General features: G+C 50.5%; 1 protein-coding gene across 1 annotated transcript; it reads right to left on the reverse strand.

Moving 5' to 3' along the window:
• Positions 1–9,379: 9,379 nt before the first annotated feature.
• Sorl1 (sortilin related receptor 1) lies at positions 9,380–114,444 on the reverse strand. The gene is made up of 48 exons (XM_090319304.1): positions 114,160–114,444; positions 99,373–99,489; positions 95,218–95,343; positions 89,582–89,743; positions 86,969–87,036; positions 83,426–83,606; positions 77,944–78,045; positions 76,879–77,048; positions 72,566–72,758; positions 71,600–71,717; positions 71,359–71,432; positions 68,909–68,997; positions 64,251–64,429; positions 63,360–63,546; positions 62,106–62,234; positions 61,615–61,700; positions 58,245–58,417; positions 56,957–57,088; positions 55,128–55,219; positions 53,627–53,873; positions 52,942–53,080; positions 50,436–50,609; positions 48,391–48,504; positions 45,871–45,993; positions 43,352–43,471; positions 39,243–39,368; positions 38,200–38,307; positions 36,484–36,615; positions 34,824–34,955; positions 34,155–34,289; positions 32,306–32,461; positions 31,422–31,571; positions 29,401–29,532; positions 28,913–29,039; positions 28,613–28,782; positions 27,979–28,091; positions 27,721–27,825; positions 26,652–26,724; positions 23,358–23,440; positions 20,541–20,637; positions 18,405–18,589; positions 17,326–17,445; positions 16,409–16,573; positions 15,691–15,865; positions 14,835–14,941; positions 13,238–13,430; positions 10,713–10,925; positions 9,380–10,371 (listed from the first exon to the last, which is right to left on the reverse strand). Exons 1-48 carry the CDS (start codon positions 114,442–114,444, stop codon positions 10,304–10,306), a joined length of 6,645 nt encoding a protein of 2,214 aa, XP_090175430.1. The 3' UTR covers positions 9,380–10,303.
• Between the last annotated feature and the right edge of the window lie 29,301 nt (positions 114,445–143,745).

Raw genomic sequence — 143,745 nt, forward strand, 5'->3', positions numbered from 1 at the left:
TGGAGAGTTCTGATCAGTCTTCTTTGTTTCATACATCTAACCTACGACTCCTATTTCGTTTCTGGATTCTGGACACCTTTTCTTCCTGATTTTGCAACAGGTCTGCGGGTGGGTCCGTGGAGGTCGGATAGAGAGTTCCCTTGACACCAGCTCAGGAATTCAGGATGCTCTGCTGATAACTCAGCAAACATGAACGCTGGAAAGCATGCCCCAGCTAACTACAGGGGAGGGAAGATGGGTTGCCCTCACACAAACCGTGACTTTGTGCTTGCTTAGAAGCAGGGAGCTAGCCCTGCAAACCAGTTTTCCACTTCTCACCCAGGCTCTCTTTTCCTCACTGTAAAAACAATTCCCGCTGCCCCGCTCCATTCCATCCATCTTGGCATGAATCCTTCTCAGGCCAGAGAAGCAGCCCTTGCTCAGAGCTGGGCTCTCCCCCAAGCTGTGCAGAGTTCTGCAGGATCACTCTCCACACACAACACCAGCGCCAAGGAAAACCATAATCCCAAAGCTGCTCTTTTAAATGGAGATTCCTTTTATGCTTAAAGTCTTAAATAAAAGAAACATCAATGTTATTGCTAGTCTCTTCGATTAAATCTGATTTGCAGGAAATGCTGCATGCTCGAAAGAAAGAAAGAAAAAGAGAGGACAAAAGAGAGAGAGAGAAAAGAAAAGAAAAATCTGGGTGTGAGCCGAAGTCTGGGCTCCAGGAGCAACGTTTGGGATTCTGCAGCCATTTTCTATCTGGAGAGCCCTCCAGTGGCCAAACGAGTTCCTGCCACTGAACAAAGACAAAGACAGGGTGGCTGCTGGCCTGTGTGTCAAGGGCTGCCTGGGACCCCCAGAGTTTGCTCCCCTAAGGTGTGTCTCCTTTAAGGAAGGCCTGTGCAGGTGGCCTCAAAGAATGGAGATATTTGTATCATAAAAGCACCCTACACTTAAGGGGAGATGTGAGTTTGAACCCCATTCACCAAGTAACTCCCCCTGGTTTCTTTAAGATCCTGCTGGATTTGAGAAATACAACCAGACCGATTTGCAGGATGCCCCATGGGCTCCTGAGATCGTACATTTTTCCTCCTTCTATACTCGGTCACCAGCCATGTCTCTGAAAGCCTCATGAGCAGAGAGATGGCAGAGAGTGGAGCCCCTGAACTCCCGTCAGCTCCAGAGTAGATCTGCAGGCTGGGCATCAGATCGGGCCCCTCTGAGCCCACAGCTGCCTTCCTCTGGGACTGGGCTGAAGGCAGGTGAAGGCCTACGAAACACCCTGGGCTCCGGGGCTGAAGGAAGCTGCCGAGCTCTAGCTCTGTCACACATTCTCATGACACAACATTCAGAGGTGCCTCACTTTCTTCTGGGAGTAAAATGGGAAGCCAAACACACAAGCCAAACACGCCATTCCGGACCTGGTACCCCTTTCCCCAGCCACTAGAAGTAAGGATCTTTGTTCCCTGGAAGCATTGGGGTGGGGAGAGGGGAGGGCGGAAGACTTTCTTCCAGAAAGTTCCTTTGGTTTTTCTGACTCTCCCTGAACCACTCCATCTTTCTTGGGGTACCATACCAAATTCTGACACCCCGGCATACCCTGCAGTCACTACACATTACCTTCACCCCCATACCCCACCAGCAAATGCTAACTCATTCCTTATAGCCCGGGTCAATCGCTCATTGCATCCTCAAGTGGTAACCAACTTCCCCAAATTGCCAAGTACGCACGTGCGCTCGCGCACACACACACACACACACACACACACACACACACACACACACGCATACATACACACACCGTGTGCCTAGACTTGCCTGCTCACCTTTGGCCCTGCTCTGTTACCTATAGTTACCTACAGTTGCCTCGGTGTTACGCATGCTGTTGGCAGTGATGACAATTGAATGTAAGGTGACAGCAGGGCCCTTCCCTGTCTCTCTAGAGGAGAGGGGTTATTGCTGCCCTGCCCCTGCCCCCTCCTCCCCAGGCCTGGCCCAGCTTGGGCTGCAGCACGCACAGCAGCCACTGGCAAAGCTAGGACTCCGACTTTGCAGTGGTGATGACTTTCCCTCACCCTCTCTGCTCAGCGCTGCATGCTGTGTCCACTGCAATGTGACAGTGACAGGATTTACAGGTGGGCCTCTCTCGGACATTCCAGCCAGAGCTGGCTTCAAAACCTTGATCCTACGGTCTCACCCTCCTGAACAGCTCGGATGGCAGGCGTGAACCATTCCAGCACCACGACCAACGAAAACAAACATGTGGGCCTTGGAGAGGTGACCAGCTCGGTGGGGCAGGACCTGGAGTGGAAATGGCTCTCTCATAAGGGGGACCCCAGAGAGCTGCCTTCCCCTGCCTATGAGCCCCACCCTTAAAACCTCCCCCCCCAGAAGTCTATCCAAAGTAAATCCGCACCAGATACTCCTGGAGACGTGGAGTCCGCCTCCCCTGTTAGCAGGGCTGGAGGGAAGAGGCAGACACCCCCCCACACACACACCCGATCCCACTGCGCTTAGCCTTACTCGTGACAGAACCGCAGGCAGCTGTGATGGCTGCTCCAGTATGGAGTGATAAAAAGACACCCAGCAGATGTTTACCGTGTTTATCCCTGGCATTACCAGAAAATCTCATTTTCTTTTGGAGGCTGTGATTATTTTCCCTGGATTTCTGTAACCGATAGACAATTGCTTGTCGAATCTCCCTCTTCACAAAAGTACATTATTTGAGAAGGTGACCTGGCTGGTGGAAATAGATTTCAACCTGTACACCCAAATCTTGGCCATCAGAAGGGTCACGTGACGGGCTCTGCAGGGAGTCGTGAAAAGGAGAGAGGAGTGGGAAGACTTGGGTTTAAACTTCTGTTCTACTTCCTACAGCCAATGGCTGTCTCCCTGTCCAGAATGTCAGAATGGTAAGGCCTTTCTTAGCAGGCTATTGTGAAGACTGAATGAGCACTCAGAAAAATGGCTGCGGTGTAGCCAGTGTGTATTGGGCATTATTACATGTTGTTGCAGTGACCATTACCATCTAGATCTTTCTGGACAACTATGTTTAGGCCTTCTCTCCAGAGTCTTAAACACAGGCCCCTGTAACGGCCTCATTGTGTAGACCACCACATTACAGCCTCCTTTGACTTTTGGTAGCAGCCAAGCAATCTGGGTTCCCAAATGAGTGTATTTACAAAGCCAAGAGCTCACGTCCTTGCACGGCCATTGGCTGCCTAGAAGACTTCCACAGAGCGAGTACGTGAAACACCCGAGGACCCCCAGGCAGCCAGTACCCTCTGGGTCCATCCCCAACCCCGTGCAGCTAATCGCTTCTGCCTCGACGAGGAGATTGAAAAATCAGTCTTAATTATGGAACCTCACCATCTGATGCATCTTGAAGGCTTTACACATTGGCACAGGACCAAAGGACACATTTCATAAAAGGCTGATTTACATTTCAATCCCAGTCTTTATTTTCCGTCCCCGAAGTTCGCTGAAGCCACGTTTCGAGGATGAAACGCCATTGTTCTCGCACAGACATCCCCGCGTCACCGCTTGTCACTCCAGCCTCCACTAGGGAGGGTGCCACAGTGCCACGGAGACATGAGCACTTTTGAAAGCACAGCACTATTGTTCTTCTGTAGATGGCTGCAGGCCCGAACTGCCCCGCACGGAAGCCTTGTAAATGAACGGGGCACTAGCGCCAAAGCCAGCTGGGGCCACATGGCAAGAGGGCCGCCATCTCCTTTTGCTGATTGTCGCATGCCAGCCCCACCACTACACTCTCAGAGTATGCTCTCCAGAGTATCTCCCAGGATGCAAAGGTTCTTCAAATTCAGTTGGGTTGCTGTAAAGCCAAAGAATCCCATGTTCATATTCAGTAGTTACTTATAAAACATTATTTTTTATTTTATTGACCCATCTCTAAGAATTACTGTGCCCTGCATACATAATTTGCAGAGAAATTGTTTCTTCTTAATCTTTTCATCTTTCTAGTGGGAATGGCTTTATACGGCATTAACGGTGTGTCCTGGAGTCCCCAAACGGAGAATCCTGACAATCGTCTAGTACTGGAGTGACATAACAGTATGACAATTAACAGTGTGTGGGAAGGGAATTCATGTCACTTGACTCCCTTTCTGTGTGACAGCTGTGAGAAATTACTCAGCCTAGACTTCCTTCTCTAAAAGCAAACAATACTTTTGATCAGATCACTTGTAGAGAGAGAGTGTGGTGTGTGTGTGAGTGTGGTGTGTGTGGTGTGTGTGTGTGAGTGCATGTGTGTGTGTGGGGTGTGTATGTGGTGTGTGGTGTGTGTGGTGTGTGTGTGTGTGTGGTATGTGTGTGGTGTGTGTGTGTGTGTGAGTGCATGTGTGTGTGTTGCACATGTGCATGCATGCCCTGGTACTGGGCATTGAACTCAGGGCCTTCTGTTCTCACCTGGCCTCTCGCTTCCAAGCTGGCATTCTACCTTTCGAGCCACATCTCCAGTTCCAACCCTTTCCTGGTTAAATAGGATTAAGAGTCTTGCAGATTTGTCTGCCTGGGTGGCTCTGAACCTTAATCCTCAGATCTCAGCATCCTGAGGAGCTAGGATTATAGGCACGAGCACCCAGCACCCGGCTGTCATTTATCTGAGTGACTAATAATGAAGGGGGACCCACAAGAAGGGATCGAACTGCAGTTGCTCCCATCAGAAGATCTGAATGAGAGCTTTGATCCTAGACCAGGCAGGCTCAATGGGTTGTCTTCACTGAAACTCCTTGAACGCAGGTTCCGGGTGAGTCGAAACCTCCAGTTCCTAACTTTTCTTCTTGTTAAGAGCGAGTATCTTCAGCGTCTCTTTTCTGGTTTTCACTTGGACAAGGGGTCCAGCATTGTAGCTAACAGAAGTAGCCTGAATCCCAATGCCACATGGCCACACTGGGTGTGACCTAGGACTCCAGGGCTGTGTCTCAGCACAGGAACTAAACCTCAAAACCAACACTACCAGGCAGGATCCTCTGACATGCAGAATGACTCCAGAGCCTGAAGGTTCCGCCTTGAATCCATCACCTAGTGGTTAGGGAGAGGGCGGGGCTTGCTCAGCAATGTTGCAGAGGTGAGTCAGAGTGGCAGGTGTGAGCAGAACCCCCACCTGTCCAGAGAAACTGTCATGGATGGACCTCTGGGAATAAGAGCCCACTGGCAAGTCCGTCTCTATAGAAATGGATGCCGAAAGCTGCTAACCAGAAGATGTCAGACCCAGAGGTGGACAAGGACCAGGTGAGTCTGCCAAGGTGGCTCTCCCCTTGGGGTTTTTCTTATTGCAGTGAGTTGGGCTCCTTGTTTTCATTCAGATGCTGCATAAGTGATACAGAACAAGACCTCAGATTGGAATTACTTGGGGCTGAGGGCTTGCTCTACCAGTCCCTCTCTGGTTTCTCCTACACATATTACCCAATCAATGCCTTTTAGTCTCTCTCCTATCTGTCCACACAGCTGGATGATACCATTCAGAGCTTTGCTTTGCCCTTCCTATCTAAACAAAATCAATACACCAGCAGAACTGTTCAAACGGGACATAGCCCCCTACCTGCTCCATTGCAAGTGGAGGATCCCTGGACTTCCTTCCCTCCACCAGAGGTACTCCGAGGCCCCTCACTCATTCTGCACATCGGGGCTTTGATCCCTCAGATGGGGAAATTGCCTTCATAGCACATCATGATCCCCACCCACCTCCAGTGATTCCTCAGCTCCCCACCCCCACAACAATGATGTTGTGCTCTTTTTCTTTTTTTTCTTTTTGCCAGTCCTGGGGCTTGAACTAAGGGCCTGAGCACTGTCCTTGAGCAGCTTTCTCAAGGCTGGAACTCTACCACTTAGGCCACAGCACCATGTCCAGCTATATATGTGGTACTGAGGAACTGAACCCAGATCTTCCTGCATGCTAGGCAAGCACTCTACCACTGGGCCAAACTCCTGGCTCCTGACATTGTGTTCTTTAAGGACCTGCATCCCAGACTGGCTTGTTAATAGCAAAATCACTGCCAGGCTGAGGTTCTTTCAGCTACCACATGCATATCCTTTCCAAAAGATAAATCAGATGGAGTTTGGAGACTGGGTTCACTTTTGTTATACTCAAAAGAACAAAATCAAGAAACACAGAGTAGATATTCAAATAGCTGGGGCTTTATTTGACCCAGATAGGTTTTCATTCAGTGAAAAAAGTTGACAGAGACAAAAAAATTACCTTCAAATTGTGCAACAATATAGTAAAATCTTCAGCAGAAACCAGTGGCTTGGAAACTTACCAAGGCAATTGAAATGATAAATACCGAATTTCACTTTGGAGAGAAACGAGTGTACACTGTTTCATTTGAAAGAAGAACAGAATAGGCCTCATTTCGCTGCAAATACTTGTGGCTTTGCCTAAAAGTTCCTAATAATTCTTAACGAGAGTCTTTACATGAGAAGTAACATGGAGTATCTGAAGAAAAATGACCTACTTCAGCAATCATGAAACTAATACCATTCTCAGGTTAGTGCTTGGCTCTAATGATGTAATTCATAAAATGGCTGCTTGAAATTCACGGGCGGAAATGCAAGCACAGCCTACCGTCCCTCTGAAGCCATGTTTGCCAGTGGAATTCCCCTTGACATGTACTCCTCCTCCGAGGACCCAACGGCACGGATAAATCTTCCTCTCGTTTTCCATACCTCAGTCTTGCATAGAAAGTAGTCATAGAAATGTAATGCACTGGCTTTTATTACACACAAAAAAATATACCTGAAAGGCAGCACACACTCCTGTTAAGGGGGTGGGGAAGTAATAGGAATGTCAAGACAGAATCCCAAAGGAAGCGAGAATTCTGCATAGAGCTCGATGTTGACTCTTAACATGGCTGTGGGGATGGTGTTCAGGTTGGTGAAATCTCTGGGCCTCTTCTCTGAGGGACGCCCCCCCCCAACTCACTGCAGAAGGAAGTGAATCCTAGAGAACATACTAGGACCCCCTTAAGAGAGAATGGGGACAACCGAATTTGACAGGTTGGAGTTGGGACCTTGAAGGGAGTACTGGAAGCAGACTCTTACTGGACACGGTGACCTCAGTGACCATCTAAAGGTTGGATTCGCCCAGGAGGAGCAAGTGCTTGCCTCCAAAGGGCTCACCAGGCCATCGTTCTCCACAGCTCTCTCCCAGTTGCCCAGCATTATCAGAAGGGGACAATCCCTCAACTGGAGAGAACAGAACTGCCTGTCCTCGCCACCCACCACCTGACAGACAGGCCTAGTGACGCAACCAGCGTGGAGCCCCAGGAGTCACTGCCCCAGCTGGCCTGGCTGCCAGCCTTGGCCAGAGCACCTGGTCTGCCAGGAACAGGCCCGGGCAGACTTGGCCTCTCCCGGCATCCTTGGAGGACATGGGTCACTGCGGCCACTCAGATCCGTGTCTCACAGAGCATGCGCCCTTCAGAAAAGGGCAAATCAGCTCCAGAGAAAATGCCCAGGGGCTCTGTCTGCTACACTTCAGTGGCCCACTTCCCCAGACATGGGAACATCTGCCACCCATGCACTCCAGAAGAGAGAAAACCCTGTCCCCTGTGCAGTGGGAACGCTCTTGAAGCCCCTTCTTTAGTAACCGGGGGTTTCCAGGGGTCACAGTGAAGTTATCCGGTCACCTTCAAAGACTGCACACATCCGTGTTCACTTCCCATTGTCATTTCCATGGGACTCTGGCAGACGGCACAGATGCATCCAAACCCCGCAAAGCTACGCAGAAGGAACAGGAGTGTGTGCTCCAAAAGTTCATAAAAATAGACATTTACATGTCACTGCATCTACCTGGCTTAGTCTTCAGGACCTTAGCTCTTCTGTGTATACAAAATACTCTAGCACTAAAACGCTGCTTGGCATCAAACAGCACAGTGTAATATTCCAAGAGAAGGGGCTGGCTGCCCGCACGTGCTGTGCCCTGAGGACGGGAGGCACCGCTCACTAGAATTGGATGCTCAGCTGTCCCTCAGCTTGTCAGCCTGAGACATCTGCTCTGTAATTTAAAAAAAAGAAAGAAAGCTCTGCCTATGGAATCATTAAAAAGAATGCCCCAAACCTTATATGTCTGCTTTCACAAATGCACCACGAAGCTGGCAGAAGATAAGAACAGACCTCCTACTGATTTGTTAAGATGGTGTGCCTCCCCAGAGGCCCCTCTTCCACCCTCTTCGAGGGTTTGCTAAAGCGGAGGTGGTAGGTAGGGTGCAGAGTCTGGAAGCAAACTCTCAAGGAAGGTAAGACAAAACCAAACAAATTCTAGGGTGGGGAAAGAACAAAACAGCAGGGGAGGGAAGAAGCGGGGAAGCTAAGCTGGAGGGAGCATCACGGTTCCTGCACCAGCATCGTGTCAGGAACGACAGCCTTGCACACAAGGCACAGGAAGCAGGAGGATGAAAGGACTCCTCTCTACCACAGGTAAATTAAAAAAAAACTTGCTGGACACTGGTGGCTCACACCTGTAATCCTAGATACTCAGGAGGCTGAGATCTGAGGATCGTGGTTCAAAGCCAGCCCGGGGAGACTCATCTCCAATTAACCACTAGAAAATTGAAAGTGGCGCTGTGGCCCAGTGGTAGAGGGCTAGCTAGTCTTGAGCAAAAGGAGGCCCAGGGGCAGTGCCCAGGCCCTGATTCAAGCTTCGCAACCAAAAATTAAAAAACAGAACAGATTTGAAACATTTAGTCAACTCTAACTGTACAGTCTCTAGAATGAACGATATTGCCACCGGAGAATGACACTTTCTCCGTGAAAAGAAACCAAACACTTGTGAGAAGGCCATGCGGTGCAGTGCGGGAGGGGAGACAGGCTTAACCAAGCTTGCATATCAAAGACAGGTGCAGCGGTGACTCCGGAATATGCCCCAGCTCACTGCTTCCCCAACAGGAGGAGAATGGGTAATGAGGTTGTTCAAGTGACAGTACCAGTGACAGTCACAGTAGACATGGAGTCTGGGACACGGATGACTGCCGACTCACTTTCCAGGGTGCGCCATCAGAACGCAAGGGTGACATTTTAATGGCAGAAGGATTGAAAAACAAACAAGCAGCTTGTTGGGGAGGGAGGAGAAGGGGGGAGGGAGACAGACAGATTCCAGTGTTGTTGGTCATGGAAACAGGATGGAGTATCAAATGTTCAGGTGAGTATGGATAGCAGTTCATCTAGAGATGGAGGGAGGGAGGGAGGAACAGAGGGGGGAGGGAAGGAGGGAGGGAAGGAGGGAGACAGAAGCACTGACCAAATTCAAACTGACTGCATGTCTCCTCTGTATGGATTTTCAAAGACAATTCAGTGGCCACCTCCACCCGAACATAAGACTTTAAAACTGGGATTTCCTTAGTGGTAAATGAAAACAAAAACAAATACTTGAAAATAGAGTGTGACATGCTGTTTTTGCCAGTGTATCTGTCATGGCACAGATCCAGGACTTTTCTCATTTTCACAATGACAATGACCCCAGTGTGTAAGAAAGCAGAGTTCTCCACCGGCCACATTCAAAGCTTCCCGCTGTAGCTTCGGAGAGCTGAGGACAAAGACACTGAGGGCCTTCCCACGCTGGGGCCGTTGAGCCAAAATCTAGCACTCACTCAACTCTTCTGCCAGAGGCCACGAAGTGACATGGTTGGTCGCCATGCCACCAGGAGGTGACACAGTCGGCCGCCATGCCACCAAGGGTGAAATGGGTTCCTGTGAATGACAACAAAATACCTCTGTTCCCCAGGCCCCAACCTGGTATGGTGATTCAGTGTCATGACCATGAAAACCTGGCCTTATACAGAGTCCCCCAAATTGACAAAACGACAGAGAAGAACCCCTTCCCGGGAGACATCCACAGGCTTGCACAGAAACTGAGTCCACACAGAACTTTCAAGTCTGTACCCTCCTGCCGGGAGAACGGTCCACACCACCCCCCCCCCATGAAGCTTTTCATTAAATACATTTCTGTGTCTTAGAAAAATAAAAAGAATGGCCAATTTATTGAACCAAAATGATCGCACAGACTTAAAAGCAAGCCCAGAAATCCCAGCCCTGTAAGACGAGGGCAGGGTGGGTGGACGAGGGCAGGGTGGGTGGATGAGCGCTTCCTCAAGTGAACCTGGCACCATCTCACCGTCAGCACCACACACTCGACTCTTGCCTTTGTTTCCTTATTTTTTTTTCTTTTTAAATGTTTTTGTTTTGGGCCCATATAAAAATAACATATTGCAACTCAAAGTGCATCTTTTAAAATAAACCATCCACTATCTTTATCAAATAAAATATTTACACCATTTGGTTTGGAGTGAGGAAAGCTCAGTCACGCTATCACCATGGGAACGTCGTCGGAGAATCCAGTGATCATGGGAGCGTCTTCGTCATCCTCCCCTAAAGACAGAACCGTCGGCCTCAGTCAGCGCCGGTGCCCGCGTGCCTGGCCCAGGCCACCCCGCTGCCCGCCCCCACGGCCAGCTGGCACAGCACAGCACAGCACCTCCTCCTGCCTCTCAGCTCAGATCCCCCCTGCCCTACCCTCTCCCCATCACCAGTGACCAGGCTTCTTTTCAGTCTTCTGAACTGAGCCAGATGGGCGGCTGGGTTTCCCTACTCCAAGTCCACGGTGTGGATACACCGGACTGGCTCACTTCCATTCCAGCGGCTCTTAAGACAGTGCTCCCCCTCAGAGGAGTCCCGCCTTTTGAGGGCAGCTCCGAGGAAGAAGGCCTTACCCAGGTCATCCCCGGAGGAGAAGATGGCAGAGCCCAGCCGGGAGCTGTAGTGGCTGTTGGCGAAGGTGGTGAAGCTGCTTTGCAGCCGTCGGTGCTTGGCGTAGAGGACAGCGAAGCCGACGCCCAGGCTCAGCAGGAGCAGGAACAGGACAGGAACCACCACGGCCGCCACATCCGTCTGCCTGGGGGCCTGGACGGCCGCCAGGGCTCCACCTACGAGGCCAGATCCCCATCCCTGAGCCCCTGGCCCCGCACAGGGCGCACAGCCTAAGCCCACCGGCCTCCCACATTTGCAAATATGGTAATTACATTAGACTCCTAATCACTGCCTTGTTGCTTATTTAGATAATCTCTTGGAAGGGAGATCTTTGTTGGGGCACCCAGGCTGATTTCATTAGCATTATTACTTAAGACCACTGGCTTGTCTTCCGTAAGAGGATGTGAAATTAGACCACTAATTAACAAGACTGGAATTATTTCCCCCTACTTGGCACTGGAGTCACTCTGAACTGCAATTACCTGAAGCTCCATTAAGTGACACACACACACACAGATTCCTTTACCGCAATGGTGACTTAACAGCTCGTGAAGTTTTATGAGGTTGTTGGTTTTTTTTTTTAAATAGTTAAGTTAAAAAGAGAGAAACCACCTTTCCCTACGTGGTTAACATTTGGTAAGGCTTCCCTCAGAGCCAGTGATAATCTAGCAAAGTTGCAGCCTGCCCATGGTTGTAGTCAAAGTGGGCCGTGGGCTCGGTGGTGATGCCAGGCAACCCTGGTGTCCCAGTATTTGAGAGTGAAGAGTCTTCCCACCGTAGAAAGCCTGAGGCCAGGGCTGAGAGCAGGCACTGGCATGTGGACCCTGCCTGCCTGCATTCCCCTAAAAAAATCCTCACGCAAGGTGAGAAAATGAAGCTCAGGAGCTGAGCAAAGCGGGGGAATAGATCTGGCTCACTCGGCATCTCTGTAGGCTCCGGGGTTGTCCTCTGGTGTACGAGAGGCAGCATGGACACGGCTCTGCCTGGTACAGGAAGTGCCAATGCCAGCCCGGGGGTCACTCTGATAGGATGGGCCAGAGCCTGGCATTTCCCCACTTCCGCTTCGCTCTCCTGCCCTCCCTTTCTTTCTCCACCTCTTGAGTCATATCCCAAGTCCTTTCATTAGTGTCTTACTATGTGCTCAGATACTATCTTGCAATTTTGTCCTGTGCCATCACCTTCTTACCTTTGCCTCCTGGAACTATAGGCATGCACTACCACACCCAGCCCATCGGCCATTTCCCTTGAGCCTAAACTAGCAATTCAATAGCATGCTCGTATTTAAATATTTTGTCATTTCTTTTTCTGACCAGAAAACAGCTCTATAAAAAAAAAAGGAAAAGAAAACAAAAACTGTAATTGAGTATATCACAGTCCATCCAACCCATGATGCATGGCGCAAAGTTACGGAAAGGCCCGGGCTTGGCTGGAGCACGGCGGGACCCCAGGAGCAGGGGAGCCCCAAGAGTCTTGGTTTCACCAAGGCGGTGGTCCTCACATCAGGTTTCCCCCCAGTGCATGCCTCAGGGAACTTACTTAAAAATAAAACAACAGAGCACTGTCAGAGAGAGCACGCTTCCCTCCTTTAGCAGGAGAAGCGTTGTGTTTGGTAGCACCACCTGCCCCCTGCCCCCCCCCCCAGCAGGCACTGAGTGAGGGAGTGCTTAAAACTGCAGCACAGGGTGATCTAGATGATGTAGGCCCATGTCCTGACTAGCTCATGGCTGGGAGGGACTGTAACAAAAAAGATGGTGGAGAAATGCTTTCTAGAAATCTTGCCTGGCTACTGTAAGGGGGGCAGACTTCTTGTGGAAATGAGCAGTGTGGCTCGAGACGGCACCTACTACATACAGTCACTGAAAGGTGGTGAGCCATCCTCACATGCATAGACGCAGTGCAGGTGGCTCAGGCCTGCCCGCAATCCCAGCTATGCAGGAGGCTGAGAGCTGAGGCTGCCGGCCCAGGCAGGATAAGCCATGAGATTCCAATCACCAACGAACCACCAGAAAACCAGAAGTGGCGCTGTGGTTCAACGTGGTAGAGCACTAGCCTTGAACGGCAAAGCTCAGGGACAGCTCCCAGGCCCTCAGTTCAAGCCCCACAAATGAACCAAAACTAAATTGATTAAATAAGAAGATAAGCTATGGACTTGAAAACCACGAGGGTATACTGGCATGCTAAAGGCTCTGAGAAGTCCTATAAAAACTTCATTAACCTAGTCTTCGCCAAATAGGCTCTCCTTGTTAAACAAAATCTCCCCTTTCGTCTATTTATATTCAAAATATGGTTCATCTTGAAAACCCAGCTCCTGCTACCAGGCCTGGTTGAGACTCTATCTGTTAATTACTGCAGGACCTGATCACATTGACACCTCCGTGGTTTTCCCTGTGAGCTGTGGGGCTGTTTGGAATGTACTAGGAAGACACACCCCGCATTCCTGCAGCTCCCCAAAAGGGCAGGACGCTGCCGCCACTGGACAGAGACTCACCAGACCCCAGATCATCATACAGCAGCACAGCCGGCTCCCCGCAGAGCTGGCTGCCCAGAAGGCACCGCGCCTGGACGGTGAATGTGTAATTGTGGCCCATCTTCAGGTTGGAAATTTTGAAGAAATTGTCAGTAGTATTCCCCAGGTGAGCGCTGAGGTTCACGGAACTGTCGAACATGTGGATCTCGTAACCCTGCAGGCACACGTGCAAGAAATGCTCAGGGAGCCGAAGCAGACCGGAGTCTGCCGTGGTCGCTCTGACTCCACGTGAGCACACCGCAGCCTTTCACAGACGCTGCTTCTCCTGATGTGACCCTCGCCATACCCAACAGGGACTGCTCCCGACCCTGCCTCCCATGGCCACCACACCTCATGGGCATATGCGCTATGGAGCGCCAGGAAAGGGAGGCCCTGAGGAAGGAAGACCCCGGCCTCCAAAGGCCCCGGAAGCAGTCACTTGCCCCAGGCAAGCCCAGAGCCTTTCAGTAAGTTAGTAGTTGGATCTGGTAATCCTGCTCACCATCCAGTTAAAGAGGCCCTGCATTCTCAACAGCCACGGTGAGGCCGGAAAATCACCAGAAATCCTCACCACTGTGAGAATTTCCTCAAGTTTTAAAAACTGACTGAGACAAAATGGCGAAAAAGGTGAAAGTCACTGAGGGTCCCAACTCTATCCCAAGGCTGTCCCAAGGTCAACCAGCTCTGCTCAGTAGATGATTGTCAGCCGGGCACTGGCTGCCACTCAGGAGCCTGAGATCTGAAGATCATGTTCAAAGCCAGCCTGGGCAGAAAAGTTCACATGTGACTGTTATCTCCCATGACCACTTAAAACCTGGAAGCAGAGCTGTGGCTCAAAGTGGTCAAGCACTAGCCTTGAGCAAAAGAGCTCAAGGACAGCACCCAGACCCTGAGTTCAAGCTCCATGTCCGACAAAACATCCACAGATGCTTGTCCTTGGCAAATCTCCAAGGTCGAACTCTCCTTCACTGCCTCACAGTGTGGCTACAGTATTGGCCTGCAGATAGCAGGCCAAAACAAAGGTGTTTTTCTGAAGTCAGCTTCACAGGCCTCCTGCTCTCTCTCTCTCTCTCTCTCTCTCTCTCTCTCTCTCTCTCTCTCTCTCTCTCTCTCTCTCTCTCTCTCTCTAATTCTCTGGGGAGGAAGTGGCGAGATGCCAGCTTTGAGTGTGGCACTGAGGCCACAGCCAGGCCTTGGAGGGCGTGGCAAAGGTGGTGCTCCTGGTTCGGATGCAGAGCTGCTAACAGCTCCAATCCAGCTCCAGGAAGCAAGGCTCTCATCTATTCCTCCTTCTCCAAAGACAGACAAGTGCAGGACTGAAAAATGCTTTACTACAGAGATTCTCGTCTTTCATGGGCAGTGCAAACATTTCACTAATTAGCAATCCCACCTGAAATGGCCCTTTAATTCTCGAGTTTTGTGCCCCCTCCCCGGCTTCTTTCTCTTTCTTACAGGATCTGTTCAACATTCTGTTAATGAGCTCATCTACAGAGTGGATCTCAATTTCCAAAGCCACTGCTGAGGAGGAGGAGGAGGAGGAGGAGGAGGAGGAGGAGGAGGAGGAGGGGGAGGGACTTACCCTGCTTTCATTAAATTGCTTTTCCTTTAAAGCGAGACTTTTCCAAAACAGAAGAACGTGGTCATTTTCCGTTATGATTTTTAAGGCATCAGGGGCTGACAATGAAACTGAAACGAAAGATGTGGAACTGACAGTCAGCAGAATAATCTCAGCCTTGGGTTCAGAGCCTGGTGTGTGGCTGGCGCCATCACGACGCTGTCAACGGTATCTAAAGTTATGGCTCTCAGCTCCATGGTGGGGGAGGTGGGGCTGACAGAAGATGGAAGGGCTGAGCCAGAACAAACGGCACTAGAAGGACACGGAAGCTGGGCCCAGTCTGCTGCACCCACGGCCACCCTCAAAGCAGCGGGGGCTCCAAGACTGAGTCTGTGACACTGACCACTGCTCTCCCCTAATGAGCCCATCACCCACTGTCTGCACTGAGTGCGGACGCCATTTCACACACGCTCTATTTCAGGGCCCCCTCCATCGCTGCACGCCGGACGACTGCAGTGAACCCAGACCCTCAATACGCATGGATATAATGCAGGGACTCGACTGATGCCCGTATGACAGCCTCTCCTGGGCATTCCTTCCTTCCTCCCCCTCGAGGAATGCCACTTTTGAACTAAGGAAGAAGATGGCCAGAGAGACTCAGAGGCTGGGCTTGTAACCCAGCAGTCTCCTCGTCATGCACCAGGCCTGGGTTCAAGACCCAGAACTTAGGATGATATGGAAATGAGAGCCTCTCCCCAGCCTCCTGGCCCTGACCTCCCATGTTACCCCCACCCCACTCTGCGGCAGGGCAGTGTGTACCCACCCCGCATGCCGCCATGGGGGGGGGAGGACCTGTGGCGTGGGAGGACGGGCTTCTCACCCGTGGCCACTCTGATGCTGGCGTCCTTGCTCATGTTTCCCAGCTGCACGATGACGTGGTACTTGCCACCCGGCTCCAGCTTGCCGAGGGTGTACTCCACCGTGCTGTTGCGGGAGCTGACTCGGTAGCTCCTGTCCGTCTTCCTTATGAGGTCTCTCACGGCAACGGCATAGAGCTAGAGCCCAGCGCAAAACAAAGCGGAAGCCTCCGTGGCAGTCAAAGTTAGAGCCCCTTTGATCCTCCTAGCTCAGGGTCCCTTAAGTACCCCCACCCGTGGGCATCTGCAGGGGTGTGGTTCCAGCACCCCTTGCAGATGCAGAGTCTCAGATACAAAATGGTCTCGCGCCTCACAGAGCCTACATGCTACACTCCCTGTACTCGAAATCCTCCTCATTACTTATCACAAATGTAAGGGCTACGGAACGGCTGATGTGGTGTATACAGGGTAGGGAAAGAACATGACAAGGAAAAAAACATTCAGAAGAGCTGCAATTCCTTTTCCAAATATTTTCAACTTGCAATAGACTGAGCCCACTGATACGGAACCCCCAAGTTCAGGGCCAAAGCACAGCCATGGCAGTGACCGTCAGACTTGATTTTTGGCTGGAGAGAAGCGGGAAGAGACGGGCTGTGTTTCCTGCCCCACCGGGGCCTCTCCCCCCACACCCCGCCTGAATCAGGCAAAGCTAAACAAGCCGCTCGTGGCCTGCCCACTCACCAGGGCCTGGTCGGGAGAGTCATAGGGCGATTCCCACTTGATGACTGCCGAGGTTTTGCCTGTGTGGACCACATGCAGGTGGCGGGGCGGGAGCCTGCCGTCTGGAATCATCTTCACCACTACATAGTCAGAGGATGGCCCCTGATACGGCACCAACACCCGGACCTAGGGCCAAGCACACATGCAGAAGAGAGAACACCACGGGGGCTCGTATGCTCTTCATTGGACAATTGTTTTCAACAAAGTAATGGCAGACTTCCACGGTGATCATTCCATGAATCTAAACGACGTGAACTCTAACGGGGCCTCCCACAGCCTTCGAGACCACTACTGAGAAGAGCCTGTGCTTTCTTCTACGATTGTCCTTGGCACACAGAAGCAAGGTATCTGTGTGCAAATGAACTTGCCTGTGGTACATGTGTGAGCGTGCATTGTCTTTCACGTGCCGTGCACGACTGAGAACACACAGGCACACGATGCCTTATGTTCAGTACCACAGCTCAGAGACTTCTCCCCTGTCGGCACACTCGGTGTTTTACTGCTCCCTGTATTTCTTCCCGCGGGCGAGCCCGGTACTGTGAGCTCTGTTCTTCAGGGACGTTTAAGCTGTTTTCAATCCTGCTGTCCTAACAGACCACACATTTTTTTTCCCATTTATCTTGGCACATAAGCAAAAATATATAAATTAGATTTCTCGAGGTCAAATCTGAAAAAGGACAATTCACGCATGTCCATGACTCACTGGTGAAAGCCACTGACCTTTCAGCATGAAGAGACAGCTGGACCCCAGAGCTGTTGGGAGGAGAAGCTACCTCCTGCCACACTCTCCTGTCCTGGAGCCCAGGTCTGGGGGCTCCTAGGCCCTGCGGGAGCTGGAACTCCAAGCCTCTCCCTCCTCTCTGTTATGGGGAACTTACCAGAAACAAATACTGCTCATCCCGACCAACAATGACAGTCTTGTTGTGCAGTGAAGTGGTCACGCTCTGGGGATTTCGATAGAGGTCGAGAAAGGATGTGGCGTAGAAAATGCCGTAAACCTAGGAAACCAGCGCGTGATGTCAGCTCATGGGCCAGTGACCTCATTTCTCAGAATCCCGTGTGCGGGTGTGTGTGTGTGTGTGTGTGTGTGTGTGTGTGTGTGTGTGTGTGTGCGTGCGCACGCGCACACGCACGTACACACCCACTTAAGTACTAGGACTTAAACTCGGTATTAAACTCAATCTTGTCTTTTTTTAAAAAAACTCCTAGCTGTCACTCTACCACTTGAGCCACACACTAGTTTTTTTCACTGATTTCCTGGAGGTGAGTTGGACTTTTCTACCCAGACTGGCTTCGAACCACAATCCTCAGGTCTGAGCCTCCTGAGTAGCTAGAACACTCGACATGAGGGTGTAGCGGAAATCTCTAACGTAACATCTTGGAAGCACTGCGAAAGGCTGGAGGACGTCAGTGCTACCAACACTTCTGCCTGCAGGCGCTGAGACTGGCACAGGCAATGGAGAACAGGGCATGCCGCTGTCCTCAGAGCTCATTCTCCAAGAGACGTGCAGGGAGGAGAGCGGGCAGGGAGGAGAGCGGGCAGGGAGGAGAGCAGGCTAGTTACCAGTCACCAGGGAGCCGCACCGTGCAAGGCTCACTGGGAGAGAGAAAGGGAAAGCCAGTGAGGCGTGGAGAGCGGAACAGGAAACCAGGGGTCCACAGAGCGGGCGTGGGGGTGCTGGGCCAATGTGGTCTGCTGAGTGGTGGGAGGACTTTTATGGTGGGCAGGGCCTGTGACTCCGTGAGATAGGTGGAAATACAGAGAGAGGCAGAGCCTGGGCAGGGAGACGGGAGGGGGTGCTGGAGGTGAGGAGGGAGGCTGCCAGCGAGCTGGCTGGGAGGGCGCCTGGGTTGAGGGGGAAAGGAAGCAGCCACCCACTGCCAAGAAGGCTGTCTGGAAGCTGAGCATCGGGGGAGGGCCTGCAGCCACTCTGTGCCGGTCACTCTGCCCACTTACCACATTCCTGGGGCCGGTCCAGACGCATTCCACCGCAGTCTGATTGATGGCCTTGGCTTTGAGGCTGGGAGCAGGGGGGCGAACCCCTCTAGTCGTGACATGCTCAAATGCCAGGGGACTGTCACCCAAGTCAGTCTTGGCCCAGGCAGAAATCTCATAGGACGTATGAGCTGTTAGATTGCCAACTGTAAGGAGAGGGAGAGGCCGGGAAGAAGCTGGGGTCTGAGTGACATGCATGCCTGTTTCTACAGCAATGTCTCTGTTTAAGTAAATACTGCACATTGTACGCCACACACCTCATGGGAACTAAAGTTGACCATGACACTTCTGATATTTGGTCTTAGCTTATATGATCCCTGAAAACCACAGCATTCAATCTGATTATCTATGAAGTCAGAAAGGGACTCAAATATCTGTGAACAAAGGTGTCTATCACAGTGTCTGCTACAGTAGAACTGTGCATGGATGAGGGATGGTGCCACATGTCTATAATCCCTTCCACCTAGCAGTTGAAGATCGGAAGGATCAAACTGGAGCAAAAAGTTAACAAAATCCAATCCTTCACAAAACAAGCCAAAGCAAGTCACAATCTGACATGGTGAGGTGGACCCCTGGGTACAACTATTTAATGTGAATAGTAAGAAAAGGAAAACCAACCAACTAACAGGCAGAGTGGTTCAAGCCTGTCAGCTCAGCGATGTGCAAGGCACAGGTAAGAGGATCAAGGTCTGAGGCCAAACAAGAAAAGAAGGCTCTGGAGACCCTATCGGAAAAATAACTAACACAAAAAAGGCTGAGGGCCAGGCTTAGGCAGTAGAGTTTAAACCCCAGCACCACTAAGGAAAAAAAAATAAAGAAAATTAAAAAACCAACTGCTCAAGCCCAGCTGGTGACATGACAATAATTAATAACAGGTACTCCACGAAAACTTGTTCTGCCCCCAAAATTGTAAAATTAGAAAACTTTATGCTAAATGAAAAAGAAAAGGGGGCAAAACTACAGGTAGTATTTCCTTGATTTTTACAAAACAAAAAGACCTACAGTTCAATGTAGGGAAAATCAGTGATACACCTAAAAAGCAAAAGGAGATTAGGAAACGTTTACAGGCCATCGCCTAGACTTTCGGGGTGAAGCATGCCTTCCTTCTCATTATCAGGTTAGCAGAGCGGAGAGGATGCTGGGTGGTCAGAAGGGCCAGGCGGGTACCGGGCCCCGCTACCTTCGTGGTCTCCCTAGCTCTGCTTCCTTGTTTGTGAGCTGGAGAGCGGTGAGCTGTGACCATGCCCGGCTGGTGCAGGGATGGCACGGGGTGGTGCACGGGCAGCGGCTGGTACTGCCTGTGAGCAACACCTGAACAGACGTGAGCCACAGCCATGACGGCCTCTGCCCCCGAGCCTGCCAAGTCCTCCATAACCACACAGAGTCGTGAGACCGGCCGAGAAGATGTGGGTTCTAGTCCCCTGCACAGCCTCCTTCTGAGGACAGCACGGATTCTCTGAACCTACCATTACCTCAGAGTAACCCAGAGGTTGCGAGCCAGACTAGAGAGGAGGTAAGATAACCGAATCCAGGAACTCTTCAGGGAGTGTAAAAATTATCTTTAGCCAGGTACCAGTGACTCACGCCTGTAATCCTAGGTGAGTAGCTAGGGGGCTGAGATCTGAGGATCTAAGCTTGAAGCCAGCCTGGAAAATAAATCTGAGAGACACTTCATTGCTAATTAACCAGCACAAAGCCAGAAGCAGAGGCATGGGTCAAGGGGCAGAAACCCAGCATTGAGCAAAAAAGTGAGAGTGGAGCCCCAAGATCAAGTCCCAGTACACACACACACACACACACACACACACACACACACACACACTCACTTCAGAGCTGACCCAGCCTCTCTGGGCCTTCTTCCGCTCTGCCCTCAGATGTCCACTACTGGCTCAGAATGGAGCTGGTAGAGCCAACAAGTGACCTTCTGACCTGCAGGCAGGGCACAGGCATGGCGTCCGGTGGACAGGAGCCTGCCACGCCAGGCCCCTCCAGACCACCTGTTTCTCCCTGCTTCCCAGACTTCAGCACTCCCGACAGGAAGGACAGGTCTGGCCTCAGCCCTTTGTGCCCCTGCACTGACCAGGGCCAAGGCCTTACCTTTGTAGGACACTGGGCTCCCTCGGAAGTTCAAGGTTTTCTTCTCTTGTTTGTGGACATCAAATGCCCAGCAAAGATTCACCACGTAGCCATTCACCTGTCGAGAACCAGGGGACACGTCACCACCACAGCGGTGAGGACAGGATGGGGAGCACGGGGAGTCTGTGTGCGGTGAGGACAGGATGGGGAGCACGGGAGTCTGTGTGTGGTGAGGACAGGATGGGAGCACGGGGAGTCTGTGGTGAGGACAGGATGGGAGCACGGGGAGTCTGTGTGTGGTGAGGACAGAATGGGAGCACGGGGAGTCTGTGTGTGGTGAGGACAGGATGGGAGCACGGGGAGTCTCTGTGTGGTGAGGACAGGATGGGGAGCACGGGGAGTCTGTGTGGTGAGGATGATGGGGAGCACGGGGAGTCTGTGTGGTGAGGATGATGGGGAGCACGGGGAGTCTGTGTGTGGTGAGGACAGGATGGGAGCACGGGGAGTCTCTGTGTGGTGAGGACAGGATGGGGAGCACGGGGAGTCTGTGTGGTGAGGATGATAAGGAGCACGGGGAGTCTGTGTGTGTGGTGAGGACAGGATGGGAGCACGGGGAGTCTGTGTGTGGTGAGGATGATGGGGAGCACGGGGAGTCTGTGTGTGGTGAGGACAGGATGGGAGCACGGGGAGTCTGTGTGTGGTGAGGATGATGGGAGCACGGGGAGTCTGTGTGTGGTGAGGACAGGATGGGAGCACGGGGAGTCTGTGTGTGGTGAGGATGATGGGGAGCACGGGGAGTCTGTGTGCGGTGAGGACAGGATGGGAGCACGGGGAGTCTGTGTGGTGAGGACAGGATGGGAGCACGGGGAGTCTGTGTGTGGTGAGGATGATGGGGAGCACGGGGAGTCTGTGTGTGGTGAGGACAGGATGGGAGCACGGGGAGTCTGTGGTGAGGACAGGATGGGAGCACAGGGAGTCTGTGTGTGGTGAGGATGATGGGGAGCACGGGGAGTCTGTGTGTGGTGAGGACAGGATGGGAGCATGGGGAGTCTGTGTGTGGTGAGGACAGGATGGGGAGCACGGGGAGTCTGTGTGGTGAGGACAGGATGGGGAGCACGGGGAGTCTGCGTGTGGTGAGGACAGGATGGGGAGCACGGGGAGTCTGTGTGTGGTGAGGATGACGGGGAGCACAGGGAGTCTCTGTGTGGTAAGGACAGGATGGGAGCACGGGGAGTCTGTGTGTGGTGAGGATGATGGGGAGCACGGGGAGTCTGTGTGCGGTGAGGACAGGATGGGAGCACGGGGAGTCTGTGTGGTGAGGACAGGATGGGAGCACGGGGAGTCTGTGTGGTGAGGACAGGATGGGAGCACGGGGAGTCTGTGTGTGGTGAGGATGATGGGGAGCACGGGGAGTCTGTGTGTGGTGAGGACAGGATGGGAGCACGGGGAGTCTGTGTGTGGTGAGGATGATGGGGAGCACGGGGAGTCTGTGTGCGGTGAGGACAGGATGGGAGCACGGGGAGTCTGTGTGGTGAGGACAGGATGGGAGCACGGGGAGTCTGTGTGTGGTGAGGATGATGGGGAGCACGGGGAGTCTGTGTGTGGTGAGGACAGGATGGGAGCATGGGGAGTCTGTGTGTGGTGAGGACAGGATGGGGAGCACGGGGAGTCTGCGTGTGGTGAGGACAGGATGGGGAGCACGGGGAGTCTGTGTGTGGTGAGGACAGGATGGGAGCACGGGGAGTCTGTGTGGTGAGGACAGGATGGGAGCACGGGGAGTCTGTGTGTGGTGAGGATGATGGGGAGCACGAGGAGTCTGTGTGGTAAGGACAGGATGGGAGTACGGGGAGTCTATGTGTGGTGAGGACAGGATGGGAGCACGGGGAGTCTGTGTGTGGTGAGGATAGGATGGGAGCACGGAGAGTCTGTGTGGTGAGGATGATGGGGAGCACGGGGAGTCTGTGTGTGGTGAGGATGATGGGGAGCACGGGGAGTCTGCGTGTGGTGAGGACAGGATGGGGAGCACGGGGAGTCTGTGTGTGGTGAGGACAGGATGGGAGCACGGGGAGTCTGTGTGGTGAGGACAGGATGGGAGCACGGGGAATCTGTGTGTGGTGAGGACAGGATGGGAGCACGGGGAGTCTCTGTGGTGAGGACAGGATGGGAGCACGGGGAGTCTATCCGTGAGTGGAGACACCACGTGTTTCAAAGCGCAGGCCACTACATCCAGGAACCCCAGGACAGGCTAGGTCTTGTCTCATGGTGCTCAAGGAAGAGCCTGACCCAGGGCAGAGGCTCTCGGAGGGTCTTCCTCACTATGGCTGATGGACGGGGATGGGGACAACAGGAACAAATGCACAGGAGAGACATCTCAACCTGAGAGCCTGGGACACAGGAGGGACGGGCTGTGTGGAGGTGGCAGGCCCGCAGGAGACAGGCTTGTGTGATGGTGGACGGGGCGGGCGTGAGGACCCAATTCTCACAAGAAGGTGGCCCTTCCAGGAAGCTCTACATTAGCATGAGCAGCAGGGAATCCAATAAAGCTGAAAATTACAGGGCGCGCATATTCTGTTAACACCAACTCTTTATTTGCACTGTAGCTGTGAACCATTTAATTACATGGTTACAGGGGGAAGAAGGAAAAAAAAAAAACACAGGCACCAGGCTGAGGCAGAATAATGAGCTGGGGACTGGAGCCACCACTGGGCTGCGATGGGGCTTCAGAGGACCAAGGCACAGTCCACCCTAATCTCCCTGCGCTGGGTGAATCACTCCCCGTCTCCCCCCAACGCCCCCACACGGAGACAGGCAAGCACACCCAGCTGTGCGCCACCCTACCTTGGTGTCGCCGCCCATGGTCACAGTGAAGCTCAGGGAGTTTTCGCCGTAGCTGTCGATGTGGATGTCGGGCGGTGAGATCACTGGAGACAAACAAGGAATCGAGAGGGAGAGAAAAGCAAGGAAGGCAGGGCTGCGTAGCTGTCAACCGGACAGACAAAGCAACCTTTCCCCTGGGGGAGGGAGGGCCGTGTCCCTGGCTGTGGCTAACTCATCTACCTCTCCTACCACTGGGTCCCTGAAGTCCAGACCGGGCCCATCAGTGCTTGGTGAGCACACAGCCATGCTGGCCCTGTCCTCTGGCCTGGCAGAAAAGTCCCATTATGCCAACATCCTCACTCAAGGTTGAGTGGCATTTTCCTGAGCTCTCACAACTCCCCAAGGTCTCAGATCTCTCTGCAAGGATGGCGTGGTAACTTATAAACGAAAAGCTGGCAAAACTAGCAGAAGGCTGCCTCTGAGGCCTGGCACGCGGGAGGTCCACTCCTGTTCTCTGCCACTTCACAACTGTGCAGCCACGAGCGAGCTACTCGTCTTCACTGAGCACAGAGATAAATTCTCCCACACTTCACCCAGCCGTCCAGGCTAAGGAAAGCAGGGTGTGTTCAGCACTTGACGGGCACCTCATGTTCTCTTTTCTAGCCCTGTTTGATGAAGCTTCACTTCTGATGAACTCAGTGGTTAATAAACACCTGGTGTTCTCCACAGGATGAGCGCTCAGGGACAGGGAGAGCACACCGGGAGGGAGACTGCCTCTGTTCACCTGGCAGGCACTGCGTTTGTCACCTTGAAGGTGTGCCCGCAGGAGGGCCCTCAGCGCTGAGCCTGGCATACTCCATGCCAGTCCAGCCTGACCCAAGTGCTACGCTCTCAACACACAAGGCCCTCCAGGAAACGCAAGACATGCTCAGTGCAATGGGACCCATGACACACAGCCAAATCCAGGGGTGTCTCTCCAGGTGGGCAAGCACGCCACACAACGATATAATAACCAGAAGAAAGGCCGAGAGATGCTCTGACAGCCAACTCAGAGCCAAAGAGCAGTGGTGTGGGCGCTAAACCAGCCTGAATTAGAATCAGATGACTGGGGCCAAGTTCTAATTCCCACCAAAGCCTGCTTCCCCAGCTACAGAACCAGAGCACAAATACGCGAGGGATTTATGTGAAACAAGAAGCACCAAGTTTAGTATATAGCAAGTGGTCAGTCGATGATGATGATGGCTTTCTCCCTGCTGCCACGCGAATCTAAGGAACCCAGTGCTTCCGCCTTTCTTTTTGTTTAAGGAACCCAGTGCTTCTGCCTTTCTTTTTGTTTTTCATGTTATTATACAGCTCACAGACAGCTCATGGTAACACTTCGTTACATGGTTGCCTTCTGTTATAGCTAGCAAAAGTCATGTGAGGAGCTCCAATGAAGCAAAACCTCAGAGAAGATTACAGAAAACAAGCACCACTGAGATTTCCAAACGTACACAAGATCTGTGTCCACAAAACCCAAGGAAGACAAGGACACTTATTCACTGGGGCAACCTCCAATCTCTCTATTCTCATAATATCTTTTTTTTTAATTTAGAGGAAAAGGAACATTTAGATAATTGGGAAAGAATGGAGCTACAGCCACTGCAACCATGTGAACTGTCCGCGGGTGGCTATGTTCTGAAGCTACAGGGCTATCATGGATGATTCTGGACAGCCATGCCTGGGCTTCCAGGCTCTGTCTTATGTCTAAGCAAAGGAATAGCACGATTCCAGTTATGTACAAGACACCTACGGTCCTGACAATTGAAATATTTGTTTTCAAAGCAGGCTTTGTTTTTCAATTCCAACTGTGGTTCTACGTGAAGACAGGTAAGTCTGTTTTTACTCAGTTTTACGAATAACCTAGATATCAGTTTTGACATAGCTTTATTAATAAAATGTTAAATTGGACATCTTGAGTGGATGGTTTTTGTGATTTAGCTGGCTAAGCTCTCTTTGTATCACATAAGTTATTTATAAAAATGAAAAAGCTTACAATGAAAAAGCTTACTTTCTATGTGTTTTCGGTGTGTGTGTGTGTGTGTGTGTGTGTGTGTGTGTGTGTGTGTGTAAGAGAGAGAGAGAGAGAGAGAGAGAGAGAGAGAGAGAGAGAGACTGGGACCTGAAACGTGATGCTCATTGGCTGGTGCTTGGCCAGCTCCAACCCCTGGACATTCTGTAACTACATAAAACTAGACCACATAAACTCAGGGTGGAACGAGGAGGGCGACAGTGGGAGAACAATGGAAGGGTATAATTGGAACCTGCCTCACAGAGCCAAAACCTCTGGGCAAAACTCCTTAATCATCCTAATTTAAAAAAAGACAAACACCGTGCATCCTAAGAAGAGAAAAAAAGCAGTCAAGGAACTCATTGACCTAAAAAAGTCTCTCCTCGAGGGCATGGATGGGCGGTGTGTTTAGATGCAGAGTGCGTATTAGAAAAGAATGGTTAAGGTCATGAATGCACGAGGGTTTTAAACACTCACAAGTCCACATGCCAATAGTGAGACACGGAAACAGTCTCCCCACGAGGACCCCTCACTCAGCTGCCTCAATTTGCTCTCTCCCTCGCCAACCACCTCTGTCATCTCCACGAGATACCAGGATTAGCATGAGCAGCACAGGCCAAGCCCGCCCAGGCCCGAGGCCCCAGCAGCCCGGGAAGCAGGCAGTCTGGTGAGCAGAAAGGCCTGGGAGGCATCTCAGCCAAGGGGAAGCGTGCAGCAGGGGGGATAGAAGCACAGGTTCTGGAGTCGCCCATGTTGGGTTCTTGCCCCTGCTCTGCCACTTGCTGACTGTGTGGCCTGGGGTATGTGACACCCCACTTTTCCACCTGCTCATGCAACTCCTGGGGGTTCATGTGGGTGAGCCAGTGCTTAGGGAAGGGAGCGCTGCAGGCCCCCCACAAAAACACCAGACCATGGGCTGGGGCCACTGGAGAAGGCCCCACGTGAAAACACAGAGCCTTCTGCAAAATGCCCACGGATGAACCCGAGTAAGCTGCCCCATCTCTAAACCTAAAGGGCTCCCTCTATTTTCCACGGTACGATGGCCTTTGGAAAGCGTTGCAATTCTAGGAGGAGGAATGGACCCGGAGTTCACCTTAAACAACTCTGTGTCTAAAGCACTGCGGAGATGCCCAGAAGCGTACCTGCACCAGGGAAGAAGGTGCGGGGTTTTCTAACCTGTGCTTCTCTCTCCTTTCCAGTCTTATCAAAGGTCATTTCAAAGGACTTGTACTTTCTCTAAATCTGCACATGCTAGAATCATTTACCTTTTCCTTTCATGGTGGTAATGGATTTAGAATCGCTCCAGTTTCCTATCCCACGACTAGTCACCGCAGCCACCTTTTCAAACCAGAGTGTGAATTAGTATGAAGTAAAGGCAGGACACCACACAGCATGAATTCTGAGGGAGGTGCAGGAGGGGGAGGGGGAGAGAGGGTAGTTGTACAGAGTGTCCTATGATCCACAGAGGCCAGCAACTGAAGTGAGAGGGGGCAGGGCAAAGCAAAGGAGCTTGGGAAACGGGGATTCTGTCTTAAGATTATAACACATCTATTGGTTGATAGTTCTTCTGAAGGGGAGAGAGGCGTGTGTCCGGACAGATGATCTGGAGAGAGTGAGAGGAGGAGAGGCAAGCGGAGGGGGAAGGGGGGAAGGAAAAGGAGGGAGGGAGGGAAAGAGGGAGGAAGAAAAGAAAGGAGAGAAAAAAAGGGAAATCACCAGAGTAAGGGGGTCTCTGGACGGCATGTACTTAATGTTCACAATAAACACATTTTGCACAAAATCTATTTCCTTTCTGCTAGATAGTAACACTACATTTCCGTTAAATCAGTTTATAAATGATACTTATCATGGTCTGAGTGGTCTTGCAGCTAGAGATAAGCAGATGAGAAGCGGCTGCAAATGGGACCAGAAAGCTGGGGGAGTGTCTGGGTTGCAAGCAGATAAAAGCTACATTTGAAAGTTGTTGGTTATGGGAGGGAGGGAAGGATGATTCCCCCTTTAGGGCAAGGAGCTGCGAATTCTGCAGAATGTTTATGATGCATCTCTAAAAAATAAGCAGAGCCTGTAATCCTAGCTACTCAAAAGGCTGAGGTCTGAGGATCATGGTTCAAAGCCAGCCAGGCAGGAAACTCTATGAGACTCTTATTGCCAATAAACTACTCCCCCAAAAAAGCCAGAAGTGGTACCATGGTTTAAGTGGTAGAGCACTCACCCAGGCTCAGAGTTCAAGCCCCAGGACAAGCAATGAAACAAACAGACAGTTCTCTCATGAAATGGATGCACCTCTCTAAGTTCTGAAACTACCAGGTAGCTGGATCAGAGAGGAGCACTCACTCTGACGGTGTACAGGGTGTTGGGGAGCAAGCCCTTGATTTCTGAAGAGTTATCAGCAGCCCTCTGGGAGGCCCACATCTTAGAACCAGTTCGGCTGTATTCCACCTAAAGTGAGAAGAAAAACACAAAGTAAAAGCTCAAGCACGGATCTGGGTTGTGGAGCATGTTCTAGCGGGGGTGTCGTTATTCACAGAGCAGTACTAAGTCCTCTCCCGGTCAGCATCCTGGCGCCCTTGCCAACTTCTGGAGGGTACTTACGATGTACTCCCGGATGAAACCGTGAGCGTGGAGGGGAGGGGTCCAGCGGCAAATGATCACCCCCTCAGCTTCGCTGTGGACAGACAGCTGGAGGCTCCCTGGGGCATCTGGCACTAGAAAAGAGTCCACTGGAAGTCAAGCTATCCTTGCCTGCAGACAACACGACCCCGCATACAGAAGAGCCTAGGCTCCACCAGAAACCCGTGGAAACCGAAAATGGAGCATAGCAAAGGTGCAAGAAAATGTTCCAAGAGCAGTAGCATTCCAAGACGTGGCTGAGAAGGGAAGAAGGGAGGAGGAGGAGGAGGAGGAGGAGGAGGAGGAGGAGGAGGAGGAGGAGAGGAAAGCAATCATACTGACAATCGTGAACAAAAATTTAAAAAAGCAGAATTCAGTGAGAAACAAGGGAAGTGCAGGGAAGGACAGGACAGTGAAAAGTAGCAGTGGAAAGGCACACACACAAATAAAAGCACACTGAAGCCAGGCAAGGGTGGAGAGCACCTGCAATGAAGGCACAAACTGTTACCCTGGGTCGCATAATGCATGCACGTGTGAGACACACGAAATATATGGGCAAAAACTCCTGCGCGCCCTTGGGAGGTCTAAGGTCACAGAAGTCAGATTTCACACTCACATCCTTCTGGAGTCCTGAGGGTCACCAAGTCATTGGTGTTGTGCACCTTGCTGAGACACTGGACCTGGACTTTCACCTGGTACGTGGTGTCTGGCTTCAGGACTTTCAGCACAGTGCTTGTCTTATTGCTGTGCGTCTCCAGAGTCTTCCAAATACTCTCTCCAACCACCCTGCCCAGGAGAATGGAGGTGCCGTCAGAGTAAATGGCTCTGTGTGTGATTGGCTCCCTGAGAGCCGGGCCACGTGAACCACAGGACGGCTTACAGGCTCTCAGGTGGCAGCCGGGGCGTGGGCACCCACCTGTAGTAAACGTTATAGACGCAAGAAGCAGAGGGCATTTTCTTGGGTCGCAACCAGGTCAAAGTTACATCCCCAGAGAAGTCGGCTGTCCACTGCAGGTTCTGCACTTTGTACACGGTTAACTCATCTAGGGAGCACAAGGAGGTGAGCAGCAGGTTGGAAATATGGCAGGAGCAAACCTAACCTGAGCATTTTGGTGGCAGGGAGGTGCTGGCCGGAAGCTGGGCCATTGAACTCATACACATTTCACTTCCAGCAGAGGAAAAGGGCACCGGGGTCCTAACCAGAAGTCCGCAAAACACGGGAGGGAGCCCTGCATCCTTAGCCAGCCCTGTCCCTCCTGACCATGCCCCTCTGGCCATGCCCAGCCCAACCACACCCTCTCACACCACACCCCTCTGGCCACGCCCCTCTCACCACACCCAGGCCGGCCACTCCCCTCCAGGCCACGCCCCACTCAGGCAGCAGGCCAGGCCCAGGAAGCTCACCAGTGCAGGCCTTCTCATCGCTCTCGTCCAAGCAGTCCAGAAAGCCATCGCAGCGCTCCGAGAGCACGATGCAGGTCTCGCCGTCCTCACATCCAAATTCTCGGCTTGTGCAGCTCAAGGTGCTGCGTGTGGCTAAAATACAAACAACGCCCTTAGCCGAACACCAGCCGCTCATCCCTGTAACCCTAGCAACTCAGGAGGCTAAAATCTAAGGATCCTAGTTTGAAGCCAGCCTAGGCAGGAAAGTCTGTGAGATTCTTATCTGCAGTTAAACCCCCAAAACCTAGCAGTGAAGGTGTGGCTCCCATGCTGGTACACCAGCCAGCCCTGGGCAAAAAGCTCAGGTCCAGCCCCAGCCCCTGAGTTCAAGGCCCAGGACAGCCCTTCAGAACTTAGAAGGGAAGGGAGGGCTACGTGGTATGGAAGGCTGGACCAGTGCTTAGGAGAAGCGGTTTGAATCATTTGAACGAATTGGTTTCTACTTAAAATACATGTCCAGAGTGAGCAGTGGAAGGACACTGGCCTTTTTGAATGTTACAATGAGGGTCTTCTTCCAGGAGAAGTGAGAGCGCGTGTTTACGCCCTGGTTCTGGGTGAGTGTGTGAAAATGGTTTACTATCACCCACGCTCACTGCTCGTGTACACAACCCAGCTGGCAGTCACTTGAAGGTTAAGGAGGTCAGGCGCCTGCACCCCAGCACCGGATGCCTGGCCATCCCTGACCCAAACCACAATCATCCCGTGCAGAGCAGCCTGGCATCTACACCGGAGCTCTGATCTCTGCTCGAGTCATGAAAGCAGTGGCGCGGTGAATCATTGCAGCACTGGAACCATGCTGACTTCATGCAGCCACTCAGCTGTACGTGCTGACAAATGTTCTCACGGACATTGGCAGGCCTTGGCCACTCTGCTCTGCCCTCCCAGCAGAAGGGACACAGGTGGGAGCAAGTGCACTTCCTGGCAGAAAAGGGCCTACGTGAGTGTCTGCAGCCAGCAGGGGGCCCCATAGCGAGCAGCCATGGCCACCCCAGAGGTACCATGGTGGTGCGTGGGTTGGCACCTCCAGATACACCCTCCCAGAACTCTACACCACAGTCCTGAAGCCAGAGATGGCCCGGAGTGCAGTCTCTGGACTGACCGGGCTGGCTGGGTGTGGCTGGGTGGTGCAGAGATCAACACACAGCCTAACCGTGGTCTTCTGAACTGGGGGTAGCCGGCCTTCTCCCTGTGACCACGAGAGTACTCAGTGACCCATCTAGGGGACCCTGCAGACAGCAGCCAGTTCCCCCGTGCCGCCCTTCCATGAACAGGCCTGCAAGGAAGCAGGCAGCAGCACCCCCTGCTCGGTAAGCTGCAGCCCAGGAGACGGGCCTGGCACGCACACTGCCGTCCACAGTCTCTACCCCTCCCGCAGGCTTCTGCCCTGCCCATCAGAGTCATCCTTAATAGAACACCAGCGGCAGCATGGGAATAACGCATTTCCATAAAGGTCCACCAGATCCTTCCAGAAGAATAAATGCACACGCGGAAGGCGGCAGGGGTGCGGGATGGAGGCATGACGGTCCGTGTCTGTCTAATGGAGAGGCTGATCAAGGTGCGCTAATTTCATGAACAGACATGCCCAACTGCCACGCCTCTGGACACCAAAACACAACGTTTTAAAGAGGAAAGGCAATGGCTTTTCCAATCAGTGTTTCCCAGAGTTTTAAACATCCCAGTTAAGATGCTTCTCTTATTCCATCCAGAAGATCTTTTCATTGGACACACTCCCAGCCCTTCACACCCAGTCAACTAATTTAATAAAGCCAATCTCGACGTCCCAGGAAGCGACGAGGGTCACTGCAGACAAGTCCTGGAGGAAAGCTCAGAGAAACAAGCGCCCAGATGTGCTGGCACATCTGGGTCGGGTTCAGACCCACAGTGCAGCCCTCGGCCCTGGGACCTCTAGCCTGGAGCCACAGGGAGGAGAGCCGCTGGGGGAGAGGGCGGAGAGCCACTGGGCAGGACCTCCGACTACTCACGGCAGTTAGCCTCGTCCTGGCCGTCCTGGCAATCCCGGTGGCCGTCACAACGCTTCCAGTTGGGAATACACTTCTTTGGTTGGTGACATTCAAACTCAAATCGGTCACATCGTCCAAGCTGGGTGGACACAGAGGCTGCACTGACATTGGCTGGAAAAACACAGTTCTCAAGTTCAGTTGGGTGATCGGGGAGCAGCCCTCGAAGGGCGGAGGGAGGGATCCGGATGGCATGCTGGCCGCACCCCGCTTTGCTCCTCAGAGGCCCTGCCCGGGCCTCAGGAGCCAGGGGCTTGTGTCTAAAGGCTCTCCCCGCCCCCCGTACACACGGAGAGGGGGGTTGGAGGGATGGGATGGGCCAGAGGAAAGGGGAGGAATGCAATATCATTTGGGCCGTGGGAGTGGGTGAGGAGCCAGGAGAGGCTGAATCCTGGCCCCAACCAAGCAGACCAGTATCACATGATCCTCAAAAGGCCCAGCAGTGTCTCTGGAGCCAGAGAGTTCAGGGTGAAGGATCCCCTCTGCAGCCCTGAGGGGCGCTGCCTCACTGATGGCTCTCCAGCAACAGGGCTGCGCTGACCCTGAGATGCCTGCCTCCAGCCACTAGATGGCAGTGCTGACCCTCCTTTCAGATGGGCAGACCAGACAGCCCACGTGCAAAACCAAACCAAACCATAACCAGGAACTGGACACACACAGCCCTCTATCATCCCGCTGCCCTTTTCCACCGAGGAGGAAGCCCTGGGGAAGGCAGGGTCCTGGCTTTTCCTGGTAGGATGCTCATCAGGCAGTCCAGAAGATGGGCACAGGTCTGTTCCACCCCTCCCCCGCCCCGCCTCCTTGGCCCCAGGGAGGGCAGCCCCCACCCCCAGTGCGGGCAGACTCACCAAGGGTGGGGCAGGCTTCCTCGTCTGAGCCGTCAGCACAGTCCCGGTAGCCATCGCACACCCAGGTGTTCATCACACAGGCCCCATGGCTGCAGCGGAAATAATTGGGCAGACAGGTGGAGGGTGCCGACGTGGGGGAGGGCAGGACGTGCAGATCTGAGGGAAACATCAAGTGGGAAACATGGGGTGGGGGTTACTAAAGTCACTGTGTCCCTGCCCATCCCCCTGGGGACTCCCTGCTTCTGCTGCACCCACGCCAGCCACGGGGACAGGTGCAACCATGCTGCAGCACTGAAAAGGGGCTTCTGCCACTTCCCACGAAGTTGCCCGTTTCATGGGGGGCTCCTGAGGGCTCGGGGGGGAGGGGAGCCCATCAGCCAGTGACACAGAATGTTGCTCTAAGGAACTCATCACAATCACCCCAAGACCGAGTTTGGAGGTGCTAAAGCCAAAAGAAAACGGTAAGCGTGCTTTCCACCCAGGCAGGGCCGGGGGCAGCAATGCTGCTGGTCTGCCCAGGATCTGTCCAAGAGCAAGACTTCTTCCTGCAGGTGGCCTGGGAGATGAGAATGCACTGACGGCAGAAAGTGAAGGGCAGAATCAGAACTCGGGGTCTCTCCTCCTGAGACACCAAACGACAGGCCCATGACATACTCCACAGACTGGGAGATGTCGGGCAGGCAGTGGAGCCATCCTGGTGTCTTAGAGGTGGGGGCCAGCCTAGTCCTCACCCCACCAGTCCCCGGCCCCTCACCTCCACAGTCCTCCTCATCTGACCAGTCCCCGGCCTCTCACCTCCACAGTCCTCACCCCACCAGTCCCCGGCCTCTCACCTCCACAGTCCTCCTCATCTGACCAGTCCCCGGCCTCTCACCTCCACAGTCCTCCTCATCTGACCAGTCCCCTCCCTCTCACCTCCACAGTCCTCCTCATCTGACCAGTCCCCGGCCTCTCACCTCCACAGTCCTCCTCATCTGACCAGTCCCCGGCCTCTCACCTCCACAGTCCTCCTCATCTGACCAGTCCCCGGCCTCTCACCTCCACAGTCCTCCTCATCTGACCAGTCCCCGGCCTCTCACCTCCACAGTCCTCCTCATCTGACCAGTCCCCGGCCTCTCACCTCCACAGTCCTCCTCATCTGACCAGTCCCCGGCCTCTCACCTCCACAGTCCTCCTCATCTGACCAGTCCCCGGCCTCTCACCTCCACAGTCCTCCTCATCTGACCAGTCCCCGGCCTCTCACCTCCACAGTCCTCCTCATCTGACCAGTCCCTGGCCTCTCACCTCCACAGTCCTCCTCATCTGACCAGTCCCCTCCCTCTCACCTCCACAGTCCTCACCCGACCAGTCCCCAGCCTCTCACCTCCACAGTCCTCCTCACCTGACCAGTCCCCGGCCTCTCACCTCCACAGTCCTCCTCACCTGACCAGTCCCCGGCCTCTCACCTCCACAGTCTTCACCTGACCAGTCCCCTGCCTCTCACCTCCACAGTCCTCCTCATCTGACCAGTCCCCGGCCCCTCACCTCCACAGTCCTCCTCATCTGACCAGTCCCCGGCCTCTCACCTCCACAGTCCTCCTCATCTGACCAGTCCCCGGCCTCTCACCTCCACAGTCCTCCTCATCTGACCAGTCCCCGGCCTCTCACCTCCACAGTCCTCACCTGACCAGTCCCCGGCCTCTCACCTCCACAGTCCTCCTCATCTGACCAGTCCCCGGCCTCTCACCTCCACAGTCCTCCTCATCTGACCAGTCCCCGGCCTCTCACCTCCACAGTCCTCCTCATCTGACCAGTCCCCGGCCTCTCACCTCCACAGTCCTCCTCATCTGACCAGTCCCCGGCCTCTCACCTCCACAGTCCTCCTCATCTGACCAGTCCCCGCAGTCATTCTCCCGGTCACACTTCCACCTGTTGGGGATGCAGTGGCCGTTCTGGCAACGGAACTGGATGTAGCGGGGACAGCTGGGGGCCTCAGTGGGGTTTTCTGTGGAGATCAAGCACATTGCCCGTTGTTTCCACGACACCATGTGACCCAACACCAAACTGCACCACAACCAGAGACAACAGGCCCAAGCCCAGGCCCTGGACTTCCTTCCAGAGAGGAAGTGGGAAGGAAAGAGGAAGGCAGCAGCCTCGTGGAGCCAGGGGACCACAGATCTGCAAACCCTCCCCGCCCCCTCCCTGACCCCCACTCTGTAGGTTTCTCTTCCCTACATTTTGGTATCTTGCAAATGATGGCCTGAGTTCTGATGTGCCATTTCACTCATCAGATTTAACCCGATGAAGCCCTGAAGGTGGCACTCTGGTCTACAGCTTTCTCCACACTGCCTGAGGTGACTGCAGGAGGGAGAGGAGGCAGCGACTGCATCCAAGGCTCCTGACACCCACCAAGGCCTAGGGAGGGCTCAGCTCTCTGCATGCTGACAGCAGCAGGGGAGAGGCAGCAGGCAGCAGCCATCCTCCCTTTCCTGGCCATGCAGGCTGGGGTGTGAAGGCCGCCCTGCACTCTCCTCCTTACCACAGTTGGCTTCATCCGAGAAATCCCCGCAATCGTCCATCCCATCGCATTTCCAGATCAAGCTGATGCACACGCCGTTCTCACACTGGAACCCGAACTCGTCGCACACCTTGTGGAACTCGGGGTCTGGGGCTATGTAAGGAAGGACGTCCACAAAGCCCGATCACTTCTGTGCCGCAGGAGTGAGAGCGAAACGCAAGAGGGGACCACAGGCCCTGCGCTGAGAGGCTGCTGAGCTGAAGGACTTCTTCAAAGCCACAGCCGCATTTAGACCAGGACTGCCACGGCGCAGAGCTGGATGGTTAATCCGTCCACTGGGCTTCTGTGGAGCGGTGATGGGCTGAGCTGATCTCACCCAGACTCCAGCTCCAAGTCCTCACCGCAAGCTAGGGGTCAGCTTAATGACCACTTGGGAGAGGGTATAAAGGAGCTGCAAGTTCAAGGCTAACCTGGGCAATGTAATAAGACCCTCATCCTTCTGAAAAGCATGAGTAGCCAATCGCTGGCTAATAGGGAGGCTGAGATCTGAGAACGGAGGTTCAAAGCCAACCTGGGAAGGACAGTCCATAAGACTCATCTCTAATTAACCACCAAAAAGCCAGAGTGGAGCTGCAGCTCAAGTGGTACAGTGCCAGCCTTAAGCGAAAAAGCTAAGGGAGAGCACCCAGTTGGCACACACCCCCGTGGAGGGGACTTCCACATAGACACGTGAAGAGAAAAGGCCACTGAAGGCGCAGGGAGGAGGCAGCCCTGGACCCGGCCTGGGAGACAGCACCTTGACCTTGGACTTGTGTCTCCACGACCTTGAGACCTAAAAGTCCGCTGTTCACGCCTCGCGGTCCAGCACAGCGCTGCAGTCCCTGCGAGGGACACAGGCAGTGTCTGGGAATGGGGCAATGAACCAAATCCCTTGTGAAGGATGCTCACCGTGTAGGGGAAAATACACAGGGTGGCACTGCACCTGGGCTGAAGCTATGGGGGCATGGCCAGCCAGGCCAGGGGTGGTGGGGCCGCCAGCTGTTCAGGACAGGTGGCAGGCAGGCCTCTGGCACGGGGGACCTGCCAAGATGGAGGTCGTCCACCAGCTTCCAACAGAGCAGCTATGGTTTCTCTTTCCTTTATTTAGCTAATGAATTTACTGACGTTCTGGGGATTGAACTCGGGCATGACCACCCTCCACAGTGCTTTTGCTTGTCGTGTTTGTTCTTCACAGAGTATGGCACTTTGAGCTAGCCTGGAACTTATTCTCCTGCCTTTGCCTTTCTGAGGAGCTGGAATTGCAGAAGTACACCACCACGCCTGGGCCGAAGCATACCTTCACCAAACGGGGGTGACCCTGGTGACCTTTCCAAGCTTCCATGCCTTCTCGTGTCTCCAGCCCTGCTTCTGGCTGCTTATTCTGGAGGTGGACTGAGTGAACGCTCCTGCCCTGACTGTCTACAGTTACGACGCTCTGGATCTCAGCTTCCTGGGTGGCCAGGGGACCAGGCCTGGACTGCCACACTCAGGCCAGCGTAGCACTCCTCAAGGCAGAACGCTACCTCAGGAGACCCAGCGTCAGCAAAGATCCAGGGTGGCCAAGCCTGTCACCTCCCCCTCCACGAGTGACCTCTCCCCTCTGCAGCTGCCTCCCCTCCCACTCCCTCCTCCTGCCACTCACAGCACCCTGCGAAGGCCGCATCCTCATCCGAGCCGTCACGGCACTGAACGATGCCGTCACACACCATGGAATGAAACAGGCACTGCTGGCGGTTCTTGCACACGAAGTCCATGAAGCGGGTACACAGCGGCTCTGGTAGGGGGCGAGAGGAGGGAAGGGCCATGAGCTCCGGGGCTGCAGGGTGCCCCACGGCCCAGGCCCAAGGCCCATGACAGACACACAGTCAAGAAGCAGTACAGCATTCGGACAGAATCCTGGATGGAGCACTTGCTTTGTGCCCAGCCCAGAGCTAAAGGATGGGACGAGGTGTGTTCTTCCTCCCTCAAGGCATCACTGTGAGAGGCTTCACAGCCCGTTTACAGATGAGCACATAGCCAACGAGGGAGATGCCAAAGCTGAAACCCAGAGCTAGCCGCCATCACCAGGGTGTGACACCAACTCTCTGAGAGTGGCTGGCAAATGTTCTCCTTCAAGGCACTGGGGTTATGGGGTGAATCGAGCCCTCTCCCGAAGTCCCAAAGTGACTGCTTTTGGAGATGGGGTCCATTTAGAATGGTTGACAAGATGAGTCCTGTTAGATGAAGTTATATGGGCACAGGACAGGTGACACGGCAAGATGCCAAGATGCATGCAGAGAGCAAAGGCCATGCGAGCACAAGGCAAGAAGATGGCCTCTGGAGCTGAATGCAGCCAGCTCTCTGTCGGGTCTCCAGCCTCACAACTCTTGGGGCCTGAACCTACAGACTTTGGACTAGCCAGCCTCCATAACTGTGCAAGCCAAGTCCTGTACGCTGTCGTCCTGTTTCTCTATAATACCTCAACTAACACAGAGAGCGAGCAATGACTCTGCAGAAGTCATAGCCTGTTGCAGCTCTTCTAATGTCGACACTGTAGCATGAGAACAGTTACATTCAGAGAACAGTTCCATTTGGTGAGTATGCGGGAAACAGGAGTCACTGTGTTTCAAAATGCAGTGCCACTTGAAAGAACTGGGCATGGGTTGAATCTTGTCCACTGCTGTTCTGAGCCAGCACAGAACAAGGGCTGTGTAACAGAATCACTTGGGATACTTCAAAGAAAGAAAAAAAATCACCCAACCCCTCCCTAGCCCACATTCAAGAGTAGGGAGCCATTCTTCTGTCAGGGGCCATTCAGATACTTGAAGTATCATTCGTGGGCCGTACAAACATGCTCAGTGCAGGCAGCCGACAGGGGCTTCCGAGAAGCACATGAGTGTGTCCTGTCAAGGACCAAATGGTTTTGAGAGTCTTTGCAGACTGCAAGGTGGAACGGCCCCACCTCTCAGCCCCACAGAGCGTCCACAGGTGGCATCCTGGCACCCATGATTTTTAAAGCCCCTCAGGTGATCGCAGGGTACCCTAAAGGTACAGGACACTGGCCGAAGATCACCCTTCTGACTCTAAAGATACTGGATAGGAATGGTTGCCTGGCCTTGGGATGCGTCCCAAGTGATACTGGACAACACTGACAAACGCAGCCCAGAAGAAGAGACCCGGCAAACACAGGCTGTTGATTCACAGAACACACAGAAAAGAACTGGTAACATTCCCCAGACATAACTCACCCCACGATCCCAGCCCCAGCCCCCCTTCCCGCTCCCTCCCCCTAGCTGCAACCCACAGAGGGCACCGGTCTGGGTGGGCTTCCTCCCATCACACCCGCAGGGCCTGGCACCTGTGCCCGGGGCACACTCACCGCAGTGCTGTTCATCCGAGCCATCCGAGCAGTCGCGCAGACCATCGCAGTGTTTGCTGGATGGGATGCAAGTGCCATTTGGGCAGTGGAATCCGTTGCACTTCTTCTCTGAAATTCAACCCAGTGATGGAGAAGAATGAAATAGAGGAACCTTGGCAGAACACCCATCTGTACCACCCCGTGTCTGTATGCTTAGATCCAGCAATGCCCAAAGCAGAAATGCGTCCTACTTAACAGAAGAGTGGGAATTCCATTGCAACACCTTGTAATAGATGCAAAACCCCCTGCACCTCTGCCCAGCAGAGGACTGTTCTGCTAGTGGTTCTAGAGAGCTGCAGGTGATTAAAGAAGGGCAAAGTTCTGTTTCCAGTATATAGTTATGTGAACAACAACAAAACCAAGGTGGAGAATAACATAACATAAGAGCATATTTTTGGTATAAAATGGGACAAGGGTTCTTTCTGTCTGTCTAAGCAGTTGTGTCACTTAAAGACAGCAGTGTGTTCTAGGAAATGAGCCCGTGGACTGTGGCTGCGTGAACATGGTGGTGTGTGTTTACACTGACTCGGGCGCGATGCTATCAGGATGCTTGTGTCCTTCAGGGGCTCGAGACACAACCATCAGGCAGGCGGCAGAGATGCATGAGGCTGCACTGGAAGAACGTGGTTTTTTGGAGTTTGCTTTTCCTGAGCGGAAGGGCTCCTTCTCTACCGATGGAACCAAGTGTAGCCGTGGCTGTATGCCAGGTGGCTCACCGGCTGGCTTTGAATTGTGACCCTCACATCTCAGCCTCCTGAGTGGCCACGGTTGCAGGTGAGAGCCACCAGGCATTTCTGCAGTGGGGTGAAGTGTGATTTGTTTTGTTTGTAGGTGAGGGACTGACCCATCACAGGACCGGCCACAAGCGGTGGAGCGGGCGGGCACCCTGGTTTCCACAGGGCTCACAGAGAGGGGCTTCGTTTCGGAGCCCATCTGCAGCGTTGCTGCGGTGGTGGCAGCAGGCCCCGGGGGGGCTCCCCCAGGGCCTGGGCACTGGCATTTACCACAGGTCACTGGATCCTCGTCAGAGCCGTCCTGGCAGTCTGCATCGCCGTCGCATGCCCAGCGCTGGGGGATGCAGTGCCCGTTTCGGCACTGGAAGTTGGTGGCCTCGCAGGTGTGGTAAATAGCTGTCAACAGAGGGGGCAGTGTCACACCCCCTCCTCCTCCACCAAGCATCTGAGCTGCTCCTCAGCGGGCAGGGCCTCAGAGCGTGGGCTACATGGGGCTCAGGCTGCCTACGCCTTGGCACAGGCCCGGATGCTCATGCCAAACGGCCACTTCTTCCAATCACTCAAAGACTGAGTACAGCCGTCCTCCCATTCCACAGCCGAAGAACAGAATGGGAGAGACTGGGGAACTTACGCTAGGGCTGTCTTCTTCCTGTGAAGCCTCGGTGCAGTTTCCCCTCACAGAAGCCCCTGTTGCCCTGCTGCCCAGTGTGGGTCCCCAGCTTTGCGCTCTTACGCTGCTGCCATCCAAGGGCTCCCCTAAGCTCTGAAGGGCCGTCACTTTATATAATACCAAATGCGAAAGACTTTAGGTCTAAAGACTGTGTAACTAATTCATGCAAAGTCTCCAAGAAAGCAGAACGCAGAGCTCAGAACACAGAGCCATCTGCCATCTGCCCAGCCTTACGTGTAAGCAAACATGGCATTCGCTGGCCCAGAATACATACCATCCAGCACAACTACTTCAAACAAACAAAGAAGGCAGAGGAACGGTCATGCTTACGACTGAACGGCCTTACTTGAACACATGGGCTAAGGCCACCTGGAAGTCATTTAGGAGCATCTCAGTTCAAGCACCTAACATGTACCTCAAACCCAACCAGCAGTACAAACACCTTCTCGCTTGATTTGTCCACCCAGCGCTCACTGCTACCACCTGCACTCAATACTAGACACTAGTCCTACCTTACCATGGGAGACACCTCGGAAGAGCGTCCATAGGTGCCTCAGACTCTGCGTGGCTCTCAGTCCAGTTCATACTGTGCTTTCCGCACAAATACGTACAAACCAATAATGGGTTTCCATCATACATACATACAGTAAGAACTAAGACAATGACAACACAAACGAATACTAAACTACAACTACAGCAACATGCCAGAATAAAATTCACTTAAAAATCCATGAGCTGTTCACAAACACTTACACACTACATATTTTCAAGGTGATATTCTCAGGGAATGGGTGCTCATGGGTTAACTGAAGTAGTGGAAAGAAACGTGTGAATGAATGAGAGCTAGGTGGTGGTGGCTCATGCCTCTAATCCTAGTTACACAGGAGGCTGAGATCTGAGTATGGAGGTTCAAAGCCAGCCTGGGCAGGAAAGTCTATGAGACTCTGATCTCCAATTAACCACCAGAAAACCAGAAGTGGAGCTGTGGCTCAAAGTGGTAAAGTGCTAGGCTTGATCAAAAGAGCTCAGGGACAGCGTCAAGGCCCTGAGTTCAAGCCCCACAACCAACAACAACAACAAAAAAGAAAAACGTGACTGGGGGGAAGGTACCAGATGGGCCCCCATTAATTTAGCTATGTGACTAGGCTTCTTATAGCCAAAGAATATAAAACAAACCACAGTGGGTTGTTGAAAGCAAATGCAGCTTTATATTCAATTGACTGAAAATGAACTAACTACTCAGAGGTTGGGGAAATTGGCTTACAATGTACTCTAGAATTTCTCATTTTTTTTCCAGTCCTGGCTTGAACTCAGGGCCTAAGCACTGTCCTTGGGCTTTCTCAAAGCTAAAGCTCTACCACCTGAGCCACAAAACCACTTCCAGTTTTTTTCTATGTATGTGGTACCGAGGAATAGAGCCCAGGTCTTCGTGCATGCTAGGCAAGCACTCTACCACTAGGCCAAATTCCCAGCCCCATTGTATTCTAGAATTTCTACTGAATTTTTTTTTGGGGGGGGAAGAGTCAGAAAGAAGTACAGAAAATCCAATTCTTCACACTACTTTGAAACAAGGAATGATCCATTATCTGTGTCCCTTCATCTCTCAGAAGACCAAAGCAGTGTTGGGTAGCATATAAATAAGTCTATGGGAGGTGTCAACATTCACTATCGCTGGCACTCAGAATCCAACAAACATGTGTAAGAAAAAAAATACTATATAACTTAAATACAAAGAACAAATAAAATGTGTCACCTGAGGTTATGCCTAGAAAGAACCATTGCCTAGAATACTTTCTATTTATACATCAACAATCTTACAAAATGTACATTCCTCACTAAGGCCTTCCCTGCTTAGGCACACAAAGTTGCCTAAACTAATTAGCATAGTAGTCTACTTATTACTATTCTGGCTATGCCTTTCCTTGTTAATTGGAAGCAATTGCAAAGCACTAGTGTGGTTTCCAAATAACAATTCTGGGAGGCAGGTCTGAGATCGCCGGCTTCCATCCCAGACGCTGAGATCAGAAAGATGGATCACTTCACACAACTGCACTCAAGTGGCCAAGCTGGACTGGGATGCAGAAAACATTGTCTTTCTCCTCAGCTTTCCTCATTTACTAGCGCTTTTATTTGTGAGTGCAGCATAAATCATTATGTTCAATAAATAGTTTGAAAATTATCGACACAGAAAGGGTTGACTTTTAAACCAAGTTGACGTGCCAAGGGAAGAAAGAAAAGACTCCTGTCTCTGATGGGGTTGGCCATACTGCAGGAATGGCAGGAGTTCTGTGGTGAGCGGTCATGGAGAGGCAGCGCCCGCTTCTAACAAGGGCATCATCATCTGCCTAAGTCTCTGACTTCTATCTTCCCTAAGCCAGCAAGACCTGCTAGAACAACGGGACCAAATGTCGTAATTAAACATCGGAGGGGGGGGAAGCAAGGCAACTTATGTGTGCCAACACAGAAAGGTGCTCACAACTGTAATCCTAGCTACTCGGCAGGCTGAGATCTGAGGATCACAGTTCAAAGCCAGCCTGGGAAGAAAAATCTCAGAGGAAGAGAAGGAGAACCATCTTTGCCAGAACAGCTATGAGAAGAAGGCTGCAGCTGAATGACAAAACTCTAAGCCTTCCCCAACGAGTCTTGGTGAGAGAAAACCAGAGCTAAAACCAGAGTCTGTGTGACAGCCTGCCCATGGACTGGGGGCTGTGAATCCATTCTGGAGGACTGGTGCAGCCTGCTGGGACACGAGTTGGACCAATGTGAATGTGATAACAAGATGTTCAATCATGCTGCAATGTACAGACTGAGGCTGCCCTCGTTTACTACCCAGTTATCCACCGCAGCTCGCTTCCAGACAGCGCACATGTGTGCCCCAGGAAGATGGCGGTGCCTCTGCTGCCGTTCCGCTAGTGCAGGCCATGCTCACATTCAGAAAAGCACATTCCTGAGGCTCTCCAGAGTAGAGCCTCCAGGGAGGGTCAGGACTGCAGGCTCAACTGTAACCTCGAGAGACCCGCGCAGAGCAAATCACGCCTTGCGTGGGTTTGGGGATCTTAAATTTCTTATTTTTTTTAAATAAGTGATAATTATCTAGAAGTAAGGATTGAAGGGACAAATATTAAACAGAATTTGCTTTTATTCCTCCACAACCATCCTCAAGTCTAGTTCTACTTAACCGCCCCCCACACACACACACAACACGAGGTACACGGCTACCATGCACTCATTCATTCATAATAATGCGGTGAGCATGAATGAACACTGCCCTTAACTTACTCCATCTAGCACCCCCGGCTGCTCATGGGATTCCCAACTTTATTGTTGGATGAAATCTTACGTTTCACTGATCTGGTCAGCCCTCCTAATTTTCCATTTGAATAAGCTGACCTAGCTCATGACCCAGGGTCAGTCTGTGAAGTGTACATTCCTGGTCCTGAAGAACTGAGAAGACCTGAGCCAGAATGTGAAGTAGCAGCTACATCACCCAGAATGCTGGCCAGTCCACCACCATTTCTCTGGGTGAGACTTTCTCCATGAAGGAAGCAAGGGCGCTCATTTGCATTCTGACACCAGCTCCTTATTCAGATGACTGTGCTCACTGGCTCCTAAAGTACAAGCTACTGTCCAGCTTCCACACCCTACAGGCCATGACACCAACCAACAGGTAGTGGGCAAATGCTGACCGCTGAGTCTAGGCAGTACTGACCGGTGCAGTTGGCTTCGTCAGACCAGTCCCTGCAGTCGTTGTCCCCGTCGCACACCCAAGAGGCGCGGATGCACATTCCTGAGCTGCAGTTGTGTTCGTCACTCCGGCACTGGTGCATCTCTGTGGGGAAGACAGCAGACAGAGATGCGAGGGCGCCAGCTCCCCCCAAATTCCATCCCTGGAGTCCAAGTTCACAGGGCACCGCTGATTCCGAGTAGGTAGCACGGACAGAGAGACTGGAATCCAGGAAGGAGGGAGCTTTAACCAGGACAGGAAGTCATCTAGAATCATCTCCACAGAGTAAACAGGTAAATGGGTCCTTAGAGGTGTCATGGAAGCAGACCTCATGATGCAACATGTCCTCAAAACTCCTGTGTGGAAGCTGAGTCACCAGGGAGGCCTTGAGAAGACTAAGGACCAATGCACAACCTTCCTAAAGAGGGCAGAGAAGAAGATGTCCACGAGAACAGGCCCTCCCCAGGCCTGGGTGTGGATCAATTCACAACCTTCCTAAAGAGGACAGAGAAGAAGATGTCCACGAGAACAGGCCCTCCCCAGGCCTGGGTGTGGATCAATTCATAACCTTCCTAAAGAGGGCAGAGAGAAGAAGATGTCCACGAGAACAGCCCCTCCCCGGGCGCTGAGTGTATAGGGATCTTGATCTTGGACTTCCCAACCTCTACAACTAGAAGAAATTTCCACTGCTTATAAACTTCTCAGACATTCTCTTACAGCTGCAGTTAACAGGTGGGGTTTTATGGAGCCTCAGGGAGCAGGGGTAGCTGCGCAGAGCCTGAGGGGCAGACCTGGCTGTCTCCCTAGAAGCGGGTTGAAGGCAAAGGTGGGGAGTGAAGTATTCATGATGAAAGATGAAGAGGCCTGCGGGGGAGAAGGGCTCAATGGGAGCTGGGGATGGATTAGGACCAAAGAGCAGGAGGGCCAGGGAGGAAGGTGGGAGCTGAAGATGTTGAATGGTCAACCACATGTCCAGTGGGGGAGGGAGACGATTCTGGGGTTCCCACTGTACTAGACCAAAACTCACAACACACTTCAACTAGAATAGTAGGCGGGGAGATGGCAAGAACCCCAAGCACATGCTCTGTTACAGAAAGAAAACGCCAGCCCTCCCAGAGGAAGGCTGGGAAATCCCTGCCCAGGGTTCTCAGCTGTGCTCTGTGACCTCTGACTTACAGCAGAGTTTCCTGAGTCATTAGTCTACTGCATTACAACCATGCACAAGCACTCTCTGCTCCACTTTTTCCAGTCCCTGCGAGTCCATACACTTGCTCCTCATAAAGGAACCAAACTGTGTGTGTGCATGCCTGCATGTGTGTGTGTGTGAGAGAGAGTGTGCACAGGATGGATGGACAGGAAAGAAGGCGTGACAGAGGCATGCCAACTCCTCGTCACGCCTGGTATCTGTTCTCGCTCCTGGTTTAGGGCCCTGGGTCTCCCATCTGGTGCACTGTGTGCATTGCATAATGCCTCTGTCAGTAGCCAGCCACGGAGCTTGGGCCCAGAGCCTGCTAAGACAGGGCTTGTGAAAGTGACAGAACAGCTCAACAGGAAGAGCGTGGGATCACCAGGGAGATAAGAAGACAGACCACAGTCAGTGAATGTGGAAATTAAAAGGACTAGACTAGATAGTCCCTATAATGCTTACGCTGCCAACACATTTTTCTCCTAACATAAAAATTACCGTTCAGAAGGCTTATATTACCTGCTGATCTTCAGCAGAGTTTACTGAAGGATCCCGGCGGGGGTGGGGAGACCAGCTCACAAACTTCACCAGCCTACTCTCACCCCCACTTACGAAGTGTGGGTCAAGTTCTCACCTACCACCCTACTGTCTTCCCTGACAATGGAGCTCATGTCTGTAATCTTAGCAACTAGGGAGGCTGAGATCTGAGGGCTGTGGCTCAGAACAAAGTCTGTGAGATTCACAGGAACATCTATGAGCCTCTTATCTCCAACCAGAGATTTTAAAAAGCCAGAGGCAGAGCTGGGGCTCAAGTGGTAGAGCTGAGCAAAAACAAGATACTGAATTCAAGCCCTACTTCTAACACAAGCATACATACATACAAAGAGAGAAAACAGACTTTTACTGCCTGGCTGACACATTTCCCTTTGGTAGCATCTCTATATGGCAAAAAGGATCCCCTTTTCTCATTTTTCAGATTAGAGGACAAGGACAATTGAAGAGTAAGTGACTGAGCTGAGTTTAGGCCCCATCTTGTCTTCACTTACTTCTACATCCCCATAACTCTAGGTTGAGTGTGACCAGAAGAAAAGAATTGTCAGGAAACAGACACACAAAAAAATCCCCATAAGAACAAAAGAGCAAGGAAGACTTAACCCTGCCACATGGATGGCGGTGGCCCTGCACCTGGAAGATGTTGAACCCGGAAATGACTATCAGAACTTCTCCTTCTCCAGCCCCACCCCACCTGTTTGTGCAACCCAGTTGGCAAACATGGCTACCCCTCTCCAGAAGGGATTTGCACATCGTATCCTCTTACCACAGTGACTCTCATCACTGTTGTCTCCACAGTCGTCCTCAAGATCACATTTATAAGAGAGTGGGATACAGGTCCCCGATTCCTGGCACCGGAACTGGGTGTCCACGTCACAGACAGTGGTAGCTACAGCATGAGAGAGACGAGACACTCATTAGGTACAACTGATGAACCCTACTCTCCCCACCACACAAACTTCGCTTTAGAAAACCAGCTAACAGCAATAACAACAACAGCCCCAAAACAGAAGCAGACCAACTTCAATGATAAACACAGAAAGCAAACCTCAATTTCACATAAGGATTTCAACCTGAAGCTCAAACCAAAGCCGGCTCAGAGCTGTCTTCCAGGTAAGGGCACCATATGGGAACAGGGCCTAGAAAGCAGGACACTGTCACCTGACTCGAGGGGAAGGGAGGGGCTACCTTACCTCCTGAGAGTCCCTTCAGACTAGAGGGTATCTCCCCAGGTAGGGGGGTCACGCCTTAATCTAGAAAACTCCTATTAATGTAGTTCAAATCCATGCAACAAGCTGGAATTGGGCTGCTTTGAAAAATGCACAGATAGGATTTTGTAGCAGAAATACAGGGTGCATGCTTTGTCAATCCAGACTGACTGTCAAACCCTGTCTCTACCTCTTCTCTAAGCAGCTGATTTTTCACCTCCCAGAGCCTCAGTTTCTTCAACAGTAAAATGCAGGCAAAGTAACACTTATAATCACAGGCAGAAAGAGTGGGTTTGGACCCGACTTCCTGCCACCTACTTCACATCTGTGCCCCTCTCTCTCCTCCCATGAAGTGGAGACAAGAGCTACCTGGCAGTACTGTACCACAAGGAGAGTATAATGGAACTGTATAAGAAAACAGGCTTGGGACCAGAGCCTATTTGATAAACAGGACTGAGAGATAACAGGCTCCAAACACATAACACTTTTTGTCCTCAACTTGTCACAAGCCCTTCGGGCATCAGGATGAGCACAGAATGACATTTCTCCCTCTCCTCATCTGAAATGCTCTGGCTTTTGTAGAAAGCCTGGGAATGCGGGGTGCAGGAAGGCCAGGCGCTCTCCCAGGTAGCCGAGGGACCCACAGGAAAGTAATGATGTGACAAGGATGGAGTACTGAAGGGAGGGCGGGGGTGGGCCCTGACATGAAATGCCAAATGGCAGCTCATGCTTGAGGTTCCATCACTCCTCTGTAATTGAGCTCATGTAGGCGGCAAAGGATGAATGCAAAATGACAAGACTGCAGGGGACACATGTCAAAACCCCCGAGCCTGCCGTCCGCCCAGCTGGAGGAGTCTGTTTCACAGGAAGGGAAATGACTGACAACACCCTTCCTCTCTTCCCTGGCGGCTGACGGGTACAGCGCCAGCTCCTCATACCGCAGTCCTCGGCTGCAGGCCTCCTGTGGGCAGGGGACCACTCAGCATCTCAAAAATCCCATCTCTCCTCGATAAGGAGGTGTACATGGAGGCCAGACACCACTCTCTCTCGGTCCCCAAGAGACTGGCTTCATGCTCCCGTGTCCCTCATCCCCACACCCCTGTCACAAATGACTTGTTGGAATCTGAGCCGCATGGATGTGGGAGACAGTGGAGCAAGAGCAGGTCAAGGTGGGTGTCAGGAAAGCCGACACTGGGTGACTCTCACACCGAGCCTGGAGAGGGCAGAGCCAGCCACGCTTCACCCTGAGAGATTGCTTCCACCGTGTGGAAAGCCATGAGGCCAGCAGCAAAGCCGGGCCTGGGGGTCGGAGAGCTCCTCCTCAAACATGAAGGTTTGGGTTCTGCCCAAAACGTGAAACCAGGGCCGGGAGTGTGGCCTAGTGGTTAAAGTGCTTGCCTAGCATGCACAAAGACCCGGGTTCGTTTCCTTGGTACCACATACATAGAAAAAAGCCAGAAGTGGTGCTGAGGCTCAAGTGGTAGAGCTCTAGCCTTGAGAAAATCCAAGGACAGTGCTCAGGCCCTGAGCTCAAGCCCAGGACTGGCTAAATAAATACATAAATAAATAAAGTGAAACCAATAGTCCAGTTATAGGAAGCAAGCCAGGGGCTCTCGGCTTCTACTAGAACTGTTTGTGTCTGGGCGGTTTCCTTGCAACATGCTAACTGATGGTATAACAAACTCCGTTTCCACTTCCCTCTGGTGACACGTTTGTGAATGTGCTTAGTGTGCTGTCTAGTCTGCTGCAGATCCCTCAGCTCCCCCAGCTCTGATGGGCAGGGGAGGCCTGACCCGTGGCTGCTGGGAGTAAGAAAGGCACAGGACCAGCGCCTGTCCAACCTGGCCATCGCTGTGCTCTTCCCCTGCTGCAGAAGACACCCACTGAGGGCCGGGAAAGGGCCCCAGGCCAGGGGCCAGGGCTGGTCACCGAGGGTGGGGAGAGCCCAGAGGCTGATCCCTCAACACCTGCACTTCCTTTGTGGGCGAGGTGGCCTGCAGCTGCGGCATCTAGTCCAGGAGGAAGGCCTAAACCACACTGCGCTCACAGGGCAAGAACAACCAACCCACGACACTCACGGCAGTTCCTCTCGTCGCTCATGTCTCCGCAGTCGTTGTCAAAGTCACACCACCAGATGCTGTTGATACAGTTTCCATTGCTGCATCGGTACTGGTTGCGAAGACAGGTGTTCTCTAAACACGGGGCAGGGGGAGGAGGAGGAAGATGAGGATTAGGAGGAGGAGGAGGAGGAGGAGGAGGAGGAGGAGGAGGAGGAAGGGGAAACAGAGCCAAGACTATTCGTATTGCTGGACCAGGGGACTTTCACTTCCACTCCTCTTCCTACTTCGTCATTCTGCAGTAAAGGTGTGTGTGTGGGGGGGGGGGGAAGCCCACATGCAAACCAGGAAAGAGTATCCTCCCCTGGGGCCTCCTTCCCTCCTCTTCCAAAACTGCAGGGGAAGACGCAGCAGCACGGCAGTGTTTTGCAGTGCCAGTGGCACGGCTACGGTCCACTGGGCAGCAAGTTCAGTACATGGGCACAAGAAAAAGGCTAATTCACGAAGCAACTCTTCCGCAGACTGTGTCCATTCGGCACCAAAACACACACACTCCTGACATCCATCACTCTACTGTGTACAAAGCCCGATGTCCATACTGGTGGGTTCACTGCAGTCAGCCAAACACACACAGAAAGTATCTGGGGAAAATAACTTGATCTGTCCTGAAAATATACAAACTTGTCATTCCCTGCACAACACAAGGTGACAGCTCTTCATAGTGTATTAGATACAATACGGCACCTCTTTGTAGTATTAATAGGTATCAGAAGTGATCCAGGAGTGATTTGAAGTATGCAGAGAGAGGTGTGCAGGTTATACACAAAAACCATGGCATTTTGTAAAAGGGACACACATATCCACAGAATTTCAGAGCGAAAGGAGTCCTGTACCAGTCCACAGAATACTGAGGGAGGATGGTATATATTCACATATAATTGTGTGGTTCTATACATCCAACTCCATAGCTGAGTGAGTTACTAAGGGTTGTTTGTTTGTTTTGCCTATGACTTCTTTAAAGCAAACACACACACACACACACACACACACACACACACACACACACACATACACACACACACAGAGCATTATTTTGCAAACTCTGTCTAATCAAAGATATTCTGACGGGCTAAGGGCATCTTCCCTCCCCTCCCTCATGAAACATGACACCAATCTTATTTCTTTCTCAATAGCTTGAAGATGCCATCCAGCGGCTGAAAGGCAGTGAGTGCCCTGCTTCTGAGTCAGGCAGGTCATCTGTCTTCCACCTGCATTTTTTAAGGAAGATGGACTAGAAGGCTGCCATTGTGTGATTCACCCCTGAGCCACAGGGGCGGCAGGGAGATGTGAGGTTAGGGTTACAAAGCAAATAAGAACTGAAAGAAGAGAAGGCAGGAAGCGTGCCATCCATCCAGGTACATCTCACCAGGCCTCCTGCCAGGTTCTCACTGACAGAAGTGTGAGGCTGGGGACTGGGGAAGTGGTAAAGGGGAAAACAGGTTTCTAGAGGAAAGTACTTTAAATTATGCATTCCAGATCTACGGGGCTTGGGGTAAGGCTGCTCTTGCTATTTCCTCATGACTTGGAAACCATGATGAAATGACCACAGAGCATGCATAGACCTCCAGAAACATGGGTCTAAAAGCTCAGGCCACTTCAGGGAGTGGAAGGTGGATAGCTGTACACTAATGAGAAAAAGAGTCAGCTCTGCTGGAGTCAAGCCAGTTAGGTTTCCCAGGCAGGCAGGGCCAGACCATAATCTGCAGAAGTGGAGAACCTGCACATTCCCCAAAGAGTGGGGGAGGAAAGAGATGCCGAAGACGGACCACGGAGGTGAACCAGGAGTTCTGATGACACCATTAAGTAAAAGGCACACTTAGTACTTTGATGAACAGCTCAGGCCTGTTCTGAGCAGACACTGAAGTGTCACAGGTCTTGGAACCCAGGCCAGGATGTGGCTAAGTATCCAGTGCATTTCATTTCTAGCTAGGACATTTCCCAGTCAGGGGACATCTAGCCACGGAGGGAGATGAAAAATGGGGAAGGAAGACAGACAGAGGACACACCTTCTTTGACACAGGTGTTGTTCTTCAGCTGATAGCCCTGAGGGCACTCACACATGAGGTCCCCAGATGGGAGGATGCTGCTGGCCACCCCCTCGGGACACCGGCAGCTTTTGCTGTTGTTGGCTTTAGGCAGGCACAGCAGGCTGCATGGCCTGGGCACACAGGCGTTGCTTCCTGGAGAGAAGAATAACACAACTGCCAGTGAGTACAGTCCATGAGGGAGCCACAGAATAGGAGGAGACCGGCTACGACCTTCTGATCTCACAGAAACGACAGTGAGGAGCTCAGAAAGGTTAGGAGACCAGCTGAGGCACTTCCTACACTAAGAGCCTTTGCCCAGGGCTCTGGGCAGGGGCCACATCCATGCAGCCATGCTTGAGTTGAAGCCCTAGAACTGACCAAACCACCAACACCACCAAATGTAGTATTCAACACTGCGGTCATATTTCAGGAACACTGCAAGGCCACGGGGGCAAGGCCTGGTGGATTTCATTCAGTTTCTGCAGCCAACATGGTTCTGATTCTTGCTAATTCCTAAGTATGTGTTCTGGACAAGGGCTGGACCCTCTCTTCTCATCTCCAAGGTCAGAGTCTGCATGGCCTTGGGAAAGATGAGGGAAGGTTTTTCCAGCCCCCAGAGCCCATTAGTGTGGTCTGATGAATACACCTATTATTAGCTTTTGCTTGGCCAACAGAAAGTCTCAAATGGATTTAATGCAGATAATAACAAAAACAACCCAAGATGAGGGACTAAGAACACCGATCAGTGGCAGAGTGCACACTCGGCAAAGCTCTGGGTTAATTCTAGTTTACCAATCCCTCCCCCAAATTAAAACAAAGAATGAAAAGTAACAAAAATGAATGGCATTGGGGAACCTAATAAGCATCATCCATGTGCAGTTAACTCTTTTGGTATCTAACGCAGCAAAGAAGTTCCTTCCTGGCTGTGCAGTGCAGGAGCCAGTCTCACAGCAGCTCTGACCTAAATGGAACTGGCATCCCTGTGAAACTGTACCCGTGTACCTGTGCAAGCAGGAAGCCCCTAAAAGGGCCCTCCCCCATCAAATGCAGCTTGAGAGAGAATCCCTAAAGCAAAAGGAAAACAGGAGCAAAGGGACACATTAACCAACCCCGGGCCAAAGGGCAGTCCCAGCTGACCCTGCACCCCACAGAGCTCCCCACCAGCACACATCTCCCACTCACACAGGACTTCCCTCTGTGCAAACCCTGTCCTGACCCTAGGATTTCTCTGACTAGTCTCAATGAAGGAGATTCTTGGAAATAAGAAGAGCAAAGCACACCAAAGCTGAGGTCACAGGCCTGTCTACTGGCCATGAGCAGACCACATGCACATGTACGCAGAACACTCCTTCCCCGTCCCCCCACCCCATCCTTTGTCGTGGCCACAAGTTAACTGTGCTGGAATAAGAGGCACCCGAAGGAGAATCCCTTGGGAAAGCTAATACTATCTACAATTTCGTTGCCTAATCTATAAACAGTAATCATAACACCAGCCCTCCCTACTTTCAGGCCAGTGGGAAGGGCATAACAATAATACGTTTGTAAGATAGTTTATAGTCTTTGAAAGGTGTTTTCTGGCTATCTTCCTTGGTCCTGAAGGGCTAAGAGCGGTATCTCTAACTGTGTCCTTTCCCTCCTAGCACAGTGAGCCAAAAACCCACAAAACAATATCAACATTCTAGTTGAGGACAGCGAACTGAACAGTTTGTCAACAAAGGAGTCAGCTGACCTAGATACTATGTAATCCTGTGTGATAAAAGAAGGTGGCTATTCCTACTGCCTGAGCTCCCCAGAATCCAGTCCAGTTGGAGATAAGTGAAGGGAGAAAGATCAGATTCTGCAGGCAGACATCAGGAACATAGGCAAGAAGAGAATGTTGGCCAGCTCCTAGCTCCACCAATAAGAAAGCTGGGCGTGGTGGTACCTGTGTGTCATCATCTGGGCAGGACGCAGAGGGCACAGGTAGAAAAACAGCAGCCTAAGGCCACTCTGGGTAAAAATGTGAGACCTTAGCTGAAAAATGGCTGAAGCAAAAAGAGCCTAGCAGAACGCCTAAGGCCCTGAGTTCAAACCTCAGGACCACAGAATAAAAGTGCCACACAGGGGCGGGCTCTGCTCAATGGGCATAGAGCCATCTGAGTACCAGGCACACCACAGCTTCCCGTGAGTGTGCCAAACACAGACTAAGCACATGCTGGGCCTCTCCCGGCTGCACAAGGAGTCACCTCCCACTTGGGCAAGGGGCTGGGGCGGCAGGAGGGCCCCATTACACAGCCGGCACCAAGGCTCCAGGCAGGCAATGCACGCTGCCTTCCAGCTGTTTGTGTATCATTAGAAAAGAAATTAAGATGTCATTAGGAAGAAATTAAATAATGCTCATGTTGTCGTGACAACAAGGATGCACGCTGCCAGCTCCCGCTCCACGAGGAGAGCGTGTCCCCACGCCGCCGCGTCGCTAGGGGTGAAGGAGGGGCCTCTGCCCTACCTGTGTTCTTGCCCTTGTAGAAAATCTTCATGTCCGTCAGGCCGGTGAGCCGGCTGCCCAGCGTCTCTATCTGGGAGCCGCTGGTCTTGGACGCTCGGAAAATGCTCAGCTGTGACCAGTCATCCCAGTAGATCTCGTTCTACAACACAAGACAGAAGCCTTGGCCTGGGAGTCTAGCCTCCGCTGCGCCATCCCACGGGCACAGGTCGGGAAGCCTGGCGTGCAGGAGACAAGTGGACATTTGCTGGCTGAATGAGGGGCCCGACCAGAATTCCACCCAAACCCACGAGTCGGTGACTCCACCCGCACCTCACGCACTGTCCCACGCGGGAACCGTCCGGCGAGCATTTGCATTTGATCACACATTTGAGACCCCCAGTTTGAAATCTGTCAGTTTTAACAACCATGTTGTCGTGTAGCAGGGAATCTCCACGAGGGTCATGAGGGGAGACTGGACTCCCCTGAAGTCGGTGTGTGAGGAGGCAGCGCAAACCTCACCAGAGACGAAGCTGGGAACCCACGCCCAGCCCCAGGCATCACATGCGACGTGAGCAAGGTGGGAGCTGTCCAGGACTCCTGTACCACTACCCTCCCTGAGAGAACTCCCAGACCCTAGATAGCAGCGATGGAAAGCCCCGGAAGGCCCAGCGCTGCCCCGCCATGGGCCCTCCGCTCCGGGGCTCACCTTGAAGACAGCAATGGCATAGGGGTGCGGGAGGTTGTCCAGGATGACCGAGCGCTGCTGGCCACTGAAGGTGACCCGCTCGATGCAGTCCAGATAGGCGTCAGTCCAGTAGATCCACTGCTCGTCCACGGAGATGCCGTTGGGCCACTTCACGTCCTCGGACACGAGGCGATGCACTGCGGAGCCGTCCATGTTGCTCCGGTAGATGCCGGGCCTCAGATCGCCCCAGTCAGTCCAGAACAGCACTCTGCTCAGAAGGAAGACACGACCCACGTGTGCCCACAGGACAGACACGGGAGTGGACAAGCCGATCGGAACCACCGAGGAAGCCCTCTAGCAAACCCAGGCAGCAATCCTCTGCGATGATTGTCCTGGAAACTATTGCTTCATTGACTCCAGCAGGGCATTGGAACTTATTTGCAATCCAATGACGCAAAGGTAATATATACAATTATAATATATAACACATAGAAACATATATGCATAGATGGATAGATGGATACCACGGTATACATGCACCTCTCAAACCTAAAAATCTCTAGGTGTTCTCTAGGTGACAATGAGACCATTTCCTAGGTATGCCTTTTAGTAAATACACTACGGTCTAAGTGATTTATCCAGGTGTCTGTGGGGCAGGGGCATGCCTGGAGGAGGATGCTTTTAAAACACCTCCAAATGAAACACAGAAAGTAATGATGGTAGTTACCCTTTGGAAGTAAGGATCAGAATGGAGGATGACCAGGCACCCCAGCCACACAGGAAGCAAATGTTTGGAAGATCGCAGCTCGAGAACAGCCAGGTGAAAAGTTAGAGTCCCATCTCAAAATAAAGGCAGGCATGCTGGTGGGTATCTGTGGCCCCGGCTACATGGGAGACACAGCTATAAGGACTGACAGACGCTCCGATCAGCCCAGGCCAAAACACAGTACCTTACATTTAAAAAGTCACTAAAGCATAGGACTGGGGTATGGCTCATGGGGTAGAACGCCTTCTTAGAAGCACCAGGTCCCAGTTCAAACCCCAACAGCACCAAAAAGGTGAGTGTGTGTGTGTGGGGGGGTATAAACAAACTTCTCTGCTGATATCTTTAATCATAGATCATGGGAGGAAAGCGAATCCACCATTCCCCTCTGTGTTAAGGAATTAATAAAAAGCACCTGTACACTTCCCAAGCACTCACTGGCAAGATGGACCGAGTGAAGTGTGTGTGAACGTGGAGTTTCAAAAGCCCTCACAACGCATGAGCCGATCTGCCCCATCTGCAAAGACTCTCCTCACCTTCCCTTTCTGGAGGAGCATCCCTCAGATACCAACACCAGATGCCTGATGCCCACGCCTCGGAGCCACCCGGCCGCCAGGACCAAGCAGAGGCCGCCAAGTACTCCATCCGGAGACCCTGCCCTCTATGCTCAGAAGACGCAGAGATGCCGTCCAGTGCTGTGCACTTCTGATTGCTGCAACACGCGACACCAAGCTGACTTCCTCTTGGAGACACACTTACCCTTCTTGGGGCACAAGGACCAGAGCCCTGGGTCGATCCAGCACCGAGGAATTGATGATTGTCAGCCGAAAGTCACCATCTGAATTGGCTACCTGACAGAAAGACGGGGCGCAGGAGGGCCAGGCTGGATGTGAGAGCCTCCCCAGTCTCCATCAGAGCTGTCTACGGACGCACACCCTCCCTCACAGCTCTGCTCCCCTGCCTGGTTTTCCCATCAGAATATGCTTATCCCTGCCACCCCACCCTGCCCCAGGCTGGTATGACAGCTTTGACATGGTCAGAGGGGACAGCAAGAGTGATGCGTGGCCCCCTTCCCCCCAGGATTCCAGAGACACCCCCAACAGGTTCCATCGTCTAAGCGGGCAAGGCCTCTTACATAATATTGTGTAACTGTCCCGATAAGGAAAGAACTATTGCCTGTTACTGTATACCTATATTTACACACTAGATCATCTGTGGATATATGTGTCTCAACATGAGGTTTTGAGGAAGAAAGAAGCGAAAGCTGCCCTTTGTCCCGGGGTGGAGACACGATTAGCTAAACTTATTATGAAATGCCAATAGTATCTAATAAAAAATAGAAAAATAGTAATATGGCATAGTGCCCTTTAAATCACCTCTCGACTGCTCATAATACCCACCACAGCGCAAATGCCACACAAACAGTTGTTACACTGTGCTGTTTAGGGCACAACAAGAAAAGAAAGTCTGTACGTGCTAAGTATAGTTTTGTTTTGCTTTGCGTTTGTGGGTCGAATGCAAAACCACAGATGTGAAGGAGCCCGTCGGTGTTTACCGCTTGCCTGACACATCTCACAGGCTCCACGGTCCCCTCAGTTCTACACTGCACATGAAACACATTCTCCACATCACAGCCTTGCCACAGGGAGTCCATGGAGGGTGGGGGGTCTCACCTTCTCATGTCAGGACTCCTCAATCCTGGTGCCCCTCCAGGAGCATCGCCTGTCTGCTCTCCTGCCATGACCCCGCCCGGCCTACCCTTCCCGCCCGCACACTGAACCCAGTGGGGCTTGCCCGCAGCCCCAGGTTTGCCCCCTTTCCTAACTCTCCCCAACCACCTGGCTTTGTCCACCAACTCTTCAGATCTACCCACTAAGCTAATCTCAGACCTGAGCCTAGATCGGGCACAGATCACACACCACCGAGCATAAGACTGAGTGGATAAATGCTCCGCCATCTTTCCCGTAACAAACCCCGAGGCTGAAAGAAGAGAAGCCCCTTGCCCTGCCTGCAGTGGTTGTCAGGATAACCCGAGTCCAAGGTGGCCTCTCCCGGCCGTCCTCTCTCGTTACCTGTGTCCTCTCCTTTCACTGGGCTGACCACTCCGGCCTCAAGCTCCACCTACTGGCAGGGAAGTTTGAGTTTCTGGGGCACAGCCCTGTCCTAGCCCGCATGTGGTATACACCTACGGTCCTCGACAGGACGCTCTGGGATTGCATAGTCTGTGTATCTCCCTCACGTGTGGCCTTGCATGCGCCCGTGGGACAAGTGTAGGGATGAATAACAACGGGGATGAAGACTCCTACTCCAGAGTAATACTGGAGTACACTGCTTCCAGTGAGCCAGAGCAGACTTTCCACCAAGCACCCTGTCCTCAGGGGGGATATTTGGGGCTAGAAGCAGTCATTCTGTAGGTGACTTCCTTCTTCTTCCATCTCCACACGCTTAGCTTGTCAGTTCCCTGGAAATGCACCGAACCCTCCCGGCACCGTAGGACACCTGACCCCCTCACCCCGTGTGGAGTGTGGCTCGGAGCCCACGTGGTTCACCTGCTCACTCAGTCTACCACCACATGAGCGTGCACGTACCTCAATCTTTTTAAAGCCAGCATCCACCCAGTACAGCAGCTGGCTGAGGGGTTCGAAGGCCAGAGCCTCCACAGTCTCCAGGCCAGAGTCGATGATCACTTCCTGTCCCGTTGTCCCGTTCAAACAGAGGCGCTGAGGACAGAAAAACCGTCAGGAGCTGAAGGGTTCCATGGCTCAGAGCCACCAATGCTGTGGACAGGAAGCCTTTATTCACCCGGCTGGGCAGATAGCAATGAGATGTTTTATAGCAGTCACTTCTCCAGATTGGTTACTAAAATACATTTTGAGGACATTACTAAAATCTATGCAGGTTTCCTGTTTTAAACAGAATAACAGCATTACTTCTATTACTCTGTGTTATCACGATGAACACAGAATACTGAACTAAGTCCTGTATTACCCTCCTGAAGCCAGAAATGACCACCATGTGGAAACCTGTTGGTTTTTTTTTTAATAAATGAAACCAGACTGCTGGTATTTGGGGCTGTGTCTTCTTTTATAGTCTTTCTTGCCTAGAGAAGCTCTTGGCTATGAAGCACCAGCCTGGCACAGTTAAGCCTTTGGTCATCCCCACCCCCCTCACTGTGCCCCAGGACTTCCAATGAATTGGGCAATATAAATAAAACTCTTTGAAATTGCTTTTCTAGAAAGTAGACAATAAATAAAGCATCAAACAGTGATCCTTTAGAGTGCATAGATTACAATGTCTGCCTTTATGGCTCTTTCCAGAGGATCTTCAATGCCTCTGTGTGTGTGTGTGTCTGTGTGTGTGTGTGTGTGTGTGTGTATTTTTATTTTTAAATAACACCATCCTGAGCTCCCACCTAGGCCTTCTGATGGTGTGGCTCTTGTCTGTGTTCAGAAGAAGTGAAGTGGATAATTACATGAACCTTGGTTGGCTAAGTCAATTGTTACCACACCATAACTTGAGAAGAGAGATACTAGAGGCAGCCAGCACAATATACAGGGACTAATAATCCTACATTATTAGTTCTAGAAGATTCCTGGCTGAAGGGAAGCCTCAAGGATACAAATTGAAAGCTTCTTTGGGAGGGAAGGGAGAGAAGGAAGGAAAGTAAGGAGAAAAAGAAAAAAAGAATAAATATTATTAAATTATTTCCTTCGAATATGCCCAGAAGAAGGCAAGGAGAGTAAAACACTGAAGGAGACAAGTGAAGTTTCACCTGTCACTCCCGAGACGTGTTTCCATGGTGAGGCTCTTGGTGCCTTTGAGCCTTTGAGCCTGGGCGGGAGTGGGCAGTCAGGAGAAGCAGGCAGGCGGGCTCACCTGGATAGAGTCCAAGGCCAGGTCAGACCAATACAGGCAGTTGTGCTCGTAGTCGAAGTCCAGGGCCACGGCTGCACGCAGCCCCGAGAGTGGCAGCTGCTCCGTGGCTCCGGACGCGAGGTCGTAGCGGAAGATGGACTTGCGCATGGCGTACAGGATGAACTCGTTCTCTTCTGCCGGACACAAAACAACAGCGCACCCAAAGAATGCCACACACTCCCCACAGCTCACTCCCACCTTCTCCTCCAGACACAGCCTTCCACCCACTACTGTGCAGGCAGAGCAGAGGGGAAGAGTCTAGGAACCCAGGCTACAAGGGCAAGCTCCCACGATCTGTCGGGGAGTGGGTTAAGTCAGCTCCAGGACAGCTCTCTCTTCCTATGCAAGAGTTTTGTTTGCCACACTTTTTTTTTTTGCCAGTCCCGTGGCTTGAACTCAGGGCCTGAGCACTGTCCTTGGACTTTCTCAAGGCTAGTGGCTCTACCACTTGAGCCTCAGCACCTCTTCCAGCTTTTCCTATGTATGTGGTACCAAGGAATCAAACCCGGGTCGTTGGGTAAGCTAGGCAAGCACTCTACCACTAGGCCACATTCCTGGCCCATGTCTGTCTACTTTTTAATTTCAGTTCCCTCAGGATATGTCCTTCCGCATCTGTACCTCTGAGCTCAGCCTAAAAGACTTGGGTCACCTCCACGAATCTACATGAGACCAGGATCCTCCAGCTGGCCCCTCCACCTGGCCCCTCCACCTGGCTCCCGCCCCATCTTCCCACGTCCATGCACTAGAAGCCAGGAGGCCTGTTGTTCACACCGATGAGTGTGATCAGGACAACCTGTTCCATTCTTTTTTTGCGGAACAGCGTGTTCCATTCTTGCCTTCCACATAACCAGGCATTTGTCCTGGAATGTTTCACAACATCTTGACACTTTTTAAAACAGAACTTGAAAAACATAAACATCTTTTTGTTTCTACTTAACAAAGACACAATGTACCTACCCTGTACCCCAGCATGCTTGAAAAGTCCCAACAAATATAAGAGGGAACCAAGTTCACAAAGGAGAAAACTTGAGACCAGAGAACCCCACCAACTCACTCAGGCCGTACTGCCAGTAAGTGGCAGACCTATGATCTGGGCCCAGGCTGTCTGTTCTAACCACTGTGCCATACAGCTTTGGACGATGCAGAGCCTAAGGATAGTCTTACGGTTCAGAAATTAAGGTCAGGGGGTGTTTAAGAGCTTTATGCAGACCACCTGCAATGAGAAGACTCTGCTCTTTTCTTTTTGGCAGTACTGGGGTTTGCCGGTTGGTCTTTCCATTTACTAGGCAAGCACTTCATGAGCCATGCCTTGGGCCCCCTGCTCTTCCTTTTCTATCTGAGAAATAGCCTGGAAGATGTCGTGATTCTCTATCTACATCAGAATTTCCATCTCCAGCGACTGGCACGTACCATACGCCTAGAAGAGCGGAGCATGCTCCGTCACACCTCACCTTACGGACTGCCCTTTGGGCAACTGCTCGTCTATAGCAGCTTTTACCATAACTGGGGGAGAGAGCACCCAACCCTGACAGGAGGGAGCACCAGTCACTGAGGCCAAGCCCGTGGGAACCACCACGATGCCCCCAGGAGGAAGTGGGAGAGACAGGAGGAGCAGAACAAGCTGGGCTCTGGGAATCCCAGGGTCAAAGTAAGGACAATATTCATCTGATGTCTTTTGAACCTGGTGTCTACCCAACTATTTGTTGCTTGTGTCATCTCCCTGGGGACACCAAAAATTAAAAAAAAAAAAGATTTCCAGGTGAAAAATATATACCACAAGTCCATCTGAACAGTGTGTTGCATGTGGAACCAAGACACCAGGATGAATCCCTCTGCTGCATGCTTGCATTAGTGGGGTCTTGCTCCCTCCCCCATCCTATTCATTTAATAACACCAATTCATCAAAACAAGAGAGAGACTGGGCTGGTGATACAGAGAATACTTCTAACATGCACGAGGCCCTGGGTTTGATCCCTTGGTATCGTAAAAAAAAATAGTAAATAAATCCACCAAGAAAAATTTAATAACTTAAATCTGCCTTCTTGTCCTTTGGTTTTATTTCACTTCAAAAGCATCTAAACTGCCAGCACATGATAGCTAAATGTTTCCTTTTGTTTGTCTTTATAATTCCTGAGCAGACACAGGGTGCTTGATGAAAGACACATTCACAGCAGTGAGACTTTTGCCCCAGCTCTCTCTCCAGCATCCCACACACTCACTGTCACCCGCTTTTTCCACTACAGAAGTACAGGGCACCCTGCAGTGCCTCAAGCTGCCCTCCTCACCACAAGAAGGGACAGAGTTCTTGGCTGGCACTGGCTATAATATGACCTAGAAATGAACATCATTACAGCAACCATGCAAAAGAAAATCTGAGGTGGCGATAGGGCGGATAATGGTCCCAGCCTGAAAAATAACATAAAACAAAAAGGGTTAAGGTGTAGAGCAGGGTAGGGGAGAGAAGAGGAGGGAGAAAAGGAAGGCAAAGAAGGGAAAAGAGGAAGAAAGAGGAGGAGAAGAAGAGGAAGGGGTGAAGGAGCAGGAGGAGGAGGAGGAGGATTTGAGGAGGAAGAGGAGAAGAAATCAGTACCTTCTAAAAGTCCTTCCAAAATAAAAATAAATAAATAAAGTCCTTCCAGGTGCCTGAATTACCTCATCTTGGCAGAGACATGACAGCCCCATCAGTTCTTGAGGCACCCTAGGCTTTCTGGGTCCTTCCCTGCTGCTGGTTCCTGTCTGTGATTCTTTGACATTTAGGGGGTGACCAACACTGAAACGAGACCTTTCTATTTCATTCACTCTTCTATCTTCTCTTACCAGAAGAGAAAACAGAGCTTTCCTATCCTGCTGGTTCTGATGGGCTTTGAATAAACTGTTTCTGCCCCTTGCTGAATTATCTTCAGAAATATTTATTACAAAAGCATGCACTCCAGGCACTCAAGAGCAATCACTCAAACTCCACTCACCCAAGCCCTCATCAAAACCAGCTCTTGTGAGGATGTGATGCGGATATTATCTGCTCATTTGCAGGAATCTGCTGAAGCGGTGGTTCTTTTTTACATATCCACAGAGGAATGTTAATTACTCTGGTAATGACGGAAGATTGAATTAAAGGATAATGAACTTAGCATGACAAGCAGGGCCGGCAGTGAGTGGAGAAGCTGCCCTGCCTCCCGCCTGCCCAAGGTAACTGTGCATGTTTAGTGGCTTAGTGGTGCCTGGACTGCTGGGCTACATCTGGCCAGTGCCTGCAGAAGTCAGTGCCACTCTCCCAGGGTGAGCAGGAAGAAAGATGCCCCAGGAAGACAACAGGAAGCAGGCCCTGTCCTACCTGCCAGGGGGCAGGGAACCAGCTCCCCTTCCAGGCGGGCTTCAACGTCTCCTCCGCTGCAGGTATCCCCGGAAATCTTCCGGTAGCTGTAACACCGAGAAATCAAGACACATCGAGGTACAATCGCCAAGTTACCCCAATTGGAAGCCTATCCCCTCCTTCCCCACGCGTGCACTTCCCCATGGATCTAGAAAGGTGCTGGTGGCTGAGTCAGTTCTGATCATGACTACACAAGGTAAGCACAATGCTACACTGTCCGGGAAAACACTTCTACATGGACTGAAGACATTCAACCCCTCTGAAGATGGTTCCTTGTAAGTTTATGGTTTACAAGGCCCCTAGAGTTGGAGAGAAGCTCAGTGATGGATGTGTTTTCTCACTGGGGAAGGGAGACTGTCAGCTCTACCCTGCTCCTGGAGCCTCTGCCTAGCAGTACAGGGACCCGCTCTTCCCATGGGCAGGCCCCCAGCTGGTGCCCAAGCAATGCATACCCTCTGGTTCTCCTGTAAGTGGAGCCCACGAGACATGGCACAGGAGGGGAGTAAGACCTCCCAGAGAATTCCGGGTCTGGAACACAAACCTCTAAGGACAAATCTTCACTCAGCTTGAAACCAAAATCACTGAAAAGGAAATTGGAATTGGTTCAGGCCACAGTTTTGGACTTAGGTGGTTTCTGTTCTTCGACCTGACCCTTGGATTTGTGCTGCAACAGGTGTCCAGTACAACATGGCTTGGAGGCCGGGAGTGTGGCCTAGTGGTAGAGTGCTTGCCTAGCATGCATGAAGACCTGGGTTCCATCCCTTGGTACCACATACATAGAAGCTGGAAGTGGTGCTTTGGCTCAAGTAGTAGAGTGCTAGCCTTGAAAAAGCCCAAGAACACTACCCACGTCCTGGGTTCAAGCCCCGGGACTGGCCAAAACAAACAAATACACGAAAAGAACACGCTCCTTTTCTGTTTTTTCTTTGCTTTTTTTATTTGGTGCAGGTATTGGGCTTGAGCTCAGGTCCTCACACTTTTCCTCAGCTTTTTCTCTTAAGGCTGGCACTCGATCACCTGAGCCACATCTCCACTTGTGGCCTTTTGCTAGTCAACTGGAGAGAGAGTCTCTTGGATGTGTCTGCCGGAGCGGGCTTTATACCATGATCCTCAGATCTCAGTCTCCTAAGGAGCCACCAGCACCTGGCCAGCTGCACAGCCTTGGGATGTCTGCTCCACATTCCGGGATCTAACCTGAAAGGCCACCTCAAAGAGGCTGCTCACCAAGAGCTCCGATTCCAGCAATCCCAGCCCCCGCTCTTCTCCAGTCATCGCAGTGGGGCCCTGTTTCCTCCTCTGAGGCTCCACCCCTCTCCATCACCCACCTAGTGATCTGCGCACACCATGGATACTTTTCCCCCTTTCTAGGCAGTGCCGGGGATACCGACAGAAAAATATATACCAGCACCCCTAGCTTCAGAGAGGAAAGTAAGCCCCTCTGGGATAGGGTCCTAAGGAAAGATACTTCCCTACAAAAGAATGTTCAGCAGGTGGGTCAACCCCCTAGAAATAAACCCTCGAGGGGCAAATCCCTAAAGCAACAGCTATGGCTTTCTGAGGTCACGACACCCCTGCTGCACCACAGGACTGCAGGAGCTAAGGAGAGCCACTCAAGCGAGCTGAGGGCCGCAGAGACCATTCCTAAACATTCTACTCCGGGGACCTGACGGTGGAGCTCACGGCCCAGCCACTGAAGAAGAACCCACCATTCGTAGTCCTCCCGAGTGCAGGAGCAGTTGGACAGGACCACGGGCCTGTCAAAGTCTTCTCCATTGAAGCAGGTGGCATGGGGAGTCCTCCGCTTGAACACCGTCTTGTGTCCCAGCAAACACTCATTCCCCCGCTCGTCCGACGGGGACCACAGCTTGTAGTCGTTCTCTGTGCAAGGAACCCCTGAGGGAAAAGACAGACGGCATAAAACAGCAGCGCTAGATCCACCTGGGGCTTCCTGACCCCCTCCCCAACTCCACAGTCCAGGCCCCTCTGCCTGTGCATCCCACTACTGCACATTGAGTTCTGCCAGGCACTGTCTCAAGCCAAGCGCCCATTGGGCTAAGGTATCCTGAGAAGGAAATACTGAAGGGATGGAGGTGTGGCTCAAGTGGTACAGTGCTTGCTTAGTAAGTGTATGGTGAGTTCAAACCCCAGGATGGTGGCTCCTGCCACGGGTCCAGAGAAACAGGGTCAAACTGTGAACCCCACTCAACCTTTCCCCCCTTTTAAAGGTGATTTCCTCAAGCAGCTATCAGAGAAACCCAAAGAAAGCTGAGTCACGGAGGCAGACTCACCAAACACGTTCCCTTGGGCTTGCTGGTATGGAAAACTGTATTCCACTCACTCATCCACATTCCTGACTGGCCCACATTGACAGCCATATTTGCTAGGCACTTCACAAGGAGACCAGGGCTCAAGGGTTCGAGGAGTGAGCAGCGGTGGTATTGAGAAGGAAGGAGTAATGGTACTCATCTCGCAGTGCTCCCTGCTCCCCTGCCCTCGCCCACCTCCCCCTGAGCCTCAGCCCCGCTCAGGATGCTCTGCCCTCACAGGGGAGCCAGCCACGCCCTGTGGGAGAAAGGGCCCCGGCGGCAGCAGCTCACCCAGGGCGTCCGTGGCATTGACCTGGAGGATGAGCCAGCTGTGGACATTCTCTTTGTTGGACCCGAAGATGGTGAAGACACTGCTCTTCTCGCCAGGCTCCGTGAGGAGGCCGTACACGAACACTGGCTGCTCGGAGAAGACGAATATCTTCCAGGTCTCCCCTTCATTGGTGCTGTACCTGCCAAGACAAGGCAAAGGGGCCATGGTTCACACCACGTCTCCCATGGGGGAAAGCTGACCCCGGGTCCCACAAGCGAAGTTTACAGCTACGTCAGGAGAGCAAGGAAGCCCAGGGACTCGCGGCCACCTCCACAAGACACAAGGGCTGTGGGTTCAAGCCCCGGTGAGCTAAGAGGGCTCCATGAGACCAAATTTAGGACAATTTAAACGTGAGAAATGGAACAATGGAACAGATTACACACTGAATTAAAACACTGCTGTCCACACATTCTGAGAGAGGCGAGGGTTTTCAGCTACCATGTATATTCCACGAGATGCTCACATCTTGCAAGCAGACAGCCCTGACTTGGTTCTGAAGAATGTATGTCAAGGCACAGAGCATTTCCATCACTGGAAATACCCACTGTGCCTGCCTATGCAATCACCAGATCTGAGCTCTTCCTTATCCAAGAACTTGCTGTAATCTACCTGCACTCACAATGACGGAATGAAGCTAGAGCACAGGACACCCGTTGAAGGAAATTGCATAGATGGCACCGAAGTTTCATTATTTCAACCCTGTCCTTTAACATCCTCATGGTTAAAAGGTTACTAAGAAGGCCTGCTCCTCTACACCTCGTGGGACAGAGGCCACATGGGAAGGGGCGTGGCCTTCTGTATCCACGTTACAATGCTCCTGACTGCTCTGGGTACGGAGCTCATGAAAGAGGTAGGTACCCCCCAGAGCGGAAAGGACTGAAATCAGGTCCATAAAAGGCAGCTGCTCTGCTGCACCTCGTTTTTCGGGGGCTTGTCAGAATTCTCAGAAATCAGAACTCTCCTTAGAGAAAAGAAGCTGTGAGCAAGTCTAAAATATTACATACTATCAGTATCCTCTGGCCCAGTCAGGCTGACGGCAGAGACAAAATGGCTCTCATTCCCCGCCATCAAGCGGGCAAACTTGTGTTTGGTTCTTTCGGGGTTGGGGTGAGAAACCCAATGGACTCTTCTGAGCTGAAGATCAGCAAGGAAAAGAAGCTGCCGCACTCATCCACTGGGCAGGATGCTGGGGTGGTGAGCGTCCACTGAATAAACGCATAGGCCAAGCGCCAGCCCAGGCCCTGGTTTGCCTGTATCGGATCTGTAGACACCACCACAACCCACAGCGTTCAATTAACTGTACCAAAGGTAACAGTCTCTGGGGAGAACCACAGCAGAAGCTCAAACAAACAACTCACAGTTATCTGTGCTAATCAGGAAGAGAAAGACAGAAACAATTTAAGGGAACCACCACCAAAAAGAAAGTCTGTCCTTGGCCCCCATTACCTCTTATTAAAATAACCAACACTACTCAAAAATGGGTTCCAGGCCAGAAAAACTCTCTTCTAAGCCACCCCTGCCTCCTGGCCTCCCTCTTTAATTGGCTCAGAAAAGACATGGCATCCCAGCAGGCACAGAGGGTGGCACAGGCCGCTCCTGGAACCCTGCAGCTCTTGCTACTGCAGCCTCTGGGTGCACAACATCTGATTCATTGGGGAGACTCGTATAATTGACCTGCAACCATGCTTAACAGAAAGGGGCTCCGTTCCAGCCTGGCCTCCACCTCCTATCCCTTCCTCACATGGGAGCTGGGGATGTCAGGCTGGGCCATCTCTAGTGCCTTAGACATGGCAAGATGTACACCCCAGAGAGCCCCTGTGCTCAGGACACGACATCAGTGGTACTCTTTGGAGATATGCAAATGGTACTCTACCCAGATCCCTTCCAGTTTTATAAGTCAGTTGAAAAGGGAAAATAAATCATCTCAGAAAACTAACTACGCATGACCTAGTTGTTGATCAATCAAGAATTTGCCTGATAATCTGGACAGGAACTTGTCTACAAAAGCCTGACTAATGAGTTGAGGAATTCAGGTGTATAATAAAAAAGGTAACTAAAAGGCAAAGGATTTAGAATTAAGATCAGTGCTGAATAGGACAGCCAATAAGTGCTATGAGGCTCAGAGGACAGAAAGATCATCACAGCAGACTGAGTCAGAGGGGGCCTGCTCAAGGCCCAGCTGGCAGATACGATCAACGATCACTGGATCTAGAGGAATCTCCCTTCACCAATGGCTCATCTGCTGAGATGGATGCAAATTTTGATTCAATCCTTTGAGGAATCCATCAAAAGATTCATAATTTGAAGTCATTCATGAGAAATAAGTACCAGGAAGTAGGAAGAGAGGTCTCCATGGAGGAAGCAGATCACAACAAAAAAGTCCAGCTAACACAGTGTCCCCTCACTCCCGGGCATCCCAGCGAGTTACTGTCTAACCTCAGTAATACGTCCACTGCCTGCTTCTCAGAGCAGCAGGAGAACCAAAACACAACGAGTGCCAGGTGGCTAAGGAGATCTGGGGAAAACTCAGGCTGGTATTTGAGATACCAATATACCTGTCCAACAGCTATCCTGTCTATATCTCCATATTTGTAAATGGTTTAAGCCATACACCGGGCACCTCTAAATGACCTATGCAAATAGAGGAACACGACTGAGATGATTTATCTCCAAAGCTCACAGCCCCAAAGTCATTATGAGATGTGGGGGGGGGGTGTGCACCAGGCATATGATTTCCCAGCAGCAGCCTTCTTTCCTGGTCCTGTGTGTGCCGGCTAGTATAGAATGGCAAGGCATCCCGAGCACACAGATGATGTGCCTGCCGACAGATGGTGTGAGAGGACTAAACTCAAGCGAACTCCTGTGAGGGAGCCAGCATGGAATGCAAATGGAATCTGTGGAGAAGTTAAACAAGGAAAATTGGTACTGGATGTTAAAGTCTGAAACCAGACCAAGAATGCAATATGCATGTTCCTAGGAATGTAAGCTCTGTCCTCTGGGTGTCCTCTACACACACACACACACACACACACACACACACAGCAAGAAACTACACACTGCCATTGTACCACTGTTTCCTTGCCTATTTTACAAACAGAAGAGGGAAAGCTTAAATATCCTGTCCATCCTGGAACCAGCGTGCTAACTGTATGAAAAGGAAGTTCACTGGATAGTACTGTATTCTGTATTACTAATAGAGACCTAAGCATCACTGTGGTGCTTTGGCTGCGGTCATGTGAGCAACAGCCAATCCAAACATGAACACAGAGGGTGACATGGAAGCAGAGCCTCCTCCATGACTCCTCCTCCAGAGAAGCTGCTGACCAGAACAGAGAACAGCCAGGTGTAGAGCTAACTAAACACACCAGTGCTTCACTTGTCTGGGCTTCCCGGAAGCCAGGCTGTTCGGTACACGCTAAATGAATCAAAGGGGAAAAACAGCTGCTAAGATCTCTGTTTCAATTTGCACTCCCCCGCCCCTCTTGCTGCTGGCCTTGATTCTACAAGGAGCAAAAGCAAAGAAATGTTTCTTCCCACTCTAAACAAAGCCCCCTCTGCCTCTCCAGGGAAAAATCCACCTAAAGGCTCAGTACAAAAGCAAGCAGAATAACGCCATCCAGCATTATCCTGACCCCAAATCCCTGTCCAATACCTCCCTGAAAGTAACCAGACAGTGAATTCTGATTTTAATGAAATCAGGACTTGAGGAGAAACAAAACTTACAAACACTTGACAGTTTTGCTCTACAAAAAGTTTTGCAGGGCTGGGAACATAGCCTAGTGATTGAGTGCTTGCCTACCATGCATGTAGCCCTGGGTTCGATTCCTCAGTACCACATATAAAGAAAAAGGCTGGAGTAGTACTGTGGTTCAAGTGGTAGAGCTCTAGCATTGACAAAGCCCAAGGGCAGTGCTCATGTCCTGAGTTCAAGCTCCAAGACTGACAAAAAATAAGCAAACCCCCGCCTCCTGCAAAATCAGAATCACTACACTACATAGACACTTAAAAAACAGCAATACATTTTTCAAAAGTTCTGCAATATAAGAAGTAGAGGACATAATCTAGAACACTCAAGTGTCAATCATGCCTCATCAAATGCCACAGGGAGACCTTGGGCAAGTGACTTCATTTTTATGAATCTCAGCCCCAAACTTCATTTCCAGCCCTATCTATTAGAGGACTTAATGAGACACAGTAAATGTTACCTGGCTAATAAGTTATATACAGTCAGCAATTATCATCTGAGCACAATGATTCATTTTTATTAATCATTATTTAATCATGCTGTGAGTGACTCTGTCATACTGATACAAAGACATGCAGGTCTCTGGTCATGCTTTTCATCAGTATTAAGCCTTTACATTTACACAGAGCTGCAGTTTTTCAGATCGGTCACGATGACCTCCCTGATTCCTCAAAGCACCCCTCTGAGATAGAAAGGGCAGGCTCTTGTGCACGTTCTCGAGACAAGAAACGAGTACATGACTTTGAGAGGAACCCAGCCGTGTGATGGCAACCACGCAGTGCTGGAGAGAGAGCATTCCACCACGTACACGGGCACCTTTCCTGGGTGAGTGTGTGCATGCTCGTGTGAGCAGGCTCTCCGAGAGACACTTACTTTAGCTCGTTGGTTTCCACGCCCTGGGCTATGGCCATGATGACACCCCCGTGGTCTCCCCACGTGTAGTAGTGAGGTCCAGGAAGGGCCTGGAGAGGAAAAGCCAGAGGTGACGTACTCTGTAGGCAAGCACAAACCACGTGCGCGCGCACACACACACACACACACACACACACACACACACACAGCATGCACACATTCATAAACACGGACGTGTGTGCATGCATGCACACACACAGCGGCCAGCCACTTGAATGCCAGTTTTCAGTTGACACAACACATTCACTTCCATCATCTTCACACTCCTGAGAGGAGGCAGAGCACTGCTTTGTTTTGTTTTTTTTTTTCCCTGCCCAAAGAAACAAGGCAGTGTATATAGCAAAAGGCACCCAAGACCAGTGATTCAACATTGACCAATCCACTGGGGCTCAGGTGGTAAAGAGAATGCATGAAGCCCTAGCACATTAAAAAGTAAATAATAACCAACTAGAGTTCTGTTTCTACTAAAACCATATCAGTGTCTTCCAGCCCGTCCTTCCAATTAAGTACTAAAAACTATGAACATAACTCAAATTGAAAAGTAAGGGACCATGGATACAGGAAAGGTGGATGAACTTCACATTGCCTGTGGTGAATGACAGAAGCCAGCCAAAAAACTCTGTAGGACCTGATGCAATCCAAAGAAATGCCCAACCCTAATTTGCAGGGGGGAAGCACATGGACAAGAGTAAGGAGAGAGAGGGCAGTGTACTAAACAGACCTTCTGGATGGAGGTGGGAACACTTGACGTTGGGAACCTGGGAGGTAAGAGTCCAGTTCTTATACTGGAGGCGTCACCCGTGTGCTACACTCTCATCTTCTTGTCTAACGAAGCCCACTTTTGCGCACGCGCAGTGCACTTCCCTGTGCCACCACCACGTTGTGATAGCAGTTCTGAGGATCAGAGAATTTGCACAGGAGACTGGAAGGGACAGTATTCTGACCACTCCACCCTGCTTCCTCTTCCCGGACTCCACCTGCCACATGCCGCAGACAGCGCGTTAAGGGAAGCTGCTCACAGCCTCAACCTCTCTGCCTTCCAGTGCCTTCCGGGGCCTTCTCTGCTCGTCTCCAGGATAAGGTCCCTTGAGGACAGGCTGGGAGGGGGGCCCTGACAGCTGCCCTGGCAGTGGCAGCCCATACCACTCTAGCAGAGGAGCAAGACACAGCTTTCTACCCAAAGGAAATCACTTGCAGATGTGAACACCCCAGATGACACCACAAACTGAAGGAACGATGAAACCACAGCACTATCTGCAGAAGGAATACCCGGGCGCGTGCACGCTCGCGCGCTCTCTCTCTCTCTCTCTCTCTCTCTCTCTCTCTCTCTCTCTCTCTCTCTCTCTCTCTCTCTCTCTCGCACACGCACACATGGGGTCTAGCCCCCTCACTCTTGTATGTCTGGCCACATGGGATTAGGTATAGGATCACCTCTCTACATGGCCCCAAACCAAACAGGTATGATTCCTGCTTACATATATCAGAATGAAATGCCAAGTGTACCTACTGCACACCCAATATGCATCTCAGTAAGGAAGGAGTTTGTCTGCTGGCTTTTCTCATCATACTCCTATCTAAATTTCAGCTCAGTTTTTGATCCTTCCGGTCCCTAGCATCCTCCAGGGCTCCCCGGAGGATTTCCCCGGAAATCAGACGAGCTGCCTTCGGCCTGTGGGCCACACAGGAGACTGGAGAGAAACACTTTTTTTTTTTTTTTTGCAAGGTTTGGGATTTCCCAAATGCTCAAGGCTGACGCTACACTAGCTAGCCTCTCTGGGGGAGAAAAGTAGCTATACCTTCACAGTGGCCATGGTCAGCTGAGGATCAGAAGGAGCCAGGCCACCCTGAGGCAGAAACCAAACACAAGGGAGATCGAACTGCCCATCACAGGAAGGAGATCAGAGAGCCTGCCCTGACTGACCACACCCTGGCGAGGGGACAGTGACCAGCTGCAGACCTGACACCCCCAAAACCATCCGGCAGCTCCCTGAGACTTCCAGCAAGGAGTCACTGAGCACTTGCCACCCGCAAGGTGCTGTCAGGTCCTGGGGAGGTCAAGGAATCAATAAAGAAGATGTTGCCTTTGACCTCAGGAAACATACCATCTTGGAAAGTTTGCTCAAAATTCTCTCAGTTGATGAAGAAAGGGAGGGGGGGCAGGAAGGGAAGGAAGGAAGGAAGGAAGAGAAAAGATGTGTTTTCTATTAATGTTTTGGCAACGTCATGCATTCACTCTCTCAAGTACTGAGTGCAAGTTGGCGCGCGGACTTTCGTGGGTGGCCTGCGTGTCTTTGAATTTAGGCATCTCCAATCTCCACAAGTCACCAGGATCCAGAAGCCTCCCCAAGGACTCGGTCCCCAGAGACCAGCCCGGCCCTGGCCCCGGCGGCGACGGCAGCGGCGGGGCTGACCTCTCTCCACCTGGCTCCCGCGCTGCTGGAGATGTACACGTTGGTCTTGCTGGCCAAGTTCTTTCCCACTGATCCTAAGAGGCGACAGAGGGAGAGTTAGCTTTGGACGATGTGGAGAAGGCCCTTGCCCAAGCAGGCATTCTGGGAGCAGCCACCACAGTCTTGGGTCCACAGACGGCACAGGGTGACCGCAGCTGGTGTGTGGAAGCCTGGGGTTAGCGGGGGGCAGAGCGGCACGTACCGGTGGCAATGATGAGCCCAGGAGCCGACTCCTTGGACAGGATGGGCATCCTGCGGAGCTGGAGGTTGAGCAGCTGACTGAGGCGCTGGGCCAGGTGCAGGGAACAGCCCTGGGAAAGCTGCGGGAGGAACGGTCCAGGCTGGAGCCGGCCACAGCACATGCCTCGCCCTTCCGCACCACAGCCCAGCCACCTCCACGACCCCGGGGACCTACACAGACGTTACTGCTGATAAGAGAAAACAACGGGAAGTCCTGGGCCTCCAGGGGAATAACAGCTGTAAAGGGATGTCAAGGGATGCAGACAGGAAAAGTACCCCTCGCCACCACACCTCACCAGAGACCTTCCCAAGTGACTCTCAGGTAAAGAGAAATGAAATGATGTTGTGGTATTTATTTCTACGTCAGTCGGTATGTGTTTCAAATACAATTCCTGCCAATTCTGTCAGGACAATAATAAAATACGTAAATAAATAAATATTCATAGGGTCTTCCTGACAGGAACATGAAAAGAGTCATGGAAGATTCTTAAAGGAGAAATAGCAGAGATGCAGAACAGGATAAAGCTTCAAGTTGCTACAGGCAACCACCATCACCTGAGCCCAGGTATTAACCAGATGTTAAGTTTATGCATGTGTCCCCTGTTCTGAACAGGGAGATTCTGCCTGTGTAAGAACTGTAACAAGAGAGTTAACCACAGGTCTGCAACCTGTGGTCTTAGCTATTTGAGAAGCTAAGACCTGGCTGTTCAGAACCAACCTGTGCAGGAAAGTCTGTGAGACTCTGATCAGCAATTACCCACCAAACCTCCAGAAGTGGAGCTGTGGTTCAACTGGTACAGCGCCAGCCTTGAGAGCAAAAGATAAGGACCCAGGCCAGGTTCAAGCCCCAGTACTGGCACAATAACAACAACAACAACAACAACAACAACAACAACAACAAGGCAAATGAGATCAACAGGATCTGTACCTCACAATTGATCTTCTCTCCATATCCCGTGAAGGCCGGAGCCTGAAGAAACTCCCAGGTCCCTCCTTTGTCAAAGGTGATGACAGATCTCAAGTTCTCCTCGTTCATGGAGCCATTGATGAGCGTGGCAATGTAGACCCCTTGCAGCCCTTCAACACGGTGAAAGTCGGCGAACGGCTCATTTGCAAAATACCTGTGATAGGAGAAAGCAGACGTCTACACACCTGCGCTGACATTTGCTTGGTGTCCGTGTGCTGTGAGGAACAGAAAATTCAACCGCTTTCAAGTACACAATTACAAGTACAGTAAGGACACCCACAGTGGATGCAGCACGCCACCTTCACTCTGCCGTGCTCGAGCGCCCTCTGTGCTGGCAGGCAGTCTGTTTGTCCTGTCCTTCCCCAGACCCAGCCCACACTGGTGGCCCTTCTGTCTCCATGCTGTGCCTAGCCTGAACAGTCCACATACATGGAACCACGCAAGACGTGTTGTCTAAGGTCTGCCAACACAGCCTGGGCGATGCCGTTTCTTTGGAACGTTAGAGGCATGTCCTCTTTTTGAAAATAACTGATGTGGTTTCAAGAGTCAGGATGAGGATCCAGTCAGCAACGCTGCCCATCCGGTGTAGACTGGGGAAGACAATCATTTTCAACGTTGACACAGGCGTCACAGCTATTTCTTCACTATCGAAATGAATGCAAACATTCAAGAAACCTTGGCTAACAGGAAGGACAGCGTCAAACTTGCAGGATAATGGCAAGAATGCCGAGGCTTAAGAGTTAAGCCCTTCTAGAAATATGGCTGGAGGCTACGTAGCCACCATTACAACACATTGGTATGTATTAAGCAAATCTCTTACTATCCGGGTACTTGCAACACCCAGATGTACACATGTCGCTGGTTTTCTGCCAAGAAGCCCAACAGCGTCTGTTGACTGACTTTCCACACGTATTACAAGAAGTAATACCGGAGGAAGGTCCTAGAAAGCCCGACGTGGTACTTGTTAGAAAGATAGCAGAGAAGAAGGCTCTTCTAGGCTCTGGCTGCTACATGGAGAAACTGATTTCCCTGGAATAGAGTTGTGCAATGAAACAGTTCCCCCACTACAAACACAAGCGGGCTCTATCTCCTTGGCTCACTCCAGGGTTTTTAAATTGGAGCTGTGCCCTTTATTTCGGAGGTGCTAAGCCGGTGGAGCTACACAATGAAGCAGAAAACTGCTTTTCCCCTCATTGCCCTAAACTTGACGACTGCTGTGCTGCCTGTGACAGGCAGTCACGGGCTACAAGACCTGAGGTAGGCAAAAGAAACAAACAGCAACAACAAAGCCACTGCAGAAAGACAGCAGAATCCCAAACAGATATCAAATTGAGACCCAATTCTCTGATAGTTGAATCCTGGATTGTCTTCACACCATGTTCAGATTCTTCTCTGGGGATTGGTTGAGGGTCTCTTGCCCTCTGGTTCTCTAGTTCCCTGTCCTTGAATCTATCATCATGAAGTCTGCATGGTGAGGCTCACTGGTTTCCTTCCCACATCTGGAAGGCCCATGTTTCTGCCAGACAAGCCAGGCTTCCTTCCCCTGCGCATATTCCTAGAGTTTTATCTTTACTTCCAAGGAGAGATCTGTCATTCACTCTGCTTTGGTCGGGATCCATCCTTTCATTTCTCTCCTTGACCTGTCCTGTAGCAACCCAGCGAGCCCTCAGTTCTCTCTTCCTCTCTGGTTCTTTCCCCCTTCACTTTCTTCTATCATAACCTCACCAGCCTACATCAGAGCACTTCTCCCCTTCTTCCCCGAATGCCCTGAGCTAAGACTTGTCAAGCAGCTCACCAGGTACCATTCAGCCACACTCAGGGAAAACTTCACACGTGTACTTCTGAAAGTCAACCCTCCTAGCCTGACATGCCATCAGTAAATTGGTTCCACCCAAGAGTCCTATGTGTAACTACAGTTTTCCATAAGGTTCCCACACAGCACATCCCAGAATGCCAGCAAAGTCCTCCATTAAGAGGTTTGTGGGTTTGTTTTTTTTGTGGGGGGAGGGCAGACTTTGTCATATCTATGAAGAAATTAGAGCCAGTCCCTCCCAGATACCATACAAATGGATTCGAAATCAGTCAGGTCATGTCATCTGCTCGTTCACCCTCATCATGTTCCATGTGGCTGAGATTGAGGGGCAGATGACAAAAGGGTATGCCACTAAATACCTCTGACCTCCTGCAGTTCTGAGATAAACTCTGAGGGAAAAGCTGCACAAAATGTTGGCCTATGGCTCTTGACATGAGTCTGTTTTCAGTTTCTTAATGACAATGCATGCTCTGGCGGGGCGGGAAGAAGGCTGTCACACACAAGGGGCTCTCTGTGAGTATGGAATGACCCTCTGCTCACGCTGCTTAGGGGCCTGTCCCTCCAGCTTCCAGCTCCTCCCTGCCCCTACCATGAGAAATCCACCTGAATATCAACCTAATAAATTCACAAGACAAAGAAAGGGCTGGAAAGCTCCAGCTCATCCACCTCACAGCCAGAGGGTTTCCAAGGCAGACATTCAGTCAGTGAAAGGCCCAGGAGATGTTTAACCCTTACAAAAGGTAAGGGGCGGGTCATCCATCCAGATAAATGAGTGAGGTGCTGGCCTGCGCCACACACGGACGAGCCTTGAAGACATGAACTGAGGCGCAGACACAGCTCACCCACTTTTGTTGGTTCTATTTATATGAAATATCCAGCAAAGGCAAATCCACAGTGATGGAAGATGATGGCTGCCAGGGTCTGGAAGGAGGGGAGAGTGGGGAAACTGGCCAAGGGTTGGGGTTCCCTCCTGGAAAATGGGCCACGTTTCAGAAGGAGACAGAGAGGATGGCTCCACAACACTGCTGGGGTACCCAGTAACAAACTGACTGCCCCCACTTTCCTAGGGTCATACAGATGCCAGGCAGGCCACCAAAGACAGACCGCCTGACTCCAGTGGGGTCCTCTACCTAAGCCTAGCTGTAAACATCCCACTGTGGACCCAACCGGGAAGCCCCACCTCCCTTTACCCAATGGCGTTTGCATTCATTTCTGCCCCCTTGCTTAGACCCCACGAAACCCCAGGTCCTGTCCCAGCTCAGAGGCAAATCCCAAGGGAAGGTCTGTGCCCCTTGCTGTTACTCAATAAATAATCCTCGCCTGTTGCTGATGACCCCGGCCTGTTCCTGGTCTCCTAACACCCAACGCCAATGAATTATTCTGTTTCCAGCTGTTAAGCTGAATGTAACACCTCCAAAGGGAGAAAAGAAACCAGAAGGTGGGAAAGCACCTTCTTCCAAAAGCAGAGCACCTCTGCCACACGTGCCACACAAGTCTAGAATGCATGAATCGCAGCTGCGAACCCCCTGAGCCATCTCCTCATCCTTCCAGAACCCCTGACTGCCCCCACCCGAGGGGTGGACTCTCAACAGACACTCAGGGTGAGGACTGCAAATCAGCCCTGCACAAGTCCTGAGCAGACACCGGGTCCGTGACACTGGGGCGTCGCTCTCCGGCAAAGCACCGTGTTACCTTTGAGAAGGAGAATAATGGTGTCCACTAACCCAAGACACCAGGAGGCAAGGGGAGCAGCCACATGCGCCAGCTTTCCCTGGCACGCAGTCCCTTCCAAGATCCTTCCCGCCGCTCAGAGGCTACCAAGGCATAAGACTAAACGAAGGCAACCCAGGAGTGCTGAGCAGAGGAGCTGTGACCCTAAACATCTCCCAGAACAGCTGCTCTCAGCTGTGACTGCACACAAGAATGGCCAAGGGAGCTTCTTCAATCATTCCAACCCAGACCTGATCCCAGAACAATTCAACTACAGTCAGTTCCAGGCAGTGAGATGTCTGCATGTCCCTCAGGTAAGTCCATCCAAGTGAGCTGATGGTGGAGAGTTTAGCTACAGAGAAGCTGATGCGGTGTGTGTGTGTGTGTGTGTGTGTGTGTGTGTGTGTGTGTTGAGAGAGAGAGAGAGAGAGAGAGAGAGAGAGAGAGAGAGAGAGAGAGAGAGAGAGAGAGAGGGAGGTGGGGGGAATATACTGCAGCAGCTTGAACTCAGGGCCTGGATGCTGTCTCTTAGCTTTTTCACTCAAGGCTGGTGCCTTGCCATTTGAACCACAGCTCCACTTCCAGCTTTTGGGTGCTTACTTGGAGATAGGAGCCTCACAGACATTCCTGACCAGGCTGGCTTTGAAGCACGATCCTCAGATCTCAGCCTCCGGAATAGCTAGGATTACAGGCGTGAACCACTCACACTGGGCAGCAGACGCCTTGTGATCTAAGACGGCAGTCTCCTTACCTGACCAAGGTGTCACTGCCAGCCCCTCCTGGGCTGTAATATAGCACGTTCTCCAACGACAGGGAGAACTTCAGCCCCTCTGCTTCGGAGATGTACAAGTCAGTGCGGTTGTTATTGTGGCTGACACACGCAAACACCTGGTCCTCGGAGGCATCCGCGATGTAATACTCCTTTGGAATCAAAAGCCAAGAACACGGAAGTCAGAAAGCCATCGGGCCCGGTCAACTTTTCCTATATACGTGAGAAATTTCCCTGTGACACATGTGAACAGAAAGGCCCCAACCCAGACAGAGCGGATCTGCAGTGCCTGAGACCCCTCTGCAGCCAGGCCAGGCCCCTCACTGGCAAACAGAGCACAAAGAAAGAACAGGGCTCTGAACGCCATGAATGACCCAAAAACCTGTTTTTGAGGTAATAATCTCTCATTTCTTCTCTCCTTTCCCAAGAGGAACAATATAGATTTTCATCAGCACAAGGAACAAGATAGATTAGCCTGTGTTCCCTAAGGAAGAGGAAAACTCACAGAGGCTCACAAGGGGAGAGGGCTCTCCATCACGTGACCCCTCTGAGCCGTTAACCCCACAGACCCAGGTCAAGGCCCCCATGCCAGGCAATAATACTGTGTGGTTGAGGTAATGCCACACACTCGGGCACGTGACTGAGCAAGCTTCTTCTGAGAGCAGAGGGAGTGGGTGGCTTCAACCTGTTTCTGCAAGGCAGAACCTACCTACCCATGAGAAACAAAGCAAGTGCTCAACAAGGAAGCACTACCTGCCAACTTCCCACTGTAGCAGCAATACCCCACGAGGCTACTGGCTCCTCTCGGGCTCCCACTCCTCTGCCAACGCTATTCCTCTTAGAGCTGTTCAGAGCCACATCAAACAGTGAAGTGGGCAACAAGGAACCAACACCTCCACGCACGGTAGCTCTCCAGAGTTCTCTCCGGAGAGCGACTTCAGGGAAGCTGCACAAAGGACCCCAATCCCTGCAGGCCATCTGCATGACACCCTGCCCCCAACTTCTGCCCCCCCACGCCACCCCCGCTCTCCGGCAGAGACCACTCACATTAATAGGATGCCTTGTGACAAACTGGGCGGCTCGCATGGGCTTCCGGCCAAAGGACACCCAGAGCTGGACAGAAGATGGCTGCTGACTGCCCAGGAGATGCTGCCAAGGAAGAGGGAGAGGAAAGATTAATGGTGCCTTGCAATAGACATTCAAAACACAATGGAAGAAGCAGGCAGGGAGCAGGCTTCCAGGCCTACTGCAAACACAAAACAGAGGCTCTGATGGTGAGTCCCGGCTTTGCAACGTGCCATGACCAGACATCCTGAGCTGGGCTGCCTCATCCTGAATGGACTAAATACCAGATGGGTATTGAAGGAAGAAGCTCAGGGAGATGATGGGAGAATTTAGGCTCAGGGCCGAGCAATGCAGGCTGCTTATCCTTGAAGATTAATGGGAGAAAGCCAGGGGCTGGTGGCTCATGCCTATCATCCGAGCTACTCAGGAAGCTGAGAGTTAGAAGATTAAAGTCTGAAGCCAGTCTGGGAAGAACGTCTGCAACATTCCATCTCCAAAATAACCAACCAAAGGTTGAGCTGGGGACATGATGCAAATGGCAGATATCAGGTGTGAACGAGCCAAGGGAGCATGAGGTTCTGAGTTCAAGCCCGGGTTCGACTGGGTTTGAAAGAAGCCAGAGTAAAGCATTATAAAAGTCTGCTTTTCCAAAATGGTCCCCTGAAAACTGTGTTAGTAGCTTATATGAAGCTATAGGAAATGATAAATCTATTAAAATAGCAAATCTGGCATACAGAAGTTCCCAAAGCCCTCATTAAAGCAATAAGATTTTAATGTCAGATAATCGTTTGATATCATCCTATACGCATATGAATCTTTATGATTATATATGACTATGCAGATATCAATGAAATACATATAACTCACTACCTCCAACTGTATTGCTTAAAAGGGTACTTCTTGGCCAGGCACAATGTCATATACCTATAATCTCAGTTACTCAGGAGGCAGAGAGTTTGAAGCCAAAATGGGGCCTGGAGAAGAATTAGTAAGACCTCCCTTTAATCAGAAGAAGATGATGAAGATGAAGAAGATGAAGAAGAGGAGAAGTAGGAGGAGGAGGAAGAGGACGAGGAGGAGGACAAGGAGGAGGAGGAGGAGGAGGAAGAGGAGGAGGAAGAGGAGGAGGAGGAAGAGGAGGAGGAGGAGGAGGAGGAGGAGGAGGAGGAGGAGGAGGAGGAGGAACTGGGCATGGAGGCACATATCTATAATCTCAGCCATGCAGGAGACAGAGATTGAAAGATCATGGTCCAAAGCCAGCTCAGGCAAACAGCATTAAGAGCCTATCTAAAACAGAACCAAAAAGGGCTGAGGTGCCATGGCTCAACTAGTATTAACAAGCCTAAGGCACTAGGTTCAAAACCCAGCACTGCTGCCAATTTTTTTCACTACTGGGGCTTGAACTCACGGCCTGAGCACTGTCCTTGGGCTTTTTTTTTTTTTTCTCAAGGCTAGTGGTCTGTCACTTGAGCCACATCACCACTTCCAGCTTTTTCCTATGTATGTGGAAGCGAGGAATCCAATCCAGGTCTTCATGCATGCTAGGCAAGCACTCTGCTACTAGGACAAACTCCTGGCCCTACTGCCATTTTTTTTTAAAGAGAGTTTTTCATCATTATCAAAAAGTCCAACATTAGCTCAAAGTTCTTAATAATTACTGTTGGGAAGGCTGAGAATTAAGAATACATTCAAGATTTTTAAAATTAAATAAATAAGAGTGTATCTTTCACTTTAAAACTACCATATATTTGTAGATATTTTGAGAGAACTTAGTTTTTCTTCCTATCATGGTTTAAAATGTTTTCCTTTATATGTATTTAATATTGCATATTTATAGTATTATATGTATATATATGTATATATAGTATTATATATTATATCTTTTAAAGCAATCTTCAATAACTTTTCAATAAAATAAGCTTAATAATGTCCTTGCCCCTTAAAAAGGATATATTCAAGACTCTTCTGAATCACAAAATAATAAAATGAACCAAAAAAATTTTAATGCACGAATGTATGTCACTACCTTCCAGAAAAATTCTTCCTTAGCCAGGGCAATGCAAGTGCTCTCCTCACACAGTCTTAAAAAGTTCTTATATTATCTAATTCCTTCCAAGAAAATATGAGCAGTGCCTGGCAAGTGAACATGGGATTGATTACAGTTTGCATCACAAGGCCTGAAACGTTGGTCGGTAGCTTCCAGGGCGGTTTCTTTTAGTGCTATTATAAAGTAAACCACCTGCCCAGAACACAGTGTAGACCACGACCAGGTTCTGTGACCACTGCCACCTGCACAGGCCATGCCCCACTGCCCCACTCTCCCCCGCAGGGCGCTGGGGGCTGACGTCAAACCCACGCCCATCGAGATGCAGACAGGTGACAAGGACAAGGCGCCTGCCTGCCCTGTCCACACCAGGAAGTCCTTTCTCTTGGACAAATGGACCCCGCCCAGCCTCACAGCAGCAGAGAACACCAGCCCCACCACTGGGCCAGAACTCCCATCAGAACTCCCATCAACCGCGTGCACAGTTAAGAACCTGCCTGGTTCTTCTGGTAGCTTGTGGCAAAGCTGAATCTCCAGGTCTTCCCCTCTACCACCGGCCCAGCTCACCAGGCCGGCCCAGGGTGTTCACGGAAAGTAATGACTGGTGATTGGCAAATGCTTAACTAACTTCCTCCTTGCCACTGGCAGCACCAGCACAAAAGCTTAAGAAAAGAAACACTTAGAGAGAGGAAAGGAGGGAGATTATGGCCCCTGGAGGGGAGGGTGGGCCTGGGGAGGTAGAAGGGGATGATACTGATCAAGACAGAGTGAACGCATACGGGGAATGGAAATCCCTTGCACAACTAAAGATTTTTTTTAAGTAACTTTAAAAATGTAAAAGAAAAACTGGAGAAGATACAACTGACAGGCTTCTGTTGAAACACTCTGGAAGATTCCTGGGGACACCTGGTCCAACACACAAGACCTATTGAGCATGCTCAGGATAGAGGGGAGAAGACCAGCCCACCCTCACCTCCAGCCAACACGAGGCTCTGAGCAAGAGGCAGGGACGCCAGGACAGCTTGGTAAGTTGCCAGGCAGAACACTAGAAGTTAACCTCAAGACACCCTGAGGCCAGGGGATAGGCAGAAAGACTTACTGGGTCGAGGCTGTTAAGAAAACTCTCTATGGAATCAGTCAGTAGGCTTCATTCAATGTTGAGACACTTGTACCTATACACAATAATGTATGCAATCCTATGAGAGCTGGCTTTCTTTACAGGAAATCCACTGAACCAGGGATATAGTGATGATGATGATAATAATAATAATAAAACAGCAACTACAAAAGGCAGGGAGTAGGTATCTTGATCTAAGAAGCTGCCACACCCCTTTAAGTTTCAGAAGTAGGCAGATCTGGAGAATTGAAGACTGACCCAGGCAAGAAGAAAGTGCAATTCAGGGGTCAAGGGCCTGCCTGGCATGGGACAGGACCTGAGTTCTAACCCTAGTACCACAAAAGAGATAAAGAGAGGGAGGGAGGCAGAGAGAGAGAGAGAGAGAGAAAGGGAGAGAGAGAGAGAGAGAGAGAGAGAGAGAGAGAGAGAGAGAGAGAGAGAGAGAGAGAGAGAGAGAGAGAGAAATAGCATAAGCAGAATAAAAGTAGGTAAACTGGACTTCACCCAAATTACAAACTTTCATGCCAAAAAGGACATCAACCAAGAGAAACCATAATATATAGAATTGTGAAATAAATTTACAACTCATATATCTCAAATCAAAAGTATAGAAAGCCAGGTGCTGGTGGCTCATGCCTGTAATCCTAGCTACTCAGGAGGCTGAGATCTGAAGACAGCAGTTTGAAGCCAGGCCAGCCAGGAAAGTCCATGAGACTCAACTCCAATAAACTACTCAGAAAAAAGCCAGAAGTGGTGCTGTCACTCAAGTGGTAGAGCACTAGTCTTGAATACAGGCAGCTCAGGGACCGTGCACAGGCCTGAGTTCAAACCCCAGGACTGGTGAGAAAACAGAATATATTAAAAATAGAACTTAAAAAGACAAAACGAGCGCTTGGATCTAATCCTAGACACCTAGCAGTAGGAAGGTGGGAATTCATGGCCAGCTAGGTCCAAGATGGCTTTGCAAGACTATTTAATACTGCAGGAAAGCAGCCAGAGAACACATGTAAACAAAGCAGTATGGCTACATCCCAATCAAACTTTATAGAAGCAGGTGTCAGTGCCAGTTGCCTACAACCAGGTCTGCATCACACAAAGCATGAATGACTGCCTCCCCTGTAAGGGAAAAAAGAAGAGACATCCCGATGCCACAGGTAACCTTTGCTTCCTGATCAGTGCAAGAAATGTGTATGCCTGCCTTGTACCAACGTGTGGAGATGGGATCAAGGAGCTAACCAACCCCCGCTCTCCTCAAACTTACCACCCACCAGAAAGACTCTACCAGCGTCGAGGGACCAGATCTGCTGACCACAAAATTCAGTGGTGCTCTCATTTTGATAGAGGCCACTAAGACACACGAGAGAACTTCCATGAGCTCCTTCTTGTACTTCCCAAACTTGGTTCGATCTGTGGAAGCTTCTCGGGGGCAACATGGAGGGGGATCACGCCCTACTGGGAGAGTTAACGGACCAAGGCAGACTTCACCTGTTCTTGTGGGTGAGCAGTCTAATGCAATCAACAGGAGGAAAACACTGTTTTATGACCCACGGCCAGTGGTGTTTCTCCTCCCATCAATACGCCCTGTGAGGACCGGTCTGCTGACAGCCTGGAAGCCGACGACTCCAGACTTCCAGATGCAGAAGGCCTCAGGGCAGTTTCTCAGACTTTGTGGGTAACTGGGGAGGCAATGGGGGGGAAGCGCCCTTGGGGCCTGCAACCTGCCTTTGTGATAAGTATCCCTGTGCCATGCCACCTCAGAGGCTCCAGTCCCTGCAGTGGGGGCACCCCTGGCCAGCAGTGCCTGGGGGGCGCCCTGACCCAGAGTGACCCTGGGCTCTGGAGCCCAGGCCAGTGTCGGGGGAGACCAGTGCGTGGCCTCAGCTCCACCACCAGGTGAATGCCAGGGGGCCGGGGACTGTGAAGCCCCATGGGCACCACACTCTCACCAGAATGCTTCCAATCCAGTAGGCTAAACTTGGGCAGTGAGGTTGGCAGAGATGGCAATGGCTCAACTACTGCACACGCGCTATGCACCCAACATGGTGCCAGATGCCAGGGACGACAAAGTAGACGGTCCCCTCGGCCAGGAGTGGTAAGAACTGACCACAGGCGCCAGGTGGGTCAACATGGCTGTTCAACTGGTGGGGAGGCACCAGAGGCTCTGAGAAGGACATTGCGGACAGGCATGGTGAGAGCCCTGGGTACAGCAGGGGGAGAGGAGTGAACAGTCTCCTTCCACCTCAGACCCGGACATAAGCAGACCAGGTCCCATGGGACAGCAGCCGCTTGTGCAGTCCACTTACCACCACCTTGGTAGCAAACATGTACTTGTCCCGCAGCTGAAAGTCTCTCACTCCTTCCAGGACCACTTCCTGGTTTTCCCGGGACTGGAAGAAGTCTGTACTCCGGACCACAGTGGAGTAGCCGGCGGGCTCGTGCCGTTCAATGTAGATGGTATTCGGCTTGTCGTAGGGGTCGATTCCCCTGCAGGGGAAAAAAGCACCATTATCACCCCTCCTATTCAATCATCAGATGCCTGCACGATTTCATGTGCGGCGATCAGAATTTAGGGGCCCTGGAGATTTAATCTACCCATGGTACTATCCGTGCTTCAGACACGTTCCTGCAGGAGAGGACCTGCCACTTGTAAGGTGTGTTACACTGCTCCCGTGTTGTAAGGTGTGTTACACTGCTCCCGTGGCCTCCAAAGCCACCTGGTCTCAGCGCAAAGCACACCCTGGCCCACACGTAGAGTGGAAAAGGACACAAGGTGGACGGCTTCAGATCAAATAAACCGTGGGACTACTGGAGGCAGGCAGGGTTTCTGGGTTTCCATTATGAATTTCTGGGCTTCCCACACATGAGGCCTCTGAGCCTCCTCTGTCTTATGGGTTCTTCCCTGTCTGTCCATCCCCCACCATATATCTATGAAGGAGAAGATAAATGGGGACAGACAGGGGTCACTTTTTTATGACAAGGAAAGGCTTGATGTTTGTCCTCCAATCTGGAGTTGAGCGCGATAGAGGAGAAACAGCCGCCTTGACCTCCAACGTGGGAGAAATCTATTCTGCTTGATCAGATGCTCTGCGTGGGTGGGTAGTGGCTGTGCTCGTCTCTACAATTAGAAGTACTGATTAAAGTACTTCCTGTAGCCTAGAGGATATGCAAATTTCAAGCATGCTGCTAGGTTGGTTTTTTTTTTTTTAATGTATTTAAAGCAGAAAGGATGGAACCCTCCTTGAGATATTTTGAGATGAGTTCAGTTCTATTATTCCTTCCTTGAGCCAAAAGAGGAAGACAGGAACTGTGACTCTCATCCCAGCCCCACTCTCTGATCCACATTCCGCCTTCAAGGTCTTATTCTTGGCCACCATCTTGTCTCCCAGCTTCCTGGGCTCACCCACAGGGCTCATTCACTTCCTGTTCTCTGCCTGGGAACACGTGCCGGAGCCACGGCCCCGCAGGGAGTCCGTGGAGGCATTCTGAGGCCCTGGCAGGGAGGTCTTCTCCTATCCTGCCCCACCCACCTCCAGCGCTGGACAACATAAATAAATGACTAGCTTTCCGCAGCTCCTGCTGCTTCCAGGTTACCAAGCAGGATCAACAAACCGTGCTTCTTACCTTGGTCTCTGCAGGATCAGATTATCTCATGATACGGAATTCTAGGGAGAAATCCCCCTCCAAACAACCTAAAATCACCCCAAACCAGACACATAACTCTCTAATGGACACATAACTATCTAAAAGACACATAATTATCGAATGGACACAACTATCTAATAGACAAAGACAGGCCAGTCTCTCTTAAGATGCCTATATATCTATAAAAAGGTAAAATATATAAAATTCTGAGGTTGAAATGAATAGTGTTTTTTTGTTTTGGTTTTGGGGGGGGGGTCATGGAGGCTTGAACTCAGCCTGTCCCTGAGCTCTTCAGCTCAAGGCTACTGCCTTACCCTTGAGCCAAGCCCCACTTCCCATTTTCTAGAGGTTAATTGGAGATAAGAGTCTCAAGTCCTTTTGTTCCCAGGCTGGCTTTGAATCTTGATCCTCAGATTTCAGCCTCCTGAGTAGCTAGGATTAGAGGCGTGAGCCACCACACCCAGCTGAAATGAGTAGACTTGTAACTACTCCTCTCTCTTTTCTCTCTCTCACACAAAAATTCTGTGTAACTGATACAGAATCTGCTTCACCATATTTAGTTATGTTTAGTTAACTGACAGTTGTAGAAAATAACCATCCGTTATTTTACTAGGTATATCCCATAGCATTTTATATGGTTTAAATATCCATAATAAATATTTTTTAAAATATGCTTCTTTGGGTAGGGCTCATTTAGAAAAAGCTACTTGAGCTACTTGCTGGAGTGAAGGACCAAAACCAGAAAGTATGTTCTGGTGATAGTCTGTGCAGATGAAACAGCAAGTGCAAAGGCCCAGTGTCGTGCTCAGCAGGCAGTGGACAGGCAGTTTATGGGACAGTAACCATGATGCATGAAAAATCTGACAGAAGAGTGATGATACAATGTGATTCACAACGATGCTGAAGCCGCAGCCAACAGGGCTTCCTTACAGACTAAGCGTGGGCTCCATGCCAACTCCCTGCTCTGCCTTAGCCACTAGATACTGGAGTGGAGGAGCTGGGGGGAAACCTGGGGCAGGACAGAGTCACTGGGGGCCTGTGGTCAAGGGCGATGAGCTGTTAAATAAACCCACTCAGCCCACAATCCCTCTCCATGCATGTAATGTGCATGGGTCAACTCCTGTGGTCAAGATGACACACTGGATTGCTGTCAAAGCACGCGGTCAGACACAACCACGGCTAACAGCATCGGTACTTACACTGCGGCCCACTGGTTCCACTCCCTTCCTCAGATACCGGCAGTGACTATCCACTCAGAACTCCGTACAAAGTCCTTTCTGGGTTCTTGGGTCTGGGTTTAGACTGTTGGTTGTTGTTGTCTTTTACACAGGCTTTCACAATGTAATGCAGCAGGCTGGCTTAGAACTCACTATGTAACTTAGACTTGCCTCTAACCCAATGCTCTTGCCTCATTCTCTTGAGAGCTAGAATTTACAAGAGTGCACTGCCACACCCAGCTCGTTCCCAGGGCAGATAACAATTCCAAACTCTCTTCCCAGACTTCACCCAATCCACTTTCCAAACCTAAAGCACAGTGTTCTCCACTCAGGCCCTATGGGGGGAGGGGGGCCCTGCTGCTTCCAGCTATCCTGTCCTTTGTGAGGAAGCCCCGTCTCCCACAGACTCACACGGGACCTCCCTGTCTTGTGCATCCTGGATCTCAGATAGCGCCCCCCACTGGAAGCTGTCCACTCCACCTGTATCACATCCAGAAGGAAGAGACCCTGCCTCCCTCTCCCTCCAGCTTCTGTGCCTTCTGCTTCTCAGATGTGTGTTAGGTACATACAAGGTCTCCTATTAGCTGCTAAACTATCTTCTTAACAGCTAGGTCAATTCAACTATTCAATTTCTTACATACACCCTAAAGTACTGAGCAGGTTTTAGGTTTCATAGGCATTCAAAAACAAACAAAAACTTGCATCGTGACGGAACAAATATCTGAATTTTACATAGAGGAAGCTTCCACTCATTGTGTGATGTTTGAAAAGTGAGTCTTGAGGAACTGTGTTACATGCCAGGGCCAGGGGGAGATTCCCTTGGGCTCTCTGATGGGTTGGAAAACAAGGCTCCACTCAAGTCTCACGGGACCTTCCATTCTCAGCCCGCCTCACCTTTCAGATGAGGGCCAAAGATCTGCCCACAAGCAAGGAATCGGGCCTAGGAATGAGGTGTTTAAGAGTCAGGTTGACAAGAAAACAACTTACCAGGCGACAGACTTCACGTGCTCCTGAATCATGATCCAGGTCTGACCGAAATCGTCCGACTTCCATAGCTGCAAAGACCAAAACAGCAAGAAGCAGCCACGGTGAGTGGCCTGTGCCACCTGCCTGAAACCACAGCCCGGCATGGCCCTGTAGGGAGGCCCCCCGAGAGGACAGAGCCACCTCAAACCCAGGGAGAGGGCAGCGCTGCACCCTGGAGCCCGAGTCACTGAGGCACCCAGGAGTACGGAAGAAGGAGCAGGGGCCTTCCACAAGAAGGAAGAAGGAGCAGGGGCCTTCCACATAAAGGAAGAAGGAGCAGGGGCCTTCCTTGTCAAAGCTACAGCTTACTGAAAACTGCCCCCAGGGTATGGCCCTTCGTGACTGGGAAAACAACATCCTTCAAACCTTGCCATGAGAGCCACTGAGGATGAACAGGTGGGCAAAATGCATGAAATGTGCCTTTTCCACGCCACGGACCAGGGCCCACCCTTCCAAGGGGTGGAAGTTCTGCAACTCTGCTGAGTACGCAGGAGCCTGGGAGACCCTGTGCTGAGTGAACTCAGCACAGGAAGTCAGATAGCTACGATCTCACTTACATGAGGACCAGGGGGAGTTGAAATCATAGACACAGGACTGGAGGGGACTGGAGTCACTGCTCAGTGAGGACAGAGCTTCAAGACAAGAAGAGAAATGCAAGTGGAGTATGCCAAAGCTTCACAGCAGCAGGAATGTACCTGACAAACCGCCACTTAGCAGGGGCTAAGCCTGCAAGCCCAGCTACTCAGGAGGCTGAGACCAGAAGGGTCATGAGTCAGTGCAAAAAGCTTAGGAATCTTGATCTCATCCACTAAAATCTGAGGACAGGGACATCCTGCCATCCCATGTATGCAGTGAGCATAAACAGGGGAATCACAGTCCAAGATATCCCAGGCATAAAATAACTAAAGATATGGCTAGAGGTGTGACTCAAGTTGTAGTTGCATGACAAGTACAAGGCCCTCAGCTCAAATCCCACCACTGCAAAAAGTAAATAAATAAATAAAAATAAAAACTGGGCCGGGAGCGTAGCCTAGTGGTAAAGTGCTCACCTAGCATGCACAAGACCTGGGTTCAATCCCTTGGTACCACATGATAGAAAAGGCCTGAAGTGGTGCTTTGGCTTACAAGGTAGAGTGCTAGCCTTGAGCATAAAGTGGCCAAGGACAGTGCTCAAGCCCAGGGTTCGAGACCCAGGACTGGCCAAAAAAATTAAAAATATGAATGTATATGGGTGTATGTATGTATGCATGTACACACATATGTGTACTGAAAATGGATGTGTGGCACAAGTGGTAGAGTGTATGCCTTAAGCAAAAGAGCCAAGCAAGAATGCCAGGCCCTTTAAAGTGCCAGCAAGAGCCCCTCCAACAAAAAAGGATAGGTAGTCAAGTCAACAGTATGTTACCTGTTAAGTATGACAGCCAAAAGAAGTAAAATACAAACCATGCGCTAAGGTAGAGCATGTAACAAGGCCCTGGGTTCACTCCCTGGACTGTAACAGGCCAGGGGCACAGCACCACGAGAACTGGAGTGAAAGGGAGCTTGGACTGATCTCCACCCAAGGCTCACAACTCCCAGTGACGCCACAGGGTCCCTCTGGCACGAGCTGGCGTACATCACGAAGCTTGAGACCAAAAATAACAAGAACGCACGTCCTCGGGTAAACTAACCCAGCCCATGCAAGCTTAGGTTACCCCTAAGGCAAGCAAGCGTAAACGGATCTGTGTTTTGGTTAAACAACCAGCAAAGCAAAAGAACTGTTCCAAAGTTCTGAGCAAAAAGCACTGGGGAAGTCTCGTAAACCCACACGTGCGGGGTCTACAGGCCTCACAAGTCTACGTGCCACCCCTTTCCTTGTTTCGGCCTTGGGATTCCAATCCTGCCCAAGCTCTCCCCTGACCTGGTGACTTCCCTTCAATCCTGGAGTCAGAGAGTGCACACACACACTCACACACACACATGCACACACACGTTCATACACACATGCATGCTGACACACACAAAGTGAGAATAGTGCACTTATCCTCTAAGCACCTTATAAGTACTTACAAGTATTTCTACAAGTAACTTATTCTACGTGTTAATGGCAGACAACAGCGGCATGTTTGAGGTGGAGCTGTGGACATTGGCAGAGCACTGGCCTAGGAGATGTGAGACCATGGGTTCGATTTCAGTTTGGCAAAAACCAAGCCAAAATAATAAAGGTTCAGGATGGAGTCATGGAATAGAAACGTGACAAGAAGTCCCACAAGAGCTCACACTCCAGAGATCTCCTCTGGCTCTCCCTGATTAAATTCCAGGGTCTCAGTTGACCACAAAGGTATCTTCTCAGAAAGGCCCAGTGTTGGTTAGACTCCTAGGGCCTTCCAAGCTGGGTGTTAAGTGCTGGCTGGGACCAGGCAGAAGGTGCCAAGGATATACTTTTCCTTAGCTGTGGTAAGTGAAATCGTAGCTACAAGGCCAGGCAGAGGGAGGAGGAGGGAGAGGCAGGAGCCAAGGTCATTCAGAGGACAAACAATCCAGCCTGGCGGAGGAGAAATGTGCACAGCACTGTGCTCCAAAAACCTCTCGTACCTGCTTGTTGGGGTGAGACCGGTCGAAGCCCAGGACAAGGTTGGAGGCCTTGCTATGGAGGAGGAGGTCAGCTGCCCGGAATGGGATGGAAAAGCCATGGATGGTGTTGCAGAAGTCAAATGTGACCCACAGGTACTGGGCATGGGCGTCTGCAAAGATGTACTGCAAAAGAAATAAGAACAAACCCACAGCAGGTCAGCTCAGAAAAGCACCAAGCCCAAGCCACGAGCGACGGCACCGACAGCTCTCCAAACCACGAGCGCACAGCACTCAGCCAGGGGACACCACCACCGAAGGTGCTGGCGCTGGTGTCAGGGACTTCCCTGGCACCCTGGTCAATTACCACATGCTGGACACACACACCTAACCGGCTCAAGGAAGGAAGATCTGCAGAGATGCGATGGCCAGAGGAGCGGGGAGGGGAGAGGGGAACCTGAGCGAGCTGAGTGACCCGCAGTAAAGCTGGACCTCATCGGGACAGCGATGTCCCACCTCTGGCCAGCTGACCTCCCTGCAGCTCATGTGCCCCCGTGAGGCGGGCAGAAGTCACATCCACCTAAGACAGGCTGTCACTTCTTGTGACTGTGCCGGATGTGCAGGCAGCGCTGGGGACACACCGTGGAGCGGTAAGTGGTTCTGGTGAGCAGGGACTCGCTGTATTTGGCTCCTGCACAGATCAGTGACTCTGGGTAAGTTAGGCTGGACAGTGGATTTCTCAGGAAGCAACGCCAGGGCAGCTCAATGCAATATGTACACACCACTGGCCTGACCACAGTTACCTGCACGTCACAGGTAATCAACAACAAGAACAAGTCCAACAAGAACCTATCCAGCCCCTTTGTAATAGGTAGGCATTGAAGGACGGGCGAGACTTCCATGAGAAAAAGTTATCCCATATCTGAGCCAGTTTGACCTTGGGTACCAAGGAGGAAACAGTTAGATGGAAGCCTCAAGGGCTCAAGGGAAGGACTGGAAAGGAGGCTGGGAACATGGCTGATGCAAGCTTGGAGTGAACATAACAAGGCCAGGGGCCAGCTCTCCTCCTGAGTGGCCCGGGGGACCAAGCCCACGAGCCAGAAACTAGAGCAAGAGGAACTAACTCAACTCCCCCTGCCACCAGCCCTGGCATCTGAGAAGTCAGCCAATCTGACAGAATCAGGGCAAGGGCACTTTCCCTTCAGCACCTGACCCAGAACATCCTCCCCCGAGACCCTTCCCTGCCCCCCATCCGGTGCAGGCAGATGCTCTAACCTTGTTTCCAGACTGCACGCTCTCCCTAAATCCAAACCACGGACCCTGATTTGCAGGGATGCGAGCCCTGTGTTCTTCCTTCTCTTACTCCTGCCCCCCGCTCCCAGAATCTAATGTAAATCCTCACACTCCATAGAAGACGAATTAAATCTAATGAAAAAAATCTTTTAAAAAAACATTGAATGTTTTGAAAGCAAAAACGACTCTAAGCAAATGCCGTGTAATAAAAACAATTATGATCCCAGGATGATTATCATAATTTTCATCACGAAAGTATTCTCTAGAAATAGCACTATCCTTCAGCTTCTAAGCCATCTCGGTTCCCAGGGAAGAGAGCAATCTCGGTTGGAGAAGATTTCTCCAGAAATTCATTTTGTGGTTTGCACCGAAGACATCACGGAACTTGTTAACTGTTTATGGATTATAGCAGGTGCATCTTCCTGGGCCAATCGCCAAGCTAAGGGCTCCTCATGCCTTCTCAGTCGCTCTACTCTCACGCACAGCGCCCAAGACCCCACTCCAGTCCCTGGGTAGTACTGTCACCCCCTTTTGATAACAACACCAAAGCTCACTGCATTCAACCAGCCAGGACGACCCAAAACCAAACAGCACTCAGAAGCCACACGTGCCTGGTGCGGAGCCTGCCCTCTAACGGTCCACCAGCCCCTCCTCTTACAGCTGAAGCTCCTCACTTCTGGAGTCCAAATCCTAGGTCTTACCCTGCACTGCTTAACTCGCTCTCTCTTCCCTTGCCTTCTGCCACTCATCTGTCTGTCTGTCTCAACCCTCTTCTATCTCCACTTCCCATCTCCACCCCTGCTCCTGCCTCTCCTTTACAGGTTCTTTGGTCTCCATCCGGTCTGTGCCTTGGCGGAAGCCTAGCACTCCTCTCTCCTTAGCTCACCTGGCGAGACCTTCTATGGGCTCCAGGTACTGCCTGGAAGCACAGGCACTGAGTGCCTGCTGTGTTTGGATGGAGCTGGGCAGGCGCTGGAAGCTTGGTCCTTGGTGTGGTGATTTTATGAGGTGCTGGGGCCTTAGACGAGGTGAACTGGTTGCTGGACGTGAAGGAATTAGTTCTCTTCTCCTGCCCTCTGTCTTTCTGGTCTTGCCAGGATTCTCTCTCTTCATAACTATGTAATGGAACCACGAGGGTCCTCTTAGACGTCAGCTTGAGGGGACCAGGCTGTCTTGGTTTTTCAGTTTCCCAAACCTTTGGGGTAAGTAATGTCTTTCCTTTCTTTATAAAGTCCCCAGCCTTGGTATTCTGTTAAATTGCTGGTGTCTCCTACGACTTGCGGGATGTGGAATAGCTAAGGGTATGCCTGAGCAACTGAGCCACTGCATTCCAGACTCTCATCCTTCCCACCCCAGCATGCACTCTGCTAAGAGACACTTTCCTTACGTGATCATGGCTCCCCATGCTCCTCCCGGCGGGAGGCAGCCACCTCCACCTACAGCGCAGGCCTAGTGGGCGGGCAGGAGAAGTAGCTGAGGGCAAACTCTCTACCGTGAGACACAAATCTCCAGATGCCCTGCACAGAAGCTGCGTGCTGGCATCCTCACACTCTCGCCGTGTCTTCCTCCCGCTCAGCCCTCTGACGCCATCCTAACGAAGCACCCCGTGGCGATGTCTCCTCTGAGGCAAGTTCACTGCATCCCAATGCCATGCAAGGATGATCTCCATCTGTCCTGGGCACAGGGCACAGGGCACACCCTGATCCCAGGCTGTGGAAAAGCAGAGCAGCCCTCCCTGCTGTGAGGTCTCTGCCATGCTTGACCATGAAGTTCACTGGCCCCCAAATCCACAGGTCTAGCAGCAGCGCGACCTACCAACTGCTCCCAAAGCCACAACCCTGGAGTATGCCATCTTCCCCGGCGGCATCACGAAGGACGTAGGAGAGGCCTCAGCCTTTGTCTAAGCTGGGCTCCCTCTGAACATACCAATTCTCTGGAAAGATAACAAGCTAAACAACAAAATGCACCTGCATGCTGTCAGGCACAATGGGCTCTCCCCAGTTCTGAGAGCAGAAACGAGGTCTTAATGACGAGCACAGAGGCAACAAGAGAAGGGAGAGGAATCAGAAGCCCTGCCTGCCATTTTACCAGGGATCAGCCTGGGCCTGGAGGAGGGCAGGACTTCTCCTCTCTGCCACTGAGGTCAAGGCTGGACACTCAAGGACACTTCAGTGGCCCTTGTGAGGGAGCTCTAGATGCAGTGAAATGCCGCCCAGTCAACCTCAGGACCTTTGAGGAACCGCCGGGTTCCTAGAGTGGCACACTGCTTGGGATGTAGCAAGGACACTAAGAGGAAGGATGTGGGACTAGAGATTACTGTGACAGGAGAGCCTGACATCTCCACCTCCTACCAGGCAAAGCCACAGGTCAGAGCAGGCAGCAGCCTCCTACCTCCTCTCCCCCCCACTGCCGGCTAACACCCTCCCCCACCTGCCTGCTGCCCTCTCCTGTCACCCTCACCTCCCAGAGCCCCTGCTGCCAATCACTGCCGTCAGTGACAGCCTGCAGGGCCTCGCAGGGACATGCCTGTGCCCAACAGCCTGTCGTGGACAGTGACAGCCAGGCACCCAGTCCTGTGTGGTTTTCTCCAGAAGTGGTTACATGTCTGGTGGGGTAATTTGCCTCTTAGGAAACAAAGGTAAAAGCAATCCGCTCAGTTAAGTCATCACTTCCTTCCTGAGATGTCTAGGGAAGGTAACAGCCTTTCTCAGGGGAACCAGAAACCCCCCAGATGGCTGCCTGCCCCGCTCCCTTCCTCAGTGGCCATTACCACTCTCCAAAACAGGGCATCCTCTCTGTTCTCTGGAGACCTGTGATGGGCTACTCTTCCAGGCCAGTGACACACGGGGAGCCCCCTTAATGGGTAAACCATCTAGACCTCTTCTACTGCCGTCCTCCCCAGGTTTCCTGGTCTGTTTCCCCTGAACTGCAGGCCACTCTGCACCTCCTGCACCCCAGACGCTCCCAAACACTGCTTTCCCCAAGCCCAGTGCATCGCCTTTCCTGTTTGCCAATTCCTGGTGTTCACAGACTCACGGCAACCCACACGGAGCAAGAAGAAAGACGACACGGTGCCTGTCCGCACCTGAGCCCCAGGGGAGGAGGCACCTCGATGCAAAGCAAAAGGCCAGGAGCCCAACAGGACAGCACACGGCCGTCCTTGAACCCGAGTGGGCTCGAGACACTAGGATCTAAGGGCAACAGCGACCTCACTTGGGCCTGAAGTCCTGGACAAAGGGCATGATGGAGGATGGAGGATGAGGGTGGCTTGCCTCCCGGAGGCACTCAGGCCCATGTAGGAAGCTGCATAGCCACACCCACATGGGAAGCTTCCCCCCTCAGGAGCCCCACTACCTCTGTGGGTCCCCAGACCTAGGCCCACCAACCTCAGGGCTGTGAGTGAGAGGTACCCCACACAGCCACGGGTCTATCCTGCAGGTTAGTTCTCTCCAATACCTGCTCCTTGCCTTCTAACACAGGGGAAAACACAGGTAGCCTTTGCTCAGATGAGAGAGAAGGGTGTGCAGCTAACACTGACATAACCAGGCCATGCTGCACCCAATCTCCTCTCCAACCTGCCAGCAAGGGGCCTTGGAAGAAGAAGGGCCCTGTCTGGATAAGCAGAAAGCTTTTACTACTAAGAGGATGATCTACAGAGGGCCCGGCCCTAGGAGAAGCCTGGAGCCCTGAAAATAAGGTATCAAAATCCATCAGAAGAGCCCCTGAGAGGGCGAGGAAGTCTTGTAAACTGAGGGTTCCCGTTTGCCTTCTCTACCTGCTAGGGGCAGGGTTGAAGCTTCCTTCTAATCTGGAAGGGCAGCACATTGCGAAAGAATTAGAGTCCCTATGCCTGCCAAGAAAACAAAACAGGCTGCTGGCTTGAGTGGCTTTTGTATGTACATGTAAGGGGGTGGGGGGTTGTTTACAGATGTTCATATGCCACACACACACACACACACACACACACACACAGATAAGGAGTCAAGAGTTCAGCAGGCACCATGGAAAGCCAAGGATTACACTGTGCTGTGGATCACAATGCACCTGGGAATATTTCTGCCACCCGCGAGTCGCTGAGTCACCGGCTGGCAGGTTTCCCGTGGCTGAACCCGCCGTTGTTTGTCTAGAAATCTTGCCTGGCTGGTATTGGGACAGCCTGAGTATGCCCAGATCCAGCCTGCAAACTGCAGCCCCGTCATCAGCTCACAGAATCGCAGCCACGCAGTAGCGGGCTCCAACTCCCACTGCCAAGTTCACAGAGGGGTCCCTCCCTTACCCCTCACCCCCCATGTGAGGTGACAGCAGTTACCTCACATGCAGCACCGGGAAGCCAGGCCCAGCCATCCACGGGGGCCCGGCTGCCTTACCCTCTTGTTGTCCGCAGGACTGTGGTAGAACTGGGCGATGACAGCCGCCGAGGTATTTCCCTCGCCAAAGTTCAGTTTCTCTGAAATCTTGTCAAATGACTTTCCGTAGTCGTAAGACACGTACACCTGCAGCACACAGAACGGGAGGAATGAGGAAAGAGTTGGCCAGGAACCGTGAGCCCTGGCTCTCTGCCCCATCCTCACTGCATCCTGCCACAGACCCTGAGCGTGGCAGCCCTGTATCCCTGAGTTCACAAAATGCTGAAACTACCAGATAACCAGCAGAGAGGAACAGGGCTCCTCCATGCCTTCCCCAAAACTCATGGGGGGCAGGAGGGGTTACAAACCTAGGAGAGTTATAGCCACCCCTGCCTGGAATGCACCAACCTGTTTCCTAAGGAAAAGCCAAGTGTCTGGAGCAAGAGGTAGAAGCTATGTGCCAGCACTACCCAGTGTTCAACAAACTACAACCAGAGATGCAGAGAGAACGTGGTCCCTTCTAAGTGGAAGATCTGTCTTATCAGCTACACAAATGTCTCTACAGGTTCTCTAACTTTTCCTACCTCCACCAACAAGGGCAGTCAAGACCAGACCCAAGGAAAGAAAACTTTCAACTCCCATCAGCAGGTGGGAGGCATGGCGCTGGGGTATAGAACTTGCCTAGAATGAGTGAGACCCAGGGTCAATCCCCAGAATCCCTCTCTTACACTAGCGTTTTCTTCTGTGGCCAGGGCGACCACAGCAACATCAGGACACATGCCTGGGCCAACAGATGTCACTTCTCCATGGCGCCCTGATCTCTGGCGAGAACAGTAACGCCGTGATGAGATATTAAGAATGACTATCACTCACTGTGGGCTTCTTATGTACAGAGACAATGCCAAGCTATCTGACTCAATGAATCCACCCAACTCAAACAACCCTACATGTAAAATGCAGTTCTTCAAATCATTTTACAGGGGCTTATGCCACAGGAACAACACAGAAGCAGCAGTCAGACAGGCCCTTGACCCAGACAGCCGGCCCTGGGGCCAGCACTCATCAAAGCCGCCATCGTCATCACACAGGTTTAGGAGGGTAGAATGGAAGTCACCAGCTACTCTGGACCCTAGACTTCAGTACTTCTGAGGTGTGAGGCATAACGAACAGAATCAAGGGGTTCAAACAAACCCGCGAGATAAACGCAGCAATAATGGCAAGCTATTGCTCAAGTCGTTTACGGGAAAGGGAGTTCTGACGTGTTCAAAAAAACATGGCCGGTGACTCCTTAGAAACATGGGGACACCCAGAATAATCCCACAGAGCAGTTGCCATTTGGGATTCAACTGCAAGGAGGGACTGAGAATCAACCAGGAGCCAGGAGCTGTGCTGGATACCACACACATACAACAGAAAGACTAATAAAAGCCACGTGGTCATCAAAGGACAGGGGCACACAAACATGCAAATATCTGTTAACACCACTGCATGCACACAGGGAAGACAGAGGGCTGCATGCTGGAACCCAGGGAACCTGCCAGCCATTCACCCTGAATATAAATCCAGGTCAGAGGAAGCCAGGGCAGAGCCACTCCCTTTCTCTGGGTCCCTGGAAGAGTCAGGTTATGGCACAAAGGCTCCCAGCAGCCAGCCACTCAGGAAGAGACTGCCACAAGAGCGGCCTGCCAGCTCAGTGGGTTGAGAGCTCCAAGAAAACCTGCGTGAGCACGTGACAGGGTAAAAGGGCCCTTCTCACATCCACTCTGCCCAAAAAAAAACCCACACCAAGGCCCTTGATAATCCACCATTTCTTTCTTTCCCTTTATTTTGTGTCTTTCCTGGGGCTTGAACTCAGGGCCCGGGAGTTGGACCTTAGCTTTTTCTCTCCAGGTCAGTGCTCTACCATTTAGACCACACTTCTGGCTTTTTGGTGGTTTAACTAGAGATCATGTGTCTCACAGAGACTTTCCTGCCAGGCTGGCTTTGAATTGTGATCCTCAGATCTCAGCCTCCTGCAAGGCTCTGACCAAAACGTTATCTGTCTGCCTGACAGAGAAGATGGGGTCCAAGGATGCAGGCCATGCTGGGGACCGGGAACAGTGACCCACTTGTCACCTCCCTGAGCAGCACAAGGCGGGCTTCCACCGGTGTTGTCTTTGCCTCCCATGGGCTGAGGGCTTTCTGGGCATCTGCACTGTAGCCCCCGGTGCGATTTTGGGTTCCCAACTCCAGGTGAACTGAGGTCACTGTGGACCCCAGGCACGGTTTCCTACGCTAATCAGTCCTCCATGGCCTCAAGGCTGCCCTGTCCCCTAAGGAACGACATCGAACATGAGAGGAAGAGACAAACGGCCCAAAGGTGCCAGCTCCATCGTTTCCTTGCCTACAAGGATGAGCCTCGGAAGTCAGCAGAGTTTGTTTAAAAATCATTTCCACATGTGAATTAATGCACCTTCTATCTGGCAAATATCATGTAACCCTTTTATTAATTACATTTAAAAATTTAAAAAAAGAAAAATCATTATCATGGTGATAATAAAAAATAAAAATAAAAAAATAAATAAAAAAATCATTTCCACGCAGTTCAAAGCTGTATAATAACGACTGCCAGGAGAGGATGGAGGAGGGCTAAAAGGTATAGCAAACATCCTCACACCTACCCTGTGGCAAGTCCCTTGATAGCCCTGCGACTCTATTATTTAAAAAAAAAATTGTGTCTATACTGGGGCTTGAACTCAGAGCCTTGCACTCTTACTTGGCTTTCTGGATCAAAGCTGGAACTCTAACACTTAAGCCGCCACACCTCCACTTCTAACTTTTTGCTGGTAAATTTCGTGGCCCAACATCAGAATGCAAATAAATGGCAAATCCAGGATTACAACGACCGAGGCTTTCTGATCTCAGTGCCTTGTCAGGCTTGGCCAGATGCCAGCCACACACAGGCTATACCGTTCTGCACTTAGAACCCTGCAGTCAGTCCTTGCCCAGTATATGCCCTGTGTATCCATGGGCACACACTGAATATTTACGATGCTAGCCAGTCCCCACCAATCACGTAGGTCCTCATCTGCATAAGTTCTTCTTCACCGGGGGTCTTAGGAAGCATGCTTCCAGGCTTCTTGAAAGTACACTGGGTACGGTTCTGTTTCAGAACCAACAACCCCCGCTGCTGACTCATAGTTTATTTTTACATTAACTTTTCACATCAGAACATCTCGGTTTCAGCTGCCAATTCTTTAATGGAGTTTGTATACAGATGGAGGAAATTTCTGCCCTTCCTATTTATTAACTCCAGGCATTTAATCTTATCTCATATTTCATTCTAGAAGAGTTCATCATTTCAAATGTTCAACGGGATTCACTCCTGGTGAGACATACTCAAATCTTCAGAATGAGAACTGGATTGGCTAGACCAGGAATAGGCCTGGCCTGCTTTCCTGACTCTCTTGGAACTGCAGGGGTTCAAGGACATGAGCTGTGGGTACTGAGGCAAGCCCTGAGCAGAGGCTCAGATGGCATTTCTCCACAGGGAACTCACCACTGAGCTTCATGCCATCTCCCTGCCATCCCCAACACCTCCAGTGACACCTAGCAATCCTTCCTGCTGCTAAGTTCTTGTTTATCCAAACTACCAAGCAGAGCCAAAGTTCTATCTAGCTTGCAGAATATATCTTCTGAAGCCAGGTGCTGGTGACTTATCCCTGTAATCCTAACCACTGAGCAGGCTGAGATCTGAGGATCACAGTTTGACCCCAGCCGGGACAGAATGTCAGTGAGACTCTTATCTCTAATTAACCAGCAAAAAGCCAGAAGCGGATCTGTGGCCCAAGTGGTAGAGCACCCATTCCCTGAGTGCAAGCCCAGTACCAGCACATAAATAAAATAGAATAAAAAAACAAGAACATCCACGTCAACAGCTCACCCGGCCATGACAGACTAGGAGGCACCAACACATGGAAACGTACAATCAGACTCCACCGGGCTCGGGCAGTCTGCCTGGAGCACGCTGCCTGGCCTGGGCTCAAGAAACAAGGCTGTGTCCGTCGCTTCCCACATCCCTTCACGGTGCCTGAGTTAATTCTGCCCATCCTCTCCTTACCCATGACCATCGGGGAGGAGCACAGGAGGGCCGAGGACCTGGTGGGGGTGTGTGTCCAGAGCAGAACCCGCACTTACGTCACTGCTCCTGGGCTTCGCCAAGGCCAGGCTGTCTCTGGCCAATGCCACGATCACGTTGCTTTTCTCTCCAGCCCAGTGTACCACCATCTGATTGTGGGAGTCATTCAGACTGACCTGGAAGAGACCAACATGGAATCAGGACCCACGGTGAATGAGAGCCATGCATGCTTACTGCTGACATTCTAGAACAGGTGCATTGGCACTGCAAGGGCCTAAACCCCCCACTGCATACCCTCCACCAGAGACCACTGTGTGCAGTCCACCAGAGAGGGTGCTCATGGATCTAAGAAATAACTCCTATCATTCACCAGCAACATGGAATAACAGGGTTGGCATCAATTAATTGTCTATTTCAGAACAGAAAAGGCTGGAGGGTGCAGCGGTCCACACTTATCATTCCAGCTACTCCAGAGGCTGAGATCAGAAGGACCAAGGCTTGAGGCCAAGGTGGCAAAAAACTCCTGACCAATACCCCCAAGCCAACCAACAATCAGAGTATGGAAGCATGCCCCACAGTCTCTGCTACTCAGGAGGCTTTATGTAGGAGAACCGAGGTTAGAGTCTAGCTCTAGACAAAAACACAAGACCCCCCCCCACCAAAAAAAAAACCTTAAGAAAAAAGAAAAGGCTAATGGCCAACAACACCTAAAATAAATAGATAAATAAATAAAATAGTTCCCACATAAAAGTGATACACAATAGAGATGATATGCCATTACACAGGTTCTGAAGTATCGTGGTACACCCCAGGAATGTGGACAAGTAGGTGTTTATTAAAATTAAAAACATACAGGCAGTTCTCAATGTCTGTGCCAAGAAGTGTTTTCTCTAGCCAAGAGGCACCATGATTCAATTTCGGCTCCTGGGGTGGGGCGGGGGAGAAAGACCCAGCGTGGTTTCCTAGCAGTCCTTTTAGATTTATTACTTAAGTGTCCCAAGTAAGGAAATACCTTCAGATCTCAACAGAAACGACCTTTGAATTATTGCTAATAACAGTTCCCAGACGCTGAATTTTATATGCCAGGAAAATAAAAATAGATTACGAGGGTTGGGTGACAACTTCCACTTCGCCATTAACAAAAACAGCCTTGGCGTTCCGGCCTCGTGACCAGCCATTCTCCATCGCTGCCTTTTTTGTTTTGTGAAGTCACTGCAGACTCTCGCCTAGGCTACTAGGCATTGGGGTTCCAGGCAAAGGCCTATGGGAAGATCTTCAAGGCCTGCAGAGCCTTCCCTCCCCCCACCCCCCCCCCGCCACCCCCACACCACCCAGTCCTGAGGAAGGCCTGGAGGAGGGGAACATCCTTTTCTGATCACTAACACTTCCAACTTCTCCATTCAAGTTTAACTTTAAAGTCAGGTATACACCTGTGGGCCTAAGGAGGCAGGAAATGGCCTCCGAATAAGGGACAATCCTCTCAGGTCAGTTTTGCTTTGCAGGACACTGGCCTCTTCACCGTGTGAGTGTGAGCACGTGCCTTCCAGCTGTCCCAGACATCCTGAGGATGCCACAATCAACAGTGCCTCTGCAGTGTCCAGGTCACCTGGCCCCTGTGACTGACCATGAGAGGTCAAATCAGGAGCTGTCTCACTCCCCTGCTTTCCACCCTCCATGGCCCCTGCCCTCCTGCGTCCCCCCCTCCACCCGCCCAACACTCAGAGCGAGCTCTCAAACAGGACCAGGACTGAACCAAACACCTGGACCACAAACTTGGCAGCGGGCTGCGCCAGGGACCTAATTGTAACGACTCTGCTTTGGGTTTTAAGCACCTGCGTCTAATTGGATCCAGGATCCAAACTTATCTCAAAAACATTTCAAATAAAACCTCTTTCGAGAAAAAGGCCTTTGATTTTTTTTTTTAAGGAAAGCATGTCATTCCAGAACTGTTTCAAATCACCCACCGATTAAGTCTTGAGGGCTAACCTCAAGGAAGAACAAATAAAAATTAGAGATGGATTATTGAACCCTAAGTAAAGCCTTCCTCTGACCTTCCTTGCTCATTCTCTCCTTCCAGGCGGGGCTTCTGGGAGGAACGGGAGGCCTGCTGACACAGGCAGCCTGGAGATTTGAGCTCAAGCTGGACGCCTTTCAGAGCCACCTCACCCCCCCCCCCCGCCAGGGTCCCCACCTGTGAAAGCCACAGAACCCTGTAGATGTCAATCCAGTAAAGCACCAGGCATCGGCCAGGGTCGCTGGTGCTCTCCAGGCTCTGGGATGCAAAGCCCCTCCATGGTTCGGTTCACCCCTGCACAATCCCCTCAGATGCTGGGAAAGCACTTCCCATGCCAGGAGATGGTCCTGCGAATGGGCTACAAAGCTCCCAGGGATGGGGAGGAGGAGGAAGTCTAAAAGCAACTCTTTCCAGACAGAGGGCTGGAGGTTCAGGAGACCCCCCCACCCCCACTCCACCAATTGAGCCTAAGGAAAAGGAATCAGTTGAACACAAATAGGAAGGCCTCCCAGGAAGGGGGGGGGGGCGGTGAGAAACATCTTTAAGGAAAAAAAAGCTTTCTCTGCCCAGCGCCTATAGATCATGCCTGTAATCCTTGCAACTCATAGGCTGAGATTGGAAAAATCACAGTTCAAAACCAGCCAGGGCAAGAAAGTCTATAAAACTCTTACATCCAATTATCCACCAAGAAGCTGGAAGTAGAGCTGTGGTTCAAGTGGCAGAGCTCTAGCCTTGAGTAAAAAAAGCTCGGAGACAGCACCCAGGCCCCAAGGTCAAGCCCCAGTACCAGCATTAAAAATAATAATAAATAATAAAAGCCTTTTTCTATTCCATGTCCCTCTGTCCCTGAGAGCAGACTGAAAAGGGACAGCCAAGAGAAAAGAACAAGGATCCTGGTCAAGCAAGCAATGGCTTGTTCTGGGGCCACAGGGCACAGGCCATGAGGATAACTCCCACGTGACTCACAGCTAGCCCATCCCCACGGCAGCCGGGGTGCCCCTCTGTACCGGAGCATGGGACCTGGGTCAGTCCCCAGAACTGGTGCCCCCAAAAAGCAGGGGCCGCCAGAGGGGGCAACCGGCCAGAAGACATGCAGTCTACTCTATGGTGTTTCCTTCTCCCTCTCCACCCCATCCCTCAGGATGCAGCCCTAAGCCCCCAGGCAGGCTAAGAAATGTAGACAAAGCAGCCGGGCAATCACCACCCCACAGGGTCCACGGCTGAGAAAGATCCACAGCTTTGTGTTGGTATTGAGGGGCGGGGGCAGGGGGGGTGAAGCTGTACTGAACTGGAGGCCTCGGGTTTGTCAGCCTGGAGCTCCACCACTTGAGTTAATACCACCAGCCCAGCTTTTGGCTGGTTAACTGGAGATGCAGTCGAACCCCAGTTTTCTAGGATTTCAGGTGTGAACCACTAAAACTCAGCTTCAACTCTGCTTTCTGCAGATGGAGTTGGGTGAAACTTTTCTGCCTAGAAGGTCCTTGACCTGAGAGCTGAGCCTTCTGAGTAACTCAGATGGCAGGGCGGTGTGCCCTGCATACTGAAGAGTCACTGTGTGCACGTGTGCGTGTGCATCTGTGCATGCATGTTTGTATGTGTGTGCATGTGTACAGGTGTGTGTATGTGAGTGTGCACGTGGTACTGGGGTTTGAACTCCAGGTCTTGTGCACGACAGGCAGGCATTCTACTGTGTGAGCCACGCTCCCAGCCCATATCCCTCTTCTTAAGCAGTGGTCTCCTGCCTGCCTGGGTCCCCTGCCTCAGGAATCCCCACCACCACCTCCACATCACTGCAGGCAACTTGAGGTCACATCGGCTTCCTCCAGTGGAGCCCACACCCGCACAGTGGCCCGGCGCCCCTGGCAGGGAGGGCTGGGAGTGTGGCTTCTCTAGGCACAGAACCTTGCCGTGGCGTTAGTTATAACCACAGCCTCAGAGCACAACCTTCCCTCTCGAACCCCCGCTCCCAGGGCAGAACCAGAGCCTGAAAAATGAGACACAATTAATTGGAGCTATAAAGGCAGTGAGGAGGGGCTGAGGGTCTTCCCTTAGAAGTCCAGAGCAGAAGAAGGCCTGCCAAGGAAATCTCTGAACAAAAGCCATCTCTGCGGCCCCTGGTGAACCCCACAAATCACCCGGTCCAGGATCAGAAGGACTTTGTGAGGCTGCAGCCCAGACCTCTCGATTCAGGAGCCCAGAAAAGTTTTGTTTTGCTTTTCAAGAGGACCTTCGTTTGTCTAACGCGGCTTCAGGAAGAGGCAGATCCACCCGATTCCCTGCCTCCACGGAAGCTGGGTGACAGTGGGCAGAGCCTGGCTCCTTCAGGGAGGCTGGGGACAGCGCTGTCCTGGTCACACTGATGGATGCCTCAATGTACACGAACTTCTGAACAGTATTTAAGTGGGGGACAATAAAGCAAACCCCAAAAGGTCACAGGTTTCGGGAGTCCATTTCTACAAACTATCCAGGAGAAGTAAATCCACCGAGACTTACAGAGGGTGGAAGAGCAGTTGCGGGGGATCCAGGGATAAGGAGAGGAGGGAGAATGGTAAGGAGTGACAGGAGCTGACGGACGGAGCCAGTGACTGCACAGCGTGAGAATGTATGAGACACCAGGGACTATTCTCAACACGATCAGGTGCCAGGAAGGGCGCCCCTCAAGGTCTGCAAGGCCAAGCAGTGGTCTCGCCATTTCAAGGGCTCCCACTCCAAGCACGCTCCGTTCCTTTCTCATCTCCAGCCCTCCTGCTACCCAAATAACGCAGTGACAGTGAGTCATAGAGGAGGCAGGCTGGGGACTGGGTTCTGGCCAAAGCAATCCTTCAAACACTGTCGACAGCATCCACACTGGCCTCCCTGCCCTGGCCATCCTGTCCCTGGCTGTAGCCACAGCCACAGGCTCCACCCCTGACAATCATCACCTCCCACACCTTGGCCTGGCTCCTGGTCTTTATCCAACATCACCCCTCCATCCTCCCCCACACACATGCACACACGTGCGCTTGCACAGCTGTCCTCACCCCCCGGTATGTCTTGGTGACCCAAAGAGGTGACATGGCTTGCTTGTATTAGAGTAGGAGGGAGGGAGAGCCTGCTGCCACCCTATCCTCCAGTTGAAATCAGTTGTTATAAATAGGAAGGAGGAAATACATGGGGTTTTTTGTGTGCAGGTGGCATTACTCATGCGTTCACGCGTGCATGAAGTATGCGCGCAGGTCCTGGAGGCGCCAGGACTCGCGGAGGCTCTTTAATCATGTTCTGCCTGTGAGAGCTCACAGGACACTTCTGAGGCCCATGAGAACTGCAGACCTAACTAGGAGACGGTTCCCGTAAAGCCAAGGGGCGGCAGGGTCACTGGTGTGCACATTAACGACGGGGATGGGGAGGTAGGGCAGGTCACCGTGGCTTCTCCAGTCTTTTGCCACCATGTAGCAAGGATGTGTTGTTTAGAAAGGCTTCTGAGGAGCCTGGGACAAGTCTGTCACGAGCATGAGCTCTTGCCAGTGCCTGAATCAGAAAAGATGACAGAGCCAGAAAGAACGAGAGCGAATCTAAAGATTCCGGGAAGCAGCTGCCCTTCTGCCTTAATGCACAGGCCTCAGGGCATGCCCACAAGCACAGCCCCCTGCCCACCCTGAGCCAGGCTCACCCACCTTCCACAGAATTCCCTATGAACGGAAAGCCATGCTTGGCTCTTTTCTTGCCTTGTGTGTCTTTGTTTACTGAGCCAGGCCATAGCTTTGCAACCAGGTTGGCCTCACACTAGTCATCCTCCTGTCTCCGCCTCCCCCAGAGTCACCTCCTATGAGACCAGAGAAGGTTCCAGACCACTCACTTTCCACACTCTTCCTGTTTGGCTCCGCAGCTTTGCCATAAAAAGCTCTTCACATTGTTCGCTTAATAAATATTTATTGAGCATTTACTGTAAACCAGATGCTTCCCTAGGTGTTGGGAAAGCAGTAGACTTTGTAGATTTGCCTCCCATCTCTCGTACATTAGCAGCAGAAACCAGCATGAAGTAACCCATTCCAGGAGTAACCATTCTGTCCCAGCTGTTAAAACGGGGACCACCCACCCCACCCATGGGGTAGAGACAGGATTCTCAGAGAGGTCACCAAAAGGGATGGATGAGGAAGGAGGAAGGGAACAGAGCGCTGGGAGGGAGTGGAGAGACTAAAGCAAGAGCCAGGGACAGGAAGGACCCAGGGGAGGCCAGCAAAGGTGGGCTTCTAGGGGTCCCCTGGGTTGGGAGTGGGCGGTGAATCCCTACCCAGGATCACAGGCCTGCACACACATACAGGTCATAGACAGGAGGCAAGCGTGACACAGGAAACACGTCAGAGGCCAGGCCTGGGTCTTGGACTCTGACTCCAGGGTTTTCCTAGCTGTCTACCTCTGTGGGTGTCCTTCACTCCTGAGCTGTAAAATACTCACTTATTAAATGGGCAGAAGAGAAATTCAGGTCTGTACCATGACTGACTGCAAGCAATGGACAAACCATGAGTGCATTTCACGAGCTTCACCGTCCCTCACCATTCCTTCTGCCTGGCGCCAGGAGCTCACACCTGTAATCCTCATGACTCACGAGGCTGAGGTCTGGAGAGGCTTCTTTCCAGAAAAAGAATCCGGAAGTGGAGCTGTGGCTCAAGAAGTAAAGCACCAACCTAAGAGAAAAGCTCAGGGACCACATCCTGTCCTCACCCCCTTCTCTGCCTGCTAACTCTTGTTTTGACGCTTCTCACCTCTCCCCAACTTTCACAGACACCCAAATGTTTCTCCACAGGCCCCCAAGGCCTGGTTCCTGCACCAATCTTCCTGTCACCACCGCCTCCGCCCCCACACCCCCCATCACCACCACCCCCGCAGCACCCCCTACCAAGCTCAGCCAGCCCTGTGTACATGAACTGCAAGAACTTTTCATTAAAAACAATTACTACTCACTGCGAGAATTTCAGGGAACTAAATATACATCAATGAGGTAAATCTTCCGTTGGGTCTCAGGTGACCCAGTTCATTGGGCACTGATTTAAAACACTCAGATTCTTCCAAACTCCCCCACCCAGAGCAATCATACAGCTCTGGTTTGTCCCTCCTCCCTCAGTAGCCAGGGTCCCTTGGCTGTGACCCTCCACCTAGGGGGTCATCTTGGTCCCTCCCAGGCCCCAGAGCAGGCTGTGTGAGGCTCATGGAGAAACAAGGTCCCTGCCTCTGGAGCCCCTGGTCCTCACAGATGCGCTGTGAGCCCCCAGAGACAGTGCCCTGAACCAGCCTCTCCGGGGTGGCTGCTCACCAAGCCCTCCAGGCTGGGCCAGGTGAGCCTGGGGCTTTCCCTGGACACAGCCTTGGACACAGAGGTTCTTAAGAGCCAAATTTCTCCCCGCCAAAGTGGGGTGGAAGCCGCCCCAGAACCCCTTGCATTGTCACACCCAAACCAGGGACTCCTCACTGGTTCTCTCCCACCAGCTCTATCCAAGAATCACCCTGGCCAACCACCCCCGGCCCTCCCTTTATTCCACAGCTACTGAGACAAAAGAATCTGCACACTGCAGTTTGGACTCCCTCCTAAATAAATGAAGCCTGACCAGTTACCTTTTTCTTCTTCTTCTTCTTCCTCATTTGTTTTTCTAAAAGGAGGGGGAGGGGTGGCCATCGGCCCCCTGGCCCTGCTCCGAGGCACGGAACACATGTGATGTATGTACATCTTTTTATTGCCTGTGTCTGCCACTCGGATTTGGGATATAATCACATCAACTTGCCTTTCTGAGAATCCATAGCTGTGTTTTTAATCTAATTCCATGGGCTGGAGATAAATCACAGTGAAGGGTCCTGATTTTCCAAGCCAAGAGCCTGTAGCAGCAGCAGCGGCTGCGATGGCATGCTAATGCTAAGTTAAAGGGCAACAAGAAGCTGGTGGAGTGGGGGGGGGGGGCTATGCAATGATGAAGACCACACGCTTCTATTGTTTGCCAGGGTTGAAAGGATGAAAGACAGGCCCAGTTACATTGAGGTAAGTCAACAAGAGCACAGGAAGTGAAGGGCAGGGGCGGGGAGATGGCCCCACTGTTAAAAGCACTGTTTACATCTCTCAAAGCTACACAGAGCACACACGATCACACGTGAGCACACATGCTCAGCGTGCCTCAGCACAGCCTGGGTCCCAGCGGCTGTTTGCACAAGCAAATCACAAGCAGAGCAGTGGAGGCCAGTCTGCCCGGCCCCCTCTCCCCCCATGAACTGGTCAGCCTTTGAAGCTCAGTGCCTGATGAAGGATTCACATGGGCAGAGGTATTTCCCACCTGCCCACCGTGATCTCCTGACGCACCCCTGCCTAGCAAGCCATGCCCCGAGCCCCAACTTGGCAATGAGCAACCTCCAAAACCTAGGGTTTGCACAAAGCCCCGCTCTGTTGCCTTCACTCTCCAATTCTGCAATGCACTTGCCTTGCTCAGACCCTGCTCGGACCTCTCCGGTACAGCAGTGGTTATCCATGGCTGAGTAATTGTCTCCTGAGTGCTGGAGGAACAGTAGCCAGGAGTCGTGTGTGGCTATTAAACATTGAATTCATTCAAATGTCAAGTCACAGGAGCCACATTCCATGTGGCCAGTGGCCACATGCGGTTAGGAGACATCTGAGTGTATAGACGTCGTAGTGTATACATCGTTGTAGAAGCATGGATTACAAAGTGCTTCACTGGAGCCCCACCAAGGGGAAACAGCAGCATCGAGTACTGGCGTAGATGGAACTAATCAACATTACACAGAGCTGGGGGTGATAGAACAGCGTCCACACCTGTGCTTAGCGTGCATGAAGCACTGGATTCAATGCCCAGGACCAAATGATACAAACATACATGCGTGGGTAGATAAATCATGGGTAGATAATAGGCCTAATCATAGATAGCTAATAAACAATATGTATGACAAGTCCCAGATAAATGGACAGGTAGACAGGTGATTATTTAACAACTACCCAGGAGATCATGAAGTTTTATTATTACTTTTTTTTTGCCTGAATTCTTGATCTGATGCTTTTATTCACTGACTGCCACACTACCACCTGAGCCATGCCTCCAACCCCTGTAATTACATTTTGATGCACTATTATGACTGTGATTATTATAAAACCCCGTTTTCATGGAATCTACGCCAGTGTGTGCAAAGCGCTCCTCCTATTTCAACTGAAAATTAAGCATCTCCCAATAACGCAGGATGAAATCTAAGCCTTGATCCCGCCTCACCCCGCCCTGCCTCACTTCTCCTCTTCTGGGTTTTACATCATCAGCCACTCTGAAGCTAGAAGGCCACGCAGGCCACTTCTTCAAAAGGCCCAAGGTTCACAGGTCGATAAACCAATAAATTAGGTCGAAATTAACTGTGGCTCATTTTAAACTGAGGGAAATTGATTTTCACATGTACGTGGCTGGACTGAATACGCCGCCAGCCAGCAGATGCTGGAATACTCAGAGACCGCAGAGGAAGGTCCGTCCCCACTCTGGTTTACCAGGAGCAGGGCCCCTTCCTCATGTAGCCCAGACCTGCACTTTCAGAGAAGTACTAATCCTCAGGTGGTAATCCACAGCTCCCCTTTACCTGCCTCACATTTGCTGAAATCAAAATCAATGAAGGAAAAGCCAGTGCCGTGGCGCACAGCTTTAACACATGGCCACACGGTCCGTGATCTACATCAGAATTGCTGTCAAATGTTCAGACTTTCCCTAAACATGTTTATGCTGGCTGATTCCCATACCTGGAGCTCAGAGAATACAAATTCATTTCAGTACTCGCCTGGGCAAAATCTAATTGAGAGAGCATGCTGACGCTTTAAGACAAAAGCACGTAATAAATTACGTGTCAGACGCCATGCTCTCTAGCTGATTAGCATAGTCGCCGGTGTTGCAGTGGACAGATTCAGGCTGGCTACACTGATTCGTACTTGGGGTTGAACAATGGCGCTACCAAGATGGTGGTAGTCTCTAAGGAAGACAAGGGGAGAATCTGACAGGGAATACTTTTCCAGCATCCACCCTTGTTGGGGATCCACCTTGTGGTCCCAGGTCTCAGAGCAATCCACTAAGCACAATGCTAACTTCCTTTGCCAGGATGCAGCGAAACCGTTTTTGAAAGGAACACAAGTTAAGCCCACATTCCTGAGCTCCATATGCTGAGCCTCTCACAGGGCTGGGCTCTGCCTCTCTGGGGAGCAGCCAGCCATCGTCTCTCCGAGCTGCAGCCAGCCATCACCTCTCCGAGCTGGGAGACCCCACCGTACCGCCATCCGCACAACCCTCCAAGGGAAATGAAAAAGGACTTGTCTTCCACCCAGCCTGGAGAAAAAAAGTTGCTGCCTTTGTTATACTCTGATACTTCAGGTAGCATGCTGACTTTTTAATTATAATGCCACAAATACATTTCACAGGTAAAGTTCATCTCATTATTCATGATACCAGAGGAGACAGGTAACAGAAAAACCACTCATAATTTGAGTTCATAATCTTAGGCATATATGCATTATAGATAGAGGGTATGTGAAAACCTTATGACAGTGGCTGGCAGCGGAGAAGTGGTGCAGGATAAGGATATACAGGGCATAAAAGCCAAGGAGTCCATACAGACTGTGTGTGGTAACCGTGCATCTCCTCCCAAGAGCTGAGCAAGCCAAATGAGCCACATTCATCTCTTCCCTTTAACCCTCAGTGTCACTCTTCTTACAGCCATATCTTCCATTCCTTCCCCTCTCAGGGTCTTCATTCTCCTTTCTAAAACACACAAGCTAACGGGTCGCTGGCCACACACGCCTCTAATCCTAGCTACTGAGGAGGCTGAGATCTGAGGACAGTGGTTTGAGGCCAGCAAGCCCAGGCAGGAGCCTCTTATCTCCAATTAACTGCCACAGAGTTGGAAGCCGAGCTGTGACTCAAGTGGTAGAACACTGGCCATGAGCATAACAGCTTAGGGACCTAGGCCTTGGATTCAAACCCCAGTACCAGCCCGTACAAACACAAGATGTGCAAACTACTGAGGACCCGAACGGTAGCCAGAGGCAACACAGAACTCAATAGGAAGGGGTGCTAAATACAAGCAGGAAGAGTTGCTTAAGGTCACATCCCCTACTGAGCCAACCCAAGACAGCCAAGAGAGTCTCCCAGTCTCCACCCGTGAAGTCACCTTAAGCCAGCACACACTGCCTTCGCAGCTGTCCTCGGAACAGCTCAGGTCAAACCGCCTGCCTTCAGAATCAACCAGCCAATTTTTTACCAAACAAGTGTATTGTCCAAACAGCCACTCAGAAGAGATCTAAAGCCAGGAAGTGACATTCCACCTGCAAAGGAGCACCTTTGTCCCAGGGATTGGGCTATACAAGACACTTTATTTTCAGTCTCAGAATCAGGACACTGAATACTCTCTGGCCTCTAAAATACAGGAATTATGAAGAGAGAGATTGTTGAAAGCAAACTAAACCTGTAAATCCTGCTAGGGCTTTGCCCTCATTCCAAAGGATTTTTCCCCCAAACAATTCTATTAGCGTGTGTGTGTGTGTGTGTGTGTGTGTGTGTGTGTGGTGTGGATACACACACACATTCACACCACCCTGATAGTTTCACAAGAGACCTTGGTTCAAAATAACTCCCAGATAGCAGAAGAAAATCAAGACTTCACAACCTGAGGCCAAATCATTTGCATTCTCATGATCAGGGAGCACTGATTCATGTTCCCTATCAGTGTGCAGGCTCACCACAGTCCTCCTTAGAAAAGAGTCCCTTTCCCACAGCTCAAATGTGCTCCCTGCCCTGTCTGTAGGCCTCTCTTCTTCCAAAGGTGCTACTGATTCGCACAGATGCCTGGAGAGCCTCACACAGCCATGAAGGACTCACTCATTCCCTCAAGGAGCAGAGAGGGAGGCGGGAAGTTATTATAGCATAAGGCACAGCACACTGGGACCAGGCTCAGATAGCTGGGAGAGATTCCCTGGACACTGGAGAAGAGAGGTGGACAAAGCCAAGGCAAGAGTAGGGGAATCCCTTACAGGCAGATAGCAAAATGAGCATCACAACCCTCTGGGCAGCAGAAACAATCACTATGGCAACAACTATGTACCCCTCCTTCGTGGACTTGGCATGTATGTGTGTGTGTGTGTGTGTGTGTGTGTGTGTGTGTGTGTGTGTATGCACACATGCTTAACTCAAGGCCTGGATGCTGTTCCACAGCTTTTTAACTTAACATGGGTGCTCTACCACTGCCTTTTTGCTGGTTCATTGGCAATACGAGTCTCACAAACCTTCCTACACGACGGGCTACAGTGATCCACAGATCTCTGCCTTCTGAGTAGCTAGGGTTACAGGTTTGAGCCACCAGCCTGCTTTTCAAAGAACTGGCTTGCCTTCTGAACTCTGAACGCCAGCGGGAAGGATCACATAGCTGAGACCGTTGTTCTTCACTGTTCCTTTCTCCTCTCCTCCTTGAAGCTGGGCACATCTCGGGATGCTTCCTTCCCCATGAATGATACCAGATCCCCTGGGATTCATTCACCTTGCCATTCCCACCCCTCAGCCCTCTCCCCCCCCCCCACCATAACACTCCCTGTGGAGCTGTGTCTTGCATGACTGTCTACAGGTTCACAAGCAGTTTTGACCACCCTGGATCTCCTTCTGAATACCCTCAATTCTGAGGGTTCTGAGCCAGTGTGGGAGTGGAGAATGGCTCCCTCATGTAATCCCAGCAGTTTAAGAGGCTGAGATCTGAGGGTGGGTGGCCATGATGGATCGGGAGAAGACTCCATAGAACGATTATCCCCAATGACTCCCCTAAACCACAGTGGAGCTGTGGCTAAGTGATCAAGTACTGGCCTTGAGGGGGGAAAAAAAAAAGCTCAGGGATAGTGTCCAGGCCCTGAGTTCAAGCGCACACACACACACACACACACACACACACACGCACACACACACACACACACGCACAGGGTTAATGCCAATTTGCCAATTTTCCTTAACCTCGGGGAATGGGAAGGAGGCCTGAGGGAAGGAAAATCACTGCCTTCAGTCCTCAGCTTCCGTGGGGATCCTCATTACAAGTGTAGCCGCTCCATCTGCACCCTCCAAGCAAACCAAACTCAGTGTGGCTGGCCCAAAAACACGAAAGCCAAAGATTTCAGAGTCACTCCCGGCGAGGGCAGAGCTCACTTCTAATGCGCTCCAAATCCCGGGGAGGTGTTTTGTCACACACCAGTCTCAGTGGAGAAACCAGAAAAAGCATCTCCCTCCAACCGAAACTATGGCTTCAGGGGCCTGAGCCCCACCCCCCCGCTTCAGGCCCCACCACCCCTCACAAACACACCCTGATCACGGGGGACCTAGGCTGGCTGGGGGTCTCAGAGAACAAGGGTGAGTTTATCACCCCCACCTACCAGACAGTCTGTCTGGCCCCAGCCCGACCTCCCAGGGGAACATAAGTATCCTGCTGACTTCTTTAAAAATACAAAAGACAAATATGCAAATTTCAGGGGAGAGTAGGGAGCACAAGAATCCTCAAGAGGGACAAAGCACCCCAACTTTCCTTCCCCCACCCCCCAGCAATCACAGATTTCTGCTACACAGGCTTGCCCAGGGGCTGAGGGTAGAGAGAGGGTCAAGGCTCAGAGTGCCATGGTCACTATTTTAGAAAGAAGCTATTTAGGAAGCCATGTAAAGACGGGCGACTGCAATTTCAGTGAGTCAAGGCAGACCAGCAGCGAAGAACCCGCAGCCCTCCCTGTCACTTCCGGTCAGTCACCTCACCTCGCCAAGCTGCGAGTTCTTCACCCAGAAGACAACGGACTGGCACCATCTGTAAGGCCCCTCCTAGCCTCTATAGTCCATGTATTGCTGGGAGAAGGAAGTAGTTAACTAAGGCAAACACGAGTAGAAAGGCAGGCCTCTGGCTGACCTTTCCATTTCCACCTGAAGGGAGCAGAAGGCATTCGAGGGCCCGGCCGGTGACACCGTCTCCCTTGTTGACCTGCTGCTTCTGCCTCTGTCCATCTTCACCAGGGGCCTTTGAGACAGTAACACTCATGCTCCCATCTCTGACAGTAACTGACCTGGGTTTGCAGTTCCAAGCAGCGACTCGGGCCATACAAGCAAAGAAACCCATTATGACCGAGGATCCCATAAACCCATTGCCTGGACAGGAGTAAATCGCCGCATGTCTTGCAGCCGCCCTAAACCCCCCCGTGACAGGAGGGGTCTTTGCGACCACAATCAAGTCATTTGCCTGGAGGGGGAGGAGGAAGAGGGCTGCAACCCCACACCCCCACGAAGGGAAAAGTCAATCCCTAGGCACAATACAAGACCAGGCGGGAGCCCCGGGCTGCCGTCCTCACTGGGGTTCAGCGCAGTGAGCGTGGCCTCCCCCACACTCACGGGTTTGAGGACAGAGCAGTAATTGCAGGGTGCTGTCCCCTAACCCGAGCCTGCGTTCATCCAGAGGTGAAAGGCGAAGCCCCACCCGTCCTCTACCTGCGGGGGGCTGCACCTGTCCCGGGGGGGCTCCCAGGGCACCCCGAGGCTCTGCCCTGCAGAAGGGGGGGGCACAGGCGACCCCAGGACACCGCTGTGCTCTCTGGAGGGAGAAGGAGGGAGCAGAGCAGCCCGGGGGTCCCGGGGCACCTGTGCCAGGGAGGAGACTGCAGAGGACGGGTGGGGGTGATGGGTGAGGAGGAGAGGGAGTGAGGGGTGCGGGGACAAGAGGGTGCGGGGGAGCAGGGTGGAGTGAGGGGCGCAGGGGGAGGGGTCGCGGGGCGCAGGGGTGACAGGAGCTGGGTGCGGCGGGCGGGGTGCGGGGGGCGCGGGCCGCTCACCTGTCCGTACACCTGGATGGGCTGGGGCTGCGGGGCCGCGCTCCGCCGCGCCCGGGGCGGCTGCGGCTCCGCGGGGTTCGCCCCCCGGGCTCCCCCGGGCGCCCCCGGGCGCGGCTCGCGCGGGTCGCCCCGCTCCACCAGGAAGCCGCGGCCGGGAGGGACGGGCGCCCGGCCGCCGAGCCCGCCGCGCGCCCAGCCCGCGCCCGGCGCCCCGAGCGGGAGCAGCGCCAGCAGGGCGAGCAGCGCCGGGAGCCGCGGCTCCCTCCGGCCGCTCCGGGTCGCCATGTTCGCGGCGCGGCCGCAGGTGGTGGCGCCGCCGCCAGGAGAGAATGCGCAGCGCGCGGAGGGCGCCGCGGGCGGGGGCCGGGGGGGGGGGGGGTGCGGGGACGCACGCCGGGCTCCGCGGGCTCCAAGGGCTCCGCGCCCGCCGCCGGGTCCCCCGCGCCCGCTCGGCGCCGCGCCGTCACGTGCGCGCCCGCCGCGGCCCCTCGCGCACTTTCTCCCCGGCCACGGCCCCGCCCCGCCCCGGACCCACGGGGAAGTCAAGGCAGCGGGGCCGCGCTGGGCTGCCGGCGTCAGTGCCATGGAGGGGGGGCGGGTAGGGAGCCACCAGACCCCCGCCCCGCCCCACGACCACCCCGCCAGACCCCAGGCCCCCGCCCCGACCCACGACCACCCACCAGACCCTCAGACTCCCGCCCCGACCCACGACCACCCCACCAGACCCCAGACCCCCGCCCCGACCCACGACCACCCCACCAGACCCCAGACCCCCGCCCCGACCCACGACCACCCCACCAGACCCCAGACCCCCGCCCCGACCCACGACCACCCCACCAGACCCCAGACCCCCGCCCCGACCCACGACCACCCCACCAGACCCCAGACCCCCGCCCCGACCCACGACCACCCCACCAGACCCCAGGCCCCCGCCCTGACCCACGACCACCCCACCAGACCCCAGACCCCTGCCCCGACCCACGACCACCCCACCAGACCCCAGATCCACGACCACCCCACCAGATCCCAGACCCCCGCCCTGACCCACGACCACCCCACCAGACCCCAGACCCCTGCCCCGACCCACGACCACCCCACCAGACCCCAGATCCACGACCACCCCACCAGATCCCAGACCCCCGCCCCGACCCAAGACCACCCCACCAGACCCCAGACCCCCGCCCCGACCCACGACCACCCCACCAGACCCCAGACCCCCGCCCCGACCCACGACCACCCCACCAGACCCCAGACCCCCGCCCCGACCCACGACCACCCCACCAGACCCAGATCCCCGCCCCGACCCACGACCACCCCACCAGACCCCAGACCCACGACTACCCCACCAGACCCAGACCCCTGCCCGGACACATGACCACCCACCAGACCCCAGACCCCCGCCCCGACCCACGACCACCCCACCAGACCCCAGACCCACGACCACCCCACCAGACCCCAGACCCCCGCCCAGACACACGACCACCCCACCAGACCCCGCAGCCCTACACACATGCTGTGGATCCTGCCCACGGCGTCTGGGCCACCACTGGGTTCTAGTGGTGGGTGACCAGGGGTGACCAGAGGTGACCAGAGGTGACCAGAGGCCAGCACACCCCTCTCCACCAGCCCCCAAGGAAGATGGCTGTGTGTGCCAGTGTCCGCAGCCCTCACCCCAGGGTTTATAGACAGCAGCTGACTGCAGGAGCAGGCAGACACCCCCTTGTCTTAACCCCCAAATTCAGCCCAACAGCCAGACTCCCTGAACCACAAAGAAGCAGGACTGCAGATGAGACAGACCCTGAAGGAACATCTTCTGCTTTGCCCTTTCACTTGATTAGGAGCCCCTGAGGTTGATGTGCTGGCCTGTGTCATAGATTTCATGACTTCATCCTGCACTGGACTCCATCCTTGGTATGAAGGAGACAGGAGACAGAGCTGATCTGAAAAGGCAGGGCCATTTGTGTATGGTAACATCATTTCAGAGGCATCTACAGTGGTCAATACAAGCTGATGGGCAGAGGGAAGCTGAGGAGAAACTGAGGAGGAACGTACAGTGAATTGGATGGTTTTAAGACTCTACCCCTGGTAGAGTTAGAAAGGTGTGAGAAGTTCGGCTCACGTCAAAAGCTCCACTTTCTCTACAAGCAACTTGAGTTTGCTTCTGTTCTCTACTTGTTGTCCCTTACGGAGCTCTCTTCAATCAGCAAACCCTCCCGGACATGGTTTGTCCCCTCTGCAGCCAAGCTGAACTCTGGCAGTTGTTGGCCAGTGGAGGCTTTCAAAGGTGGTTAGACCATAAAAGGAATCGGTGCCATTCTCACTAGGAGAAATGAGTTCCCCGAGGGCCGCCCTAACCCCCCACCCCAGCCCAACCTCACCCCATGCAGAACTTGCTGAGTGTCTTATCTTCACCCCCTTCCATTCTCTCATTTTTCTTGTCCAGTCAGATTACTTTCTGTCCATCTTTGTGTGTGTATGCATGTGTATGTGTGTGTCTGTGTCTGTGTATACCAGTACTAGGACTTGAACTCAGGGTCTGGATGCTGGCCCTTAGATTTTTCCACTCAACCCAGGTGCTCTACCACTTGAGCCACAGCTTCCCTGCCAGCTCCTTGGTGGTTAATTGGAAATAAGTCTCACAGACTTTCCTGCCTGAGTTGGCTTCAAACCGTGATCATTAGATCTCAGACTCCTGAGTAGCTAGGATTTCAGTTGTGGAGCCACTGGCGCCTGGCTATTCTCTACTTTGTATCATACACAACCACCCATTTCTCCCCGCCACCAAACTCCTTCCCTCTGCCCATGAGACCAGTCCTGCCAGACCTCCTACAGAAAACCGAGCCACATGTCCCCAAGCATAGATTTGCCCACGCAACCCGCTGGCTCCAGGTTCTGATGCAATCTACACAGGAAGAACTGGTTGAGCAGAGCCAGGTACGTGGCTCATTTTGATTTTGATTTGCAACTTCAATGCAGGAGAGCTGGTGAGAATGATCAAACCTGGTTCATTTCCTCCTTGCAAGCTCCGTCTCTAATCATTTATTTACATTCAAGTCAGCAGCCCACAAACTGGGCTTCCCAAACACCAACCACAGTGGATTTTGAGCCAAAGGTCCAACTTTCTGGCTGTGGGAATTGGGCCAAGAAACCTCCCCTGGGCTTCAGCTCTCTCATCTGTAAAATGAGGATCTTAATTCTTCCCTGTCTCAAAGGACAGCTCAGAGTACCAGTTCAGATCATGAATATAAAATAACTATGCAAACCATGCAGACCCCCCCCAATCAAAGCATGGCTGCATTCATTAGAGATGGGTATCCTAGTTCTGCTTCTACAACAAATTAGTAGATGAGTTTTGGCTTGGTCACAGAGTTTCCAGTCCTGAGCTTGCCTCCCTCATCAGGACCCTTACCACAAGCATGACGAGGCAGGGAGAAGCAGCTATTCTCAAGGTGATGGGGCAGAATTGTGTAATGTGAAGGGGCCCTCCCCCAACTTCAAAAACAACTCTGGGCTGTAAACAACCTACCACTTCCTTCATTCTGTTCCTCCAAGAGGACCATCGAGCCAGTGTGGGGGTACAGATAGCAGAAGGGCCATCTAGCTCTCTCAGAGGCAATGTGCATGACTTGGGTACACAGTGTTGAGAACAGACCCATAGAACACATTGTGCACATTAGATAAGGGTTCTACCACGGAGCCACACTCCTTAAACAGGTATATGTCTTCTCTAAGACAAAAACCTTAAATTCCCCCCGGCCCTGGGGCCTGCCCACTAACCCCCTCCACCCCCTTTGCTGTCCATTCTAGACTAGGACAAGAGATGAGGAAAGTAACTCAGAGGTCACAATGCACCATCTTTTTGTTCAGATGGAGTCACATTTAAAATAACTCAGGAAGCCTGGCACTGGTGCCTCACACCTATAATCATAGCTACTCAGGAGGCTGAGATCTAAGGATCATGGTTTGAAGCCAACCTGGGCAGGAAAGTCCATGAGATTCTTACCTCCAATTAACTACCAGAAAACTGGAAGTGGAGCTGTGGCTCAAAGTGATAGAGCACTAAACTTGAGCAATAAAGCCCAGGCCCTGAGTTCAGGCCCCACAACTGACACAAAACATAAATATAAATATAAAATAACCACCAAAGGGCTCAGTGTGATCATACAGGCCTGTAATCCTAGCACTGGGGAGACGAAAGCAGAAGGATTATGAGACTCTATAGGGAGACCCTACCTCAAAAAATGTAAACAATAAAGCAAAGCAATAGAAGTTGTGCGGGTAGCTCAGGACCAGAGTGCTTACATAATATATACCATGTCCTGGGGTACACACACACACACACACACACACAGATAGCCACAAAGAGAAAGGGGTAAAAATCTCAAAAATATAATTAGACTTCTTTCTCACTTAATGGCTATAAGAAATGAGAGACGAGCCACCTACATGGGCAGACCCTCAGTCCCCAGCCCCTGACTAACCAATTTTTTATTCATCCCTCACTTTTCTGAAGAGCCTTCCCGCACCAAAGCAAGCTAGAATTCAGCTCCTACTCTCAGTCTGTGAGCAGCTCCGGGGACTTCCTCTCTGGCTGCGTGTGTTAACTCTGTGTCTTCCTCTTAACCGCAAGCATCTCTGGGAGGGGCCAGTCTGTCCTAATCACATCCAGGTTCCCAGAGCTCCACACCCTTCTGGTACAGATGGGTATGCATCCTTTCAAGGGTCCACACTGGAGCCTATGAACTAACAATAACAATAGTCAGATGGACAGGAGAAGGACAAACAAATAGTTTACACGTACTTGCATGGGAACACAAAATATGAGATTTAAAGAAGGACCAGAGGTTTCAAGTTTGGATACAGTCTCCTAAGCTTCAAAGGGTAAGAGGAGCTCCAGGTCTTTGTCTCCAGGAGATGGAACACGTCTTTCCTAGGAGCTGATGGGGAGGGAACAAATGGCTAAGAAGAGTTGTCTGTTATGCAAATGCGGCCTCAGCCCAGTGTTTCTCAGAGGCGAAAGGCCTTGATCTTTAGCCTTCCCTATGTGTGCCTCTGTTTAGTCTGAAGACTTCCTAGTGGAGAAACTTCCCCCTCTCAGATAAGGGAACTTCAGAGAAAGACACTCTTGGTTTTTCAGTGGGGGGGGGGGTAGTGGGGGAGTAGAGAGTTTGATTTTCTGGCTGATTCTAGGCGTTTCAGTCTTTCATTTTTCTGATCCCACAACACATGCGCATTTGTGAGTAGAGAAGAGAGGTGGCAGCTCCCTTTGCCCTGGTGGTGAGGGCTGGGTGAGCGATTCCTACAGGCAATCCACAGCTCTATTGGTTGTTTGTCTTGTTTTATGACTGCTGCATCTGTCACTCAAAGCTGGCTTCTGGACCAATCATTAAATAGAAAAGAAAGTCAGTGAACTTTATCTCCTTTTCTATATAACTTGGCAATCAGCATTTACCTCAAGCCAGGCTAAAATTGAAATTGGTTCTTCACCCAAAGGGGAAAAAACATTTTCTCCAAAAATTAGTTAAAGGCAACAAAGTCTGTGATCATTATTGAGTCTTAAACTATATTTGTGGAGAGACAACACAGCTTACAGCATTTATTGAGCATGCCCAAGACCCTGGGTTCCACATCCAGCAATGAAAAACAAAACAAACAGCCAAAGACCGAGGTCATATGTCAAGTAACTTACACTCTCATCCTTGAATACATGAAATTCAAGTGGGAGGTTATGGAAGTAGCAATAATTTACTTTTGCAGAGCAACGACTTACATTTGCATTGCATTATAACAGCTATTTTATTTCACCTCAGAGCAATCCTTTGACGTGAGCAGAGTCAAGCATTAGTGCCACTCCCAGTTTACAAACTCCAAGATCTGAAGCTCAGGATGGGTGTTTCTTGATTTGCCCAAAGGTCCAGAGGCCTATGAACCAATAGATTACTAAGGTATAGCGTCAAACCCACCTTCTTTCTCTCTCTTTCCTTTTTTTCTACCAAATTCAATATCTTCACTTCAAAAAAAAAAAAAAGCTGAGGTTTCAAACCCTGCGAGTGTGAATATCCAGTCCAGGGCAGAAAGGCGAAAGGACAGTGGTTTCTCTCTTCACTAATCAACCTTGGACAAATTCCTCCTGTCTCCACTGCCAGAAACCCTGCCCAGCTGCCTGCTCCTGTGCAGGCACTGATTGGACCAGGTAGATGGAAAACTTCTGTTACCGTAGTAGACATGAGAAACAAGAAAATACCCTGAGCTGGAAGACGATCCTAAACCTGTAAACGGCCTACATTCTGGGCCAACAACTGAATCTGTGGCCTTTAGCCTATTCTTGATGGCAAGGTTCATGGGGGATGATGGGACCAGGATGCCTCACTCCTCACTGGCCAGATCATTTGTGGGGGGGCACGGGAGGACCCTGATTTCGCCTCGCCTTATGACCTCACCCTAGTGGATAAAATGACAAACCCTAGCATTTTCCAGGCATTAGGCTCTTATCCAACCACCCTCCTCACCCCTCGAGGTGTGCTGTCTGTATTTAGGCGACGGAATGCCACTCAATTGCCTGCCTCACACCAGCTGGTCTCTACAGGTTCTTTCTCAGCACTCAGGGCAGCTTCTACTCTTCCACAATGGGAAAAGGACCACAGCCCCTACCAGTTCCCATTACAGAGTACAGCTATCCAGGCCTGCTCTCTATGTCTTTCTAGAAGCTACATCCAATGGAGGCTTCAGCCGGCGAAGGCGCACGGGTGTCAGAAGCTGTCCTCCCCCTCTGGTTCCATTGCGAGTTCTCATGAGCTAAGGATTTCCCAGAAACTCAGCTTCCTCAGCTTTTCCCACCAGGAGGCATTTCGAGTTTCCTACCCAGTGTGTGAGGTGGAAGCCTGGCTCGCATTGTGGTGAAGACACGAGGCTAAACCTCCCGCTCAAATACCCTGGCTGGCTGAGGTTGCTGGAAATGAGAGAAGAGGACTGACGTCCCATGGTGGGATTAGAATGAACAGAAAGATCTTACACTGAAAGTTCCCAGAAATCCCGTGAATGATTATACCTCCTTCCTCTGAGAACTTTGCAACACGCTAATTGGGCAAGCACAGCCTCAGGCACAGAGGCATGAAGAGAGGCCATCAACCAGCTTAGACACAGCTCAGTGCAAATGTACCACCACCAGGGTTTATTTCACAGAAGACCACAGGCTTCCTCAAAGCCAGCGAGGCACGAGGCCTCTCAGGCTGGTCTTGGGCCAGGCACACTCTACAGAGACCAAGAACCCCCAGACTCCTCTTGCCATCCTGAGCCAGCTACCACAGATCAAAATGTTCCTTCCTGGAGATGTCACATGCCTGTTTTGAGGTCACTTCTTGACCTCTTTCCAGAAAGAAGCATGAAGCCCTGCTTTCCACTCTCCTTGAGCTGTTCAGCCTGCTCTGCCTTGCATTACAGAGTCTGTAGTGATGTTTGCCTCCTAGACTGAATTTCAATTGAGTCTTTGGACCTATTCCCATGTCTTGCAGGTAATAAAAGGCATTACGGAGGGATGGTACCTAACACCCTTTGCCAGCTGGTTCTACAAAAGTCAGTTTTGGGGCCTAGTGGTAAAGTGCTTGCCTAGTATGCACAAAGTCCTGGGTTCAATTCCTCAGTACCACATACACAGAAAAAAGCCAGAAATGGTACTGTGGCTCAAGTGGTAGAGTGATAACCTTGAGAAAGCCCAAGGACCTTGCTCAGGGCCTGAGTTCAAGCCCCAGGACTGGCAAAAAAAAAAGTCAATTTTGAATTAATGATCTTAGAAGGTCAAATTTTCCATCTAGTTTCCATACTAAAGGATGCTAGAAAGACTTCTGAAGAGCCTGTCCATACCAAGTGAGTCAACCTGGCAAAGAAATGTCTTTCTGTTGTAAGGAACTCTTATGTGTATCCCACTCATTATCCACTGTCCCACAGTATGGCGTAAGTGTCCGCAAAAGACACAGCTCCTACCTGCAAAGGACTTGAAGAAAGAGAGGACAAGAGCATACAAAACTAGCAGAAATACATGAATTCAGAAAGAGCTCTGTGGGCTGGAAGCTGATGGCTCACACCTGTACTCACCTATTTACTCTGGAGTACGAGATCTGAGGATCATGGTTCAAAGCCAGCCCAGGCAGACAAACTCAAGAGTCTTATCTCCAGTCAACTGCCAAAAAATCTAAAAGTGGAGGTGTGGCTCAAGTGATAGAACAAGTGGAGTGAAAAAGCCAGGCAAAAGTCTTGAGCTCAAGCATGCACGCACGCACGTGCGCACACACACACACACACAGACTCCCATGCATGTTGAAAAGAAGAGCCATCAGTGGCATTGGGACAAACTTTCTGCAGAGCAAGACCTAGGGTCCCCAGGTCCGGGTCTGTGCACCGTAGTGAGAGCAGGGACAAGCAAGGAAGACCACAGTACTCACAGCCAGGAAGAACAGGAAATTGTCTTCAGTGCCTAAGGAAAATAGGAGAAAGATTGCAAGAGTGGAGAACTGGCAGCAAGGCAGAGTGTGTGTGAGCGAAGCAGACAGGGATGCACCAGGCTGTGAAGGCCAAGGGAGGGGAAACCAGAGGAGAGCTTTGGGCCAGCAAGGTCTGGAAGTGAACACCCGTTCCCTCCATTTCCACTCTGTGGTGACAGAAGCTGTACCTCCAGGGGGCCTGAAAAGCTTCTTCACCCAGCCAGCATGATGATGCCTGGGCCTGCCATGCCACGGCAGCCCCTCCTACAGGAGCACTTCCTGTTTGTCATGCATGCCATCTTCCCCAGGCTCTCACAGCCCCATCCAGCCTCTTGGTACCTGCATCTCCACACCCACTCCCCTGGCAGTCTTCCATGGTGTCATCAGCTGAGTTAACACCTGCTCACATCGGCATTCCCACCAGGCTCAAAACTGCCAGTGTTCATAATGAGGCCCTGTAGAAGGAATACATTTTCTTGGAGTCCTTAAACAAATTCTATCCAATTCTCCACACTAAATAAATGATTGAAACGGCAATTAGGCTGAGGGTTGCACTGACAGACCTACTGGGAGACAGGTACAACCTCATTTGGCGTTTGATTCCCACACTGCCCAGCCGCCTAAAATGAAGGCATAAATGAACACTACATGCCCATCCTGTTGGTATTTAAGCAATGCTAAATTAGCAGTGGAGGGAGGGAGGGAGAGGAGGAAAGGGGGGGTGCGGGTATGAATTTTCTTTGCTTCTAACATTATGTAAATGAAAAACCCAGCGAAGTGCAAATTAAGACTATTCTTAATTCTGCTATTCTGTGATAATGATGCCATGAAACATTTCACTCACATTGCACCAAGCATGGCCACGAGGCCTGCTCCCCCATCTGCCTGATAACACCTCCCAGCAGGGGACACCCAGTGTCCTCTACTTTTTTTTTTTCCTCACTGAAGTCAGATCCTCTCTACCCTCACCCCTCCCTGCTCATAATTTAATATCTGTCTAAGATCACGTGCCCTTCTGAAGGTAGCATCAAGAAGTAACTGGCTCATATCCCCAGCTCTGCATCAGCTATATTATTCCAGGTACCTAATTGTCTTTGTCTGTAAAACAAATTACTTACCTCTTCAGGTTTAAAACATTACATGAAATTAGTAATGTCAAGGTTTAATTCGGAGCCTGGCACATAAAACTTGGCCGATAAACGCCTATTGTTCTGCAGTGTTCAGATTAGGCATGGTTGCTAAATCAATTTGGCCATTCAGCAGTTGTCAAGGTTTTTTTGCTTGTTTGTTTTAAAATTCCAGTTTGTACATGTCCCTTTGACCTCACTAGCAGGTAATAAAAACTCATCTCAAGGCAGAGAGGATCTCTGTGTTCAGTTCCCAGCACCAACCCACCCGAGGATGGAGAAGCACTTGGAACTATCACAGTGAGTTGTTTGGGATCATCAAAGGGCAGACTACCATCCAGGAGATGATTCCCCGAGGAGCCACAGGACCTGGAGTTTTCTTGGAAGGTACAGCTCCAGCTGGCGAAGCAAACCCACTGAAGACTGGCATTTTGTGTAGAGTTGGAGTCTTGCAACCTTGGAGCAGGAGGTGAAAGAACTGACTCCATCCTTCAGGAGAAGAGATCTTGTGTGGGTGCCTTAGACAGGAGGCTCGAGAGGAAAGGATGAATAAAGCACAAGGCTAAATGCCAAGGCAAGAATTTACTGAGAGCTTCCTATAGTGCCAGAAGATTTTATTCATGCAAAACATGAGCTATCCATTAATCTTTTTTAATCCACATTTATAACTCTATTGAGACGTTACACAATTGGGCCCAGGATTTCATAGCTAGTGAGTAACAGAACCAGGTCCCCTTTCCACATCTGTTTAACTCCCTAGTTCCTGTTCTTCCTCACCAGTAGACTCTACTGTGCCCTGGCTCTTCAACCAACCTCAAATGGAAATTCCTTTCCAATTAGTTTTAGGTTTGCTGGGAAGCCAAGTCTATAAATTTCTCGGTAACCTATTACAGTATCTTCAACATCGTCATTAAGGATGTGCTCTGAGTTTAAGCAGAGCCCTCTCTGGTCTCGTCTCATCACTGGTAGATGAACTGAAGGCAGGAGAATGCAGAAAATGCCTCCGTGAGAGCTCCAGATAGAGGTTCAAGCTCAGCTTTAGTTGATCTGAGTTCTGTCAGGTGTCAGGCGAATGTGGTTGGAGCCGTACGAAGGGAGATTAACAATCGGATATAATGGACCAAGAAGCAAAAGTTCCCGGACAAGATGGGGAATTGGGTTCTTCCTTCCTGTGGTCTCATTGCAGCAGACCACAAAACATGCTGCAACATGCAGCTTGATTTAGCCAACGGAAGTGCAAGAAATGACACAGAAAAGAGCTGGGAACCACAGCGATGCTATACTTCAGTTTTGTGAGAGTTACCCACACCCTGGGTCACTGTGTCAAAGTGAACTAAAACTGGCTCCTGGCTGTCACTACTTTTTAATGACACCAACCAGATTTCGTGGCATCACAGATGCCGGCAGATTTAGCGCCTGCTGGGAACTCGTGTCTCCTCGTCACCTCTTCCCCTACTGTGCAGGTGGCGATTTTACTGGACAAGACGCACTCAAACTCATTATTAGAAGAATTCCGGAACATGAGCCTTTCTTGCTCAAGAACCTGAGCTTAATTCAGAATTGCAACTCATGGTATCACAATCCAGAGGGCTGAGGGGGGAGAGAGTTTAAAACTCAGCTCTAAAGGTTGCTACAGGACAAAACTCAGATACAAACCCAGGCAGTGGAGAGCCAGTGCTCATGCTTCTAACCAGAACGCTGGATTGTCCCCTGCCTCATTCATTCATGAAGAAGTCTTCCCAAATCCTACCTGAAGATCAGTGCCAAGAGAAGATGAATCCCAGTAGCCGGTGTTCAAGAACCATCTCGGTCTTTTAAATGGCAGACCTAGTTTTTGTTGTTGCTGTTACAATTATGTATGACAATAGGTATAAAGATCCTATATGACAATGCAAACACCAGAAAGCAGCATGGGCTATTTGTGCCCGATACCAGCCTCAAGTGTCTTCAAAAGAAGAATGAAGGGCACTGCTAACTGGGTAAACATGTGGGCACTTGTTTCCCTCACTGGATGCCCTGCACAAGTACAGAGGCTCCAGCATCCCTTCTTGTTGCCCATGCCACAACCGCATGCACCCTGCAAAAAGCCAGAAACAAGGCCATGCTTTCTGGCCTTTGCAAGCATTTAATGAGCACAAATGTCCATTGAGTGAATGGGATTATGAAGGAGGGAGGGGAGAGGAAGGGAGGGAGGGTGCAGGAGAGAGAATGGTAGGGAGAGGAGGGAGAGGGAGAAAAAGATGGAGGGAGGCTGGCTGTTGGCTTGTACAACAGAGCCAGACTTGTTGGCTGGGCTATTTGGGTCACAGGCCTTTCTGAATGCAGTGGATGGCGAGAGGGATTGTGAGGGGACTGAACAGTCAGGCTACTCAGCTACTTAAGCTTGTACCAGAATCCCCACTTGGAGATGCTAGAACCAGAAGCTAGATCAAGGAACTGTACCGATTTGGATCCTTGTTCGTTCTGTGAATATTGTCCCTTTGGCTGTGGGACAGTTAACTATTCCTGCTTGTCGCTGTCCTTAGTCTTCTGCCGTACACCACTGTCTCTGGGCTCCAGTGACCACTTTAGAATCCTATTTCTTCCTCATATGGTCCCTGTATTTTGTAAATGCCAACCTCCCCACCTCACGAATCTCTTTTTAAAATAGCTGATTGTATGTGCCATCTCTGAACACTTCTGCCAGTCAGTCAACATCTGTCAAACGGATAGCATGGAAATTAAGATCTGAGTGGATTATAATAACTCCCTGCCACTTCTCACCAAGCAAGTTTATATACTGAATACAACCTTACCTATAGCTTTCAGTTTGGATTGTTGTTCTTGATTTGTTTCTGGGTCTTGTGTCTTGAACACATCCCCTTTAGATCAAAGTAATACAGAGATAAATATGGATACATTTGGATATGCTTGCTTTTTCACTCTATTGCATAAGAATGTAAAACTAGTGAAACAGTAAGTTATTAAGTTACTACATATTCATAGTATGATAATTCAGAGCATAAGCTTATGACAGATGTGAAAGAATCTGGCTTAGAAAAGTTACTAAATTCCTGTGAGTCTTGGTTTTCACTTCCATAAAATGGTCATATTCCGGGGAGGAGGGGTTGAACAACTGGTCATGGAAGTGAAATTCTTCAGTTCAGTCCTCTGTTCTCATTCTGCCTACCACTCTTAGGGTTCACAGGAGCCACGGAGAAAGCAGTTACGCTACTCCTGGAATCCAGGCCCTCCTGTCGGGGTTGTTATCTGAAGCATCCCTTTGAACTGCAGCAATTCAGTGGTCCACGTTACCACTTGCAAATTACCAAGTTCTGTTTCAGAACTTGAGCGGGATCCGGTTGATCCGATCATCTGCACCGGGCCTGGAGTCCCCACTGCTGCTCTCCCCCGAGGGAAAGGGTGCTTCCTGGCATGGTAGCCATGACCCACCCACATCCGATTGCTGTCTCCAGCTGTCCTGCCCAATCCTCACCGAGGATTCTACACTGCGTGGTTCAGCCTGGTTTTATCTTGGCTCTACTTCAGGTCTATGTGTGATATCCTGCTTCTCTTTGGTTTCCAGTGTTCTTAAGTTAACCACAATGTCCCAACATCCAATTTGTTTCACTTCTGGGCACACATGCTCCTAACATCCAGTACTTTGGGGAGAGCACAGAGGAACACATCCAGATGTGTTTAGCTCATGTTCGGTTGAGTTTACATAGCAAAATTGATTTGGAAATATGACTCTAAGTCCATGCACATACCCAAACCATTTCCTGCTAACTAATGGGACACTGAGGCTTTGGTTTCAGTACAAATATCTGGGGACAAATTCCTCACTTGAAAGCATCTGAGAGACAAATTGTTCCATTGATCCTAGCTCTGTGTGTATTGTGAAGGCAAAGGGAAATTCATAACGTGTAAGTACAATAAGCACTTGAGAAATGCAAGTGATAATGATTGCTGGCAGTTTTAATTTGCTGTCCCTAATGACAGGGTGACAAACATCTTTTCATATGCTTATTGGCTACCTGTCTATCTTTTCTGGTGAGATGTCTTTTTAGATCATTAGCCCATTTTTAGTTGTGTTCCTCATTTTCTTATTGTTCAGTGTTAAGAGGATTGTTTTGTTGTAGTAGTAGCTTTTAGATAACAGTCCTTTATCAGTTATGTCATTTAAAAAATCTACTTCTAGTCTGCAGCTTATCTTCTCATTCTTTTGATATCATTGCTATTAGCCAAATGTTGTGGAAATGATGATACACTCTTAATTATCCCACAGAGTTAGTACAGAGATTAAACAAGTCAGTCTCTTTGAAGCTCTTAGAACAGGAGCTGGCATTTTAGTTAAGAGCTTTGTGAGTGTTAATTAATATACAAAAATATGGAAGTATAAAATTCCTAAGATAATTTGACCCTTTTCTCCCTCCCTTTTAATTATTCTCTGTCATTTCTCAAACTAAGTGGCAAAAGACTCTAGTTTCAAGATTGTTTTTTTTTTCTTGGAGTCAAAAACATCCCTAAGCACATGCACAGATTTTAAGCATCATGTCAACCTATTACCTGAAGAAGTTTTTTCCCCAGTCCTGCGGCTTGAACTCAGGGTCAGGGGCACTGTCCTTGGGCTTTCTCAAGGCTAGAATTCTACCATTTGAGCCACAGTACCTCTTCTGGCTAGAGTTTTCAGTTATTTAAACAGAATTTAAACTGGAATTTTCCCAAGAAATAAAAATAAAAGGTGATTTTTGTACAGCTCTGCAAAAAAAATCCAAACACGTTTGCATACTTGGCCCATTTGAAAAGCCAGAAACTAATGAACTTATGAATAATATTCTCATTTTCCTGTTCTCAGAATCCACCCCCAATCCTGCTCCCTAGCACCTCTCAAAATCCTACTTGGAAATGACTCCCTCCAGGAAGCCTTCTTTGATAAAATACTCCCAGATCTAATTATAAAGACTTATTTTTTATCCTATAAACAACAACAGTAGATACAGTTGCAATTACACTTACCTTACGTTGTTCTCCTTGGACATGAAGTTTCATGGGTCTTAGGGAGCAATTTTGCCCCCCACCCCCAACCTCTGGGCAGAGATCTCTGTCATTATGGAACCATCCTTTCTCTTCTTCCTCAGCCCCAGGACTGCTTTAGGGAAAGATAAGCAATGATCTGAGAGTATAGCCCACTGGCAGAGCACCTGTCAGACGGGTAAGATGGCCTAGGTTTGATTCTCCACCCTGCCCCCTCAAAACAAAGCAAAAATTAAAAATTTGGAGAACAAAGAATAGTGTAGGGAGAGATCCTACAAATTGCCAGGGCAGAGGGACAGTAACAGCCCGTCTATTTGCTATCTTCTACAGGAAAGCTTTATTCTCTTTCAAAAATGACCAATTCTTGGGCCAGGAGTTTGGCCTAGTGATAGAGTGCTTGCCTAGCATGCACGAAGACCTGGGTTCAATTCCTCAGTACCACATACATAGAAAAAAGCTGGAAGTGGTGCTGAGGCTCAAGTGGTAGAGCTCTAGCTTTGAGAAAGTCCAAGGACAGTGCTCAGGCCCTGAGCTCAAACCCAGGACTGGCAAAAAAAAAAAAAAAAAAAAAAAAGATTATAAAAACAACCAACTCTTGCTTGGGGTGGCAGCATAGGCCTGTAATCCCAGCACTGGGAGGAGGAGAGTGGAGGCAGGAGGGTTACCAAGGCAGCCTGGCTTACATCGTGAAGCCGTCTCTTATAAGTAATATGTAAGTCAATTGTTGAAGGCTGCGTGATAATTAAGTACGTGGTTCAGAAGCACTTAAGGAGGCTGGTAGCTCTTTAACAAGCTTTTATTTGCTTAGTGGTGTGACTGCTGAAGCAACTGACTCCTTGAAATACCTTTCGCACTTGTGGTTGACATACAAGTCATTTTCCAGAAGGCAAAGGCTTTTTCATGCCAAGTTAGCAATAAGATTAAAACTGAAACTCATCTTGGGGTGAATAACAATGATTTTAAACACATCCTCTCCTGCATGCATGCATGCATGATAGACATCTGGTCTACCAACCCATTAAGGCCCTACCCCTTACCTGTGATTGACAGTGCTAATTGACCATCCCCACTCAGCCTGTGCTGTTTTTCCAAGCTCTACCCACCGGCTCCAGACACTGCCAACAAATTGCAGTGTAGGAGGAGATACAAAGCCAGTTTGATCCGCCCATGTGAAGGCATCCATCAAGGGTGTTGGGTACTTTCCAAAGTACCCAATGGGATTTGGGTAGAGGATGTCAAGTAGATTACAAGCAGAGAATAAAGAAGCTATTAATGCTAGGCGTAGAGGTGAGAAAGCACTCTAGGAGAGAGAAGAGCCAAGAGTGGACCAGGTCATCTACAGAAATACTAGGCCATGACATTATGGGTCAAATCAGAACTCACTGAGAGGTGCCTAATGAGAAATCTTGAATTATAGTTATAACTTGCCTACAAGTTAACTGTATGAACTGATGTTATTCATTCCTCTTTCTCAATCTTCATTTTCTAATCGGCCAGGAGGGAAGACTGAACTACTGTGGGTGAAGTTCAAGGCCCAGGCCAAGTCTAATAACGTTCTGTTTCCCTGGAGATAGTGGATGGGCGCAGACTTGGGTAGTTAAGCACTAGACGCTATATTCAATCTCCAGCACAGTAAAAGTGAACAGACAAAATTAATCAGGCAACTAAAATGAAATAACACATGAAAGTAGAACAACATTGCCTTGCCAGACTTGGGAATAGGCAGGGATGGGTAATGAATTCGTAGTTAAGAGAGTTTCAGTTTGGAAGATGAAAAGGGTTTCAAAGACTGGTAGCACAGAAAGCAGACCCTGCTTACTACTACCAGCCCGTACACATAAGAGCAGCTATTCGCTGCCTAGGGAAATGGGAATGCACACTTCCGGAGGTGCCCGTGAGGGCGTTTCCAGACATGACTGACATGTCAGCCTGTCCTTTAGGAAACAAGATTTTCTTTCACAGAAAGGATGGTATAAGAATATATATATACATCCCTATACATGGAATGCAACATCTTCACTTGGCAAATTCTGCTCTTGGGAGGGGGACACCATTTAGAGAACATGAAGAAAAGACCATTATTCCCTCTGTTTCTCAACTACCAAAAATCTTCTCCTTCCTACAATCTATCCATCCATCCAAACTATATTTGTCCAAACGCTACTCCCTGCACAACCAGATCCCAGTTATCATAAACATAGACACGCAGATAGACGCATTACGTCTACTCTTCCTCTCTCAGAACCAGGGAATCTTTTCGAAAAAGAGATTTGTTCTTTCCCTAATGTTCTCTCTGCTGTGCTTTGCTTCTAGGCTCGGTTGGTGTGGAGCCATGGTCCTCTGGGCCTCTGAGACACAAACAATGCACAGTGCTTGGCTCTTGGTAGAATCATTTGCTCTCCCCACCTTCCTGTGTCTTTGGAACCACTTCCATCCTCTGGACCCCTCGATGAGCCGCTAAAGAAATCTAGAGCATCTAGAGGCCACTGCCCAATCTCCGAGATGAGTTTCCACTCCAGTTCTCACGATGAACACCTCCACTTTAGTGTTCCTTCCTGAGCAATGTGTCAGCCAGCTGAGTCAGGCTTTCTTGATAATTAGAAAAGCGACGACCTACATGGAGATTGGCTCAGTTATGGCAAAGGTATTTTTTTAGTGCTCACTTATATGACAAATCTAGGAGGCACTGTTAGCTAGCATCATTTATTTTATTGAGCTCAGAGGCTGGGTTTTTTTCCCTTCTAACTCTTCAGTTGAGCTCACTGACCTGTATTAAGTCAGCAAAATCCTGTAATATTGTCTAAGTGTCCTTGCAGAGAGTTTGTGCTGAACACTACCAAATGAAAGGCTCTAAAAGACTTGCAGGTCACCTTTTCATTAGCATATATTAATTGTACACAATAATGAGTTTCACTATGACACTTTCTTAATCTTTATAATGTAATTGGATTGAATTCTCCTTTCCTATTACCCTGGCTTGCTCGCCAACCCCCTTCTCCTAGTCTTTTCCTCACCCCAGTTTACCCATCTATTTCCCTTTGTTGTGGCTGTTATTGTTTTAGGCAACTTTAGATTTCATGTATGAGAGACAACATTCAATAAGCCTGGCTTACTTCACTTAATACGATGATTTCCTGTTCCATGTTTCCCCCCTGAAAATGTCACAATTTCATTTTGTTATCTAATATTCAATGATTATACACACACATATACACATATATTCTTTATCCCATTCATTCACGTAGGGACACTTGGATTGGTGCTGTAGTTCTGGCTCTTGTGAACAGTGCTTTGATAAACTGGGTATATAGGTGTCTCTAATCCCTTTCCAGGAGTGGTGTAGGTGGATCATATGGGAGTTTTACTTTTTAGTGTTTTTGCGTGGCCAGTGCTAGGGCTTGAGCTCAGGGCCTGAGCACTGTCCTTAGGCTTTCTCAGACCTCTACCACTTGAGCCTCAGCACCACTTCCAGCTTTTTCTAAGTACGTGGTACTGAGGAATCAAACCCGGGTCTTTGTACATGCTAGGCAAGCACTCTACCACTAGGCCAAACTCCGGGCCCTATTTTTTTTAGTATTTTGTATAATCTCTGTAGAGATTTCCTTAGCGTCTATACTAATTTACACTACCTCTGATAGCCTTCTTCCCTTCCTCCCTCCCTCCAACCCTTCCAATGTCCATTATCTCTGATTTGTTTTCTTGATGATTAGCCATACCAACTGAGGCAAGGTCAAATTTTAATGTAGCTTTGATTGGCATATTCCCAATGGCTAATGACATCAAATATTGTTTTTCATGTATTCATTGTCCATTTGCAGTTTTTTCTTTGAGAACATTCTGTTCAGCTGATCTGCTCTATCTGCTGATTAATATCAGTGGGAAAACAGCACGCTCTCTCTCCCCCGGCCCCCTTCTCTCCCTCTCAGACCTAGGTCTTGACTGGTCTCCATCTAGTGCCTGAACAGGTCATTTTTATCACATTGTGTGTAGCAGCAGATTCATATTTGCTCCTTATTACTTTCGGCCTTAGATTCTAGTAGAGAAAATGGAAGATATCACCTAATCTACTGCCTAAGAAACAGTGAGCCAATTAAAGCCAAAATAATGACCAATTCTAGGAGAAACAAAAAGTTGTTCAACAAAGGAAACAATAGTACAGTATTGGTCTCGATTCCCTTGAAAGTATGCTGTTCGTTATTAGTTGTAATACAACAGAATAGACTACTTAAGGTATGTCATACTCTTAATTCACTAGTAATATGTTACTAATGTGTTATCTTAATGGATAGTAATGAATACACCTAGCAATGTACATAGCAATAAAAATGTTTAAAAATTAACAAAAATTGAAACAGATTAAGGAACCATGAAATTCTCATTTTCCAAAAATAGAAAGATAAACTGGTATCTTGATTTGATGAACCAATACATTATAGGATGAGAAAATGACTTATAGGCATATGAAAAAATGCTAGAAGAAACAACAATAGCAAGCAAATACACCTGGGAGTGGCATGAGGGAGGAGGAATCTCACACAGAGTGATGCCGTGAGAGATCGTTATTTGCTCTACAGCACTGTTTGAATTTCTCTCCCATATGTATTTTTTCCTCCCATATGTGTGTTGCTTTGTAAAGAAAATTAGCATTAGTTTTTATTTTAAACTCAGTTCATCTGAGCTGTTCAATAAATCTATTAATTACTTTTTAATGTGTCATTATTTAACATTTTAGAACAGTAAAAAGAAAGCTACTATTTTCTATACTCTGTAATGCTGCACAAGCTGTAGAGTTATCACTTGTGTCAGGATGATAAATTTAATCGCCCCTCCAGTGTCCTATTGTTATGAAATGACAACATTAATGCAATTTATTCAATTCTCTCGTTCCATTATTAATGTGTCACTCAGAATAAGGCTCCAATTTTGTGAAATGACTTAATTTTGTTCTTGGTTTAAAAAGAAAGATCATCATTTCTGCCAGTTGGCTTTTTTTTAAGGCAGGAATTTGAATGAGAGGTTCAGATTTAATTCCTTAAATTGTCATAGTTCAGAGGGGAACAAAAAGGCTGTTCTCAGGGAGAAAGTGTGTTATCATTCATTTCTTCTAAGAAATGATGCATTACATTATACAAGGCAGGCAATAGAACTTCAGTGATCATCCATTGGGGATTGTGTATTGGGGCCAAGTAAACTGAGGTAGTGAAAAATGGTAGACTTCTGTGTTGTAGTGGTGGCATAGTTGAGTAACTGGTTCTCTGAATGACCTTATTCTGTTTTGTGGTTTGTGCTATGGTTTCGGGTGTGTGTGTGTGTGTGTGTGTGTGTGTGTGTGTGTGTGTGTGTGTGTGTATCTGGGATTGAATTCAGGACCACCCTGTTAGACAGGTCCTCTACTATGTAGGTGATACAGGATCCAATTCTCCTACTGTTTGACGCACTCACCTATGTCTGCAATCCTGTTCAAGTGAAACCCAAGGAAGGAAGTTGACTATTTCAGCTGTGGTCTGACCAAGTCTAAGAATGAACTATCACAGTGTCATAACCTTAAAATTGTTCAATTGAGATAAATTCCATCCCACCAGTCTGGGCCCTTCTGGGCCTTTAAATAGTTATTAAACCAACTAATTTTTCTTGGCTTTCACCCATATTTCTCCATCTTCAGCATCTACTGTAGTTCTCAAGTGTTTTGTCAATCACAGTTCCTTTGTCCACCTGTATGAAGTAGGATATAATTCTGTCTGCACAGTTTATGTAAGAGAGAACTTCACTCTGCTCTTGTGAAAGGTCCAAGCTGATAGGATGATTCTGGTCCAACAATGAGCAGGGGCACAAACTCTTGTTCTGCTGGCCCCATCAGCCAATGGCAGAAGCTCATTGTTCTTGGTCTGCTGACCCACGTCATGGTAGGAAGAGAGATGCTTCTGCGCTCTAAGCACTGCCATGGGGAATTCACTTTCCTTTGTACAATCTGCGCATGTTCAAGGACACTGACGGAAGGGAAAGTGAAGAGAATGATGTAAGATATTTCAAGTAATAATCTTTACTTCTGGAAATCAGTAACAAAGATTGCATCAGCCCAAGATTTAATAGGCCATTGTGGGGCAGATATCTTTGCAGAAATTTGCTTGTTTTTGTTTTCTGTACAAGATTGTAGCTCTGGCAAAGTCTTCTCTGAATGTTCTTTATGTTATTGTTGCTATTATCAGACATATTTGTACAAGACCTGGCTTTATTTTTAACCTCAGGTAGAACAAATAGGCTGAGTCAGATCTCTCTAAAGATATCTAATGTCCCAGTCCTTGAAATCCACAGATATGTTATTTTCTTATGGTAAAGAGACCTCGTAGAAATGGTTAAATGAAGAATTTTGAGATGCAGAGATTATCCTGGATTATGTAAGAGGCTTCACTGCAAACATAAGAGATCTCCTGAGCAGTTACTGGAGAGTCCGAATGAATGAGAGCAGAGGAAAAAGCAGAGAGGAGAGAGTCTGAGCCAAAGATGCCATCTCTAAAGATGGAAGAAGGGACGATGAGTCAAAGAATACCAGAGGCCTCTAGAAGCTAGAAAAGCAGAGAAGACAGCTATTCCCTCTAGCAGCCAGGAGAAATGCAGTCCTGATGGTCCATTTTAGATTTGTTGGCCACTAGAAATATAAAATAATAAATCTGCGTTGATTCAAACTACTAATTTGTGGGATGATTTGTTATAGTGGGGATAGCAAACTAATAGAGAATCTGTTCTTCTAGTTTCTATTACTGTGGAAAATGAATACAATAGACATTGAGAAATGATTAGTAATTTCTTCCTTGCCTTTATTATTTATCCATCTGCCTATCTGCCTAGCTAGCTAGCTAGGTAGCTAATGATCTTGTATCTATTCCCAAAGGCTACCTTTTTCTCTTTAAGTTTTCTACATTAAAAAATATCCCATGAGCTGGGCATTGGTGGCTCACGCCTGTGATATGAGTTATTCAGGAGGTTGAGATCTAGGATCATGCTTGAGGCCAGCCTGGGAAGGACAGTCTTGGGGACTCTTTTCTCCTACAAATTAGTTAGAAAAAGCCAGAAGTGGTGCTGTGGTTCAAATGGCAGAGTGTTAGTCTTGAACACAAAGAAGCTCAAGGACAGGACCCAGACCCAAAGTTCAAGTCCAAGCCCCAGGACTGGCAAAAAGAAAAAAGAAAAAAAAACTCATAATTCTTCTTGCTTAAGTCATTGTAAACTCAATGTCTAGAGTGATAGGCTCTCCTTTTATCTCTAAAATCAACTCAGTCTTTCTTCCTTCTTGGACTGTCTCATCAAAGGTAACCAGCCCTGTTTCAACTCTAAATTGCACATGGCCTTGATATTCAGAGAGTTGGTTGCATGAACTTAGGATCTGAAGTCATTAAAGCCCTGCAATGTTTTCATTGCTCCACTCTGCAGCCTCGAGCAGCTATCTTGCCTACAAATGATCATTCACTCTTCTCAGTTGGAAGATCGTTTTCCTTGAGCCAGAAGTCACGTATAACACACATGCTGAAGAATTCTGCCTGCTTGATGTCACCATCAAGACTGCAGTCTGTCAATCTCCAGCAACAGATTTTGTAGTTCTGGCTTAAATGTTAGATGTCACCAGCTTACTTCCATTAAGGTCACATACCTAACCAGAAGATTCTGCTTTCTTCCTGGGCTTCCTGTGATAGCCCGATTGCCTTATAAGAAGGCCCCATTTCCAAGCTCCGACTCCTCTCCTTCCCACCATGCATCTTGTCCCCGAGCCAGCAATCGTTTCAGGATTACTTGTTCACCAGACTTTGTTGTGTCATCTACAAGCACTTTGCTCTCAAAGAAACACCCGTGGGATGAAAGCCTGGGTTTCTCCATATAAAGGAAGTGATTCTAAGGCTTAAAGTTTCCAAGGGACGAGCACATTTTTCTCTGTTTTCTTCCCCTCACCTGCTCATGTTTCTCTGCCAGTGCTTCCTCTGCCCCAGATTCGTTGGCAGTCAAGGCAGGAGCCAACTGCCTACTGAGGCGTCCTCATTAAAATGCACTGCTTTACTAATTAAGAGCCAAGGTTTTCCCTCTGTGCGTTTGGCCTGGGTATTGCTATTATCTTCACAAATAGACTCTTTACCTTGTAAATGGCGTCGTCTTAGCTAGGCATTCTTGACCTGGCAAAAGCTCTGGGCATTCTTGAGTGGCAGAGGGACTATGTTAGCAAGAAAAGGCAGAAGGATTCTTGCTGAAGCCGGGCTCTGTCCTGAGCTCACCCAGCTTTGTCTGGGTAACAAACAACCAATGCTCTGCTCAGCCTGCATGTACAAACACAGTGTGCAGTAAGCATATGGCCCAGATTTTCCAGAGAGCTCTTATTTCCTGTCCTTCTCGTCTTTACAGTAAAGATAACTTGTTTAGTACACAAAGCACATCACTGTTTTTAAACGATCTAATGGTTCTTTCATTTAAAAAAAGCGAAGTGTTCCTTGGTAGAAATTTGCAAAACAAGAGGCAAAAAAAAAATCAGATCAGTTCTTGTTCTCTCCAATTTGCTTATGCAATCTCATCTTCACAGTAATGTTTGCTAAATTTCCTTTACCTACCAAACTCTCTCTTTATGCTTCTATCTGTTCAATGCTCGCCTGTGGTTTCTAGTACAAGCTTCTTTTGCAAGTCCAGTCCTGATTTCCTCCATTGAATGTAACCACTCCCTTTTAGGCAATTGTGGTGTTTAGTGATTTTTATGGTTATTATGATGATGATATTTACCTTTATAGCTACCGTTGTAAGGTGCAGGCTCTCTACCCAGGCCGAACACTTCAATCTTTACAGCAATCCTGAAACTTATGTGATCTTCTACTTCATGGGGGAGAAAATTGAGGCGCAAGGAAATCCTATCATAAGGGGGCAAAGGAAGGCTTGAAGTTCTGAGTCATGATTCATGGTAAACGTTTGCTAGACTGTAGACTCCTAAAGGAAACATTTATGTTTGTCTTTTCTCCTTTCTTTCTGTTCTTTCTCCCTCCTTTCCTGCTTCTCTCCCTGCCTTCCTTTCCTTCTTAGTTTGCTTGTTTCTGAGACAAGAGTGTTGTGATGGAAGTCATGCTGGCCTCCAACACCCAATCCTCCTGCCTCCAACCTCCAAGTGACGGTTATATGCCCCATCTTCCTCTCTGTCCACCTTTCTACTCTCAGGCACGCAAGAGAAATAAAAATCAAAGAAACAGAGCCCTTGATCACAATCTAATCAGTTAGGTAAATCCTGTTGCCAAGAGAAAGTTACATTCCAACACAACCTAAAGAGTAGTTGGTGTGAAGAATATGGCTTCTGGTGAACTCACCTTCTGCCCAGGTCTGGAACCTGGCTGGGCTATAAGGCAAAGTGTTCATGTCCCTCCCCTCCCCCTCCCCAGTCCTCCCCCAGGGCTATAATGGAGCATATCTCAAACCTTAATTTCCTTTGGAATCTGCCCCCCCCAGGGGCTTGTTAAAATGCAGATTCTGTTGTAGGTTTGGCCCAAGATATGGTCTAACAATCTCCAGCAATGTGCCTTAGAAATAACCCCAAGTGCTGGATGCAGTGGCTCACGCCTGTAATCCTAACTACTCGGGAAACTGAGATCTGAGGATCTCCGTTCAAAGCCAGCCCAGGCACTAACGACCGTGAGAATCTTATCTCCAGTTAGCCACTAGAAAAGGAAAAGTAGGGCTGCAGCTCAGGGACAGCGCCCGGGCCCAGAGTTCAAGCCCCATGACCCACAAAAGAAAAAAAGAGAGGAAATAACTCAAAGCTGCACCAAAACACACTCTGGGGCTCACACACTAGGCCCATGGAATTGTCCTCTCTGGAGTGTAAAATTAGCTCCTAGGTAACTCAAAGCAGTGTCAGGTCTGGGAAATGAACCAAGGCAACAGTGCAGATAAACATGAGTGCATTTAGAAAACCAGAAGCCAAGCTTGCCAGCCTCCCTTTGTGGGACCCAGGAAACATTCAGAGATCCACCAGCTCAACGCTACCATATAGAATGCATTTGGAAGGTTCAAAGAAAAGCTGTTGAGTTCTGCATGGGTCCCTGTAACGGCTTCTGCAATGGCCAAGTACAGGGAGACACGATAGGGCAATGCTCACCTACGAACGGCCCCAGACCCCTACTTCTGCCTTAGTCAGACATACGTGGCTCTTGCTGGGTGATGGGCAGTGATTGTTTCTAGATGCCCCTGCCCCAAAAAGAAGCAACTGCTTTCTCAAAGTACTTATATAAACAAAGCCCTTCGGTAAAGGTAAGAAAACTTAGGACAGTTGTCTGGTCTTAAAGCCCAGAGCTGAATGTTGCTTTTCCTCAAGGGGACTAACCATGACTGGTCTGGGGCTCTAAATACAGGTGCTGACCCTGGGCATGAATGGCGGGGGGCGGGGGGAAAGGGGGCAGGCTGTCTTTGTTCCCTCACACAGAAGAGATGCAATTTCTTTCATCTACATCACTGCATGCAAGATTTAATCCAAAGAGGATTGTAGAGAAGCAGGCCGGCACAGTTAGCTATTTCAGAGTGGAGCCCTTCAAGTCAGTTGTCTTTAAAATGATAGAGGCGGCTCCTCCAAGTCCTGGCAGAGCTCTGCTTGGCATCAGAGTTGGTGCTCAGTGATGGGGGTGAGGCCATTGCCACAGACCAGAGGCCGCCCTGGAAGGAAAGGATATGTAGATACACAGAAATAGCATCCCCTATGGCATGGGGGTGTGTGGCTATATTCTAGTATTTTCCTGCATCTACTTTGCCATTCTGAAGGGGCATTTGTCCACAGTACTGTGCAGCAGTCCTTGTTGCATTGAAAAGATGCTGGTTCTGTGAGGGCATTAATGGACAAAATGTGTAGGGGGCAAAAGGTGTGAGACACCCTACGCAGACATCGTAAGGGCGATGGCTCACACTCCTGTAACACCAGGTATGTTAACAAGAGAAAGGAGTTGCAGTGGTTTTCAAGGATAACTTTCTGAGACACTTGAGAAGCAGGAACTCAGAGACCTGGGAAGTGTCTTATAGTTATACCACTTTCCAACGACTGCACCATTTTATCTATCCATCAATGGTGGACAAGAGTTGCGATTTCTCCAAGTCTTGGCCAACATTTTACTTTGTAAGGTTAAAAAATGTGCTTTGTTTTGCTTTATGTTAGCTTCTCTTATTTCAAGATCTTTTTTGTCATTGTTGTTGTTGACAAAAGATCATCTTTTTGGATGTCATGGTGTCTCCTGACTTGATTAGTCTTCCTGTAAGGACTTCTGACGTTTGGTCATCGTCATTTCATGTCTGCTTTAGAAAAAGATCACCTTTGATGATTATTTTGAAGGACATTACAAACATCTTAACATTTCCTTATTAAAGACTTCATTATACATCTGCAAAAGATAGATATCTTCCTCCTTTACCTCCAGCAAAATTAACAATCAACCTTTAACCTCCTGTAATAACACGGCTACATTTCTGCCCTGTCATCCCTCGAAATATTTGCATTTCATTTCTCTCCACGTCAGTAGGTGTTTTAATGTTGGGCTTGGTTGTTGTTGTTTTCTTTTTGAATTATCATATCACTTAATTCTAACCAGGTTTCAATCAATTATTGCTTTGAAACTTCTTCAGGGAGGAAGGGAGGGAGGGAGGGTACCTCAGCTGCCATTGTCACCCAAACCTTAAAGGAGAAAGAATCCTTGCCTCTGACTGCCTGTCCTGTGTCTTCTTTTTGTTCCTTGAACCAGAAGAGAGGACATGGGTTGGGGACACCTGGAGTCCTGACCAGGGAATTGCATGGGACACGAAGGAAAGGAAACACTCATTCTATCTACAGTGTCTTCTGCCGTTCTTCCCGTCACTTCTCCAGGCGGTTCTGTTAGTGACTGTTAGACTCAACTTCTGCACTTAGCGATGGTGCAAAGCTGTGAGCATGCCACCGAAGCCACTCGGGGTGCTGCTTCCTGTCTATCCTGCAGTGCCTGCACAGTGCTCTCTTGTGGGCAGTGGTGGTGGTGGCAGCAATCAGCAGTGTGACAAAGCAAGGATGGCACACCTGCTAAGGGGCCTTAGGTGCATGTTCTACTCACAGTATTTTCCACGTCCAACCCGTCTACTGGGACCTATTCCCTTTCCGAAAGGAGAGGCACCCACATTTTGCTCTACAAACCTTTCACCTGGCTCTGCTAAAACACATTGCTAAAGCAGTGAGGGAGGGTTTATTTATCCTGACACAAATTCACCAATGCAAAATATCACTAAGGGACACAGTTGATCTCTGAAGGGAAAGTAAAATAGGTTTAGTGTCTTAGCTTTTTAGATTACTTTGCCTTTTTTTGTTGTTCGTTCAGATCATAGCTCAGAGAAATCAAACTGAACCTGGCGACTGAGTACGATGCATTACCTCGTGAGAACATGTTTATGATGTCTTAGAATCTCACAGTGCACAGAAAGGACCCAGTGGAGCTTTATCTCAGCCTTGTGGCTCAAGAAAATAAGGTTTCTGTGCAGACAGAGTCTCTTATACATGCCCCCGACTTCTCTACAGCCCAGAGAAAGACTCACACGATCTTGTTTTCTCGAAGCTTGTCACAAGTCTGCAGTGATTTGCTAAGACCAGAATGGTTCTCTGAAGTCAAGGACTCTGGAGAACGTGGAACCTCCTTGGCTCTTCTGTGGGCCTTGTCAGGAGGGGTGGCTTCTGGGGAAGGGTGGATGGGCGCATGGTGTGAAATCAGCAAGCCATTGTTGGACAGAATCTCTGCAGATCCTGTCAGCACGAACGTAATGTGGGTCAATGAATCTCCATTCTATTCTGGTAGGTATCGGAAGACAAGGCTGAGAACACTGCTCTTGGAATGGGCAAGCTGGAGTCACTCTGTACTGAAGAGCATGGAGAGACGGGCATGGGGCAGGGGGAAAAAAAAAACATGCTGCCCAACAAATGGCAGGCCTCCCCTTCGTGGTGACTGAAGTCACTACGCAGGCGGTGGCTTCCTCCCTCTCTCTGGGTCCTGGAAGTGACAACATCACAGCGAATAGACCTCGTGGTCATAGTCAGGAAGACCACATTTGATCGTGATTGCCTCTTTTTAGCTTATTGAGCCATAAACAATCTAAATTTGTCCCTTCAAGCAACTCCTCAGACATTAAGGGCAACAGCCCGTGTAGCTCACATTACCCTAATTTGTGTAAGCCATAGAAATTTCTAGATCAGGCACTGGCTTTTATCGTCTCCTCCTTTGGGCTGGTGTTCAGGGGCATGGCTGGCACAGGAGGGGGAAGGGGGCGGCAGGCATGCCAACTAGGTTGGCCTGCTCATTTGCATAGACCAGCCCTGACACAATTTTATGCAAATTCATAATTGAAAACAACAGATGATGAACCACAGAACAACCCCACGCCACTATTTTTCACTTCAGGAGTTAAATCTTCAACCTTCAACTCGATTGCCCTTCTGTGTAGTCAACAGCGTCCCGTGGGAGGAGAGAAGAATTTTACCTGAGGGCCGACTCAGAATCAAGGTCAGACGATTTTGTTTGCTCCCTACCACCAGCCTCTTTCCTTGGCCAGTCCTCAGAGCTTTGTGCAAGTCAGAGTGGCTGTCCTTTGTTTCTGACAAGGACGGATGGCCAGAACAGTGAAGTCTCACTGCAGGAGGAGAGGTTTGGAGGAGACGAGAGAAAGCTCTGTTGGATTCCAAGTATTGTGAGACCAAGTTATGGATCACAGGGGGTAGAAACGAAGCCCTCAGATCTCTTTTCAGGAGGGCCAAAAATAGTCCTTCCAGAAGAGCCAAGGAACTACATTACACGAGCAGGCCCTCAGAATCAAGTATCTCTGTGCTAATTGCAGACGAGCCTGCTGCAGGCCCTCAGGACAGGTCTCGGCAGTGATGGCTGACCTAGACAGTTCTGATCCGAGACAGATTTGGAGTTAGTGTCTGCTCCCCTGGGACCCCCAGCCCTGGGGATTCTCCGTCTTCTGTGTGGGGAAGGGAAACAGAAGCTCCCTTCTCTCATGATGAGTAATTACCATCCCCTTCTCAGGCAAAGGCTACTTCTATTTCTCAAGAAGAACAGAACATCAACCTTGTAGCGTGTAGAAGACATTTTTAGCTCCAGACAAACAGACCTAGCTCCAGACCTTGCTGCCCTTGAGAATCAGTGAGGACTTTGGGCCCTGTTCCAGTCTAATTAACTCAGTTTGGGGACAGGCCACGGGTGTACTTCAGTGTGTCCTTGAAGAGGACTGAGACTCTCATCCCCCCTCTTTCACTCTCCTTTTGATCCCTGGCTTATGACAGTTCTGTTCTGTCACAGATTCTGACTCATAAAACAAAGGGCCACGGCCCTCAAGAAACAGGACTAATTGTTCATGGACTGGGAACTCCAAAAGTGTAGCCAGAAAAAACCTTTCCTCTGTGTAAGCTGATCACCTCAGATTACTTGTTACAGTCATGTGAATCTGCTGAGACCAGGAGACCACAGATTTGCATTGAGCTCCTGCCTGGGACTCAGTGAAACAAACCAGAGTGCAGCTTCTCTTGCTGAAGTTCCAGCCCACCAAGTTAAAATCAGGTGACCTTCCTGACCTTCTGAGGAATGAGGAGGAGAAGAAGGGTCACATCCCCAAACAAGCCACCCTTTGCTAACAGGATAAGCAATTTTCCTCGGCTTTGAATTATCACAGAAAAGCCAAGTGGTTTTAACCCAGCAAATGTGCTGGTTCAAACCCAGCTAAACCCATTGCTCTGCTGCCATTGCCTGCAGGGATTATTCATGTTATTGCATAGCACGGAAGTCCCCACAGCCCCTCATCCACAAAAGAACACTCTATCCATAATTATAGATGTTGTCCTTTTGTCCTTGGACATTCAAAGTGCATACAGGGCCGAGCTCTGTGGAAAGCACCTGGAATTCCACCCACTCAGGAGACAGCAATGAGAGAATCTGGGTCCAAACCTGGCGTCCAGG

This window comes from Megascapheus bottae, chromosome 27 (genome assembly GCF_031878675.1).
Source record: "Megascapheus bottae isolate mThoBot1 chromosome 27, mThoBot2.hap1, whole genome shotgun sequence".
Lineage (NCBI taxonomy): Eukaryota > Metazoa > Chordata > Mammalia > Rodentia > Geomyidae > Megascapheus > Megascapheus bottae.

Coding starts and splice junctions, on each gene's coding strand:
- Sorl1 (XM_090319304.1), bottom strand. CDS start 114,444: ATGGCGACCCGGAGCGGCCGGAGGGAGCCGCGGCTCCCGGCGCTGCTC. Junction 55,220..56,956: donor CTGGCTTTAAAAAGATTGAG/GTACGTGCACGC, acceptor TCTTTCTGTCAG/GTAGCCAATTCAGATGGTGA. Junction 13,431..14,834: donor AGCAATTTAATGAAAGCAGG/GTAAGTCCCTCC, acceptor GTGTGCCTGCAG/GGTTACGAGATCCACATGTT.